Source organism: Aquarana catesbeiana, linkage group LG11 (genome assembly GCF_042186555.1).
Source record: "Aquarana catesbeiana isolate 2022-GZ linkage group LG11, ASM4218655v1, whole genome shotgun sequence".
Lineage (NCBI taxonomy): Eukaryota > Metazoa > Chordata > Amphibia > Anura > Ranidae > Aquarana > Aquarana catesbeiana.
The window spans coordinates 216,026,946-216,171,124 of NC_133334.1; the positions used below are offsets into that span (position 1 = coordinate 216,026,946).

Genomic DNA, 144,179 nt, shown 5'->3' on the forward strand with positions numbered 1-144,179 from the left:
GGGGAAACTGGTTGAGTTGGTCAAACCAGTGCAGGGCCGGTCCTGGGCGGGTGCACGGGGTGCACTGCACCCAGGCGCCGCAGAGCGGGGGGCGCCAAAGTGCCAGGGTATCGTCAGTCCCGTCCCGAGTGTGCTGTCTCGCGCCCGCAGCAGTGTGCATATTCCCTGCCCCCCCCGGCGCGCCCGCGGCACTGTGTATAAATTAGCATATTCCCTGCCCCACGGGGAGTGTTCAGATAGCATATTCCCCGAATCCCCGCCCAACGGCAGTGTGCATATAGCATATTCCCACCGGCGCTCCCCGCCCGCTGCATATCCCTCGCCCGGCGCCCGCTGTATATTCAGTACGAGGAGGAGGTAGGCTAGGTCTGCCCCACCTCCTCCCCATGTCCCCCCTGTGCCCGCCCACAACCCCTTCATGCAGCCAATCTGTGCCTGGGAAAGGAGTGTGGGCGGGAGGTTTCAAATCAGCCAGTGAGCCAGCGATCCTGCCTGATGTCGCTGCCTGAGTGCCTGTGCCTCTGAAGACAGTGCAGCCTGGGTGAGTGATCTCTCCCCTCTCTCCTTTTTCTAAATGTGCCATAGTGTTCCAAGCTTCCATGTATAGTCTTCCATGTGCCATAGCCTTCCATGTTCCATAGCCTTCCAGCCTTTCATGTTCCATAGCCTTCCATGTTCCATAGCCTTCCAGCCTTTCATGTTCCATAGCCTTCCATGTTCCATAGCCTTCCAGCCTTTCATGTTCCATAGCCTTCCATGTTCCATAGCCTTCCAGCCTTTCATGTTCCATAGCCTTCCATGTTCCATAGCCTTCCAGCCTTTCATGTTCCATAGCCTTCCAGCCTTTCATGTTCCATAGTCTTCCAGCCTTCCATGTGCCATAGCCTTCCATGTTCCATAGCCTTCCAGCCTTCCATGTTCCATAGCCTTCCAGCCTTCCATGTTCCATAGCCTTCCAGCCTTTCATGTTCCATAGTCTTCCAGCCTTCCATGTGCCATAGCCTTCCATGTCCCATAGTCTTCCAGCCTTCCATGTCCCATAGCATTCCATGTGTCAGTCTTCCAGCCTTCCATGTATCATAGTGATCCTTCCTGCCTTCCATATATCATAGTGGTTCTTCCTTCCTGCCTTCCATGTGCCACAGTGATCCCTCTTTCCTGCCTTCCATGTACCATAGTAATTCTTCCTGCCTTCCAGGTGTCATAGTGATCCTTCCTGCCTTCTGTGTGCCATAGTGGTCCTTCCTTCCTGCCTTTCATGTGCCATAGTGATCCTTCTTTCCTACCTTCCATGTACCATAGTAATCCTTCCTGCCTTCCAGATGTCATAGTGATCCTTCCTGCCTTCTGTGTGCCATAGTGGTTCTTACTTCCTGCCTTCCATGTGCCATAGTGATCCCTCTTTCCTGCTTTCCATGTACCATAGTAATCCTTCCTGCCTTCTATGTGCCATAGTGATCCTTCCATGTACCATTGTGATCCTTCCTGCCTTCTATGTACCATAGTGATCCCTCCTTCCTTTCTTCCATGTATCATAGTGATCCTTCCTGCCTTCCATGTACCATAGTGAGTCCTCTTTCCTTTCTTCCATGTACCATAGTGATCCTTCCTGCCTTCTGTGTGCCATAGTGGTCCTTCCTTCCTGCCTTCCATGTGCCATAGTGATCCCTCTTTCCTGCCTTCCATGTACCATAGTAATCCTTCCTGCCTTCTATGTGCCATAGTCATCCTTCCATGTACCATTGTGATCCTTCCTGCCTTCTATGTACTATAGTGATCCCTCCTTCCTTTCTTCCATGTATCATAGTGATCCTTCCTGCCTTCCATGTACCATAGTGAGTCCTCTTTCCTTTCTTCCATGTACCATAGTGATCCTTCCTGCCTTCTGTGTGCCATAGTGGTCCTTCCTTCCTGCCTTCCATGTGCTATAGTGATCCCTCTTTCCTGCCTTCCATGTACCATAGTAATCCTTCCTGCCTTCCAGGTGTCATGGTGATCCTTCCTGCCTTCTGTGTGCCATAGTGATCCTTCCTTCCTGCCTTCCATGTGCCATAGTGATCCCTCTTTCCTGCCTTCCATGTACCATAGTAATCCTTCCTGCCTTCCAGGTGTCATAGTGATCCTTCCTGCCTTCTGTGTGCCATAGTGGTCCTTCCTTCCTGCCTTCCATGTGCCATAGTGATCCCTCTTTCCTGCCTTCCATGTACAATAGTAATCCTTCCTGCCTTCTGGGTACCATAGTGTTTCTTCCTTCCTGCCTTCGATAAAGCATAGTGTCCCCCCTTCCTTTCTTCCATATACCATAGTGATCCCTCCTTTCTTCCATGTACCAAAGTGATCCTTCCTTCCATGTACCATAGTGACCCCTCCTTCCATGCACCATAGTGATCCCTCCTTCCTTTCTTCCATGTACCATAGGGACTCTTCCTTCCTGTCTTCCATGTACCATAATGACCCCTCCTTCCTTTCTTCCATGTACCATAGTGATCCCTCCTTCCTTTCTTCCATTTACCATAGTGACCCCCCTTTCTTTCTTCCATGTAACATAGTTATCCCTCCTTCCTGCCTTCCATGTACCATAGTGATCCCTCCTTCCTTTCTACCATGTGCCATAGTGATCCCTCCTTCCTGCCTTCCATGTACCATAGTGATTCCTCCTTCCTTTCTTCCATAGTGATCCTTCCTTCCTGCCTTCAAGGCTGCATTTGGTGGGAACAGGTAGGCTACAATTGGTGGGCACTGGTAGGCTGCAATTGATGGGCACTGGTGAGGCTGCATTTGATGGGCACTGGTAGGCTACAATTGGTGGGCACTGGTAGGCTGCAATTGGTGGGCACTAATGAGGCTACATTGAACTCTTGTATCATGTCTGCAATCTTTGACCATCTCCTGTATCATGTCTGCAATCTTTGACCATCTCCTGTATCATGTCTGCAGTCTCTGACCATCTCCTGTATCATGTCTGCAGTCTCTGACCATCTATTGTATCATGTCTGCAGTCTCTGACCATCCATTGTATCATGTCTGCAGTCTCTGGCCATCTATTGTATCATGTCTGCAGTCTCTGACCATCCATTGTATCATGTCTGCAGTCTCTGACCATCCATTGTATCATGTCTGCAGTCTCTGGCCATCTATTGTATCATGTCTGCAGTCTCTGACCATCAATTGTATCATGTCTGCAGTCTCTAACCATCCATTGTATCATGTCTGCAGTCTCTGACCATCCATTGTATCATGTCTGCAGTCTCTGGCCATCTATTGTATCATGTCTGCAGTCTCTGACCATCCATTGTATCATGTCTGCAGTCTCTGACCATCCATTGTATCATGTCTGCAGTCTCTGGCCATCCATTGTATCATGTCTGCAGTCTCTGACCAGCTATTGTATCATGTCTGCAGTCTCTGACCATCTATTGTATCATGTCTGCAGTCTCTGGCCATCTATTGTATCATGTCTGCAGTCTCTGGCCATCTATTATATCATGTCTGCAGTCTCTGGCCATCTATTATATCATATCTGCAGTCTCTGACCATCCATAGTATCATGTCTGCAGTCTCTGACCATCTATTGTATCATGTCTGCAGTCTCTGACCATCTATTGTATCCTGTCTGCAGTCTATGGCCATCTATTGTATCCTGTCTGCAGTCTCTGACCATCTATTGTAGTATGTCTGGTGGCTCTGTGTACATTAGAGAGACTCCTCCTCCAGGTCCCATTAGAGTACTTCGCTTCTCTTTCTGTATTTTGTTTATTGTTAAGAGATCATGGGAGGATCCCAGGGTAGCGAAGACTCCTTAGGGGAGCATCTCTGTGTTTGAGTCGTTGCCATAGAAACATTTGTAAAGGGGAGGAGTTAGTAAGATAACCACGCCCATGTGAGGGCGCCAGAAATATTTCTGCACCCAGGCGTCTGTGACCCTAGGATCGGCCCTGAACCAGTGTACCCCAAGGCAGACACCAACTACGTAAAGCAAAAGATTGCTAAGCTGAGGAGTACATTTAAAAGGGAGCTGAACAAGGTCCTGGAATCTGAGAGGTCAGGAGCAACAGCGGATGACCTATATATGTCCCCAGGCTGTGGTATTACAACAGCCTGCTGTTTTTGACAGACCAGACAGAACCCAGGCCATAGCTGTCTACGCTCCCTTCGACATCTGCTGAGGCCACAGCTCCTGAGGTCCGCACCGGTCCTAATGCACAGGATGAAGATGTGGAGGAGCCAAGCTTGAGCCAGGTATAGCATTGTTGAACATATTTGTATCCAAAAATACAATGATGATAACTAGACATTATTGGTAAAATATTTCTGCCCTAACAAAGTAGTTTCCATATCAATAGACAGTAGTGACCAAAAATGATTTGAACAAGAATGAAAAATCCTGGGGTCAGAATGATAGTTTTTTTTTTTTTATTTCTCTACATTCAATTTGAAAGAGTGAGGAGATCAAAATTGTGTGTGATTGATGACCAAACCAGAAAAAAGATTCTAATTATGTCCCATTTTCATACACAGGAAAGTGTCGGTCTGGAGGAGACAGCGGCCAGCAGCCAGACAGAGTCCCAGATCCCTCCCCTATGCCCTCCTGCTAAAAGAGCCAGGAAGAGCAGAAATCTGGAGGAGGCCACAGCTTCCTTTCTCTGCCAGGCCACTACTGCACTCCGTACTGACCCAGCTGAGGCTGAGGCATTTGGCTGTGTGACTGCCAATAAATTAAGGCAGATGGCCAGTGAGGAAAGGACCAGGTGTGAGGAACTCATCCTGCAGCTCCTCAACAAGGGGGTTAGGGGCCAAATTTCTGAAAGCACCCACATTTTGGATTTTGTGGCCCCACCTCCACAGCCAACCCAAACACCACAGCCACCCCACTCACCACAGCAGCATGGCGGTCAGTGACAATACCATCCACAAGACCCCCAACAAGCCCGCTGGACTGGGGATGTTTAACCCCTTCGCCACTTACTAATTTCTATTATTTTTATTTTTTTTTAATAATGATTTTATTTGTTATATTTTCTATATTTTTGTATGCATTGAATGCACTTTTTGGTTAAGTTCTTTGTATTTGGATATCATGTCTAATTTAATTTGTTTTATTTTGTTCTGCACAATAAAAGAATTGTGTAGAATAATACTTGGCTATGTGTTTTACTTCAAATGACAGTTTGGGAGTAGGCAGGTACATTTTAAAAAAATACAATGTAAAATTAACAAGGGACACCAACATAGTTGTATCTTTGATCTTAAAAACTACAGGATAATGGTGTTGTGGTAACTTGCCCCAAAACACAAACAACAAGCATTATAATAATATTATTGATATCACTAGAAAAAAATGCCTTTTAAAATACGTTTGCCATAACTCCATCAGTATCACCAGCAAAGCAGCTTCATTATTATCCCATTAAGGAAGAAGAGAATGTGCACTGCATTTCAACATTTCATAATTTGTGGCGTCACGAATGTTAATTCTCCATTACGAACACTAGTTTACAAGACCGACCGCTTCCGTCTCGGTCCTTGTTTCCTATCATGCATGTTTGTATTTTCGACTTTTGTGTGATGGATTTGTGTACTGACCATATGAAAATCAGACGTCAAACATTGTCCACCAAGAATTTACTAGCCTGTCATCTAACATTTGTTGGCCGAAAGTTGGACAACAATTCTCAAAAGGAACGTACTAACGGTAAGATTTTAGGACAACAGTCTGTCAACAGACAATCCCCTGCCAACAATCGTATCGTGTGTACAAGGCTTTAGATTGCTAGACTGGTTGGAGAGATCCCCGTGACGTCACCATGCACCAGCTGACAGTCTGATAGTCCTGAAGCTGTGTACCTCGTATGTTTCCTTGCTGTGCATGAGAGATCTTTGAGAAATAAATGTTACGATTTACTGCACCATGAAGCTCCTCTTCTTTTTCTTTTAATCAACCATTGGCAAAACTATTTGGAGGAATCCTGGAGTGAAGGGAAATTTTTTTTAAAAAAAACAATCCCACTGCCTATCACCTGAGATGGAGGAGAGCGGCTATCCCATTTTAATCTATCAGGTGGAGCATCACAGCTGATAGCTGCTGCCACTCACAAGTGAAGGAAAGGTAATATCCTATCTTGGCGTTCTTACTGTGAATCTGTAGCCGGTCTATCGCTTCAGAGTGGCTTGGAGGAATACCCGTTATAGCACATTGCTAATCTTTGGCGAGTTTGACCCTTACAATTTGGGATCCTTTGTATCCGGTAAGAGGCCATCTGGCTACTTTTAAGTTGTTTATCTGGATCTGAAACATTGAAACAATCTTGCAAAGTGAAGGGGAAGCAGCCCAAGCTATCTAAATGAATGTTTTTTGCTAATCTGTTTCATTTTGGACAATTCTTTGATACATCAATCCAAATATTTGGGTGAACTTTTTATTTTCACCAGTTTATATGATATTATTTATTTTTTTAAATGTTTCACTAAAAAATAGTAACCTTTACCAACTTTTCATCATATTCACTTATTGATGATCAGTTCACTTATTCTATACCAATAAGTTGTTCTTTTCATAATGGTCACTTATTGTGGTTGACAATATAGGGGCAATCTCATATATATATATATATATATATATATATATATATATATATATATATATATATATATATATTATATATGGAGCGTACTAACGGTAAGATTTTAGGACAACAGTCTGTCAACAGACAATCCCCTGCCAACAATCGTATCGTGTGTACGAGGCTTTAGATTGCTCGCCGCACTATCACAGACCCACTATAAGTTGCTGATCACTGCCATTACTAGTATATAAAAAAATAAAAATACAGTATTTCCTGTATAATATAGCTTGTAGATGCTATAATGTTCATGCAAACCAATTGATTTACACTGATTGGGATTTTTTTTTACCAAAGACTTATAAAAAAACTTGATTTTTTAAAATTTTTATTGGATATGTCTAATAGCAGAAAGTAAAAAAAAAAAATTCCACATTTTCGGACTTTTTTCATTTATATAATAAAAAATAAAAATCCCAGTGGTGATCAAACACAACCAAAAGAAAGCTCTATTTGTGTGAAAAATATTATACAAATTTTGTTTGAGTACAGCGCTGCAGGACTGAGCAATTATCAGTTAAAGTAGCGCAGTGCTAAATAACAAAAAATGGCCTGGTCATGAAGTAGGTAAAAGCTTCTGAAGCATATGTGGTTAATATGTCCAATTTGGTTCTAACACTTCCTTTATCCAATTTTAAATCTTCCCTACTATATCCAATTCCACTTTAGACTCCATGCACAATGGGTGTTTAGTGCTGATGCATGGCTCCCTGGCGCATACTGCACCAAACATAAGTACTGTTAGGTGACCATCCAGCCGCAGCAGCTGTCCCCCTCTCACACAGTTTGACAGGCTGCCAGCAGCAGGGCAGGACAGAGCACCTGTGCTAAATGCCAGAGCCCTGTGCACTGGGGCTTATTGTCCAGTGTGCATGGGGCCTTAAAGTTTGGAATAACTGCAGTGTACATTAATGTTAGTGCCAAGAAAGCCAGCTGTGCAGAAATTTTTCACTTTTTCTCTGTGTGACAGTCCTGTAACTGATGTACAGTAAAACCTTGGATTGCAAGCATAATTCGTTCCGGAAGAACTTGTACTGTATATCAAAGCAATTTTTTTTTTTTACTTTCTGCCATAAAACATATCCAATAAAAAAAAATTGAAAATCACATTTTTTTATAATGTTAGACCAATATGTAATCTGCTACATATTTTTGGTAAAAAAATCCCAATATGAGTATATTTATTTGTTTTGTGCAAAAGTTATAGTATCTACAAACTATGGTGTATATATATATATATATATATATATATATATATATATATATATATATACTGGAATTTTTCTTTATTTTACATTTTTTATACTAGTAATGGTGGAGAACAGCGAATTATAGCAGGACTATGATAGTGCAGTGGACAATTGCACACTGACACTTTTGACACTTTGTGGGAACCAGTAATATTAATAAAGTGATCAGTGCTAAAAATATGCACTGTACTAATGACACTGGCTGGGAAGAGGTTAAACATCTAGGGCGATAAAAGGGTTAAATGTGTTGCTAGCCAGTTTTTTTTTGTACTGTATGTGCTGCTTTTACTAGGGGAACAGATTTTTTTTTTTAGGGACACAAAATCCACTCATTTCCCCTGTCAAAGTGGAGATCTGCCTTGTTTACACAAGGCAAGACTCTCCGTTCTGAGTCCCTGCCTAACGATCGGCAGATGCCAGCGGACCTCCAGTGCCTGGCACCCGCAGATCGGCTTCTGCTGTGAATAATCACAACAGTTGCGGCCCCACCAGTGGCGCATACGTGCCTCCTGTAGGTGGAAGTACAAAACCACATGTATAGACGTGATTCTGCACAGGAGAGCTGCCCTGTAGCAGTAAATCTGCTATAGGGCGGTCATAGCAAAGCTCCTTGGATTGATAAATCCTTATTTGGGACCTGGAATTCGGAGACTTGGAGAGACTTAGGGTGGGAAACCCTGATTCCCCTTTGGTTTTGAAAGGGTTGGTCCACCTGCAGGGAAGGCCTAAAGTTGAACATCTGCTTGCTGACAGATACTAGCTCCTAAAAGGCCTGTTGTTGTAGAAGAGTGTACTACACCACACAGAACTCAAGCATAGTCCATTAAATTACTTATTCAATCCCTCCCTATTGAATCAGCTCTCCCTGCCCCCTCTGGAGAAACCCTAGATTTCTACTGAACCCTGATTAAGAAAAATTGATATAGGTAGTTGAGGTTCTGTCCATCCACCCTTAACTGATCCTAACTTTCATGATGTTTGGTTGCTCCTCTATGACTTGTTTGAGTAATTCCATCTCCTGTCACTTTTAATTGACCCCACAATCTGGTTTCAGCAGTGGCCCAAGGCCTCTTGGGGTTTTCTTAACCAATGTCAGATTCAGTTGATTAATTTTGCCATCACGTCTGCGTAAAGATGATATCAGGATCTAAACCCAGAGGTTCCTATGTGCATAGCAGTAGTTTGTTCCATTGAGCCAGCTGCAATCCTGGATTGCTCTCTGTGTCAACCTTCATAATACCTAGCTTCTTTCTGAACTCTTTGTCCCACCTCTTGGCTTCCTATTTAAAGGGGTAATGAACCCTATAGCAACCATTTACCACTGACAGGGGTTCTTACCATAATCAGCTTTCATTTATTCATGTTACATATTTACATTGTTACATAGTAGGTAAGATTGAAATAAGACAAATCCATCAAGTCCAACATATGTGTGTGTGATTTTATGTCAGTATTACATTGTATATCCCTGTATGTTGTGGTCGTTCTGGTGCTTATCTAATAGTTTTTTAAACTATCGATGCTCCCCGTTGAAACCACCTCCTGTGGAAGGGAATTCCACATCCTTGCCGCTCTTACTGTAAAGAACCCTCTACGCAGTTTAAGGTTAAACCTCTTCTCTTCTAATTTTAAAGAGTGGCCACGTGTCTTATTAAACTTCCTTCCGTAGAAATGTTTTATCCCTGTTGTGGGATCCCCAGTATGGTATTTGTAAATTGAAATCATATCCCCTCTCCAGCGTCTCTTCTCCAGAGAGAATAAGTTCAGTGCCCGTAACCTTTCCTCATAACTAATGCCCTCCAGTCCCTTTATTAGTTTTGTTGCCCTTGTCTGTACTCTCTCCATTTCCAGCACATCCTTCCTGAGGACTGGTGCCCAGAACTGGACAGCATACTCCAGGTGAGGCCAGACCAGAGTCTTGTAGAGTGGGAGAATTCTCGCTTTATTTCTTGAGTTAATCCCCTTTTTAATGCATGCCAATTGTCTGTTTGCTTTGTTAGTAGCAGCTGCGCATTGCTGAGCCTGTCATCTACTAGGACCCCCAGGTCCTTTTCCATCCTTGATTCCCCCCAGAGGTTCTCCCTCCAGTGAGTAGAGTGCATTCATATTTTTGCTACCCAAATGCATTATTTTACATTTTTCTACATTAAACCTCATTTGCCATGTAGTTGCCCACCCCATTAATTTGTTTAGATCTACTTGCAAGATTCCACATCCTGCGGAGAAGTTATTGCCCTGCTTAGCTTAGTATCAACTGCAAATACAGGGATTGAACTGTTTACCCCATCCTCCAGGTCGTTCATGAACAGATTAAAAAGGATTGGTCCCAGGACAGAACCCTGGGGGACTCCACCTTCCCGCCTGACCATTCCGAGTACCCCCCATTTATCACTACCCTCTGAACTCGCCCTTGTAGCCAGTTTTCAATTCATATACTCACCCTACGGTCCATGCCAACGGACCTTACTTTGTACAGTAAACGTTTATGGGGAACTGTGTCAAATGCTTTTGCAAAATCCAGATACACCACATCTACAGGCCTTCCTTTAGCTAGATGGCAGTTCACCTCCTCATAGAAGGTTAATAGATTGGTTTGGCAAGAACGAATCTTCATGAATCAATGCTGATTACTGCTAATGATACTGTTTTCATTACTAAAATCTTGTATATAGTCCCTTATCGTCCCCTCCAAGAGCTTGCATACTATTGATGTTAGGCTAACTGGTCTGTAATTCCCAGGGATGCATTTTGGCCTTTTTTAAATATAAGTCCTCATGCACACGGACGTTTTTACAGCCGCGTTTTTTAGCGTTTTTTACAGCTTAAAAACGCCTGTCTATGTTAGTCTATGGATTCATGCCCACCTAGACGTTTTTGAGCTGCAAATAGCCTAGGCGTTTTTAAGCTGTAAAAAAAACCCAGGACCAGTGCGTTCCGAGGAGCGGCGCTAGAGCTGTAAAAACGCGAAACGCAGAAAAACGCGCAAAAACGCGCAAAAACGCGACCGCTGCGTTTTTTCGCGTTTTTTAACTCCGGCGTTTTTTGGTTAAAAAGAGATGATTGGACACTGTAATCTCTGTAAAAACAGGAATTTCCTGTCTGGACATTAGATTACCCAAGAGTCCTTTGCACAGCCGTGTGACTGTGGTGATATTGGCACCAAGATGGCTAGTGCAGTCTCTCAAGTCGAATTAATCAATGCGGTACAGGCCCATCCAGAATTGTGGGATGTGGCACATCCACTGCATGGAGACCACGTCCGCAAGGTGAAAGCCTGGGAGGACATATGTGCTGCGATTACCCCTGGCTGGGAACAAATCAGAAATTCTGAAAGAAAGGAGATAAGTAAGTCTATTTTCCTTGAATGCATGATCTGTTTGTGTGTAATGTAAATGAAGATTGCATATTTAACCCTTTGTTTTCCATGTTATTTTAGGTAAAATTATGCAGCGGCGCTGGAAGTCCCTACGTGACCGTGTCAGGAGGGACCTCACGGACGAAGACAAGGCGGCACGTAGCGGAGCACCAGCGCCAACCAAAAAAAAGCACGTTTACCACACCAATCTCCAATTCCTCAGGCAAAATATGCAGAGCCATACCAGACCGTAAGTTTTTTGCATATATTTGCCTATGTACATTGCTTTTCAGGCAGTATGTTCCATGGCTATTGTAACCACTTTCAGAACGCCACATGTACATATTCGTCGGCAGAATGGCACGGCAGCACAAATGGGCGTACCTGTACGTCCCTTTTAAGTTGCCGCCTTGGCGGCGCGCTTTCCCATTTTGAGGTCCATGAGTCTGACAGCGGGTCCTGGGGACTCAATGTCCGCGGGCACACCGGCGATCGTCTCAGGGAGAGGAAGAGGTCAATGCCAGTGTAATTTTTACAGTATGTCATTGCAATTTTAATCGCACTGATCGCTGTAAAAATGTCAATTTTTCCAAAAATGTGTCCAAATTGTCCAATGTGTCGGCCGTATTGTCGCAGTCATGCTAAAAATCGCTGATCTCTCCCCCATTACTAATAAAAACAAATTTGCAATCATTGCAATTTTAATCGCACTGATCGCTGTAAAAATGTCAATTTTTCCAAAAATGTGTCCAAATTGTCCAATGTGTCGGCCGTATTGTCGCAGTCATGCTAAAAATCGCTGATCTCTCCCCCATTACTAATAAAAAAAAATTTGCAATCATTGCAATTTTAATCGCACTGATCGCTGTAAAAATGTCAATTTTTCCAAAAATGTGTCCAAATTGTCCAATGTGTCAGCCGTATTGTCGCAGTCATGCTAAAAATCGCTGATCTCCCCCATTACTACTAAAAAAAAATGGTCGGGGCTAAAGTAGTTACGTTTATACAATTTGTATTGTTTGCAGGACAACTTCAAATTTTAGACTTGGAGAGGTGGCTGAGGAAGATACAGAGCTTCAGAGACCAAACAGTCCAATGATCACCTCTGGATCTCCACGACCGATCAGCGAGGGAGTTGTTGAGGGCACAGATGAGGTAACTGCTTCGGTCTGCCTGTCTATCTCATTGTCTGTCTGTCCATGTACATGTCAATGTAAACATTTTTGTTCTTTTGCAGGAATCGAGGGCTGTGGAAACACCGTCTCCTGCCAGTTTACAAAGTGGAGAGCAGCGCGGTCGTGGCGGTGTTCGTGGCCGTGGGCGTGGACGTCAGGCGAGGGGCGGCTATAATCCCGAGGCTGATGACAGGGTGCTAGCACTGCTGCAGGAAGTGCGGCAGGAGAGGCGCAGTATGGATGCCTTTTTAGACCCCAATAACCCACGCGCCTGCTTCTGCCGCAGCCTTTACCACATCCTGGAGGACATTGGGGGGGACCAAGAGAAACTTTGTATGGATCGCATGTACGGTATTGCAATGCAATACAGACATGCAAAATTGAGTGGCGGGCCACCTCCATGCGATCCATATAATGTTTCTCATGATCCCCCAATGGCCCCTGGGACCTCAGCAGTGCTAGCACCCCACTCTCACTATCAGCCCCCTCCTCCACGCCAACCACCACCTATGCCGTCCCAGACCTCATACCATAGCCTGCAAGCGTATGCTGATTGTCCACCTTCTACCTCCCATTTTCAGCCCTCATACCCTCTACCCCGCTACCAGCAAGATTTTGGGAGTGATCGCCAGGCCCAAACGTTACCCCGTCCCCAATCCCCACATCCCCAATGCAATCAACCATCCACCACCACCTATCACCATTTGTAATCACAAAATAAAATCTTTTTTTTCTTGAAATACCAGTTGTGATCCCAATCCTTTATTTAATTTTTTATTTTTTTTGAAAAGTCTTTTATATGATGCACAACAGCACTCCTTTGCACTCTGCTTGCCCTGAAGGCAGAGTGCAAAGGACTCTATCGTACTCTGCCTTCGGACAAGCGTAAGCTTGCTCTTTTTTGGGCTTAGCCTAGGCTTACCCCGAAGGCAGAGTCAAATTGACTTGTAGAACAATCGTTGACAAATGGACCAAAAAACTTAAATTTTGAAATGCTTTATTTCAAAAAACACAAGACAGCAAAGGTAGATGTATTGCAAATATTTTTTAGACATAATCATTCTGCCATGATACCTCTCCATCAGGTGTTTCAAAAAATTCTGCAAATTGGTTTCGAATGCTCATGACACGTGCAGTTGAACGCAAGTCCATAAATTGAACCCTCTGAAGTTGTCTAATGGGCTCCTGTTCAACATTATTTCTGTCACTGTCCCGCAGAAAATTGTGCAGAACGCAGCATGCCAGGACGACTTGAATGGCGTTGTCAACATCCAATTGCATACATGTCAGCAAAACTCGCCATTTGGCCGTGCACACCCCGAATGCACATTCAACAACACGGCGTGCACGGCTGAGCCGATAATTGAAAATTTTTTGTTGTCGGCTGAGACCAGTGCCACTGTATGGCCTCATTAGATTTTCAGCCAGTCCAAAGGCCTCATCTGCCACCATGACTAATGGCAAGCTGGGTTCTTCAGTGCAGGGTAGAGGCCTGCTTTCAGGAATATTGAGTCGTCCCTCATGTAGACGACGTCCGAAGGCCGACTCGCGGAATATGCGGGCATCACCTTGGCTTCCATATGCTCCCACATCTACAAACAGAAATTTGAGGTGTGCATCGGACAATGCCAGGAGCACCACCAAAAAATATTTTTTGTAATTAAAATATGAAGATCCAGAGTGGGGAGGCTTCTTCATTCTGATGTGTTTCCCATCAAGGGCTCCTATACAATTTGGGAACTGAGTTTTTTCCCAAAAAGTGTCCACAACTGATTCCCAGATGTCTTCGGTTGGCTCTGGCATTACAACGTTATGCAATTCCTCCCATATTGCCACACATGTTTCCTTTATTATTTTTGAGACCGTTGAGAGGCCAAGGAGGAAGTAGTGATGCAAGGAGGCATAACTTTGTCCCGTGGCAAGGAACCTAAGATAACATAATAAATTTAGTTATTGAAAGAGTAAAGCATAAACATAAGTCCTAACCCTACCCATAAACCTAACCCTATCTCCTAACCCTAACCCCTAACCCTAACTCTTAACCCTCTAACCCTAACCCTAACTCCTAACCCTAACTCCTAACCCCTAACCCTAACTCCTAACCCTAACCCCTAACCCTAACTCCTAACCCTAACTCCTAACCCCAAACCCTAAACCCTAATCCTAACCCCTAACCCTAACCCCTAACCCTAAACCCTAACCCTAACCCCTAACCCTAACCCTAACTCCTAACCCCTAACCCTAACTCCTAACCCTAACCCCTAACCCTAAACCCTAAACCCTAACCCTAACCCCTAACCCTAACCCTAACCCCTAACCCTAACTCCTAACCCTAACTCCTAACCCTAACCCCTAACCCCTAACCCCTAACCCTAACCCCTAACCCTAACTCCTAACCCCTAACCCCTAACCCTAACCCCTAACCCCTAACTCCTAACCCCTAACCCTAACCCCTAACCCCTAACCCCCTAACCGTAACCCTAGCCCCTCCTCCCATATGTGTATTCACTTACCTGAGTGTCACTAGCATCCGTTCCTCCGGTGACACAGAGCTACGCATCACAGTGTCCATCCTTGTGAGCCTTGGCCTGAGCCTCTCCAACAGGTCATCAAAGAGCGGCACTGACATCCTTGTAAAGTTGAAGAACTTTGTTGGATATGAGCGCAGTTGGGAATAAATATTGCCAAAGTACCCCGTAGAAAACCGATTGGATACCATTGGATGCACCCAAAATCGACGTCTGCTGCTTCTCTCCTCCTCCTGTCTCATTCTCCTCTGCCTCCGCAACACAATCAGAAGGATTGCCTCATCGATCTTTTGCATGACAGGATCCATATTTCTCAGAAAAATACTGAAAAATACTAAAATATACTGAAAACTCTGAAACACTCTGAAACACTCTCTCCTCTCTCTCTCTCCTACCAAAATGGCACCGACACATGCTCATTAACATATTTTCTTTGGTTTCTGTGGCATTGTGGGAAATTTGGGAGTGTATATAGCTGAGAGATGTGTTTTTCATTGAAAAACGCTACTTAGCGCTAACGCGGAAAAACGCGCAAAAACGCTAATGCAAAACGCGGTAAAAATCGCGTTTTTAACGCCGGTTTTTCCAGGCGTCGAACCTAGCTTTACAGCTCGTTTTTTAAAACGTCCATGTGCATGAGGACTTAGTGCTATATTGACTTTTCTCCAATCAGATGGTACCATTCCAGTCAGTAGACTGTCAGTAAAAATAAGGAACAATGGTCTGGCAATTACTTGACTGAGTTCCTTAAGGACCCTCTGGTGCAAGCCATCTGGTCCCGGTGACTTATTGATATTAAGTTTTTCAAATCTATTCCTAATTCTGTTCTCTGTTAGCCATGAGGGTGCTTCCTGTGATGTGTCATGAGGATAAACACTGCAGTTTTGGTTACTGAAGCCCCCCCCGATTCCCTGAGAAGAATAAATTCAATACCTTCGCCATCTCACCATCCTTTGTAATCAGATCCCCTTTCTCATTCTTTAAGGGGCCAATATGGTCTGTCCTCCCTGTTACTGTTTATATACTTAAAGAATTTCTTGGGATCTTTTTTGCTCGCCTCCGCTATGTGTCTTTCGTGTTTTATCTTAGCTGCCCTAATTGCACCCTTACATTACTTATTGCATTCTTTGTAATGTTTGAATGCTGATGATGATCCCTCAGCCTTGTATTTTTTGAAGGCATGTAAAACCTTTATCCCAAAAGAAAAAAGCGGGGTCACTCTAATACAGGAGGTGTGTTACTGGGCAGATAACCAGGTGAAAACGGCGGGAAAATAGCCTAAAAAACAAATGCAGCCACTACTTCTAAGGACTGGTAAGCTGTAATGTATCACCTTTTTGTATCACCTTTTTTTGTTTGGGTTTAATACCACTTTAAGCTATGCATCAGGTACCAATTCTTTGCTGACTTATCAACTACTCTTTGTTGTTCTCCACTTCACAGCATTCACCTATAGCATCTGCCTTATTTTCATCACTTCTGATAATTGTATGCTGAACACAGCCTGCTTTTGACCTCAAACTTGTCAGAACACATTAATGAAAAAATGACTTGGTGAGATGGAGAGCCTACACTAGGAAATGCAGTTTCTCTTTTTATTAAATTATTAATTATTAGTGTTTTTTTTGGTCCATTCATTACACCAAGGAACATTCTAAAATGCGCATTTGAGCCATTCCTTCCTTTGTTTTTTGTTTTTTTTAAAAGGTGCGGTTTATTACCGCTTTAAGATAAAATAAATGTAAATGATTCAGGTGTATAATATATGATATAGTGTAAGCATGTTAAGAATATTACAAATGTTTTGCAGGCTATATAATAAACAAAAGATGATAGATGTATAGATGAATAGATGTTGCCTTACCCTTATAGCTTTAAAGCATTTCTCGTTCTTATCTAAATTGTTGCAGCACTTGTTACAGTTGCAGTTGTTGCAGAATTCGCCATTTGCAAAGCGATCACAACTGAAAAATACAAAGGTAACCAAGGATCTTGCTATTATTAAAATAAAAAAGAGGGGGATATTTGCGCTGACCACCAAATAGTTAATATATACAACAATATATGTGCACAAGTGATATAGCTGAATAAACGCGTGATTAAATGCTGCACCTCTATAGGTCAAATACTAAACCTCAAGTGAATACTAAGAAAGAAGAAAGATGCACAAAAAACCGTTACAAGTGATGATAAATGTTACTGTGAATAAATTCTCTAACAGATAAACATGTGAAAAAATATAGTGTATCAAAACATAAGTTCCATAAGGTATGTGAAAAATAAATAAACAAAAATTGAATTAATCAAAAACGGGAATTCAAGCAGATAAGAAAGGTTTGAATCAGCTGCAGTATCTATCAGTCAGCTGTTCCACGTGATGACATCACAGGCTCATGCTTCACCCGACATGTTTCCCCTTAACAGGCATCCACTGGGAACGAAGATCATGATCTCCGTTCCCAGTGGATGCCTGTTAAGGGGAAACATGTCGGGTGGAGTATGAGCCTGTGACGTCATCACGTGGAACAGCTGACTGATAGATACCGCAGCTGATTCAAACCTTTCTTACCTGCTTGAATTTATGGACTTTTTATCTGTATGATTTGTTTTTAATAATAAACCTCTGCTGGAACATACATACTGCACCATGAAGCCTTCTTGTGTCCCTCCTCATATGAGATTCTCCAGACCCATGCTTATGTAAGAGTGTCTTGGAAGTGAAGTCTGTGTCCTTGCTGGTTCCTGAATAAACGGGTGGACCCTTCTCTGTCTCCAATCAATGCGAGTTCACCTGCCGGCAGGCTAATGCACAAGCGCTTCTGATATCAATCATTTGAGATCCAACGGATCTGGTAAGCAGCCTGTATTTGCACTGTATGCCCCGTATCCCAGATGATTCGAATGAGGAATATGTGTACTGCTTTCTGAGAATAAGTGAAGTACTTTACATCTCCCAATTTGAAGATTCACTGTGGGATTTCCCGTTTTTGATTAATTCAATTTTTGTTTATTTATTTTTCACAACCTTATGAACCTTATGTTTTGAGACACTATATTTTTTCACATGTTTATCTGTTAGAGAATTTATTCACAGTAACATTTATCATCACTTGTAACGTTTTTTTGCGCATCTTTCTTCTTTCTTATTATTAAAATAACCAACATAGATATAGTAAGGCCTTATACAGAGTTTCTCTTACCTAACAATACTCCCTAGGACCCAAAATGCAAAACACTAAATTTACACAATGTGCTAGAAATGCATGGAAATCATGTCATAAATCAGCCCGTGACTAGTAAAATTAATTGATTATCTAAAAATATCATATTTTGTGCACACATCACACATAAAAATGAAACAAATCAATTTAAACACAGTCCATTGAATCTTTGTAATCCAAAGAGTGAAACAACCTGATCAAAGTCTTCTTGACATATATTAATTTCTTTCAACAGTGCTATTAAGCTATCACCTCCACCGGGTGAAATCTGTACTCACCAGATCTGATAACCTGTAGGCAGGGGCAGTGGCGGAATTACCGGGGTCGCAACAGTCGCAGTTGTGATGGGGCCCAGCATTCCACCACTGTGGGGGGGCCCAGCGGGGTTGATCTTCACACACGGCTCTGAGCGGAGATCGTGTGTCATAGAACAATAGCACAGAGAGACACCGGCGGCATTAACGTTCTATTTGTCGGTCCTCTCTGGCATGGATGAGAGAGGACACACAGCTGATCTCACGGCTCCCCCTTCTCCCCCCTCCCCTCTCCTGTGTGCTCCGCGGGAAATGTGAGTTCCTTAGTTTCACACTAGACTGCCCGCAGAGCACACAGGAGAGGGGAGGGGGGAGAAGGGGGAGCCGTGAGATCAGCTGTGTGTCCTCTCTCATCCCGTGCCAGAGAGGACCGACAAATAGAACATTAATGCCGCCGGTGTCTCTGTGCTATTGTTCTATGACACACGATCTCCGCTCAGAGCTGTGCTGTCCTGAGAAAGCAGACAGCACTGATGCACATTAATAGCAGGCACTGATGAGCACTAATTAAAGGCACTGATGAGCACTGATAGACGGCACTGATGAACACTGATAGATGGCACTGATGAGCACTGATAGAAGGTACTGATGGGCACTGATGAGCACTGATAGAAGGCACTGATGGGCACTGACGAGCACTGATAGAAGGCACTGATGGGCACTGATGAGCACTGATTGAAGGCACTGATGGGCACTGATGAGCACTGCTAGAAGGTACTGATGAGCACTAATAGACGGCACTGATGAGCACTGATAGAAGGCACTGATGGGCACTGATGAGCACTGATAGAAGGCACTGATGAGCACTGTTAGAAGGCACTGATGGGCACTGATGAGCACTGATAGAAGGCACTGATGAGCACTGATAGACGGCACTGATGAGCACTGATAGAAGGCACTGATGAGCACTGATAGAAGGCACTGATGGGCACTGATAGAAGGCACTGATGAGCAGAAAGCAGACAGCACTGATGAACATTAATAGCAGGCACTGATGAGCACTAATAGAAGGCACTGATGAGCACTGATGAGCACTGATGAGCACTTATAGACGGCACTGATGAACACTGATAGACGGCACTGATGAGCACTGATAGAAGGCACTGATGGGCACTGATGAGCACTGATAGAAGGCACTGATAAGCAATAATGAGCACTGATAGAAGGCACTGATGGGCACTGATGAGCACTGATAGAAGGCACTGATGAGCACTAATAGATGGCACTGATGAGCACTGATAGAAGGCACTGATGGGCACTGATGAGCACTGATAGAAGGCACTGATGGGCACTGATGAGCACTGATAGAAGGCACTGATGGGCACTGATGAGCACTGATAGAAGGCACTGATGAGCACTGATAGACGGCACTGATGAGCACTGATAGAAGGCACTGATGGGCACTGATAGAAGGCACTGATGGGCACTGATGAGCACTGATAGAAGGCACTGATGAGCACTGATAGAAGGCACTGATGAGCACTGATAGACGGCACTGATGAGCACTGATAGAAGGCACTAATAGAAGGCACTGATGAGCACTGATAGACGACACTGATGAGCACTGATAGAAAACATTGATGGGCACTGATAGAAGGCACTGATGGACACTGATAAAAGGCACTGATGGGCACTGATAGGAGGCATTTATGGGCACTGATAGGAGGCACTGATGGACACTATTAGGAGGCACTGATGAGCACTGATAGGAGGCACTGATGAGCACTGATAGGCCACATTGATGAGCACTGATAGGAGGCACTAATGTGCACTGATAGGCTGCAATGATAGGTGGCATTGATGGGCACTGATAGGTGGTACTGATGGGCACTGAGGAACACTGATAGGCAGAACTCAGGCAGTATTGATGGGCAGAATTGAAGAGTACTGATAGGTGGCACTGATGGACGCAGTTAGGTGGCATTAATGAGCACTGATAGGTGGTGCTGATAGGCAGAATTGATGGGCACTAATAGGCGGCATTAATGAGCACTGATAGGTAACACTTGTAGGTGGAAGTGATGGGCACTGATAGGTGGCATTGATGAGCACTGATAGGCAGCACTGATGGGCACTGATAGACGGCACTGATGATTGGGGCACTGATTATCAGTGTAAACAATTTACTGACATTCTTGACAGTTAACGGCAGTCCTTTCTTGACACAACGTGTGAGGAAAGGGCTGTGGATAACCAGTCTGTTTACATGTGATCAGCTACATGGTAAAGGGCCGATGTGATTGCGCTGGATGCATGTCCCAGGGGTCATGTGGTAAGCACGGTTTTGGGAGAATGTCCATGGACACCCTCCCAAAATTGGAAGCCCGGGGGTCAGATGGAAGGGGGGCCCATCATGGTTTCTTGCACCGGGGCCCTGAAGGTTCTAGTTACGCCTCTGGGCAGGGGCCTATGTTTTATTATGTCAATGTGTACTGTAGCGTTATATGTTTGCTGATGTGAGCCAGGTGCCCGTCCAGACTCCTGGGTGGATCCTGACCATATGGTTGCAATCTTTCCCCAGCCTGGACAGGCTCTGTGACGTCAGCCAACAGTGGGCTGACGGGTCACAGGAGTCCAGAAGGAACTGCAGTGCTGTTATCCACAGGAGAAGTACAACCAAACAAGCTGTGGCTGTACTTCTCCTTTAATGTTTTTTTTGTAATTGATTTTAATAATAAATAATCCCAATAAATTCTTTAAGTACATAAATAGTAAGAAAGGGAGGTCAGATTATAATGGTCCCATAAAGAATGATGAAGGGAATCTGGTTACTAAGGATGGAGAGATGGCAAAGATATTGAATTTATTCTTCTCCTCAGTCTTCACGAGGGAATCGGGGGGCTTCAGGAACCAAAACTGGAATGTTTATCCTCATGACATGTCACAGGAAGCACCCTCATGGCTAACAGAGGACAGAATTAGAAATAGACTTGATGACTTGCACCTGAGGGTCCTTAAGGAACTCAGTCAAGTAATTGCCAGACAACTGACTGGAATGGTACCAGCTGATTGGAGAAACGCCAATGTAGCACCAATGTTTAAAAAAAGGCCAAGATACATCCCTGGGAATTACAGACCAGTTAGCTTAACATCAATTGTATGCAAGCTCTTGGAGGGGACGATAAGGGACTATATACAAGATTTTAGTAATGAAAACAGTATCATTAGCAGTAATCAGCATTGATTCATGAAGAATCGTTCTTGCCAAACCAATCTATTAACCTTCTATGAGGAGGTGAACTGCCATCTAGCTAAAGGAAGGCCTGTAGATGTGGTGTATCTGGATTTTGCAAAAGCATTTGACACAGTTCCCCATAAACGTTTACTGTACAAAGTAAGGTCCGTTGGCATGGACCGTAGGGTGAGTATATGAATTGAAAACTGGCTACAAGGGCGAGTTCAGAGGGTAGTGATAAATGGGGGGTACTCGGAATGGTCAGGGGGGAAGGTGGAGTCCCCCAGGGTTCTGTCCTGGGACCAATCCTTTTTAATCTGTTCATGAATGACCTGGAGGATGGGGTAAACAGTTCAATCCCTGTATTTGCAGACGATACTAAGCTAAGCAGGGCAATAACTTCTCCGCAGGATGTGGAATCTTGCAAGTAGATCTAAACAAATTAATGGGGTGGGCAACTACATGGCAAATGAGGTTTAATGTAGAAAAATGTAAAATAATGCATTTGGGTGGCAAAAATATGAATGCACTCTACTCACTGGGGGGAGAACCTCTGGGGGAATCAAGGATGGAAAAGGACCTGGGGGTCCTAGTAGATGACAGGCTCAGCAATGCGCAGCTGCTAAAGGAATAAAGGGACTGGAGGACCTTAGTTTTGAGGAAGGGTTACGAGCACTGAACTTGTTCTCTCTGGAGAGGAGACGCTTGAGTGAAAATATGAAAATTGCAATGTTTGGAAAAATGGACTTTGAAGGCACGTATAAAAAATGATCAAAATTCATTTATTATTGTAAATATATCAGAGGGGATATGATTTCAATGTACAAATACCGTACTGGTGACCCCACAATAGGGTTAAAGCTCTTCCGCAAAAGGGATTTTTTTAAATTTATTATTTCTTTATTGATTTTACTGTATCAAAAATATAACATATATTGAGGGTGCACCCTAACTGTACCATTTATATAAAAAAAATTTTATTACATTAACGACAAAAAACCCCACACATAACCCGAAACACCCCCCCCCCATCACTCTCCCACCCCATCTACCTTTCTCACTCCAAGTCTATCCTATTCTTTTCCTCGGATCCTATTCTCCCGTTATGTGTCCATCTTATACTTCCTCTACTATGGTTTTTAACCTATGCTCCCATTATTTCTGCGAATCTTGTTGTTTGCTTATAATCAACCCAATCCCGCCATTTCTCTTCAAATTCCTCAATTCCCTCTCCATTGCTGAACCTAAGATATTCTAGATGTTGAATTTCATTTATTTTATTGCACCAGCTCTTCATGGTGGGCTTTTTGGGTTCCTGTCAGTGTCTGGGTATAAGGCTTTTAGCCGTGTTTAAAAGTTGCGGGAACAACATTTTTACGTATTCCTTAGTTGGCATACTTATCCCATGAAATAGGCACCCCCACGGGTCGTCAGGGACCTCTATATTTGTTATATCTCTGACTATTTGCCTGATCTCCACCCAATATTTTTTTATTTCAGGACAATGCCACCAAATATGGGCCGTAGTCCCTATTTTGTTACACCCGCGCCAACATAATTGTGATTTTTCACTTTGGCATTTATGTACCTTATCGGGGGGTGATGTACCATTGGGCCAAACATTTGTAGTTTAGTTCTACTATATTGCTATTAACCGAAGTAGCATGGACCCACTCAATAATTGCCTAATCTCAACCTTATTTGCTGGTGCTCCCAATTCCCTCTTCCACTTCTCAATATATGGCACTATCTCTGGCCCTGTCCCCTCATTCAGTACTCTGTAAATCCTGGAGATCACCCTCTTCCTCCCTTTATCTACACAGATTTTCTCCAGAGGAAGCAGATTTTCTACTGATCTAATAGGCTGTGGCAAAGTCAGGCTGTTGATAGGGGGGGACCACCAGCCCTGGTGTACAGAGCCCGATAACATAGGGGGGCCCACACAGAGAAGGGGGATTAGTGACAGGTGACAATTGTGTTTCTTTTCCTCTAGTAGATGAAAGCTGCTCTCCTCCCCTTTCCCTGCTGCCAGCTTTTATCTGCTAAGAAAGAGACAGTCCTCCTTCACTAATCCCCCTCCCAGTGTGGGCCCCCTCCTCTCCTCTCAGCACTGGTTTTTAAGGTTATTTCAGCTCCTGAGTTTATCTCTCTAACTTAGGCTCCATGCACACTGATTTGCTTCTACAGGAGTTTTGTGTTCTGTCTGTAGAAGCAGCTCAATGTTATTCTATGTGTCCATGCACATTAGGACGTTTACAGGCGTATTTTGAGCTCAGCGTTTAGAGGCAGGAAAAAAAAAAAAAACTTCTGGTTTGCGTCTCTGATTGGAGATTACTGGCAGAAAAAAAAAATGTAAAACTCTCCTAAACTTGTCTAAACTTTGTACAAAAAATGCTCTATATGAGTATTTTTTTTTTGCTAGGTGAATTTGAGTTTTTTTTAAGCTCAGTGTGTATAGAGCCTAACTCTGTTTCTGTCTTCCTCTGATCCCGCAGCCTGTATATTTTTTTCATCTCGCCTTGATTTTTATTTATTAACTCAGTTTTATCTTTCAGATTTGGCAGGAATTCTATGAGTTATGTTGTATTTGTGTCTGCTAATAGTTTTATTGTATTTTTAGCGAAATATAGCTTTAATACTTTCTTGGGGGGGGGGCCCTGTCAGGTAGTCTGTACGGGGCCCCGCCATTTCTATCAGCAACCCTGTGTACCGCCATACATTTAGAGTCATCAACTCCCTATTGTTTTTAAGTTCCTGATAAGTGAGTATTTTACCTTTATACATTATATCTTTTAGTTGTGCATTCTCCAGTATTATCCAATTACCAAATAGTGTCTCGTTTCCAGGTGTGAAATATTCTGTATTTTTTAGTGGTATTAAAGGTGAGTTATATTCCCACTTCTCCCTTTTGTGTATACTATCCCATATTTTTAGTGCATTCCCCGTGATAGTGTGTGTGTCTTTACTAAGATGCCTATATTGTGCCGGGATCCATATTATTTTACCCAGTGAGGCCATGCTTATTGAACATTCCATCTCAACCCATCTCTTTTCCTTATTATTTTTGACCCATTCAGTTAATCGTGACATTATAATTGCATTATAATATTTTCTAATATCCGGTGCCCACCACCCCCCTCTCTCCTTATTCTTAGTTAACTGTGTCATCTTTATTCGTGATTTTTTCCTTCTCCATATAAACCTTGAAAACACTGATTGTAATGTTTTAAAAAATAAATATTAATCCCCCCCCAGGACAATTGTCCTGGTGACATTTTATTTAACTCTGTTTTGATGTAATTTAATAGTGGGATAAAATTTACTTAACCACTTGAGCCCCGGAAGGATTTACCCCCTTCCTGACCAGAGCACTTTTTACAATTTGGCACTGCGTCGCTTTAACTGCTAATTGCGCGGTCATGCAATGCTGTACCCAAACGAAATTTGCGTCCTTTTCTTCCCACAAATAGAGCTTTCTTTTGATGGTATTTTATCACCTCTGCCGTTTTTATTTTTTGCGCTATACACGGAAAAAGACCGAAAATTTTGAAAAAAATTGATATTTTCTACTTTTTGTTCTAAAAAAAATCCAATAAACTCAATTTTAGTCATACATTTAGGCCAAAATGTATTCGGCCACAGGTCTTTGGTAAAAAAAATGTCAATAAGTGTATATTTATTGGTTTGCGCAAAAGTTATAGCGCCTACAAACTAGGGTACATTTTCTGGAATTTACACAGCCTTTAATTTATGACTGCCTATGTCGTTTCTTGAGGTGCTAAAATGGCAGGGCAGTACAAAACCCCCACAAATGACCCCATTTTGGAAAGTAGACACCCCAAGGAAATTGCTGAGAGGCATGTTGAGCCCATTGAATATTAATTTTTTTTGTCCCAAGTTATTGAATAATGACAAAAAAAAAAAAAAAATTACAAAAAGTTGTCACTAAATGATATATTGCTCACACAGGCCATGGGCATATGTGGAATTGCACCCCAAAATATATTTAGCTGCTTCTCCTGAGTACGGGGATACCACATGTGTGGGACTTTTTGGGAGCCTAGCCGCGTACGGGGCCCCGAAAACCAATCACTGCCTTCAGGATTTCTAAGGGCGTACATTTTTTATTTTACTCCTCACTACCTATCACAGTTTTGAATGCCATAAAATGCCCAGATGGCATAAACCCCCCCAAATGACCCCATTTTGGAAAGTAGACACCCCAAGCTATTTGCTTTGAGGCATGTTGAGTCCATGGAATGTTTTATATTTTGACACAAGTTGCGGGAAAGTGACAAATTTTTTTTTTTTTTTTTTGCACAAAGTTGTCACTAAATGATATATTGCTCACACAGGCCATGGGCATATGTGGAATTGCACCCCAAAATACATTTAGCTTCTTCTCCTGAGTATGGGGATACCACATGTGTGGGACTTTTTAGGAGCCTAGCCGCGTACGGGGCCCCGAAAACCAATCACCGCCTTCAGGATTTCTAAGGGCGTGAATTTTTGATTTCACTCTTCACTGCCTATCACAGTTTCGGAGGCCATGGAATGCCCAGGTGGCACAACCCCCCCCCCCCCCAAATGACCCCATTTTGGAAAGTAGACACCCCAAGCTATTTGCTAAGAGGCATGGTGAGTATTTTGCAGCTCTCATTTGTTTTTGAAAATAAAGAAAGACAAGAAAAAAATTTTTTTTTTTCTTTTTTCAATTTTCAAAACTTTGTGACAAAAAGTGAGGTCTGCAAAATACTCACTATACCTCTCAGCAAATAGCTTGGGATGTCTACTTTCCAAAATGGGGTCATTGGGGGGGGGGGGGGTTTGCCACCTGGGCATTCCATGGCCTCCGAAACTGTGATAGGCAGTGAAGAGTGAAATCAAAAAATTACGCCCTTAGAAAGCCTGAAGGCGGTGCTTGGTTTTCTGGGTTCCTGTGCGCGGCTAGGCTCCCAAAAAGTCCCACACATGTGGTATCCCCGTACTCAGGAGAAGCAACAGAATGTATTTTGGGGTGTAATTTGACATATTCCCATGGCATGTTTGAGCAATATATCATTTAGTGACAACTTTGTGCAAAAAAAAAAAAAAAAAATGTCTCTTTCCCGCAACTTGTGTCACAATATAAAATATTCCATGGACTCGACATGCCTCTCAGCAAATAGCTTGGGGTGTCTACTTTCCAAAATGGGGTCATTTGGGGGGGTTTTGAACTGTCCTGGCATTTTATGCACAACATTTAGAAGCTTATGTCACACATCACCCACTCTTCTAACCACTTGAATACAAAGCCCTTTCTGACACTTTTTGATTACATGAAAAAATTATTTTTTTTTGCAAGTAAAAAACTTTGAACCCCCACACATTATATATTTTTTTAAAGCAAATGCCCTACAGATTAAAATGGTGAGTGTTTCATTTTTTTTTTTCACACAGTATTTGCGCAGCGATTTTTCAAACGCATTTTTTGGGGAAAAAACACACTTTTTTAAATTTTAATGCACTAAAACACACTATATTGCCCAAATGTTTGATGAAATAAAAAATATGATCTTAGGCCGAGTACATGGATACCAAACATGACATGCTTTAAAATTGCGCACAAACGTGCAGTGGCGACAAACTAAATACATTTTTAAAAGCCTTTAAAAGCCTTTACAGGTTACCACTTTAGATTTACAGAGGAGGTCTACTGCTAAAATTACTGCCCTCGATCTGACCTTCGCGGTGATAACTCACATGCATGGTGCAATTGCTGTTTACATTTGACGCCAGACCGACGCTTGCGTTTGCCTTAGTGCGAGAGCAGGGGGGACAGGGGTGCTTTTTTTTTTTTTTTTTTTTTTTTTTTCTTTATTTTTTTGCTTTTTTATCTTATTTTTAAACTATTCCTTTCATATTTTTTTTTTTTAATCATTTTTATTGTTATTTCAGGGAATGTAAATATCCCCTATCATAGCAATAGGTGGTGACAGGTACTCTTTTTTGAAAAAATTGGGGTCTATTAGACCCTAGATTTCTCCTCTGCCCTCAAAGCATCTGACCACACCAAGATCGGTGTGATAAAATGCTTTCCCAATTTCCCAATGGCGCTGTTTACATCCGGCGAAATCTAAGTCATGAAATGCTCGTAGCTTCCGGTTTCTTAGGCCATAGAGATGTTTGGAGCCTCTCTGGTCTCTGATCAGCTCTATGGTCAGCTGGCTGAATCACCGGCTGCATTCTCAGGTTCCCTGTTGAGACAGGAAAGCCAGAGAAAAACACGGAAGACGGTGGGGGGGGCATTCCCTCCCACTGCTTGTAAAAGCAGTCTAGAGGCTAATTAGCCACTAGGATTGCTTTTACATGAAAGCCGACCGCTGGCTGAAAAGAATGATACCAAGATGATACCTAAACCTGCAGGCATCATGCTGGTATAACCACTCAAAGTCGTGAATGGCGTACCTGAAGACAAAAAAATGGTTAACAATAAAGCACAGTAAACGGTAAAGTATAAAAAATTGCAGACCTGAAAAACAAACATGATAAAACATAATAACAATAAAACATTGCAGAATAGAATACAGTAAAAAAGAGCAGAACAATAGAGAGAATAGAGAGAGAGAGAACAATAAAACGACAACTATTTTTTTTTTATTTTATATTTTTGTATGTTTTTTTTTTTTTTGTTTTTTTTTTTTACACTTTTTTTTGTAACTAACTTTTATAACTGTAACCGGTTCCAGGTTCGGGTCTCTCAAAATGTGATGGCATCTTGGGAGACCCTGTGAAAGTGTGCCTAGTCTGTGCAATGCTGTACCCTACGCTAATATTCAACTAGTGAATGGTAGCATTCAAAACATTCACCAGTGCAAAGACCAGCATTGTCAGGACAGGAGGGACAATAATAGCGGGTGTCACGCCTATATTCGTGCTTGCTGCAGACACAACATCTTTTTTGGGGGGGTTCGTTGGGTAGGGGTACACGGGAGGACATAAAGAAAATGCCTCTCATGCAGCCGACTGCATTTGGTTGGGGGTGTGAATGGGGGAAGTACGGGCGCTGCAGAAGTGGTCGGTTCCCAATTAGGATTGGCGAATGCAGCAGGAAGGGCATTATGGGCACGACGGGCCTGTGTTTGTCTTTTGGTGGCAGCGGGACACTACTTGTGCTTGCCACCTCACCAGCTTGAACTGCATTTATGGGACTCGCCACGTCACCAAGTGTTACTGCAGTGCTGGTTTGACTACGACCGGGGTGTACTAGGCCGCTGGTGCTTGCCAGTTCACCAAAACGCTACCAAAAAAAGTGTTAGCGATCGCAGGGATCAGGCCTGACTCTGCGAACGCTGCAGTTATGCGTTTAGTGTTCTGTAAGTGACAGTGATCGATACTGCACTTGGGTGGGCTGGGCCGGGCTGGGCGGAGGGGCAAAACGCAGGTGCTAGCAGGTATCTGGGCTGATCCCACTAACACTGCGTTTTTGGGAACCCTAAACTGCTGGGGACGCTAGTATAAATCTGATCGGATCAGGTATTGATCTGATCAGATACTATACCACTAAGGGAGGTGTACGGTGCGTGCGTGGGTGTTAGCGCGACTGGCGCTAACCTGACGCTGCCTGGGGCTGGTGCTTGCCAGTTCACCAAAACGCTACCAAAAAAACTGTTAGCGATCGCAGGGATCAGGCCTGACTCTGCGAACGCTGCAGTTATGTGTTTAGTGTTTTGTAAGTGACAGTGATCGATCGATACTGCACTTGGGTGGGCTGGGCTGGGCCGGGCGGAGGGGCAAAAGGCAGGTGCTAGCAGGTATCTGGGCTGATCCCGCTAACACTGCGTTTTTGGGAACCCTAAACTGCTGGGGATGCTAGTATAGATCTGATCGGATCAGATATTGTTGCGTTCAGATACTATACCACTAAGGAAGGTGTACGGTGCGTGTGTGGGTGTTAGCGCGACTGGCGCTAACCTGACACTGCCTGGGGCTGGTGCTTGCCAGTTCACCAAAACGCTACCAAAAAAACTGTTAGCGATCGCAGGGATCAGGCCTGACTCTGCGAACGCTGCAGTTATGCGTTTAGCGTTTTGTAAGTGACAGTGATCGATCGATACTGCACTTGGGTGGGCTGGGCTGGGCCGGGCGGAGGGGCAAAACGCAGGTGCTAGCGGGTATCTGGGCTGATCCCGCTAACACTGCGTTTTTGGGAACCCTAAACTGCTGGGGACGCTAGTATAGATCTGATCGGATCAGATATTGATGCGTTCAGATACTATACCACTAAGGGAGGCGTATGCTGCGTGCGTGGGTGTTAGCGGTACTGGCGCTAATCTGACGCTGCCTGGGGCGACGCATATCACCGCCGGGCGATCAGGGGGCTAAACCTTTATTCGGTAATAAACGGCGGGTGCCCTGACACTATGAAAAATAAACCAACTAACCAGCGTCACCCGTAACGGTTATACGGTGATCAGTGGTGAAAGGGTTAACTAGGGGGCAATCAAGGGGTTAAAACATTTATTAGATAGTATATGGGGGTCCCTGTCGCTATAAAATGCTGACGGCGAACCTAAATATTTACGTTCCTAACTAGCGTCACCAGCGACACTAATACAGCGATCAGAAAAATGATCGCTTAGCGACACTGGTGACAGGGGGTGATCAAGGGGTTAAAACTTTATTAGGGGGGGTTAGGGGGGTACCATAGACCTAAAGGGGGGTAACACTCACTGTCCTACCACAGTAACTGTCACTAACTGACACCATGCAGTAATCATAAAAAAAAAAAAAAAAAATACTGCTTGGTGTCAGTGTGACAGGGAGGGGGGAGGGGTGATTGGGGGGGGATCGGGGGGGCGATCGGGGGGGGATCGGGGGTGTTTTGTGTGCCTGGCATGTTCTACTGTGTGTGTGTGTGTGTGTGTTGGTGCACTTACATGTCTTCTCTCCTCGGCGCTAGAACGGAAACTGCCGAGCCGAGGAGAGATGACATCACATCCTCTGCCTGTGTGTACTATACACAGGCAGGGGATGTTCCTCATTGGCTGGGAGCGATCGCGAGGGGGGGGCCACGATCGGATGGTCTCCCCCTCGTCTCTCATCGCTCATAGCCAAATGCCGACCGCCGCTGGCACCGGGGGGGGTCCGATCGGACCCCCCGCCCGCGGGAAGGCAATCACGTATGGGTACGTGATTTTGCCTGCCCGTGCCATTCTGCTCACGTATATATGCGTGAGGCGGTCGGCAAGTGGTTAATATAAAGTTTCCCTGGAAGTTGTTATCCTGACGCCTAGGTATTTCAAATATTTTTTTCCCCAGACAAATGGGAAATCTTTTTGATAGGCGAGCACTTCTTTTTTTGGTATAATAAAAATTAAGGTTTCTGACTTGGCCGGGTTCATCTTGAAGTTAGAAATTTCCCCGTACTCTTTTAGGGTTCTCATAAGATTTGGGAGAGATATCATGGGACATGTTATAAAAATAAAATATCATCCGCGTAGGCCGCGGTTTTATGGATTTCCTCTCCTACTTTTATCCCCCTAATATCTGTGTTCTGCCTTATCCTCATCAGAAGGGGTTCCAGCGCCAACACAAACAATAAGGGAGATAATGGACACCCCTGTCTGGTGCCATTATACATTTTGAACGATCCTGACACTGTCCCATTTACCCTCACCCTTGCTGTAGGTCTATTATACAGTGCCTTTATCCAAACAATAATTTTCGTTCCCAGTCCTATTTCTTCCCACGTACCACAGCCCCAGTCTACCCTGTCAAAAGCTTTTTCGGCATCGATTGACAGGAGTAGTCCTGGGGCCCCACTGTCTTTGATTTTCTGTAATGCCAGGGAATTTAATAAGACACGCTGACATTCACTAAAATTAGAAGAAAAGCGGTTTAACCTTAAACTGCGTAGAGGGTTTGTTTACTGTAATGCCCGTACACACGGTCGGATTTTCCGTTGGAAAATGTCCGATCGGAGCGTGTTGTCGGAAATTCCGACCGTGTGTGGGCTCCATCGGACATTTTCTATCGGATTTTCCGACACACAAAGTTGGAGAGCAGGAGATAAAATTTTCCGACAACAAAATCCGTTGTCGGAAATTCCGATCGTGTGTACACAAATCCGACGGACAAAGTGCCACGCATGCTCAGAATAAATAAAGAGATGAAAGCTATTGGCCACTGCCCCGTTTATAGTCCCGACGTACATGTTTTACGTCACCGCGTTTAAAACGATCGGATTTTCCGACAACTTTGTGTGATCGTGTGTATGCAAGACAAGTTTGAGCCAACATCCGTCGGAAAAAATCCTAGGATTTTGTTGTCGGAATGTCCGAACAAAGTCCGACCGTGTGTACGGGGCATAAGAGTGGTTAAGATGTTGAATTCTCTTCTACAGGCTGTGGTTTCAGCGGGGAGCATCGATAATTTCAAAAAAATATTAGATAGGCACCTGAACGACCACAACATACAGGGATATACAGTGGGAACGGAAAGTATTCAGACCCCCTTTAATTTTTCACTCTTTGTTATATTGCAGCCATTTGCTAAAATCATTTAAGTTCATTTTTTTCCTCATTAACACAGCACCCCATATTGACAGAATAACACAGAATTGTTGACATTTTTGCAGATTTATTAAAAAATAAAAACTGAAATATCACATGGTCCTAAGTATTCAGACCCTTTGCTCAGTATTTAGTAGAAGCACCCTTTTGAGCTAATACAGCCGTGAGTCTTTTTGGGAAAGATGCAACAAGTTTTTCACACCTGGATTTGGGGATCCTCTGCCATTCCTCCTTGCAGATCCTCTCCAGTTCTGTCAGGTTGGATGGTAAAAGTTGGTGGACAGCCATTTTTAGGTCTCTCCAGAGATGCTCAATTGGGTTTAAGTCAGGGCTCTGGCTGGGTCATTTAAGAACAGTCACGGAGTTGTTGTGAAGCCACTCCTTTGTTATTTTAGCTGTGTGCTTAGGGTCACTGTCTTGTTGGAAGGTAAACCTTCAGCCCAGTCTGAGGTCCTGAGCACTCTGAAGAAGGTTTTCGTCCAGGATATCCCTGTACGTGGCCACATTCATCTTTCCCTCAATTGCAACCAGTCGCCCTGTCCATGCAGCTGAAAAACACCCCCCACAGAATGATGCTGCCACCACCATGCTTCACTGTTGGGACTGTATTGGACAGGTGATGAGCAGTGCCTGGTTTTCTCCACACATACCGCTTAGAATTAAGGCCAAAAAGTTCTATCTTGGTCTCATCGGACCAGAGAATATCATTTCTCACCATCTTGGAGTCCTTCAGGTGTTTTTTAGCAAACTCCATGCGGGCTTTCAAGTGTCTTGCACTGAGGAGAGGTTTCTGTCGGGCCACTCTGCCATAAAGCCCCAACTGGTGGAGGGCTGCAGTGATGGTTAACTTTCTACAACTTTCTCCCATCTCCCGACTGCATCTCTGGAGCTCAGCCACAGTGATCTTTGGGTTCTTCTTTACCTCTCTCACCAAGGCTTTTCTCCCCCGATAGCTCAGTTTGGCCGGACAGCCAGCTCTAGGAAGGGTTCTGGTCGTCCCAAACGTCTTCCATTTAAGGATTATGGAGCCCACTGTGCTCTTAGGAACCTTAAGTGCAGCAGACATTTTTTTGTAACCTTGGCCAGATCTGTGCCTTGCCACAATTCTGTCTCTGAGCTCTTCAGGCAGTTCCTTTGACCTCATGATTCTCATTTGCTCTGACATGCACTGTGAGCTGTAAGGTCTTATATAGACAGGTGTGTGGCTTTCCTAATCAAGTCCAATCAGTATAATCAAACAGAGCTGAACTCAAATGAAGGTGCAGAACCATCTCAAGGATGATCATAAGAAATGGACAGCACCTGAGTTAAATATATGAGTGTCACAGCAACGGGTCTGAATACTTAGGACCATGTGATATTTCAGTTTTTCTTTTTAAATAAATCTGTGAAAATGTCAACAATTCTGTGTTTTTCTGTCAGTATGGGGTGCTGTGTGTACATTAATGAGGAAAAAAATGAACTTAAATGATTTTAGCAAATGGCTGCAATATAACAAAGAGTGAAAAATTTAAGGGGGTCTGAATACTTTCTGTCCCCACTGTACAATGTAATTTGTAGCACTAACTGTCGGTGGAGCTGCTGGTTTAAAGCGGGCTGTTACCTTCACTCTCGATACCTCTGTTTCACCGGCACCGGGTCCAGGGTTCTGTTGAGTTTACCTCTGGACGATATAAGCACCAAACACTTGAGTAGGTTTTCCAATGCTTTAATGAACAAATAAAGGAAGTAGCAGGAAAGAGGCAGAAGGAAAGCTGCAGGGAAGCTCAAATACCTTTCCTTAGTATTCTTTAGAACCTTCTTTGGAATTGAACACTTGTAGTTGAATGCGCTCCCCTTGTGGGATTCAATCTTTGCCTGCCTGGATAGGCCTCTCTCACTTGCCTAGCAGCCAGTACGCAGCACAAACAAAAGTCTCTGCCACAGACTTGTTTGAAATAAACCCGTACGATCCTCTGCCACAGGATGTATTGGTTTGCGATGAATGTCAGACACAGTACTTGAACCTTTAAGCCAGTACTATGCAGTAAGACTACTTCAGGATACGTCCTCCAACCGAGTCACTAGGCCCCTCTCCAAACCAGCACTCAGCATGATCCTTCCATGATGGGTCCTCCCCTGGGATCTTCTCGGTTGTCCAGCTTCTTCACTCAGGATAGACAGCTGAGGACCATTCCTCTGCTGCTGTGGTAGGCCCCAGACAGGCTTCTGGGCCCACCCACACGCCGCATTGACGTGGGCCTCCGGAACAGAGGACCATGAGGTGGTACTCTTAACACACAGCTGTCGGCCAGGAGGGCCAGCAGGTGGCTGAAAACGAATCCCTAAACATGGCATCTGTTCCATAAATACCCTCTCCCAGAATGCAACCTGGAGGACCACCTCCACCGAGTTATCTCTGGGACAGAGGAGCACTCATCCGCTTCAACACGTTGCTTTTCCAACACCAGCCCATGGTGACAACGACACCCACCGGCACAGTGTGGAACTACACGCAACGTCAGCCAAGCTGGAGCAGAGGCAAATCTAACTTCCTCTAATAAGCGACCCACGAGATTTACCTATCAGCGGTAGATTAAAAATCTACCAGCGCTACATAATACTGACATAAAATCACACACATAGGCTGGACTTTATGGACTTGTGTCTTTTCTCCACCTCGCCTACTATGTAACTATGTAATTAACTTGTTGTGAGCACAAATAATGCTCTTTTTAATCTTTTCATCTACAGTAAGTGTTTTAAAGAACTACTTATATGTAATTAGTCATACCTCCCAACTTTTTGAGATAGAAATGAGGGACACCTATTTGAAAAAGTATGTAGGAATAAGACACACACCCTGTCACGCCCCCTTAAAAGAGAATTATATGAATGTGGAGGGCTGCCCCTCTGAGTGGCATGGTGGAGAGAAGCAGAATTGAAGACTACCCCTGGTTTTAGCGCTGGAATGTTATTTTGGAGAGGTAAATGGTGCAAGATGGGTGCAGAGGTGAGTGATGGAAGAGTGGAGCACAGGTGATTAGTGAATAATTTGTTTTAAGAAGGATTTTTGCTTGAGGGAGGGGAGATTTTTGCTGAGCGGGATTTTGCTTGGGGAGGAAGAAAGAGGATGAGAAGGGGTGCTTTTTTGGGTCTGGTTTGGTGGGGCAGGGTATTGCTGGGTATTTTCCTTGGGGAACATATTTTCTTGGCAGGAATTTTTCCTTAAAAGGCCAGCAGTGTGTTAGGTAATCCTGGACTCTGCATTCCTTATATTTACAACATACAGCAGAGCATACATTGTTCAGCAACCAGGAGCATGTAATATACAGCCTAGTACAAGTAGTGCAATGTTCAGAAGTGTGTAACATCTAGCCCACCTTATGAACAGCAGTGGTCATAATTATGTAGCGGACTGTGTACATTATATACACCCAATCTTCATTCTCTGCATGCAATGCTGTATGGCACATACCCCTTACTGTTGTATGTTACATACTTATAGCTGCAACACTTTTCATGCTGAACTGTACATTACATTCTCCGGACTGGTGCATCTGTACACTACATACTCCTTATCACTGCCCTTTGTACATTTTATAGTCCTGAAGCTTACACTCCTTATGATTTATTGTACAGTAATTACATATTCCTGACCAAAGTGTTCATTATCTCGACAGTTTCTGGTTGTTAAACAGTCCCTGACTATTTTAATGTTCTTGTTTTAAGGTAGGCTCAATCAATGTGTTCTCTTTCTGTCTAAATTCTGTATGCAGAAAAGCATACACGATTGAAGATCTGTGGCTCAGTAACTGAAGCTTTTTTTGTGGTTATAAGGACTATGGCATATGTGTCATGGATTCATGAAGAATCGTTCTTGCCAAACCAATCTATTAACCTTCTATGAGGAGGTGAGTTGCCATCTAGATAAAGGAAGGTCCGTAGATGTGGTGTATCTGGATTTTGCAAAAGTATTTGATACAGTTCCCCATAAACGTTTACTGTACAAAATAAGGTTCATTGGCATGGACCATATGGTGAGTACATGGATTGAAAACTGGCTACAAGGGCAAGTTCAGAGGGTGGTGATAAATGGGGAGTACTCGGAATGGTCAGAGGTGGGTAGTGGGGACCCCTAGAATTCTGTGCTGGGACCAATCCTCTTTATTTTGTTCATAAACGACCTGGAGGTTAATAGTTCAATCTCTGTATTTGCGGATGATACTAAGCTAAGCAGGGCAATAACTTCTCCGCAGGATGTGGAAACCTTACAAAAAGATCTGAACAAATTAATGGGGTGGGCAACTACATGGGGCTTCATGTAGAAAAATGTAAAATAATGCATTTGGGTGGCAAAAATATGAATGCAATGCAATCTATACACAGGGGGGAGAGCCTCTGGGGAAATCTAGGATGGAAAAGGACCTGGGTGTCCTAGTAGATGACAGGCTCAGCAATGGCATGCAATGCCAAGCTGCTGCTAACAAAGCAAACAGAATTTTGGCATGCATTAAAAAAAGGGGATCAGCTCCAGAGATAAAACAATAATTCTCCCACTCTACAAGACTCTGGTTCGGCCACACCTGGAGTATGCTGTCCAATTCTGGGCACCAGTCCTCAAGAAGGATGTACTGGAAATGGAGAGAGTACAAAGAAGGGCAACTAAGCTAATAAAGGGTCTGGAGGATATTAGTTATGAGGAAAGGTTGCGAGCACTGAACTTATTCTCTCTGGAGAAGAGACGCTGGTCAGGGGATATGATTTCAATTTATAAATACTGTACTGGTGACCACACAATAAGGTTAAAACTTTTTCGCAGAAGGGAGTTTAACAACACACGTGGCCACTCATTAAAATTAGAAGAAAAGAGGTTTAACCTTAAACTACGTAGAGGGTTCTTTACAGTAAGAGCGGCAAAGATGTGGAATTCCCTTCCACAGGCGGTGGTCTCAGCGAGGAGCATTGATAGTTTTAAAAAACTATTAGATAAGCACCTGAACGACTGCAAAACATACAGGGATATACAATGTAACACTGACATATAATCACACACATAGGTTGGACTTTTGTCTTTTTTCAACCTCACCTACTATGTAACTATGTAACTATATGTGTCACAAATGCCACAGTCCTGACTCCTGCACTCTATATGCTATATTGCAAATGCTACATGCATCACATCAGTGTTCTCCTTTAAGTGTCCAGGGGATCCTCAGGTCTCTCACGCTCCTGGCAATGCCCTGCCTCCCACACATCCAAAATATCAATTAATATCTCTTACTTGAAGCCAGTTACAAAGTATTAATGAGATGGTATAAAATACCTAATAGACTGATGAAACGCCCCCAAAATTGACAAATTGGAGACATGTGCCACTTATAGTGCCCTGCCTCATATTTGATATAGCCCATTACACAAATCAATCAACCAAAACACCCAACTGAAGCCTTACTAAAGATTACACCTCTCAATATCCCAAATAAAACCCAAAAGATGATTTTGTATATATTTTGGGCAGCCTTGGTCCCTATTAAAAAATCATGTAATACACCTTAAATAAGACTAACTGCAATATTATAAATGGGTACACTATTGTTCACATAGGTAAACTAATATTGCCACAAACTGTTACTCCTACCCAGTGCGTCCATTAAGGGTGCACGGCGCCGCCCCCTCTTTCCAGCCACCCCCTATATGATTAATGGATAGATTCATGCATTGCATGAATCTATCCATGGCCGCCGCCACCCCCTATTCAGGCGTCTGGCTTCTTTTTGGCTGAGGACGCCTGAATTCCAGCGGCAGGGGTGTATTTTTGAAGCACCTGATTAGAACCATATGCTCTAATAGGCTTCAAATAAGGTGAACTTGCAGTTCACTCAGGTGTGTCAGAAAAGCGAATGAATATAGACGCTGTGATTGGATGCCTATCAGGAGGAGAGGAGGGGAGGAGACACATGGAGGACACAGCTTGCCGCCGTCACCTGCTGCCCCTCCGAGATAGGGTAAGTGCCTGCCAGACGGTGAGCTGGTGGGGGGGGTTACAGTGGCAATTTTTGATGGGCACAGTGGCTGCAATTGATGGGCACAGTGGCTGTGTTTGATGGGCACAGTGGCTGCGTTTGATGGCACAGACACTGCGTTTGATGGCACAGCCACTGCGTTTGATGGCACAGCGGCTGCAATTGATGGGCACAGTGGCTGCATTTGATGGGCACAGTGGCTGCATTTGATGGCACAGTGGCTGCAACTGATTTTTTTTCCAGTTTTTTTGCACCCCCCCAAAAAATTTGAGCACCAGCTGCCACTGCTCCTACCCAGGAGCGGAGACAAGACCCCTCCCTTCTACTTTCCTAATTGTTCCCCTAATCTCACATTATATAGTTGTATATAAATGTTCTGTCTTACTTTAGTGGCATCAATATGACTAATTTGGATGAAGATAACACTAGCATTGAGGCAGTAATCTTATTCCCCTTTTTTTCTGTAAGGAGGGATAAGGCCGATCACCCCATTGCAGATTTGACACATTGCTTAATAGTTAGTTTTTTGTGGCCACATTTCTTTTTATAAGATTTTACTGGGTTTTCATAGGCAGAAGTAACATGTATACAAACTGAAGATACAGTATATGGAATGTAACACCCAAATAAGCATGGATAGGAAGTACTAAATCCCTGTTAGTGTAAATTAATGGGTGATACTGATTAATTAAAGCATAACTAAAGGAAAAATTTTTTGTTTCCTTTTGGTTGGAGTGGAGATGGATAAGAACACCTCAGTTTTTATTGCTGTCTGTGCCCCCGTTAGGGATATTCACCCTTTCTATTTGTCCCGTTTACCATTATCATTGAAAGTAAAGAAAATCCCACATTTTGGGTTGTCCCCAGAACAGTAATAGAGGGGAAATCTTCCAATGGGGAAACTAGTTCTGATGACCTGGGGGTCCCCAAAGAATTCCCTTAATTTTTAGGGATTTCCTCCCCCTTCCTGTTTGGCTATGGGGCAGGAAGTGAAGGGAAATCTCCGCAATGGGACACAGATGGCGAAAAAAAAATCTGACAGGGTTGTAACCCTCCCTTATTCTATCCAAAATGAAAAAAAAAAGTTTTGCCTATAGTTCTACTTTAATAAGGGAAAATGGCTAATTTGTTGGCATTTAAATTGTAGGTGTACTCAGTTCTGTGGTAGTTTCCCTATCGTTGTTCTCTTTATTAGAATGTAATAGATTGTGGTTGGGCTACTCTGGAGGTGTTCCTGTGGTTTTCAAGTACAAGAAAAGTTTCAGCTTTGGAAAAAGGTTTGGGGGTGAGGGGTTGCAAAGGGGTAAGGATTGAGAGAAAGGGGGATGGTGGTAGGGATGAGGGCATGATAGAAAAGATGTAATGAAGAGGACAAGAAAAGGGGAGAAAGAAAGAGTAACAAGGATGCGGGTATGTATCTGGGGCTTTCATGTTTGTCTATATTTCAAGACAGTCTGTATCTTCACCTTGAGACCTTTCTTTAATACGGATCACACTCTTGCAACATTTGTTTACTGTCTAAGTGGCGGCCCCTCCATTAGGGGCTGCCCCCCCAATCCATGCGCCCGGCCCCTAATCTACATGCAGGGCACTGGACGCATGGATTTCAATGGGATTTTTTCTTTTTTTGAAGCACATGATTAGAGCCTGAGACTCTAATTGGCTTCCAAAAAAGGTGGACGGGGGTGGCTGAAGCACCAGCCGCCACTGCTGTCAACAAAACTAAAATAAACATAAAAATATGACATTTTATTAAATAAATGTCTGTCCATTGCCTGAAAAAAAGGAAATAGGGTGGGCGGATACAGTACAACAATGCATTGATGAAAAGTCAGCATGCTAGGCATGTATCTTAAGATATTCATTTTAGGATTTTTTTATTTTTATTTTGATGAAGAAAGGGTATTTCAATATTTCCAGGACATGTTTTTTCCAATTGGTACTATATATACATACTGTATACTTGCTATATTTACTAGCGGAAAAGGAACTTTATACTATATACATATTTCTAGAGGAGCAATGAATGGGTTTTATCTCTTTTTGTAAGACTTGGAGCTGCCTGCAGAGAACTGCACAAGAAGGGGGTAGCCATCTCCAAGACTGCTAGAACCATGTGGACCCCAAAAACAATGTTTTTATACAGAGACAAGTGTTATTTCTCTAAGGGCTCTTTCACACGGGGCAGATCAGTGATGATCCGCCCCGTGAACACCCGCTTGCTCAGCGGGGATCGCTCCGCCGATCCCCGCTGAGCAGGAAGATGACAGGTCCATCGCTGCACGCTGTGCAGCGGCGGACCTGTCAGAGCGCCGCTCTCCCCTATGGGGGGATTGGATGATGACGGACCGTAGTGTCTGTCGTCACCCGATCCGATCCGAAAATGGATGGAAAAGTAGGTTTTTCCTCCGTTACACTTTTCGGATCGGAGCGGGTCGGATGTCAGCGGACATGTCACCGCTGACATCCGACGCTCCATAGGGATGAATGTATGTCCGTTTTTCATCCGAAAACGGAAGGATGAAAAACGGACATACGGGAGAGGCAGGAGGCGGAGCCTAGCGGAGCAGACATGCATTGTTAGAGCTCCACACCGCTGAGGAGAGAAGAGAAGGACAAAGTGGAGCCTGCAGGCTCAGAAGGTATCCATTTGAACCTTTTTGCCCCAGGGAACAAACTGTGAAAGTTTGGGCAGGAAATATGGTACTGGGAGGAAACCGTGGCAGAAATAAAAATCACCTCACAAAGAGCTCACAGGCACTCACTGCAGCTGAAGCAGCTCCAGTCACCTCACAAGATACAGCATCAGGGCGCTCTCACAGACAGAAAATGTCACAGCAAGACTCTCCATTTGAGTCAGATACAGAACAAATCCTCTCACAAACTTCTCCACAAGCCTCCTCAGTATCCCCAGTAATATTATTACAATTTGAAAAGATGCTTCATAAGGCTTTAAAACAAACCTCAGACCAAATAACAAAAAGCCTAACCAAAGAAATAAGAGAGCTGGGAAACCGCACCGCAGCCTTAGAAATAAAAATGGATGAAATTGAAATTACAACCCAAGAAAATATAACAGAATTGGAACAATTAAAAAAAGAGAATTTAATACTTCAAACTAAGCTCGAAGATTACGAAAATAGAGCCAGACGTTCAAACTTGCGCATAAGGGGAATACCTGAAACTGTGACAGACCTGCAATCTACTATTACTGCTCTATTACAAGAACTAAAGCCAGATATCCCTATTGAACGTTTAGAACTGGACAGAGTACACAGAGCCCTCACAGCCAAAAAGAAAGATGGACCCCCACGTGATATAATCACAAAATTTCATTATTACAGAACGAAAGAACAAATACTAATTGCTGCAAGAGAAAAAAAGGAACTTAATTTTCAAGGACACAATTATCAAATTTTTGCTGACCTATCCCAACTTACTATTACTAAAAGACGATCCATGAAACCCCAACTAATGGAACTGCAACGCCACAACATTATGTATCAATGGGGCTTCCCCTTTTCAGTCAGATTTAACTACCAAGGTACAATTTACAGAAGCAGATCAGCAGATGAATTACAACAAACCCTTTTAAAATTAAATCTGACAGAACCCACAAGCAGCAACACTCCCACACGCAGAAGAATGGCGTCATCTTCACCTTCAGGCAGCACCCATAAAATTTCAGAACAAAATGGGAATCATCATTCTCACAAAAGAGGCCTTTATGCCACATCATCCATGGACCAAGAAGATTCAATGGACTGACATCCTAATTCCTGATATCTCTTCATTTATTATACTAAGAGATGGTTCTCTATAAAAAACCTATATTTATAACTGAATGTAACTGCATTCTGATAGTCACACACTGTGTGGGATCATGTTACATTCCAGTTATATTTCTTATTACTTCTGATTCATATAGCCTTAGAATATATAAGTGAAATAAGGAAATTCTTGTTCAGTTATATATTATCAGGTAATAACAATAGATTTATTATTTTTTAGGACAAATATGTTCAATAATCCAGAAGTAATGGAAGCTTTTTCTTTCTTTTCTTAAAACAAATATATTATTACCTAACTAGTTCCTAGAATTATGTTTTTGTTTATTCTAATCTGAAGCAATACAACCTCAATTTTATGAGTTAACATATCTAAACAGTTACATATGAATAAAATATGTAATTGTTTACTCTAAAAGGGTTAAAATCCCAAAATAATTCAAACTATCTTCATCAATACCAAAGTTATTAACAGTACCTTTCTAACTGAATTATTTAGCCTAGGGCAAGACTAACCATATACAACCACCCTGGAATAAATAATTTCAACAAAAACTATATTCTGCACTCCAATTAATGAAACATCATTTTGATGTCTTTTGACATAGCACTTCTCTCCTGTAAGCGGAAGATCCCTGTACCCCCATTAGCCCTCCTCATTCTCCCAACCATATTATGTGGGAGTGTGACGAAGGCACTTATTCCCCTGAGAGAGATATTTATTCTCTTTCACGGGTAAATTGTGATTACTTGCAAAAAATAATTTATACAATGTATCATCTAATCTCATATGTTTTTTGTTTACTCTTTACTCCAGAATTCACTGGTTTCTTTTCTATCTATTCATCTCTTCAGTCCACACAGGTTGATCTGCGCAGTCAGCTCTGCATAACAAAAAGTAAGTCAAAACTATTTGATCTATTGCCATGGCACCACTGAATATACTTTCCCTGAATGTTCAGGGAATAAATGTCCCTCAAAAAAGGACCAAAGCCTTCCGTACTTTCCATAACAAGAAGGCTCACATAGTATGCCTCCAAGAAACACACTTCACCAAAGATTCTACTCCAAAATATATTTCTCCTTTTTATCAACAAATTTACACGGCTTCTGCCTGTACCAAGCAAAGGGGAACTCTAATTGCATTTCACCGATCCACACCATTCACCTTATCATCAGAAATTAAAGACCCAGAAGGTAGATACCTGATACTCATGGGTTATATAATGGATACAGCAATCACGGTGATTTCCTACTACGCTCCTAACAAACAACCTACACCATTCCTCTCACATATATTACAAGTGATTAATACACACAAAATAGGAACAGTGATAATGTGTGGGGATTCGAACCAGGTCCTCCTCCCATTTCTAGATAAATCACCTTTTACACCATCCAAAATAACCTCTAGATTACCTTTTTCTCAACTTCTTTCCAAATACAATCTGGTAGATTCATGGAGAGAAAGTAACCCAATGAAAAAGAAATTCACTTATTTCTCGCACCCTCATCAAACCTTCACCAGAATAGATCATATTTTTCTAACAATAGGAATGATACCAGAAATTATTGCATCAGATATAATTCCGATTCCGTGGTCTGACCATAATGCAGTATACACTACTATAGCCTCAGCCATACCAAAAGCGCATGACCCAACGTGGTACTTACCGGACATAATGCTCAAACACCCACTACATCAGATGGCCATTGAACAAGCTTTAAAGGAATACATATCAATTAATAATACAACAGACATCTCCCCAATAACACTGTGGGAAGCTCATAAGCCTGTCTTGCGTGGTACAATACAAGGACAAATGGCACTATTTAAACGGGAACGCAAAAATCTAGCAAAAAAACTAGAACTCAATTTTAATGCAGCCTACATATCATTTCAAGATAATCCATCTCAGAGTACAAAATCTCATCTGGAAAAATCTAGATTGGAATACGATCTATTTCTCACTGTCAGTTGATAAATCCCTCAAACGCTCCAAACACAATTTCTACATGAATACAAACAAACCAGGTACATATTTGGCTCGGGCATTAAATTCAACTAACAAATCTTTCAAACCAATACGTTTGAAATTATCAAAAAATGTTTACACTTGTAATCCAGTTAAAATAGTCCATAAATTTCACTCACATCTCGCAACTTTATACAAGACAAACAATGAATTTAATCCTACAGAAGCTGAATCCTTCTTCTCAAAAATAACCTTACCTGAGTTATCTCAGAATCAAAAAAGCAGTTTGGATGAGCCTATAACTATAGATGAAGTTGCTAACGCCATAAAAGACCTAAAACTTAACAAAAGACCAGGCCAAGACGGCTACTCGGCTTTATACTATAAAACATTCTCAGAAATACTCTCTCCCATTCTCACTGAAACTTTTAACAAACTTCTAGATGGACATTCTTTTCGGCAAGAAACACTAATGGCAATTGTTTGTATGATCCCAAAACCCCTTTCTGATGATACTTCCTGTGTGAATTATCGGCCTATCTCTCTGTTAAACCTCAATATTAAATTATTAGCAAAAATAATAGCAAAACGCCTCAATAGCATTATAGGAAAATTAATACATAGAGATCAAGTAGGCTTCATGCCAAATAGACAGGCAGGCGATAATATACGCAGGGCAGTGTTATTGGCACATATTGCTAAAAAACGGAAAATCCCTTTATGTTTTCTATCTCTCGATATTAAGAGGGCATTTGACACAGTATCCTGGCAATATATGCAATATTCATTACAAAAATGGGGTTTTGGACCCCACTTTTTAACATGGATCAAAGCATTATATAATAAACCCAAAGCCTATATAAAATATGCTGGATACAAATCTGAAGCCTTTAATATCGAAAGAGGTACCCGACAGGGTTGCCCATTATCTCCCTTATTATTTGCCCTTATACTCGAACCCATGGCCCAATACATCAGAACAAACCAAACTATAACTGGCATTGAAGTAGGAGGTATTACACACAAATTATGTATATTTGCAGACGATATATTACTTTTTCTATCATCACCACAGGTCTCTGGTCCTAACTTAATACCAGCTCTTGATGGATTTGCAGCCCTATCCGGCCTTATGATTAATCCTAAGAAATGCCTAGTGCTTAATATTTCACTCACAAACATGGAATTGATCCCGGCTAGGGCTGCACTCCCATTCACATGGGCAGAAAAATCAATCCCATATCTTGGAATTCATTTAACAGCATCTCATTCTGACTTATTCTCAACCAATTATCCTCCTGTATTAAGACAGATCACAAATCTAATAAAACAATGGTCGCAACTTCCTTTATCCTGGATAGGGAAGATTAATGCAATCAAAATGACTATTCTACCCAAATTGCTTTATCTATTCAGAGTCCTCCCTATTCCAATTCCTTCCTATTTTTTGAGAATAGTACAAAAAAGAGCAACTTCGTTTATATGGGGCTCTTCTAAACCACGTATACCTATACACACACTACATCATCCCAAAAATAAAGGAGGCCTGGGATACCCTAATTTTACTAACTACTACAGAGCAGCACATTTGGCCAGTCTGTCCAAATACAATGCAAAACAGGAAATCCCATTATGGGTATTTATAGAGGCTTCAGAAAATGACCCTCTATTAATATCAAATTTATTATGGCTTGATCCTAAAGACCGCTTTAAAATTCATAATCCCATAACTAAACACTTCTTATCTCTCTGGGATAAACTAAAAACCAAATATCAGTTACAATCTCCACACAATCCTCTCCTTTCTTTTATCAGAAATCCGGCCTTTTATCCGGCATGGATCTACCCAAATTCTTTTAAAGCTTGGACAACATCAGGCATTCAGACACTAAATGACTTCATAGCATCTAAATCATTCCTTTCATTCCCATCGCTTAGAGAAAAATATGATCTACCAAACTCTGAGATATTTAGATATCTCCAAATCAAAAATTTCTATACACCATTCCTAAAGGGGGATACACCATTATCCCAATTATCCATTTTTGAATCAATCTGTACAAAAGATCCATTTGCTAAAGGTACAATTTCATCACTTTATAATCAATTATATGGAGTAGCAAATCTTAATAGACCCTCTTACGTTCAGAGGTGGGAGGAGGACCTGGGACGAACTTTAGAAGACACGGACTGGTCTAACATATGGCTCACATCTAAGTCATCTTCACCCAACATCTTAGCACTGGAGACAAATTATAAAGTCCTAACTCGCTGGTACCTTGTACCCGCTAGAGTGGCAAAATATTCACCTAATACCTCAACTCTTTGTTTTCGAGGATGCCCAGAAATAGGCACATATTTACACATATGGTGGACGTGCCCAGTAATCCAAACCTTCTGGAAGGAAGTCTTCGTGATTGCATCTAAAATATTTAAAAAAATAATACAACCAGATCCATATTTAACTTTACTTAATCTAAAACCGGAATGGTTAACACTCTCTCAATTCAAACTTATGATCCAACTAATAACGGCTGCAAAACAAACAGTGGCCAAGGCATGGAAATTTCCTACATTGGTACTAGCAGAAACAATTCACAGAATGAATAATACAATGTCCCATGCTAAGATGGTAGCCATCGATCAAAATCAAAAAATTTGAAAAACTTTGGCATCCTTGGATAAAACAACAGTTCCTGTCAAACTTCAATGACTCTGTCCTGTTGCCATGGTAACAGATGAAATGACTTACAGAGACACCCATTTTAAGGCTTCAAAGAGAACTAAAAAGAATAATAAACTGACGAGCGGGACAACCTTGTGGACCATACCTCTACCTTTCAACCTTTTTTCTTCTTTCTCTTTCCTTTTCTCCACCTTACGATTAAAGCTCATTATCAGAATTTATTTGACCTATATACACTCTACTTGTAAACAATATGTATAGTAGGTATAAATCATTTAAATACCTACAAAGGTAACTAAGGAAATGATATATATCTTTAATTTAGGTTTACGTGAACCCAACGTTTAATATTTGAAATTTCATGATATTTACCTATATAAACCCTACTGTAAAACAATGAGCTTACTTTATAGATCCTTGTAAACTTACTTTATGTATCTTTATAACATTGTATACTCAATAAACTTCTTTTGACAAGGAAAAACGGACATACGGATCGTCCGTGTGAAAGAGGCCTAAAACTGAAGTGGGATTTTGTTATGGGGGTGGTTTAAATATATAGTACACTCTCTTTTCTGGATTTTTTCTCTAAAGAAAATAGGAAGAATATTAACATTTTATGAGTTCACAAATTATGTGGTAATTAGATTTTAATTCTGTTGTTATTATCTTAAAAAAGCTAGACAAAAGCTAGACAAATGAGCTTTTTAAATATTTTCATTTAAGCAGGGCTTTTTTCAGCAGGAACGAGGGGGAACGCAGTTCCGGCACCTCCAGACTAAATGTATGTAAGAGGGGTGGGTGTGCTGGAGGGTCTATTGATGCTGGCTGCTGGGGGATCTATTGTCATTGGTGGGGATCTGATTTTGTCTGAGGGTCTATTGTTGCTAGTGGGGGATCTATTGTTGCTGGGAGGGGGTCTTATGCAGCTTGGAATCTACTATTGAGGGAGAGGTATATTGTTGCTGTATGCTGATGGGTCTATTGATGCTGACTGCTGGGAGATCTGTTGTTGCTGCTCGAGGGTCTAATGTTGCTGGGGTGGATCTTTTGTTGCTGGGGGTGGTATTTTGTTGTGGGTGGTCCATTGTTGCTGTGTGTGTGTGTGTGAGGGGGGTCTGTTGTTGTGTGTGGGTATCTATTGTTGCTGGGGTGGGGTCCATTGTTGCTGGGGGTGTATATTGTTGTGTGAGGGATCTATTGTTGCTGTGGTGAGGTCTATTGTTGCTGGGGGGGGCTATTGTTGCTGGGGTGGGGTCCATTGTTGCTAGGGGAGTCTATTGTTGTGTTAGCGATCTATTGTTGCTAGGGTGGGATCCTATTGTTGCTGAGGGGACCTATTGTTGCTGGGATTGGATCCATTGTTGCTAGGGAGAGTCTATTGTTGTGTGAAGGATCTATTAATGCTGGGGTGGGTTCTATTGTAATCTACTGTTGCTGGCTCCAGGGAATCTATTTTACTGCTTTTCTTGTTATTAGGTAAGAGCAAATTCCATACAAATTATTTAGCACCACAAAATGATACTTGGGGCAGTACTGGGAGGTGGGTAGGGGGTGGGACCAAGTGACGGTGCTCAGAGGAGCGTAGGGTGCGTAGACAAGGGGGAACTCAGAAGGGGGGAGTTCCTGCACCTATTCTTTGAGAAAAAAAGCCCTGCATTTAAGTGTTACAAAATCAGCTTTTATAAATACATTTTTTATTGTACTTACAGTTTTAGACACTGTGACTTGGCACAGTTACATGCTTTCTTTGATTTAAGATCCCACAGTAAAGTTTGATTGCTGAAAGACAATGTAGTAGTTGTTGTTTTACATTTCAAAAGATTATTTAGTTGGCAAATAATGTTTAAAGTGGTTGCAAAAGCCTACACGTTTTACCCTAATGCATTCCTTGCATTAAAGCAGTTGTATTGCCCGCTTGGTGATTTTTACCTACAGGTAAGCCTATAATAAGGCTTACCTATAGGTAAAATGCATATCTTATAAACCGTGCAGGTATTCAACCTGCATGCAACCGCTGACATCAGCGGCGCATGCGCTCTGAAGGTCCAGAGGTTCGTGCCGGAATTTGCCGCAACGAAGGCCACTCACAGCACCAGAGCCCGCGAACCCGGAAGGGACGCCGAGGGAACATATTAACCCCCTCAGCGGTGACTGAGCGCACTGCGGGAGCTTCATTCAAAGGTAAATATTTCATAATGTGCTAGTATGCAATGCATACTAGCACATTATGCTATTGTCTTGCAGGTTGTTGTTTTTTTTTGGGGGGGGGGGGTTTCAGCGGTTTACTACCGCTTTAAAGTGGTTGTAAACCTCAGTCATGGAATCTGAGCAAAACACATACTGTATATCTGTAGTGTTTACTTATCTCTCTCCAAAGCTCTAAGTGTTGTTTCTCTCTGGTGAGAGAAATGACAGCACGAGTCACTTCTATGTAGGTATTCTCTGTGTATCATCTAAGTCTGTTCACTTCACTAGGTATAGGTGAGGGTTTACAACCACTTTAACCACTTGCTGCCTGCCCGCCGCCATATGATGGCGGGACGGTGCAGCTGTTGTTCTGGGCCGCCGTCATATGATGGCGCAGCCTTCCAGGCAGCACAGGGGGCGCGCGCGCCGCATCGCTCGGGTCCCGGTGCGCGTGCCTGGCGGCCGCGATGTCCGCCGGGCACCCACGATTGCCCGGTAACCGAGCAGGACCGTGGATCTGTGTGTGTAAACACACAGATCCACATCCTGTCAGATGGGAGGAGACCGATGGTGTGTTCCTTGTACATAGGAACACCGATCGGTCTCCTCCCCTTGTGAATCCCCTCCCCCCACAGTTAGAATCACTCCCTAGCAACACATTAACCCCTACAGCGCCCCCTCCTGGTTAACCTCTTCATTGCCAGTCACATTTATACAGTAATCAATGCATTTTTATAGCACGGATCGCTGTATAAATGTGAATGGTCCCAAAAATGTGTCAACATTGTCCGATGTGTCCGCCGCAATATCGCAGTCACGATAAAAATCACAGATCGCCGCCATTACTAATAAAAAAAAAAATAATAATAAAAATGCTATAAATCTATCCCCTTATTTTGTAGACGCTATAACTTTTGCGCAAACCAATAAATATACGCTTATTGCGATATTTTTTACCAAAAACATGTAGAAGAATACGTATCGGCCTAAACTGAGGAAAAAATTTGTTTAAAAAAAAAATTTGGATACTTATTATAGCAAAAAGTAAAAAATATTGTGTTTTTTTCAAACTTGTCACTTTTGTTTTGTTTATAGCACAGAAATAAAAAACGCAGGGGTGATCAAATGCCACCAAAAGAAAGCTCTATTAGTGGGGAAAAAAATGATAAAAATGTCATTTGGGTACAGTGTAGTATGACCGCGCAATTGTTATTCAAAGTGCGACAGCGCTGAAATTTGCAAATTGGCTTGGGCAGGAAGGGGGTGAAAATGCCCTGTATGGAAGTAGTTAAAGGAGAAGCAGGGCCAAAGCTCTTTTGGTCCTACTTCTCCTAGGAATCACAGGAGTGCATTCTTTCTGCAGTCCTGCGACCCGTATTCAGCTGACAGCTGACAGCTGGTCTAGGCTCTGCAGGGATCCTGACAATAAAATCAGCACCCAGATGCTTGGATCGGCATCTGGCTCAGCCTCTAAAGTGCACAGCTGAAAGCCTGAGCCAGCTGCTCCCACCCCCTCCACAGCCCAGTGCTCCAGTGAGTGCTGAAGGAGCAGAGTACGGAGCCGGTCACTGACAGTCACCGGCTCTCTGGTCACTGAAGACCGAGAGCTGAGAGAACAGCAGCCTTTGATTGCTCAGTTCTTGGTCTAGAGGCGGTGGGGGACAGATACAGCATCAGACTGATGCTGCATCCACCTAGGTGAGTATGAATTTTTTTTTTTCTAATCCCGAACTTCTCTTTTAACCACTTGACCACTGGGCACTTAAACCTCCTTCCTAACCAGACCAATTTTCAGCTTTCAGTGCTCTCACACTTTGAATGACAATTACTCAGTCATGCAACACTGTACCCATTTGAAATGTCCTTTTTTTCACACAAATAGAGCTTTCTTTTGGTATTTAATCACCGCTGGGTTTTTTATTTTTTGAGCTATAAATCAAAAAAGACTGAAAATTCAGTAAAAAAAAAAAAAAATTCTTTGTTTCTATTAAAATTTATTGCAGAGTATTGGCAGAGTATTGGCAGAGTATTGGCAAGTATTGGTGAGTATTGGCAAGTATTAGCAAGTGCTGGCAGAGTATTGGCGAGTGTTGGCAGAGTATTGGCAGAGTATTGCAGAGTATTGCAGAGTACTGCCATAGTATTGCAGAGTATTGCCATAGTATTGCAGAGTATTGCCATAGTATTGCAGAGTATTGCAGAGTATTGCCATAGTATGGGCACTGAGCAGCGCTGTGGGCTGGATCTGTAGTGCCCACAGCGCTGCAGACTATCTCTCCCTCTCTCCTCACACTGTACCGATTGGTACAGAGAGGGGAAGGAGGAACCGGCGTCATGACATGACGTCGGTTTGTTTACTAGTGATGCTCCGTCATTTGACGGAGCGATCACGTGGTAAACGGCCGCTATCAGTGGCAATTTACTGTGACCCGGCGGTCACGGATGTTCCTGGGTACGCAACCCAGGGGGCGCGCGGGAGCGCGATTCTGTGAGGACGTCCATGGACGCCCACCAAGAATAAGCTGACCGCGCTGTAGCCGTCTTTCGACTATGGCCCGGTCGGCATGTGGTTAAGGCAAAAAATGTCCCAGTAGCTCCTAAATCGGAAAATGTAGCACCCAATGTTAACTCTGTAACTTTTTCTCCTATCTCTTCCACCACCTACCACAAACGCTCTCAGGAAAGACTACCCAGAAAAAGAAAAGGGGATCGCACCATTACTACCTCCACTGCCTCTCTTCACCGTACACCTGGTCTAACTTCTACACGTCAATCTTCAACGGTTCGTACACACTCTTCCAAAGCACTATCGTCTACCCCGTTTCCGCCTATTGGTAGACCTTTATCTACACTCTCATCTTCTGACACGCCAGCACATCTCCCACTCTGCACTACCACTCCCACCCCTTCTACTTCGGTTTTGTCAGTTATCGGCCATCGAGCCAGTGAACCTACCATATCTTCACTTTTTCCCACCAGCACTCACTCCATCGATCCCAAGTTGACACCTATTTTTTTAGGAAAGACATCAGATCTGACGAATCCATCTCACCCCCTCTAATCCATCTCACCGCCCTATCTCTAAAACACTGATAACGAATTTCAATAGTGAATATTATAGTTTAATCTTTGAGGCCTACCAGTCAGGCACTATTGACTCCAGTACATGGAGTTATTTAAATGTAAAGGACCCAAAAATCCCCACATTCTATTCCTTACTAAAAGTGCACAAGTCACTGCAAAAACCACCCGGACGACCAATCGTCTCTGGCTGCCAAAGTTTAACAGAGAATGCTAGCGCTCTGGTGGACAAATATTTAATACCTCATGTAACTGCCCTTTTTTCCTACGTTCAGGATACGATTGATTTGCTTCATCACATAGATGGAAAGCAGGTCCCTTCTAATACTTGGCTGGTGGCCTTAGACATTGAGAGCTTATATAACTCAATCCCACATACTAAAGGTATCGAAGTTATCCGTACCCATCTTCAAGAGCGGGGACCTTCATTTGATAGCTATAGCCGGTTTGTCCTTCGGCTGCTTGAGTTCATCTTGACTAGAAACGTGTTTATGTTTGGTTCCTCCCACTTCCTCCAGGTGCAGGGGGGTGGCTATGGGGACCAAGTGTGCCCCCTCCTATGCCAACCTGTACCTGGGGGGGTGGGAGAGGGACCTATTTTCCCAAGAATCCCTATCAGGGCTGCTTTCACACATTGTAGCCTGGTATAGGTACATTGATGATGTTTTCATTTTGTGGTCGGGCAGTCGAGATGAACTCTCTCGGCTGATGGACTCACTGGCTATAAATGTCTACAACTTAAGTTTTACAATGGAATGCAGTCAATCCAAAATAAGCTTTTTGGATTTGCAAATACATGTGGGAAGGGATGGTGTCTTGCACTCATCTCTGTACCGCAAACCCTCTTCAGGTAACACAATCCTACATGCGGCCAGTGCACACCCCCAGCCCTTGCTAGATAGCATACCCTACAGTCAATTTTTGAGACTTAGGAGGAACTGTACTCAGGACTCGGACTTTCATTCGGCAGTTAATGACCTATATGGCAGACTTCTCCAGCGGGGATATAGTCGTTCACTGCTGAAGAGGTCCTTCAATAGAGTCATCAAACGAAATAGACACGATCTTATTCATTCAACTAAATCTGTGAAAGCAAATTCATCGGTTAGGATCATTACTCAGTTTTCCAAACAACACAGCCAAATGAGAGGTGTTTTTCAGAAATATTGGCCACTTTTGACGGCCGATAACACCATTAAAAATTCCTGAAACCATAACCTGAAATTACATACAGACGTGCCCCTTCTATGAAGGATCTTTTAGTTCGCAGCCACCACATGGTTCGATGTCCGGTGGATATTTCCAATGTGGGCACCTTCCCATGTGGTGCTTGTGACATTTGCCCTTTCATTCTTAATTCCAGGGATATTGTTCTCCCTAATGGCAGGACTCATCGTTTGAGACAGAGAGTTACTTGCAAGACAATTGGAGTAGTATATCTGGCCTCATGCTTATACGGTTGCTTTTATGTGGGGAAGACTAAGCGCCCGTTCCTTAAACGTATCAAGGACCATATTGCACCCCTATATAAACATCTAACCACCACTGCTCTGAATAGACATATTGCTAAGGAACATAATTACGACCCCGATGTCATTCGCTTTGCTGCTCTGGAGCATGTTCCTCCACATGCTCGAGGTGGCAATATTGACAATACTTTGCTTCAAATGGAGACTAGATGGATACACTTGTTGGACGTTGTGAAATTTCCTGGGTTGAATGAATATATTAGCTTTAAATCCTTTCTCTAAAATTGGATATGTGATTGTTTTCAATCAATTCCTTTATGTCCGACCAGTTTATCCGTTTTATGTCTCCTTATTGCTTGATCGTTTCTTGTCATTCAGGCTTTCAGAATCTTGCTTGCATCTTGTCCTCATTTCCTGCCTCCATCTAGTACCCACTGCTATATTGTCTCTTCAACCAGGGTCGTATTTCATATGATAAGATGATGGATTGCTTTATTTGACTTATTTTATATTCTTTTACGGTGTTACCGGTCTTTTGTATTACCATTGTTGACTGTAATGTACCTTGTTACAATATTTGTTATTTACTTACAGCATAACATGAGTCTCAATGTAACATGTCGAATCATATAATAACACTGTAATGTTGTTTATTTCAATTTATTTCTCCTATTTATTGTGGGCGTCATGTCTGAGCAGTCAACTTCTGGTGGTCATGGTAACACTTGTCCATCGTCCTTCTCTATACCTCCCTGCCCTTTGTATTCCCTGTTCCCATGTCTGGCCTGCCTAGCCGGCCCAGGTGTCACCGGAGTTGGCTGCATGGACACCCAAGGGCTGACTTATCAGTAAGCCCCCCCCCCTTTGGCCGGGGCCTTTGCAGTGTATCCGCTTGTCATTACTTCTGCCTCTTTTTCCTCCCTCACTGGATGGGCGGAGTGGTTTCGATCCTTCCCTCCCCCCCTTCCTCTGCTAGGTCCGATGCCTCTATCACACCATCTAGACCGTATCGCTGGTAACTTTACCACATGATATGGCCGCACACGGCATTCTGGGCATTGTAGGCAGCCAACTCCGGCCACTGCGCATGCGCCCCAACCGCTCTTTGTCCGAATTTTTGTCCCGATTGGCTAATTGGTCATGCCGTTCGGGTGGGGGACTTATAAGGCTGCCATATCTCTTCATTTTTTCATTCATTTGCTGCTGGATATGCGCTGTGGCCTGGCGGTGTTTGACTAAGGTAAAACTAAAAACTCCCCCCTTGTTCCCCTACATCATTTGGGAGCTTTTGTCTCCTCTACTGATGTTTAGCTATACACCGCTTGGAAGTTCATATGCTGACATCATATATATATATTGAATTCATACTTAGATAACCAAGTCTGCTGAACTGATTTGAAGGCTATCTTGGGGAGGTTCAGCTTTCCCAACGGCGGGACCCCATGCATAGTATGCATCCTGTTACCATCATTGGTGTTTGCATCTCTATGGTAAGCGTCCATACATACTTAATTAGTCCACTCTTTACAATTTGCGTTCGCTAATAACATGTTTTCCATTTAAAACACCATTAACATTCTATTAATACCATCATTATGCACTATATTATTTTTAGTTTTCTTGGTTATATATACATTCCTTGATCTCTACATTCAAGCATCGTGTTGCTATCTACCCAGTGCATTTTCGTGTGCTTCTTCTGTCTTCAACCAGGGTATGTAATTGAGGCTTCGCCCATGTGAGTAATCAAAAAATAATTAAATACTCATTACCAATATGTTTATTCCAGCTTTTTTAGGCACCCTTCTGGGTCCCCTGTAGCCAGTTACAGGGTTGAGTGTGACCACTGTTCCCAGCCGCTTGGTGGTATTCACTCCGTGTCCTGGGACTTTTGCACGGTATGTCCTCGATGTGGGAGCTGGGGGGCTGGGGGTCTAGGCTGGACAAAACTGTGATTCCTCTATGACATGACTGCTCACTTGAACTATGCTATGACATTTGGATTCTATAAATAATATATTTTCCTTCTATTTTTTCTCTTTAGTGTTTTTATCTCCTATCATTATTTTGTTTATTCCCCTGATGAAGCCAATGTATTGGCGAAACTAGTTGGGATGAATTGACTATCGATCACCTTTCAACATCTCTGGTGACGGTCAATAGCTGAAATTGTATAGTGTATTTTCCCCTTTGATTCTTTTGTATATGATGTATATGTATGAATTATATATACTTTTTAGCTTTCTACATTAATAAAAATACAATTTTATACTAACTGTGTTCTAACTTGTTCATGGCACCGCGATAATCCCATTTTCCCTGCTTTCTAATCTAGTCCCAGTAGCAGTATCGCGCTTTATGTGTCAATAGTAGCACACAGACTGGCTCAGGATTGAGCGCGCGTGCGTTCCCAAAAGAAGCGGCTTCCTGTGGTGCACAAAGAAGAGGAGGAGCCTAGAGAACCAGTGGGGGACTCCAGAAGAGGAGGTTTTGGGGCCACTCTATGCAATAACATTGCACAGAGCAGGTAAGTATACTGGGGGCTATTTACGAAAGGCAAATCCACTTTGCACTGCAAGTGCACTTGAAAGTGCACTGAAAGTGCACTTGGAAGTGCAGTCACTCTAAATCTAAGGGGTAGATCTGAAATAAGTGGAAGCTCTGTTGATTTTATCATCCAATCATGTGCAAGCTAAAATGCTGTTTTTTATTTTCCTTGCATGTCCTCCTCGGATCTACAGCGACTTTACTTTCAAGTGCACTTGCAGTGCAAAGTGGATTTTCCTTTAGTAAATAACCCCCAATGTGTTTGTTACAAAAAAAAAATTAAGCCTTTACAATCACTTTAACTTAACAATTATTAACAACAGTCTCAAGAATTTAGCATTTTACAAGACATTAGTGCAATTGAATCCTAGTCACACTATCAACCTATATAGCCTGTAAGTTTATCTTTAGCTGACTTTCCAATCTGGTTAGACAATGATAAATGTCTTTGCACTCTAGGAAACTCTTTCCTGTGTTCCCTATTTATATTAAATTACGCTTTTGCCTCAAGAAATGTAAAGTGTCATAGTGATTCAATACGGAAGATACACGTAAACGGTTGGACATTTAATTTTAGTAGAATCAATGGAAACAAATTTAGATAGAACAGAAGAGAATGAAGCAATAGATCTACCTGTTATGATGAGAACTATTTTACATCATAACAATGTTACAAGCAGCAATTCCAGTTAAGAAGCAGGAGAAAAATCAGAACATAATCCAGAACTTGAGGATTATGCTTAACCTTGTGATGTTAGTCGCACTGTGTTCCCTATGTTTTGTAGAATGGTATTTTATATATATATATACATATATATATATATATATATATATATATATATATATATATATATATATATATATATATATATATATTTTATTAAACAGAATTGTTATTAAAAGCCACAATGCCCTGTAGCAGAGACAGATCAAGTGTTTGATTATATCTTTTTCATATCACATCCTGGTTCCGTTTGGACCTGAGACAATGCATTTATTATAAAATGTGGTAATAAGCCTACTAAAGGTTCACACCGCATATAGGAAACAAGAAAATAAGATTTTTGTACTTGCAATAGAATCTTTTTTCTTGAAGTCCATTTAAGGGGCACAGCAAGTTAGAAATTCTACAGCTGGGTTATACTTCTGCCCACAGGAGGTGGGAACATTGGCAAACAGGAAAAAACTTTGAGTCAGGCCAATATAACTCCTCCTCTCCCAATGATGCTACAGTTTTTGAGCAAGCAATACACGGGACTAAGACACAGGAACAGGACCTGTGTACCTCAACAGACCGAGAAAAATAATACTTTTTACTTCCCTGTAAATGCCTCATCTTAAAGTACAGTATAGGCATTCCTGAGCACTGTAGTTTGTCTGGACCTGACAAGCTCATTCATTTACATATTTAAACATTGTTGTCCTGTTCTAGGATTTAAAGCAGTAGTAAACCACTGGCTTTTTTTTTTATCTGCAAGGCAAAGTTATAATGTGCTAGTATGCATCGCATACTAGCACAATATGATATACTTACCCTGAAACGAAACCCTCCAGCAGCGCACTGTCACCGCTGACAGGGCTTCCATCTTTACCTGGTCTTCCTTCTGGCTTGGCGGGCTCCAGTCCTTTGATTGGATGAACTGTTTATTCCCACTTTAGGAGTAACACAGTTGAATAGTTAAAATTTAATTCCAAGCTAAATCCTAACTAATCCTAAAATTGCTCCCTCCCCCTCCTAACACCAATACTGCCAGGAAGCACGAATCAGACAGAGACAGAAAATACAGTTAAAATCACACCTTTTAATAAAATGATAAAAATGGTACAAATCGTAATATAGTCAAAACACAGCCAGGGTACGGTAGCCAAAGCGCGTAGTCAGAACAAGCCAGTAATTCAGGAATCCAGAGATCAGTGTAGTCAGAGGCAGCAGACAGGATCAGGAACCAGAAGGGACGTCAACCAGACAAGTCTTCAACAGGAACACAGCAGAGAGTCTCCAGATATGTTTAACCAAGGCGATGGAACGAAGGAATGAACCAGGCAGGTTATATAGCCAGAAGGGGCTGGCTGTAGGCTGGGCTGACGAGCAGGAAATGATCACTAGGTGAGCCACTGTGAAACAATGAGTGCTGGCTAGGGATGGGCTGAACACCCCCCCCCCCCCCCCATTCGGTTTGCACCAGAACATGCGAACAGGCAAAAAATTTGTTCGAACACGCGAACACCGTTAAAGTCTATGGGACACGAACATGAAGAATCAAAAGTGCTAATTTTAAAGGCTTATATGCATGGTATTGTCTTAAAAAGTGTTTGGGGACCTGGGTCCTGCCCCAGGGGAGATGTATCACACACAGCCAGGGTACGATAGCCAAAGCGCGTAGTCAGAACAAGCAAGTAATTCAGGAAGCCAGAGATCAGCGTAGTCAGAGGCAGCAGACAGGATCAGGAACCAGAAGGGACGTCAACCAGACAAGTCTTTAACAGGAACACAGCAGAGAGTCTCCAGATATGTTTGACCAAGGCGATGGAACGAAGGAATGAACCAGGCAGGTTAAATAGCCAGAAGGGGCTGGCTGTAGGGTAGGCTGACGAGTAGGAAATGATCACTAGGTGAGCCACTGTGAAACGATGAGTGCTGGCTAGGGATGGGCTGAACACCCCCCCCCCCCCCCCATTCGGTTTGCACCAGAACATGCGAACAGGCAAAAAATGTGTTCGAACACGCGAACACCATTAAAGTCTATGGGATACGAACATGAAAAATCAAAAGTGCTCATTTTAAAGGCTTATATGCATGGTATTGTCTTAAAAAGTGTTTGGGGACCTGGGTCCTGTCCCTGGGGAGATGTATCAATGCAAAAAAAAGTTTTAAAAATGTCTGTTTTTTTTGGGAGCAGTGATTTTAATAATGCTTAAAGTGAAACAATAAAAGTATAATATTCCTTTAAATTTCGTACCTGGGGGGTGTCTATAGTATGCCTGTAAAGTGGTGTATGTTTCCCGTGTTTAGAACAGTCTGACAGCAAAATGACATTTCTAAAGGAAAAAAAGTCATTTAAAACTACTCGCGGCTATAATGAATTGTCAGTCCGGTAATATACATAACAGTTCATGGATAAAAACGTCATGGGATTCCCCCACAGGGGAACCCCGAACCAACATTTTTTTTTTTTAAATGCATGGGGGTCCCCCCAAATTCCATACCAGGCCCTTCAGGTCTGGTATGGATATTAAGGGGATACCTGCGCCAAATTTTTTTTTTAAATGGCACGGGGGTCCCCCTCAAAATCCATACCAGACCTGATTTTAAAGGGAACCCTGCGCCAACATTTTTTTAAAAAATGGCATGGTTCCCCCCAAAAATCCATACCAGACCCTTATTCGAGCACGCAACCTGGCAGGCCGCAGGAAAAGAGGGGGGACGAGAGAGCGCCCCCCCTCCTGAACCGTACTAGGCCACATGCCCTCAACATTGGGAGGGTGCTTTGGTGTAGCCCCCCAAAGCACCTTGTCCCCATGTTGATGGGGAGAAGGGCCTCATCCCCACAACACTTGCCCAGTGGTTGTGGGGGTCTGCGGGCGGGGGGCTTATTGGAATCTGGAAGCCCCCTTCAACAAGGGGACCCCCAGATCCTGCCCCCCCTGTTTGAAATGGTAACGGTACATTGTAAAAAATTGTGAAAATGGTAAAAAAAAACAACACACACCGTGGGAGAAGTCCTTTATTAAAAAATAAAAAAATAAAACTGTCCCACGTAGTCCATTCACCTCCGCCGACGGACCAAAAAATAAATAAAGATCTGCCTCCGTGGGAGGCACACGCCATATGACGCATCCTCACAGGTGACAGCTCTTTTAAAACTGTGGGCGGGGCCACCCGGTGTCATCACCGGGTGACCCCGCCCCTGACGCACGGGGACATCCCTATGGCTTCCCCCGTAGTGTCAGAGGGGCGCGGGGCCACCCGATCCGCCCCCCCTCTGACGCACGTGGACATCCCTATGGCTTTCCCATAGCATCAGTATCACGTACCTGGTAGAAGAGCCTGAATGGACGAGCAAGGCCTCCCTTACCACTCTGACTTAGGGTGCCTGATAGAGCAAACAGAAGGCACCAAAGTACAGAGTCGCACGAGTGCCAGAAAGTCATTGGTGGCAGCAGGGCGGCTGGTTCCGGCCGTGCTGGAGAGACACAGGGAAGCTTCCGCAGGAGACTAGCAGATGGCAGCAGGTGCAGATGACAACGACAAGTAGCAGGGTCAGACAGGCAGGGTCATACACGGCAGATCAAATCGGGTACTAGGTGCAGGCAGGATTGTAGTCAGGAACAAGCCGGGTCAAACCAGATCAGCAGTGCAGGTGCCAGGGAGAAAGCAGAAGATTAGTCACAGGACAACCCGGGGTCGGTACAGGCAGAGTTCAAGGGAAGGTTACAAGACAAGCCAGGAATCAGGATACAGGTTCACAGGGTGCTGGATACTCAGAAGCTGAAGACAAGGCAGCACCAGGCCAGGTACTAACTGGACTTAAATAGACTGGCGCCAACGTGGGCACGCGCTAGTGCACGCGCTGACGCACACGGGTGCGCGCAGGTGCCGACCGTGCACGGGGATGCGCGACGGCTACTGTTTGCGCTCCTGTTCGCACATGCGCACATCTATGTGCCAAAGCCCGGTTTCTGTGTACAACAGGAATATGTCTTCTTCTGTACCTTAGACATCTTCGAGGCTGTCTGCTGATGGGTGTATCCTGACAGTCAGAGGGGGCGGAGCCACCCGGTCCACCCCCCTCTGACACACGGGACATCCCTATGGATTTCCTGTAGCGTCAGAGGGGGGCTGACCGGGTGGCCTCGCCCCCCTCTGACGCTACAGGGAAGCCATAGGGGTATCCCTGTGCGTCAGAGGGGGGCGGGATCACCCGGCGATGACACCGTGTGGCCCCACCCACAGTTTTAAAAGAGTTGTCACCTGCGAGGATGCGTCATATGGCGTGTGCCTCCCATGGAGGCAGATCTTCTTTAATTTTTTTTTGGTCCGTCGGCGGAGGTGAATGGACTACGTGGGACAGTTTTATTTTTTTATTCTTTAATAAAGGACTTCTCCCACGGTGTGTGTTGTTTTTTTTTACCATTTTCACACATTTTTTGTGAAATGGTATGGGTACAATGTACCCGTTACCATTTCAAACGGGGGGGCGGGATCTGGGGCTCCCCTTGTTAAAGGGGGCTTCTAGATTCTGATAAGCCCCCTGCCCGCAGAACCCCACAACCACCGGGCAAGGGGATGAGGTCCTTCTCTCCATCAACATGGGGACCAGATGCTTTGGGGGGGCTACCCCAAAGCACCCTCCCAATTTTGAGTGCATGTGGTCTGGTACGGTTCAGGAGAGGGTGGGGCCGCTCTCTTGCCCCCCCCATCTTTTCCTGCAGCCTGCCAGGGTGCATGCTCGGATAAGGGTCTGATATGGATTTTTGGGGGGACCCCACGCCATTTTTTTTTTAAACTTTGGTGCGAGGTTCCCCTTAAAATCCACACCAGACCTGAAGGGCCTGGTATGGAATTTAGGGGGAGCCCCACGCATTTTTTTTTTTTTAATTTTGGTTCGGTGTTCCCCTGTGGGGGAATCCCATGCCGTTTTTATCAATGAACTTTTATGTGTATCGCCAGACCGACAATTCATTATAGCCGCGAATAGTTTTAAATTACTTTTTTCCTTTTAGAAATGTAATTTTGCTGTCAGACTGTTCTAAACACTGGAAACATGCGCCAATTTACAGGCATACACTTTTATTGTTTCACTTTAAGCATTATTAAAATCACTGCCCCCAAAAAAAACACAGTTTTTAAAACTTTTTTTGCATTGATACATGTCCCCTGGGGCAGGACCCAGATCCCCAAACACTTTTTATAACAATAACTTGCATATTAACCTTTAAAATTAGCACTTTTGATTTCTCCCATAGACTTTTAAAGGGTATTCCGCGGCTTTCGAATTTGCCGCGAACACCCCAAATTGTTCGCTATTCGGTGAACGGGAAACAGCCAATGTTCGAGTCGAACTCATGTTCGACCCGAATATAAAGCCCATCCCTAGTGCTGGCAATTAACTGACAGCTGAACAACCTGTATGTCCAATGATGACGTGATCACTTGTAAACAAACCGGAGCATGTCCGCTTCGGCTCCTCCCCTCTCCTCACGCCGATCGATACAGAGTGTGAGGAGAGGGGGAGAACCGGGTGCACCTACGCTGTGGGCTGGATCTGAAGTTCCCACAGTGCTGATCTGTGCTCATACATGTCTTATCCATCCATCCATGGCTCACCCATGCTCCATCCATGGCTCATCCATCCATCCATAGCTCATCCATGCCCCATCCATGTCTCATCCATCCATCCATGGCTCATCCATGCTCCATCAATGTCACATCCATGCTTCATCCATGGCTCATCCATCCATCCATGGTTCATCCATGCTCCATCCATGGTTCATCCATCCATTCATGGCTCATCCATGTCTCATATATGCTCCATCCATGGCTCATCCATCCACATTCATGGCTCATTCATCCCCATCCATAGCTCATCCATCCCCATCCATGGCTCATCCATCCCCAGCCCTCCATGGCTCATTCATGTTCACCCATCCCCATACATGGCTCACTCATGGTTCATCCGTGCCACATCAGTGATCATCCATGCCACATCCAGTGATCATCCGTGCCACATCCATACCACATCAGTGATCACCAGTGCCACATCCATGCGACATCAGTACTCATCCGTGCCACATCAGTTCTCATCAATGCCACATCAGTGCTCATCCATGCCACATCAGTACTCATCCGTGCCACATCCATGCCACATCTGTGCCACATCAGTTCTCATTTGTGACACATCCATGCCACATCAGTTCTCATCCTTGCTACAATCATGGCACATCAGTGCTCATCCATGCCACATCCATGCCACATCAGTGCTCATCCGTGCCACATCCATGCGACATCAGTACTCATCCATGCCGAATTAGTTCTCATCCATGCCACATCCATGCCACATCAGTTTTCATCCATGCCACACCAATTCTCATCCATGCCACATCAGTGCTCATCCGTGCCACATCCATGTGCTCATCCGTGCCACATCCATGCCACAACAGTGCTCATTTGTGCCACATCAGTACTCATCCATGCCACATCCATCCCACATCAGTGCTCATCCATGCCACATCCATGCCACATCAGTGCTCATCCGTGCCACATCCATGCCACATCAGTACTCATCCATGCCAAATTAGTTCTCATCCATGCCACATCCTTGCCACATCAGTTTTCATCCATGCCACACCAATTCTCATCCATGCCACATCAGTGCTCATCCGTGCCACATCCATGTGCTCATCCGTGCCACATCCATGCCACAACAGTGCTCATCTGTGCCACATCAGTACTCATCCATGCCACATCCATCCCACATCAGTGCTCATCCATGCCACATCAGTGCTCATCCTTGCCACATCCATGCCACATCAGTACTCATCCATGCCAAATTAGTTCTCATCCATGCCACATCCTTGCCACATCAGTTTTCATCCATGCCACACCAATTCTCATCCATGCCACATCAGTGCTCATCCGTGCCACATCCATGTGCTCATCCGTGCCACATCCATGCCACAACAGTGCTCATCTGTGCCACATCAGTACTCATCCATGCCACATCCATCCCACATCAGTGCTCATCCGTGCCACATCCATGCCACATCAGTTCTCATCCATGCCACATCAGTTCTCATCCGTACCACATCCGTGAAACATCAGTGCTCATCCATGACACATTAGTTCTCATCCATGCCGCATCAGTGCTCATCCGTGCCACATCCATGCCACATCAGTGCTCCACTGTGCCACATCAGTACTCATCCGTGCCACATCCATGTGCTCATCCATGCCACATCCATGCCACAACAGTGCTCATCTGTGCCACATCAGTACTCATCCATGCCACATCCATCCCACATCAGTGCTCATCCGTGCCACATCCATGCCACATCAGTTCTCATCCATGCCAAATTAGTTCTCATCCATGCCACATCCATGCCACATCAGTTTTCATCCATGCCACACCAATTCTCATCCATGCCACATCAGTGCTGATCCGTGCCACATCCATGTGCTCATCCGTGCCACATCCATGCCACAACAGTGCTCATTTGTGCCACGTCAGTACTCATCCATGCCACATCCATCCCACATCAGTGCTCATCCATGCCACATCCATGCCACATCAGTGCTCATCCGTGCCACATCCATGCCACATCAGTACTCATCCATGCCAAATTAGTTCTCATCCATGCCACATCCTTGCCACATCAGTTTTCATCCATGCCACACCAATTCTCATCCATGCCACATCAGTGCTCATCCGTGCCACATCCATGTGCTCATCCGTGCCACATCCATGCCACAACAGTGCTCATCTGTGCCACATCAGTACTCATCCATGCCACATCCATCCCACATCAGTGCTCATCCATGCCACATCAGTGCTCATCCTTGCCACATCCATGCCACATCAGTACTCATCCATGCCAAATTAGTTCTCATCCATGCCACATCCTTGCCACATCAGTTTTCATCCATGCCACACCAATTCTCATCCATGCCACATCAGTGCTCATCCGTGCCACATCCATGTGCTCATCCGTGCCACATCCATGCCACAACAGTGCTCATCTGTGCCACATCAGTACTCATCCATGCCACATCCATCCCACATCAGTGCTCATCCGTGCCACATCAGTTCTCATCCATGCCACATCAGTTCTCATCCATACCACATCCGTGAAACATCAGTGCTCATCCATGACACATTAGTTCTCATCCATGCCGCATCAGTGCTCATCCGTGCCACATCCATGCCACATCAGTGCTCCACTGTGCCACATCAGTACTCATCCGTGCCACATCCATGCCACATCAGTGCTCATCTGTGCCATATCCATGCCATATCAGTACTCATCCGTGCCACATCAGTTCTCATCCGTGCCACATCCATGCCACATCCGTGCCACATCAGTGCTCATCCATGCCACATCAGTTTTCATCTGTACCACATCCATGCCACATCAGTTCTCATCCATGCCACAACCATGCCACATCAGTGCTCATCCGTGCCACTACAGTGCCCATTAGTGCCTCACAAAAGTGTAATAGGTAGTCAAATTAATTTGAAATTAATGTCCCTAGAACACCTGAATGGTGCTCCCTGCATGTTGGGCCTCTCTATGTGGCCAGGCTGTGGAAAGGTCTCACACATGTGGTATCACCATGCTCGGGATGAGTAGCATAATGTATTTTGAGGTGTAATTTTTGGTATGTACATGCTATGTGTTAGAAATATCTTATAAATGGACAAATTTGTGTAAAAAAAAATGCGTTTTCATTTTCTTTCCACATTTTCCAAAAACTTGTTGAAAAAAAGACTCATTATGCCTCATAGAATATATGTTGGGGTGTTTACTTTACAAAATGGGGTAAATTTTTGGGTGTTTCCAAAGTGTAAGAGGTAGTCAAGAAATTATATGTATAATTTATGCTCCAAGAACGCCTGATGGTGCTCCCTGCATGTTGGGCCGCTGTATGTTGCCAGGTTGTGTAAAAGTCTCACACATGTGGTATTGCCATACTCGGGAGGAGTAGCAGAATGTATTTTGGGGTTTAATTTGTGGTATGAATATGCTGTGTGAGAGAAATAACTTGTTAATATGACAATTTTTTTTTAAAAAAAAGAAAATCTTCATTTTGCAAAGAATTGTGGGAAAAAATCACAACTTCAATAAACTTACCATGCCTCTTACTAAATACCTTAGACTGTCCACTTTCTAAAAAGGGGTCATTTGGGGGGTATTTGTACTATCCTGGCTTGTTAGGGTCTTAAGAAATCAGATAGGCGATCCGTAAATAACACTGATTTGGGTTATTTTTACCAAAGATATGTAGCAGTATAAATTTTGACCCAAATTTATGAAGAAAAATTACTAATTTGTAAAATTATATAACAGAAACAAAAAAATGCTTTTCGGTCTTTTTTTCATTAATAGCGCAAAAAATAAAAAACCCAGAGGTGATCAAATACCACCAAAAGAAAGCTCTATTTATTCTATATTTTTATTTGTGGAAAAAGGACAAAAAATTCATATGGGTACAAATTTGCATGACTAATTGTCATTCAAAATGTGAGAGCACGGAAAACAGAACATTGGTCTGGTCAGGAAGGGGGTTTAAGGGCCCAGTGGGCAAGTGGTTAAAGTACAACTAAAGGCAAATTTTTTTTTTTTGTTTTGGATAGAGCAGAGAGGGATTAGAACCCCTGACAGTTTTTATTGCTGTCTGTGTCCCCGTTAGGGAGATTATCCTCTCTATTTGTCCTGTTTACCATTATCATTGAAAGTGAAAGTTGCCCCCAGAAATGTTATAGGGGCAAAATCTTCCAAGGGGGACACTAAGGCCTCAAGGGATTCCCTTCATTTTCAGGGATTTCATCTCACTTTCTGTCTTGGCTATCGGCCAGGAATTGAGGGGAAATGCCCCCAATGGGACACAGATGGCAAAAAATAAACTGACAGGAGTTATGGACCTCCCTTACTCCATTAAAAATGAAAAACACGTTTTGCCTATAGGTCACTTGTCAGTTTTAATTTTTGTCTGTTCTCCTGTTAGGGAGATTCTCCCTCTCTATGTGTCCTGTTTACCATTATCATTGAAAGTGAAAGTAAAAGAAAATCCTAAATTTTGAGTTGACACCAGAATAGTAATACATTGGAAAGCTTCCAATAGTACCCCCAGTGACATCATGGGATTCCCTAACTTTTGAAGGATTTCCTCTCACTTCCTGGTTAGCCTATGAGACAGAAAGTGAAAGGAAATCTCCCCAATGGGACATGGATGGCAAAAAAATAAATGTCAGGGGTTATGATCCTCCCTTACTCTATCCAAAATGAAAAACATGCTTTGCCTATAGTTTTCTACTTTAAATACAACTTTAAATACACATAGACCGCCATATCTATCAGACCTTAGGCTGCAGGCCTCATTCAAGGTTAAAAATGTTTTGATGCTTCTGTTTTTACACAAGCATTAGGGGGTATATCAGCACATAGCACGTCTGTAAAAACACTAAGGGGACTACGTATTTATAACATAAAGCAGAAAAGACAATGTTTGCTCCACACTGTGTCTGCGTTTTATTATTAGTTCATAAAATGTGGGTGTGGAGCCTCTGGTGTCCTGGAGAGTTTTCTGCAAAGACTTTGACAAATACACGTGACTGACTCTCCTCCTTCTTACATGTTTTCTTTTTTACCCCATTCATTAAAAAGCATGGGGCTTTGATTGCATTGCTTATAAACATGTTTTTTTTCTCTTCTTAATAGTAGCATTATGGTAGCAGTAATGTCATACCACTGCTTTATAAATTGACCCATAATAGATAAAAAATAAAGCTTAATACATTATACCTCTGACTAGATTTATTCTTCTCTCGTTTGTCTTACCCTGTACTAACAAGTTGCTTGTCCTCTTGTATATCTGATTGTGGTTGAAATATCGCATTATTATTACAAGTATATATTGGTCCATAATCCATCTGGTGAATGCAAAGAAATTTCAGAACATTTATTTTTGGTTTAAGTAAAGTGGCTTGGTTGGCATTAAACTTTCTAGAAATTACAGGATATTTTTTGGCAAAAATTATTTTTACTGTATGTGTTTTATACTTCTTACAACTAAAAAAGTAATAGTCACTTGGTTCTTCTGATAGTAACCACTAACACTAAACATTAAGTTTAAAGTAGAACTCTAGTTTTGTTTAGAAATATACAATCCCCTCTATGTGAACTATATACTGTATGTAATGAAAGGATTTTCACAAACCTTGTTGCAGATTCCTACCTTCCTCTGTTCTGAAGAAATAGCTACGCGTTTCACAGTGTCCTTTCCAGGCTAATTCTGAACTGGGTTAGCCTTCATTATAACCAACTGAAAAAAACTTGATGTTCTAATAAGGAAAGCTGCATCGTCTATACCCCTTTAGGTGTATAAAAGCCTTAGAGCATCTCACCAAAAAAATGTAACTTCTATTGCAGAGATGCCTAAAATGTGACTTGCACATAGTGCAAAGACTTCTGGGAAAATCAGTAAGCCAATCATACAGGCAGAATGTTACATTTCTGGGAGCATTTTATACACAAAAGGTGTACAAAACATCTCCAGGTTGCCATATTGGTAGAAAGTGACATTTATTTTTTTTTTAGAAAATTACAAGTTTAAATGGAAAGGTAATCGTTAATAACATTCAATTACAAAAAGGATTGTGTAGCAATTACCAAAATTTGAGTTTCTTAAAACATGCACTCTGGCCAGGGATTCCCCCTCCTCTTTCAAAAATAACTCCCACAATACTTCAATTAATCTCTGCAGCAGTTTAAAAACATGAAAATGCCTCTTCTTCCTGTCCCAACATAATTCATTTATTATATACTCCCGCGCAATAATCACCCATGTAATATAATGAATAGACGTCATCGAGCTAACAAGGAAGTGCACAGGTGCCCGGAAGAATGACGTTGTGTGACAACCATTTATTAAGGTTTTATTATCCATGCTATTTAAAATGTGCTGAGGAATGGGGCACATTAAAATGTGAATGGTTTTCTGTATTTGAAATAAAGTAAATGGTATAACAGTAGCACTATGATAGTCATCTGTTTATTTTGAGTGGACATAAATGAAAAAAGAGCGAAAGAGGAATTGGGAGGCATTCCAAATAGAAGACCTGTGGAGGGAAGCAGTAACTCTTGGTAATGGTAACAGAGCCCCTTGGTGGGGAAAGCTGTTTTTGACCTCTATATCATATGGGTCAATATCTAAGGTGAGAGCATAGAGTGCACAGTGCGGTTCACATAAGGGACACACAGAAGAGCTGTTTGGAATTACAAACAACACAGCATTGCAGCAGTGGGACTTGTTTTGGATTATCCGTGATCATTATTCATAGTTGTGAATTATATAACACATTTGTATTTAAATTACCTGCATGCTGGAAATATTTTCGCTTTAGTTTGAAATTTTGTATGATTTAGTTTTAATAAGTATTTTGGTTTAAAGTAGTGCTACACTATACTTGGTACTATACTGTGTTCATAGTCCCTGTCCCAAGTCCTTTATCTTCTGAGTGGTAGAGTAGGAGGTTTCTTCCTTGCATTCCTTGCAAGGGGGGTCTTCGTAGGCTCCAGAAGACTCCAGAAGACTTCAGCAGTGTGATGAGGTCATGACAAGGGATAGCAGCAGGATTGGTCGGTAGCAGGCACATACTGCAGCACTGGAACTCAAGTCTTAACTCCCGGTGAAGTGGCATTGAGGGACACATGAGGGACACATGACTATGGATTCAGATGAGTGAAAGCAGCGTCTTTTTCTCACAAATTTTTGTTGTCATGGTCATAAGGGTGGGTCTGAATATAGGCTTTGACATATAACCTGAATCTTACCCCCAAGCATTAAGAAAAGGTTAGACTATCAAATAATTAAATAATAATACTAGCAAAGTGACGCTGTCTTCTGTGATAGTGCTGGTGATTGTCTTCTAAGGCCTGAAGTCACATGCCTTCCCATACCCAGAAACGTCACTGCATGAGAACAATGAAGCATGGGCTCTGACAGAATAGGGTGCTGACGAAGGAGTATGGTGAGTTTAGCTTTCTGGGGGGGAGGAGGCTCCCAGGAGACACTGTGAATTTTTACTTAGCTAAGTGAATACCCAATCACGTGTAAGGAAATTTAAAAAAAAAAAATGTTTGTTTGCCATGCATGTCCCATCGGGGAGATTTCCTTTCACTTTCTGTCCCATAGCCAAAACAGGAAGTGAGAGGAAATCCCAGGGTGACACCAGGGTCGCCATAACTAGTGTACTATTGGAAGCTTTCCAACGTATTACTATTCTGGTGTCAACTCATTTGGGATTTTCTTTTACTTTCACTTTCAATGATAACAGTAAACGGGACAAATAGAGAGGGTGAATCTCCCTAATGGGGGCACAGACAACATTCAAAACTGACAAGTGTTCTAATCTCTCTCCACCCTATCCACACATAAAAAAAAGTTTAGCCCCTAGTTATACTTTTATGTTGGTCTGTTTAACACAATGGTCTAATAAAAAGAGCTGGAAGCCCAATCTCATGGCTGGAAATGTAACTACGAAGTATTTAAATGCAATATTAAATTTTTTCTAAGAAAAATATTACACAAAATAAAACATTTTTTTTATTGTTTTATTTGTAGGCACAGCAAGAAATGAGTGGAAACCCGCTCTTAGACAGCTGTCAACAGAACAAGAGTCTCTATTGGAAGTTTTTCACTCTATTACTGATCTGATGACATATATTATATAATCATACTTTTGGATTTTACTTCATTGTTAAAGAAGAAGTACAGCCAAAGCTTTTTTGGTCCTGCTTCTCCTATGGATCACAGAAGTGCAGTTTGTTCTGACATCACTGAGCTGATCTAGGATCTGGATTGATCCCAACTTTACAGGCGGGATCCACTCAGATGTCTGGACCAGCAGCAGGCTCAGTCTCTCTGTGAGCCACTGGGAGCCTGAGTCAGTCGCTCCCACCCTCTCCACAACCCAGCGCTCAAATGAGTGCGGAGGGGGGAAGGGGGGGCAGAGCAGAAAGCCCATGACTGACAGTCACCAGCTCTCTGCTCACTAAACACTAAGAGCTGAGTGATCAGTGGTCTCTGTCTTAGAAGCAGCAGGGGACGTTTATAATATATACATGGTTTTTGTATTGCCCTTAGTGGCTTTGGACTGCACTATTTGTTTGGCACTGGATTTGCTTGATGAATTGTATGGCACACTTTTTGAATATTTGAGATAAGATGGTATACAATATTTTGCTGTTTGCATAACACTGCACTTTGTTCTTTATTTTTATAGTTTTGGGTGTGAAACACTTTTTAAGTGCTAGCCGACTGGTCGCATATAACATACAGTGGGTATAAAAAAAGAATCACCCCCTCCCCTTTTTAAATAATCACATTTTGTTGCTTTGCAGCCTGCAATGAAGACAGACACACATTTTGTTTTATCCAGCTGTATTGGATGTATAACATGCAAGTGAAAGATATAACACCAACATGTCAGAAAAAGGAAAAAAAATTAAAAACAGAACCACTGAGTTGGAAAAATGATCACCCCCTTGTGTCAGTGTTTGGTTGAACCACTTTTTGCTTTAATTACAGCCTTCAGTCTGTTGGGATATGTCTCTACTACCTTTGCACATCTAGACTTTGTGATATTTCCCCATTCTTCTTTGCAGAACTGCTCAAGTTCAGTTAAATTTGATGGTGTTCGTTTGTGGACTGCAATCTTCAAGTCGTTCCAGATTTGCAATGGGGCTCTCTTTTGGCCATGCAAGGACATTCACCTTTTTCTGCTTCAACCACTGTGTGGTAATTTTTGCTGTGTGCTTTGGATCATTGTCATGTTGGAAGGTAAAGCTTCTTCTATACAACCGCTTGAAGCACTAGACCTAGGTGCAAGGTGGGCATATATAATCCCAGCAGTCCCATCAGGTGCAGCCTAACGACATGTATGGTCCATTTGCCGGAAGACACCCGCTGGGGGCCACCAGAACTACACCCTTTGGCTTTCAACACAACAGTGCCACCAGCAGGTGACCCAAGCAAGGACACAAGTCCTGACAGTAATGCGTAGGGGAGGGGCAATAGGACAGTACGGCAGCTGTCCCCGGAGGGAGAACCCGTAAACCTTGAGGCGATTGCTGGATCACGGAGACAGTAGGCTGCATAATTTGCAAAGCAGAGATAGTGTGGTGCACTCCATGTGATTAGGCGACTGTTATACTTCTAATAAAATTCACCTGGTTTTAAGACCCCTTTCACACTGGGGCCTTTTATTAGGTACTTTTGGGCTAAAAAATGCGCCTGTAAAGTGCCTGAAAAGCACCTCCCCTGCAGTCCCAGTGTGAGAGCCCGAGTGCTTTCACACTGGGGCGCTGTGCTGGCAGGACGTTAAAAAATGTCCTGCAAGCAGCATCTTTGGGGTGATGAAGGAGCGGTGTATACACCGCTCCTCCACCACTCCTGCCCATTGAAATGAATTGGCACTGCTGCCGAAGCGCTTGCAAAGCGCCTCGGCAGCAGCGATACACGGGCACATTTAACCCTTTATTCAGCCGCTAGCGTGGGTTAAAAGCGCCTAGCTAGCAGCCGAATAGCGCCGCTAAAATGACGGTAAAAACTAGCAGCGTTTTACCATCAAAGCCCTCCCCAGTGTGAAAGCAGTCTAAGAGAAAATACCTTTGGAGATTTTGCTTTTTTCATATATACATGAATGTGGAGGAGATCATGAGGGAGTGATACAGAGGAGGAGACACAAGGAGATCAGGACAGACACACTGCAAAGTTCAGATGGGACTAAAAAGCGTACTTTAACCAAACTTAATTGTGAGGTCACAGAAACTGAGGTGGGAATACACTCAAAAGCGGAGCACGAGTGGGGTGTACAATTGGAGTAGCTTAAAAAACAAGAAGTTAATGGTGGAGATTAACAGCAAGGCAATTAAAAAGCTTGGACTTTTTTTTCACAGAAGAACATTAATGGACTGCACTCATCTATATCTATAGATCTATAGATCTATAGATCTATAGATATATCTATATATCTATACATATATATATTTCACATGTTTTTTATCCTCACCCCTTTTTTTATAATATGTCACACAGTGTCATAGTCACAGAGCACAGATACTGTGTATTGGTGTATTTTATAGGCATAATTTTGCACAAACTGATATATTTTAATTTTATTCTTATCACTGTGGATTTACTTTGATAATTTTAACTCCATTTTAAATGTTTTCTTGTAAAACAGATATTTTATCTAACGAATATAGGTAGTATACTGCTCAGTATGACAGCACTCTTGCTACTCAACTGCCTCTGCATATAATGCGGGTGCCGGCCCTGCATGCATCAGTAAACATGTGGTAAAGAAAGTCCTGATGGCCGCACTCCAAATAAATCACCTTTATTGATCCATGTATAAAATGACAATCCATACAGCAATGAGGGTAAAAAAGTACAGCACAGCTAACGAGTTTCACACCTTTCCTGGTGCTTAATCATAGCTACATATCTTTACCACAGATATTTTATCTAAATAGAGATTTAAGACATCAGTTTTGTATTAGTGTATTTTATATGCATCATTTTGCACAAAGGGATTTGTTGACATTATTCTGCACATATTTATTCTTGTAGGATATTTTATTTTAATCTTATCACTCTGGATTTACTTTGATAAATTTAGTGTGGCACATTGATTGGTTTATATGATTTGAACACGTTTGATATTATTGCAGATAAGTTGAAGGTTGCTCGCAAGAATTTTGTTACATTTAAAATGAAGTGCATTGATGACACAGCTTGCTGAAATCTGAAAGCATTTTCAATTTTCTGAAGAGAGAACATTGCAGATGCTGTTTCCATTAAAGTTGGAGGGGGGAGGGCGGTGCAGGAGTCAATGCTCCAACTTTTCACTTGAGCTTTTGCTATGGATTTTTCTAAAAACAGTACACGTATTAAAGTAGAACTAAATTCAAACCTTTTTTTTTATTTTGGAGGTTTATACCCCTGTCTGTGCCCTATTGGGGAGATTTCCTTTGAAATCCCTTCAAAGTGCCAAAGTGAGGGAATGCTTGGGTGTCACGGGGTCAGCAAAACTAGTGTCCCCATTGGAAGAGTTCCCTTCTATTCCTGTTCTGCTGTCAACCCAAAATTTATTTTCACTCCTGATGATAACAGTAAATAGGTGAATCTCTGTAACATAGTTACATAGTAGGTGAGGTTGAAAAAAGACACAAGTCCATCAAGTCCAACCTATGTGTGTGATTATATGTCAGTATTACTTTGTATATCCCTGTATGTTGTGGTCATTCAGGTGCTTATCTAATAGTTTTTTGAAACTATTAATGCTCCCCGCTGAAACCACCGCCTGTGGAAGGGAATTCCACATCCTTGCCGCTCTTACAGTAAAGAACTCTCTACGCAATTTAAAGTTAAACCTCTTTTATTCTCATTTTAATGAGTGACCACGTGTCTTATTACATTCCCTTCCGCAGAAACATTTTATCCCTATTGTGGGATCCCCAGTATGGTATTAGTAAATTGAAATCATATCCCCTCTCAAGCGTCTCTTCTCCAGAGAGAATAAGTTCAGTGCTTGCAACCTTTCTTCATAACTAGGGATGAGCCGAACACCCCCCTGTTCGGTTCGCACCAGAACATGCGAACAGGAAAAAAGTTTGCTCGAACACGCGAACACCGTTAAAGTCTATGGGACACGAACATGAATAATCAAAAGTGCTAATTTTAAAGGCTTATATGCAAGTTATTGTCATAAAAAGTGTTTGGGGACCCGGGTCCTGCCCCAGGGGACATGGATCAATGCAAAAAAAAAGTTTTAAAAACGGCCGTTTTTTCAGGAGCAGTGATTTTAATAATGCTTAAAGTCAAACAATAAAAGTGTAATATCCCTTTAAATTTCGTACCTGGGGGGTGTCTATAGTATGCCTGTAAAGGGGCGCATGTTTCCCGTGTTTAGAATAGTCTGACAGCAAAATGACATTTCGAAGGAAAAATTCCATTTAAAACTACCCGCGGCTATTGCATTGCCGACAATACACATAGAAGTTCATTGATAAAAACGGCATGGGAATTCAACACAGGGAAACCCCGAACCAAAATTTAAAAAAAAAATGACGTGGGAGTCCACCTAAATTCCATACCAGGCCCTTCAGGTCTGGTATGGATATTAAGGGGAACCCCGGCCAAAATTTTTTTAAAAAATGACGTGGGGTTCCCCCTAAATTCCATACCAGACCCTTCAGGTCTGGTATGGATTTTAAGGGGAACCCCGCGCCAAAAAAAAAAAAAAACGGCATGGGGTCCCCCCAAAAATCCATACCAGACCCTTATCTGAGCACGCAACCTGGCAGGCCGCAGGAAAAGAGGGGGGGACGAGAGTGCGGCCCCCCCCTCCTGAACCGTACCAGGCCACATGCCCTCAACATTGGGAGGGTGCTTTGGGTTAGCCCCCCAAAACACCTTGTCCCCATGTTGATGAGGACAAGGGCCTCATTCCCACAACCCTGGCCGGTGGTTGTGGGGGTCTGTGGGCGGGGGGCTTATCAGAATCTGGAAGCCCCCTTTAACAAGGGGACACCCAGATCCCGGCCCCCCCGTGTGAAATGGTAAGGGGGTACTTACCCCTACCATTTCACTAAAAAACTGTCAAAACTGTTAAAAATTACAAGAGACAGTTTTTGACAATTCCTTTATTTAAATGCTTCTTCTTTCTTCTATCTTCCTTCATCTTCTTCTTCTTCTGGTTCTTCTGGCTCTTCTGGTTCTTCCTCCGGCGTTCTCGTCCAGCATCTCCTCCGTGGCGTCTTCTATCTTCTCCTCGGGCCGCTCCGCACCCATGGCATGGGGGGAGGCTCCCGCTCTTCTCTTCATCTTCTTCTTCATCCTCTTCTCTTCTTTCTTCTTCTCTTCTTCATTTTCTTCTCCGGGCCGCTCCGCATCCATGCTGGCATGGAGGGAGGCTCCCGCTGTGTGCCGGAGTCTCCTCGTCTGACGGTTCTTAAATAACGGGGAGTGGGGCCACCCGGTGACCCCGCCCCCCTCTGACGCACGGTGACTTGACGGGACTTCCCTGTGACGTCACGGGGAATGCCACAGGGAATTCCCGTCATGTCCCGAAGGGTCATGAAGGGTGTGGTATGGAATTTAGGGGGAACCCCACGTCATTTTTTTTTTATTTTGGCCGGGGTTCCCCTTAATATCCATACCAGACCTGAAGGGCCTGGTATGGAATTTAGGGGGACTCCCATGTCATTTTTTTTTTTTTAATTTTGGTTCGGGGTTTCCCTGAGTTGAATTCCCATGCCGTTTTTATCAATGAACTTCTATGTGTATTGTCGGCAATGCAATAGCCGCGGGTAGTTTTAAATGGAATTTTTCCTTCGAAATGTCATTTTGCTGTCAGACTGTTCTAAACACGGGAAACATGCGCCCCTCTACAGGCATACTATAGACACCCCCCAGGTACGAAATTTAAAGGGATATTACACTTTTATTGTTTGACTTTAAGCATTAATAAAATCACTGCTCCTGTAAAAACAGCCGTTTTTAAAACTTTTTTTTGCATTGATCCATGTCCCCTGGGGCAGGACCCGGGTCCCCAAACACTTTTTATGACAATAACTTGCATAGAAGCCTTTAAAATTAGCACTTTTGATTTCTCCCATAGACTTTTAAAGGGTGTTCTGCGGCATTCGAATTTGCCGCGAACACCCCAAATTGTTCGCTGTCCGGCGAACTTGCGAACAGCCAATGTTCGAGTCGAACATGAGTTCGACTCAAACTCGAAGCTCATCCCTATTCATAACTAATATCCTCCAGTCCCTATATTAGCTTTGTCGCCTTTCTCTGTACTCGTTCCATTTTCCAGTACATCCTTCCTGATTCCTTTGTTTTTATATGCATTTTTACATTGGCGTTAAGCCATCCAGGACTTTTGTTCGCTCTTTTAAATTTATTTCCCAATGGGATGCACTGGCTAATGCCCTTATTTAACCACTTCACTACCCGGCCATAGTAAAATGATGTCCACAGATGGGATCTCCCATCCTGGGTGGACGTCATATGACGGCCTGGGCTTCCCGGCCATCTAGGGGGTGCGCGCGCGGGGCATTTTTAAATGCCATAAATCTATCCCGTATTTTGTAGACGCTATAACTTTTGCGCAAACCAATCAATATACGCTTATTGCGATTTTTTTTTACCAAAAATATGTAGAAGAATATGTATCGGCCGAAACTGAGGAAAAAATTTGTTTTAAAAAAAAAAAAATTGGGATATTTATTATAGCAAAAAGTAAAAAATATTGTGTTTTTTTCAAAATTGTTGGTCTTCTTTTGTTTATAGCGCAAAAAATAAAAACCGCAGAGGTGATCAAATACCATCAAAAGAAAGCTCTATGTGTGGGAAAAAAAGGACGTCAATTTTGTTTGGGTACAACGTTGCACAACCGCACAATTGTCGTTTAAAGTGCGACAGCGCTGAAAACTAAAAATTGGTCTGGGAAGGAATGGGGTGAAAATGCCCTGTATTGAACTGGTTAATATGCTCTTAAAGCAAACCCATCTCTCCTCCGTGTTCTTTGTTTCTAAGATTTTATCCCATTTTATATCTTCTAACAAGTTTCGTAGTTTGGTGAAGTTTGATCTTTTGAAATTCAGTGTCTTTGTACCCCCCTTATGTTTCCTATTTGTGTGATTTATACTGAAGCTAATTGACCTGTGATCGCTGTTTCTTAAATTGCCCCTTATTTCCACATTCGTGATCAGGTCTGTATTGTTGTTGATCAGTAGGTCTAGTAAAGCTTTGTTTCTAGTTGGTGCGTCTACAATCTGACCCATGAAAATGTCCTGCAAGACATGAAGGAACTGGCGAGCCTTAGAAGAATGTATGTTTTTTTCTGCCCAGTCTATGTCTGGATGATTAAAATCCCCCATTATGATGACACTTCCCATCCTTGCTGCTAATCCAAATTGTAATAGGAGGTCTGTCTCCCCCTCCTCCCTCGGGTTAGGGGGCCTATAGCTCTACCCATAAGGATTCCACCTTCAAAGGGATGAAACTAAGGGGGAAATAATACTGGGAGTATGCTATAGGCCCCCTAACCCGAGGAAGGAGGAGGAGACGGACCTCCTATTACAATTTGGATTAGCAGCAAGGATATCATCTCTCACATTCACTTGTACATTATTCTTGATATACAGGCATACCCCTCCCCCTTTTTTACCCTCTCTATCCCTGCGATAAAGGGAATACCCTTGAATGGTTGCCAGCCACTCATGAGAGCTGTTGAACCAAGTCTCTGAAATTCCCACAAAATCTAAACCCTCCTCGTACAACAGTATCTCTAGTTCTCCCATCTTGTCTGCCAGGCTCCTGGCATTGGTGAACATGCCACGCAGTTTAGACCGGTCGCATACTGTCCTCTTATTGGGTGTTCCGAGATTGCAAATAGGACTTGTTACTATACTTACCTCGGGTTTATGTGCTTTAGTCAACCTACCACTAATGCCCCCAATAGTATCCTCTGGAATATGCTCTGCGCTGAGTATCTCTACCTCTGGACCCCCCCCGTCGCCTAGTTTAAAAGCCCCTCTGACTTTTCAGCCATCTTCACTCCCAGCAGATCTGCACCCTCCTCATTTAGCTGCAGTCCGTCCCTTCTATAGAACTGGTGACTGACTAAGAAGTCGGCCGAGTTCTCCAGGAACCCAAACCAGTTCCACAGCCACTTGTTTACTTCCCTAATCTCCCTCTGCCTTTCTGATTTGGCTCAAGGTACTGGTACTATTTCTGAGAATATTACGTTGGAGGGTCCTTTTCCTCAATTTAGCTCCTAAGTCCCTAAAATCGTTCTTTAGGACACTCTATCTGCCTCTGACTTTGTCATTGGTGCCAACATGCACCATGACAGCCGGGTCTTCCCCAGCCCCTCCCAGTAATCTGTCCACCAGATCCGTGATGTGCCGAAACCGAGCGCCCCGTAGACAGCACAGATTGCCCTCTCTGTCCTTGTAAGAATTGAGTCCCCTAACACCAGAATCTGTCTTTCCTTTCCCTTCGCCCCCCCCCCCACTCTCACTGGAGGAGTTCTTCCCCTGGCAGCTAGGGGAGTCCCTCAGCTCCAGCAGTGCTGGTCCCTGACTGGTTTCACCAATGTCACTCAATGGAGCGTACTTATTGGGATGGTCCAGCCCAGGATGCCTTCCTGGCACTTTCCCCTCTAACTTTCCTAATTGTCACCCATCTACTCCTTTCTAGAGCCTGCACCTCTTTGTCTCCACCCGCCTCTGTGCTGACCCCTGCCGGCACCTGCCGGTTACGTTCCCGGCTCTCCTTTAGTATAGAGGGTCTTCTCAGTGCTGACAGTTGCTTCCCTAGATTCAGAACCTGGGCTTCCAGGGAAACAATGTGCTTACGGTACATTTTGCACAGCAGTATTCACCCTCGATCAGATGATCAAGGAATGCATACATGCCACAAGATGTGCATCTCCACACCCGCCGGGCATTGTACCTACTAGGGACAAGCCGAACACCCCCCCGGTTCGGTTCGCACCAGAACCTGCGAACGGACCGAAAATTCGCACGAGCGTTAGAACCCTATTGAAGTCTATGGGACTCGAATAATCAAAATCAAAAGTGCTAATTTTAAAGGCTAATTTGCATGGTATTGACCTAAAAAGGGTTTGGGGACCCGGGTCCTGCCCCAGGGGACATGTATCAATGCAAAAAAAACTTTTAAAAACGGCCGTTTTTTCGGGAGCAGTGATTTTAATGATGCTTAAAGTAAAAAAAAGGTGAAATATTCCTTTAAATATCGTACCTGGGGGGTGTCTATAGTATGCCTGTAAAGTGGCGCGTGTTTCCCGTGCTTAGAACAGTTCCTGCACAAAATGACATTTTTAAAGGAATAAAAGTCATTTAAAACTGCTTGCGGCTTTAATGTAATGTTGGGTCCCGACAATATGGATGAAAATCAGTGAGACAAACGGCATGGGTACCCCCCACCCCCAGTCCATTACCAGGCCCTTTGGGTCCTGTATGGATATTAAGGGGAACCCCGCACCCAAATTAAAAAAAGGAAAGGCGTGGGGCCCCCAGCAGTATACAGGTGGTACAAACAAGACAGGGACTGTAGGTTTGTTGTTAAGCAGAATCTGTTTGTAATTTTGAACTGGTACATTTTTAAAGTGTAGCTCCAGCCAAAAAATCTATTTTTAAGCTTTTTGGAAAAGATAGGGAAGGGTTATCACCCCTGTGATATTTGTTTGCTGTCTGTGCTCCTCTTCAGAAGATTTCACCTCACTTTCTGTCACAATGACAAATATTTTTAGAAAATTTGGTGTTTTTAGTGAAACAAAGATTGGTGATAAAGCATAAGTGGAAAGGAGAAACGTTTTTTCCATATTAACCCTTACAGGAGAGAATTTCCCTTCCTAGGGGTAGATTTCATCTCACTTCCTGTTGTCTCCTTCCATTTGCAAGTAGGAGTCATTTGTAAGTTGGATGTTTGAAAGTAGGGGCCTGCCCTATATACTCTGCAGAAATTGTGGCCTTAGGTGTTGGTGTTGCCACAACACTGTAAGCCCTCACAGGGCCCTGCTGTGAAATATTAGATCAAGAATTGTAATTACATGTCCCTGTTAAACAGGGGCAGAAAAATTGGGTCTTTGGCGATGGTGGTGGTGCTGGTGCCACAACATTGTAAGTCCTCACAGTTGCTCTTGGTGGGCGCTGGAACGGGCCCTGCTGTGAAATATTAGATCAAGAATTGTAATTACATGTCCCTGTTGAACAGGGACAGAAAAATTGGGCCTTAGGCACTGGTGCTGCTGCCCCAACACTGCAACCCCTCACAGATAATCTAGTTGAAGCGCAGGAACGAGCCCTGCTGCAAAGAATTGCATCAAAAATTGTAATTACACACCCCTGTTAAACAGGAGCTGAAAAATTAGGCCTTAGGCACTGGTGCCACAACTCTGCAACCCCTCACAGATTCTCTATTTGGAGCACAGAAACGAGCCCTGCTGCAAAGAATTGCATCAAAAATTGTAATTACACGCCCCTGTTAAACAGGGGCTGAAAAATTGGACCTTAGGCACTGGAGCCACAACACTGCAACCCCTCACAGATAATCTAGTTGGAGCGCAGGAACGAGTCCTGCTGCAAAGAATTGCATCAAAAATTGTAATTACACGCCCCTGTTAAACAGGGGCTGAAAAAGTGGGCCTTAGGCACTGGTGCCCCAACACTGCAACCCCTCACAGATACTCTAGTTGGAGCGCAGGAACGAGCCCTGCTGCAAAGAATTGCATCAAAAATTGTAATTACACACCCCTGTTAAACAGGGGCTGAAAAATTGGGCCTTAGCCACTGGTGGTGGTGCCCAGAAACAAAAATATTCTTACAAGCTATCAGCATGATCATTGAGGAGGAACAGGATAGTCACTCAGCATCAGCATAGGCAGTCTTGAAGGGATCTGACATTTCAAAAAAATGTATTCGGTTACATCAGCATCAGGTGCTTGGTACCTGGTGGTGATCCAAGACTGATTCATTTCAGCAATGCACTGCGATGCTGCATTTGGCGCGAACGGCCCATATCGTTCGTAATTCGGCGAACGACCGAACACACGATGTTCGACTTGAACACGAAGCTCATCCCTAGTACCTACTAATTTAATGAGGAGTGGGGATTATACCCTGTCCAAATGAACTAACAACTAACTTCCAGACACTAATACTTAACAATGCATAGGTACTCACAGCCCACGTGTACATACAATCCAAGTGCACTCACAGCCCACGTGCACTCGCAGCCCACATGCACTCGCAGCCCACGTGCACTCGCAGCCCACGTGTACTCGCAGTACACATGCACTCACAGCTAACGTGTACTCGCAGCCCACTTGCACTCGCAGTCCATGTGCACTTGCAGCTCATGTGTACTCTCAGTCTACATGCTCCATGCACCTGCTTCGATACACAGGTACTCACAATACTCAGATACACACAATACTCAGGTACTCCCAATATTTAGGTACACACAATACTCAGATACTCACATATACTATCAGGTTTTGTAGTTTGTGTCTCTGTGTCACTCTGCACAGTCTCCCCTTGTAATCTGACACTAGCAGTCAGTCAGTCACCTTCAGTGCCGCCGCTTCACTGATCAGCCTCACACTCTCCCTCCAGTCTGCACTTCACTTACCCACCGCCTCTCCCTGTCAACCTTCCACCTCCCAGTCCCGCTGGATGTTCTTCCGTCTCCTCTGTCCGCGTCTGTGGGGTGATTACTGTCCTCAGTACACCCGCTCCCATGCCATGATGTCCCGCTCTGCCACCGTTATAGGTCCCCGGGTCACCCGCTGCAGCTCTCGGTCGTGAGGGGGTCCAGTCCAGTTGTGGGGGGGTCCGGTCCAGATGGGGGGACAGATCCGGTTGGGGGGTCCATCCGCCATGCTGCCTCTCTCGGGGGTGGTCTGGGTCCGGTCGGGTCTTCTGCTCATTTCTCACACACTCCCTCTCACTCCAAGCTGTCCCAGCACTGACTCCCGCGCCCAAAAAAATCTGCAACAGCACCACCTAGTGTCACCTGCAACAGCAACAGCTACAGTAACATGACACAGACAGCAATAAAAACTGACAGATGTTCTAATCCCTCTTCACTCTATCCAAAACAAAAAAAAAGTTTAGCCTTTTGTAGGAAGGTGCCTACAAGAGGGTTAACATGTCTTTCTGTGTGAATTCTTGTTTTTCCTGTCTGTGCTCATGCCCTCATGTTAAATGAGCCAGCCAGGTGCAAAATGTTACAATGTCTTGATGTTACACTGTGTTCTCAGGTTGATCTGTGAGCTGAAGGTAACCAGGCTGTAAGGGTTAACATTTTCCCAACATTTTTAGGAAGGTTGCCACCCCCTACAGGTTAACCCACATGAAAGAGGCTGACTCCAAGCCCCTGGAGCTAAAGCCCCCTATAAGACTGCCAAAATGTAGCTTGTTACTCTGTTGGAGTGATCACCTCCTTTGGGGGGTGATGGGAGCCCAATTGCGGTTCCAGGTAAGGCGCTTGAGTCTGGAGACCCTCATGGACTTGTAGCAGCTAATTATGGACTTAGATATGTAGAGAAAGCACTTACAGGATTAAGGAGTAAACAGGCTCATTGCTGTAAAAAATCCTCCTGAGATGTTTCACTGTGTCGACCAGAGGTCTGGAGGAGCAAGATAGCCGTCGCCTTCCAGAAACTGGTTGACCCCTTAAAATCTTCCACATTTTGTCATGTTACAACCAAAAACTTAAAAAGTGTGGTGTGCATTTGTGTGCATTTGTGTTCATCGCCCCCGAGTCAATACTTTGTAAAACCACCTTGTGCTGCAATTACAGCTGCAAGTCTTTTTGGGTATGTCTCTACAAGCTTTGCACACCTAGAGAGTGAAATTTTTGCCCATTCTTCTTTGCAAAATAGCTCAAGCTGTATCAGATTGGATGGAGAGCATCCGTGAATAGCAATTTTTAAGTCTTGCCACAAATTTCCAATTGAATTTAGGTCGGACTTTGACTGGGCCATACTAACACATGAATATGCTTTGATCTAAACCATTCCATTGTAGCTCTGGCTGTATGTTTAGGGTTGTTGTCCTGCTGGAAGGTGAACCTCTGCCCCAGTTTTAAGTCTTTTGCAGACTCTAACAGGCTTTCTTTTAAGATTGCCCCGTATTGGCTCTATCCATCTTCCCATCAACTCTGACCAGTTTCCCTGTCCCTGCTGAAGAAAAGCATCCCCACAACATGATGCTGCCACCACCATGTTTCACGGTGGGTATGGTGTGTTCAGGGTGATGTGCAGTTTTCGTTTTCCACCACACAGCGTTTTGCATTTAGGCCAAAAAGTTCTATTTTGGTCTCATCTGACCAGAGCACCGTCTTCCACAAGTTTGCTGTGTCCCCCACATGGCTTCTCGCAAACTGTAAATGGGACTTCTTTTGGCTTTCTTTCAACAATTTTCTTCTTGCCACTCTTCCATAAAGGCCATATTTGTGAAGTGGACTAATAGTTGTCCTGTGGACTGATTCTCCCACCTGAGCTGTGGATCTCTGCAGCTTCTCCAGAGTTACCATGGGCCTCTTGGCTGCTTCTCTGATTAATGCTCTCCTTGCCTGGCCTGTCAGTTTAGGTAGACGGCCATGTCTTGGTAGGTTTGCAGTTGTGCTATGCTCTTTCCATATTCGGATGATGGATTGAACAGTGCTCTGTGAGATGTTCAAAGTTTGGGATATTTTTTTTATAACCTAACCCTGCTTTAAACTTCTCCACAACTTCAACCCCAACCTGTCTCGTGTGTTCCTTGGCCTTTATGATGGTGTTTGTTCACTAAGGTTCTCTAACAAACCTATGAGGGCTTCACAGATCAGCTGTATTTATATTGAGATTAAATTACACACAGGTGGACTCTATTTACTAATTAGGTGAATTCTGAAGGCAATTGGTTCCACTAGATTTTAGTTAGGGGTATCAGTGTAAAAGGGGCTGAATACAAATGCACGCCACATGTTTTTATTTATTTGTAAACAATTTTAAAAACCATTTATCATTTACCTTACACTTCCCAATTATGTGCCAATTTGTGTTAGTCTATCACATAAAAACCCAATAAAATACATTTACATTTTTAGATGTAACTTGACAAAATGTAAGAATATTTTTATTACCTCTTGTGGATCATTGCCCAAATAAACTCTTGCCTAAAAGGGATTGCTTTATGGACTTGCCTTCTGGCACAACTTTATGGGGCATTAGAAGAGCTTTGTATAGGAACTGTGTTGAGGATGCCTTTTGAGAACTGTACGGTTATCAGCAACTACCTCTGTAAAGGATTTTTGTTTGTTTACTTGCTTTGCATGGTGTGAAGTCTCTTAACACAACAAGGGGACGGAATATACAGAACATGGGTCTAAAACACAGAGAGAAAGTTAATGTGTTGTTGGTGAGGACTGCAGTGTCTGTGTCATATTTAAAGCAGCTAATCAGCCAAGAGATTGATGAAATTGCAAAGGTGAGAGTTGCTCTGGTAGTGGAGGGGGTTAAGTGCTTGGCACCTCCACTAATGGCCAATTCCCTACTTTGGGACCGGGTCCAGGGCACAGAGTGCCTAGGCACCCAGCCTGGAGTCACAGGATACAGAGGGGACCCAGGAAAATGAGAGCAAGCACGGAGATTGGAAGGAGAGAACGTGTCCTGGATCCCGTAGCAACTATAGGATTAATCACTGGGAAAATGGTTAACTGCTGGATTGGTGAAGACCTGTACAGCTCAGCGGTACCAGTCCCTAAATGCTGTACACCTGGGAGTGTTGTCTTCTATGGAGAAAAGTGTCAAGTGTAACAGCCACTGAACAAGAGAGTTAAAGTGGAGCTTTAGTCTGGAAAAAAACATTAAAAGTCAGCAGCTACAAATACTGTAGCTGCTGACTTTTATTAAAAGGACACTTATCTGTGCAGGTATCCAGCGATGTCGGCACCCCAAGCTGATTCATCATTTGGCTTCGGGTGCAGGCGTCGGCATTGAAAGTAAGAGAAACCGGCAGTGAAGCCTTCAGGCTTCACAGCCGGTTCCTTACTGCTCATGCGCAAGTCACGCTACGCTTTCTGAATGGTCCCGCCATCTTCTGGGACCTGTGTGCCTCCCAGAAAGCAGCGCAGGGAAGGAGGAGGGGCCAGAAATTATGCAGATCACCGATCTTACTGGAAGTGGGAGCGGGTACCTGTCATAACCATGTACCAGCTCCCCCCCCCCCCCCCCAAAAAAAAGTGCCAAATGTGGCAGTGGAGGGAGGGAGGGTGAGAACAAGCGGAGCTTCCCTTTTTTGGTGGAGCCCCACTTTAACTGCACAGGTGCTACCTGCTTCTAAGTTGCAGTATCCGCCTAATGTTGATTTCACTGAAAGGCTCTGGGTCTGTGCTTCAGACATTAGTGGGTGCAGTTCTGCAGTGTCCCCGTTAGGGCCTCTAAGGCCTGTTATGATGGTCGGGTAAACACATGAAAAAAGCTAGAAGCTGCTGGCTGGAGGTGTAACTAGGAAATATTTCTATGCAGTATTACATTTCTTTCTATGAAAGTATAAAATATATACAAAATAAACCAATCTCTTATTGTTGCATTTGTCTTCTGTATCATTGAGGAGATTCAATTAATCTGTCCTGTAAACACAGCAAGAAGTGAGAGGAACCTGCTCTTAGACAGCTTTCAACAGAAACAACAGTCTCCACTGGAAATTTTCCAATCTATTCCTGTTCTGATGACAATTCATAATTGTGTATTTTACTTTATTGGTAATCCCAGTGACAGTGGTCACCAGGACAAAGAGAGAGAGAGTGAATCTCCTTAATGGGGACACAGACAGCAATAATTACCTGACAGGGTTTGTAAATCCTTAACACTCTATGCAAAACAAAGTGATTGACTCTTGCTGCAAGCATTAGAACGCCTGCTAAATCTTTACATGAATGTGTAACATGTTGTCTTGCTGTTGTTGTTTTAAATGGCAAATTATTATTATTTTAATATATTATTATTATTAGACAGACTAAAGTATTTTATTTATACATTTCACAAAGTAGTGTTATTCCTTAATCCCCTTAAGCTCATTACCATAGTACAACATGCAAAGACCTTCATAACAACCCCCATTTTCCAAGGTAACACAGACTTAAGATGTTTTATGCAGGTACAGAAAAAAAGTATTTTTGACTTACTTGTAAAATCTGTTTCTTGGAGTGGAGTAAAGAACACAGGCATAATCGTAAACAACTACTGTAGATTATATTATGCTACTTTCAGGTGTCCATGTAACAGCATGTAACCCAGGAGTCTACAACTATGCCTGGCCCTGTGCCCTGTACTATATGATGAAGACATAACTTTTTATTTTACCAAGAAGTTTCTTTGTAACTTCCTGTGTGTTGAACTGATAAATCAAACTATCCTAATCATATCAGTTATCCCACCTACCTTCACCTTCCCAGCTGAACTTCAAAAGAACATCTCCCTAAGTAATGGAGTGGATAATGAGTTGTAGTCTAAATCAGGAGAGCAGTCTGGGTGACAACTATAGCTTCCTCCACAGATTCTGTGGAGTGACTAAACATAGCTACCTTAGAACAGCAAGTGTGTTATTTACAGTATCACTAGGTGAAACTAAATGGAAAAAAAATCTGAGAAAGGAAATAATACAACCACCACATTGAAGGACTGGTAAAGCTGATGACGTACGACCGGACTAAAACAAGGAAGTTCATAGCCAGTAGCCAATAGCTGCCCTAGCCTCGGTTTTTGTCCGTCGGACTAGCATACAGACGAGTGGACTTTTCGACCGGACTCGAGTCCGCTGGATAGATTTGAAACATGTTTCAAATCTAAGTCCGTCAAACTTTTGATAAAACAAAGTCCGCTGGAGCCCACACACGATCGAATCATCCGACGAAATCCGGTACGCCGGACCAAGTATGCCGTAAAGTCCGATCGTGTGTACGCGGCATTAGGTGGAGGGCGAACGTGAATGGGGACAGCTGTAGTGGGTGCACAGGATGTTGACATGGGAAGTGTTCAGGAGAAAGGGGAAGGGGAGTTTTTGGATTGGTCAGGGGAGAAGTGTAAAGTTAATTTTGACCCTGCAGAGGGTCCGGGCCGCGACTGAGCTGGAGTTGTTTACAGATGCGGCAGGGTCGGTAGGCTATGCTGCATATTTAAATGGGAAATGGTGCGCGGACCGGTGGCCAGTAGAGTTGGCGGGGTCGGCGCTAGTGCGTAACCTCATGCTGTTGGAGTTGTTTCCAATAGTGCTTGAGGTGGAACTGTGGGACATGGAATTCACCAACCGGGGGGGGGTTCGTTTTCATTACAATAACTTAGGTGTGGTACAGGCCATCAATTCCCTGTCGGCTTCTTCTTTGCCAGTGGTGCGCTTGCTGCGACATCTGGTGTTAATATGTTTACGATTGAATATTTGTGTGTCTGCTGTACACATCCCTGGGGTGGAGAATGAGGTGGCTGATGCGCTTTCTCGTTTACAGTGGGAGAGGTTCCATCAATTGGCGCTGGGAGCGGCTGGGAGTCCCGTGCCCCAGGCACATGTGGGAACTCGTCTTGATACCGTGATGACTTTGGTGCGGCGCTTGGTAGCAGACGCTACGTGGCGAGGGTATGAGCGGGTATGGCAGGAATGGCTGGAGTTGGTGAGTAATGTCGGCGGTTGTTCCAACAAAGAGGAAAGGCTTCAGGTACTTTTATATTTGCTGGGTAAGAATTGCGAAGAAGGGATGTCGGTTGCCGTGGTTAATAGGAAGATGTTGGGCCATGCGTTCATGTTCCAGCTGAATGGGGTGGATGATGTCACAAAGGCGTTTATAGTGCGGAAAGCTTTGAGGGGTTGCAGACGGGGTCGAAGTAAGCCAGATTCCAGGAGGCCAGTTTCGTTGGGGATGTTAACTAACTTGGTGAGTAATCTGCCCCAGGTTTGTTTTTCTTCATTTGAAGCACAGCTGTTCAGGACAGCTTTCGTGTTGGCCTTTTTTGGGGCCTTGAGGGTGGGTGAATTGGTGAGCCCCTCGAAGTCGGTGGTTGGGGGTCTGGCACTGTCGAATGTATCAGTGGCGGACGATTCAGTTATGTTGGTCATCACTAGATAAAAAACTGATCAGTTGGGTAAAGGGGCTAAGGTGGTGTTGGGTGCAGTGACTGGGCTGGAGTTATGCCCGGTAAGGGTTATCCGGGAGTGGCTAGGAATACGGCCTTCCAGTGGGGTTTCTCTTCTGGTACATGACAATGGTTCGCAGCTGTCGCAATATCAATTTGTGTCCGTGTTCAGGAAGAGTTTAGTGGTGACTACTCATCTCATTCATTTAGGATTGGGGCGGATACGGAGGCGGCAAGGTGGGGTGTCAGTGACCAGATCTTGCAACGGATTGGTCGCTAAGAATCTCAACGATTCCGACTCTATGTTCGCCCTCATTTACTTTGAAGGGTTGTGGGGAAGGGTCTGGGGGTGGAGCCTGGGTAGACGGGTCCTGTCTGGTGTTGTTTGTAATGTCTTTATGTGGTGTGGTATGTTAATAATGGGGTGGTATGAATGAAGATTGGTGTGTATGTCTATGTTTCCCTTTGTGTCTTTCTGTCTTTCAGGCCCAGTGTGCCTGATATGGATCATGGGGCACTCATACGTCTATTGGGGAGCAAGAAGGGCCTTGGTCAAACGGAAAGGAAGGCAGTTGGGTTTCCCAAGGGAGGAAGCTTTGGTGCGGTGGATTGGGATTCCGGGCATGCTGTGGGCCCGCCTCCTTCCTGAAGTGCAGCGGAACGCGAGGCTGGATAGGCCCCTGGATGTGCTGTTGTTGCATGTAGGGGGTAATGATTTGAGTATAAGGGCCTCGAGGGATCTTATTCGGGATGTCAAATGGGATTTCTTACGTTTAAGGTTTAAGGTTAGCATTTCTGGAGACAGTGGTGGTGTGGTCAGATATGATTGGCAGAGCAACTTGGAGGGGTGCCCGGTCTGTTGAGCGAATCAACAAGACCAGGATAAAGGTTAACAAGGCTGTGGCCAAATTTGTGGTTTGCAATGGTGGATTGGTGGTCTGCCATTTTGAGTTGTAACGGTCTGTACTTAAGGGCCGATGTGGTACATTTGTCAGCCGTTGGGATTGACATGTGGTTCCTGGAGCTCCAGGATGGGATGCAGTGGGCCTGTCAGCTGTGGCGGGCCTCCCGGTGGGAGTCTGTGGCATGGGTCTCTGGTTCCTTTAGGTTGGAATGGTGGAAGGTAAACAGGATATGGTGAGGGGAGGGTTGGACCTATCTCGGTATGGTACCCTCCCTAGCTGGAAATAATGGGCTACCGGTCATCAGGCTGCAGTGGTATGAAGGTGGCAATGGTTTGTCCCTGTGCTAGTGGAATAACGGCTAGGGGCCAAGCATACTGTGGTGGTGGTGCAACTGATGCGGTAGATATACCTTCCTTCACGAACCTCAGACAGAGCAGGAGTTTTAAAAAGTTGGGGTTTATTATAAGTGTTATATATATATAGTTCTGTTTTATATACAGTCAGGTCCATAAATATTGGGACATCGACTCAATTCTAATCTTTTTGGCTCTATACACCACCACAATGGATTTGAAATGAATACGAACAAGATGTGCTTTAACTGCAGACTTTCAGCTTTAATTTGAGGATATTTACATCCAAATCAGGTGAACGGTGTAGGAATTACAATAGTTTGTATATGTGCCTCCAACTTTTAGGGGACCAAAAGTAATGGGACAGATTAACAATCATCCATCAAACTTTCACTTTATAATACTTGGTTGCAAATCCTTTGCAGTCAATTACAGCCTGAAGTCTGGAACGCACAGACATCACCAGACACTGGGTTTCATCTCTGGTGATGCTCTGCCAGGCCTCTACTGCAACTGTCTTCAGTTCCTGCTTGTTCTTGGGGCATTTTCCCTTCGTTTTGTCTTCAGCAAGTGAAATGCATGCTCAATCGGATTCAGGTTATGTGATTGACTTGGCCATTGCATAACATTCCACTTCTTTCCCTTAAAAAACTCTTTGGTTGCTTTTGCAGTATGCTTCGGGTCATTGTCCATCTGCACTGTGAAGCGCCTTCCAATGAGTTCTAAAGCATTTTGCTGAATATGAGCAGATAATATTGCCTGAAACGCTTCAGAATTCATCCTGCTGCTTTTGTCAGCAGTCACATCATCAATAAATACAAGAGAACCAGTTCCATTGGCAGCCACACATGCCTATGCCATGACACTACCATCACCATGCTTCACTGATGAGGTGGTATGCTTTCGATCATGAGCAGTTCCTTTCCTTCTCCATACTCTTCACCTCCCATCACTCTGGTACAAGTTGATCTTGGTCTCATCTGTCCATAGGATGTTGTTCCAGAACTGTGAAGGCTTTTTTAGATGTTGTTTGGCAAACTCTAATCTAGCCTTCCTGTTTTTGAGGCTCACCAATGGTTTACATCTTGGGACGAACCCTCTGTATTCACTCTGGTGAAGTCTTCTCTTGATTGTTGACTTTGACACACATACACCTACCTCCTGGAGAGTGTTCTTGATCTGGCCAACTGTTGTGAAGGGTGTTTTCTTCACCAGGGAAAGAATTCTTCGGCCATCCACCACAATTGTTTTCCATGGCCTTCCGGGTCCTTTGGCATTGCTGAGCTCACCGGTGCATTCTTTCTTTTTAGGGATGTTCCAAACAGTTGCTTTGGCCACACCTAATGTTTTTGCTATCTCTCTGATGGGTTTGTTTTGTTTTTTCAGCCTAATGATGGCTTGCTTCACTGATAGTGACAGCTCTTTGGATCTCTTATTGAGAGTTGACAGCAACAGATTCCAAATGCAAATAGCAAACTTGAAATGAACTCTGGACCTTTTATTTGCTCCTTGTAAATGGGATAATGAGGGAATAACACACACCTGACCATGGAACAGCTGAGCAGCCAATTGTCCCATTACTTTTGGTCCCTTAAAAAGTGGGAGGCACATATACAAACTGTTATAATTCCTACACCGTTCACCTGATTTGGATGTAAATACCCTCAAATTAAAGCTGAAAGTCTGCAGTTACAGCACATCTTATTTGTTTCATTGCAAATCCTTTGTGGTGGTCTATAGAGCCAAAAAGATTAGAATTGTGTCGATGTCCCAATATTTATGGACCTGACTGTATATATTTATATATATGGTTATATATATTTAAATTGAGTTTATTTTTATAAAAATTGTTATTTGTTAATAAAGGGGCCGGATGGCCATTTAATCCAGAAGGTGTGTGGTGATCATTTTAATAAGTAAGGTAAGGCAAGTAGTGGAATGGGTTTTAGTTAAGGGGAGTACACGAAAATCAGCTATACACCAGTCATGTCTCATACATCCTGGTTGGAGTCTCTAATGCCCCGTACACACGGTCGGACTTTGTTCGGACATTCCGAAAACAAAATCCTAGGATTTTTTCCGAAGGATGTTGGCTCAAACTTGTCTTGCATACACACGGTCACACAAAGTTGTCGGAAAATCCGATCATTCTGAACGCGGTGATGTAAAACATGTAGGTCGGGACTATAAACGGGGCAGTGGCCAATAGCTTTCATCTCTTTATTTATTCTGAGCATGCGTGGCACTTTGTCCGTCGGATTTGTGTACGGAATTTCCGACAACGGATTTTGTTGTCGGAAAATTTTATAGCCTGCTCTCAAACTTTGTGTGTCGGAAAATCCGATGGAAAATGTGTGATGGAGCCTACACATGGTCGGAATTTCCTATCACACATTTTCCGTCAGAAAATCCGACCGTGTGTACGGGGTATAACTGTTTACAAAAAGCAAATATGGTTTAAAAAGCAAAGTGAAAATATGTTTATTATTGCAACTGAACATATCAAATATACTAAAATGGGTTGTACTGTAATTGCAGATTCATTTTAATCCACTCACGTAAACATATCGGTTATAAACATTTCTTTTTTCACCTCTCTAAAATAAAAGTAACATTTTCAATGCAAGTCATACTATAGATAAATAATAAATTCAGACTAGGCTCACTGTTTGTGGTGTGATGCTTGCCGTAACATTGGCTGATAAAATGCTTCTCAAAGCAGGTGATGGCTTTGGTGCAACTAAAGACAGAAGATTATATGTCATGATATAGAATCAATAAATAATAAAAAATAAAAGTACAAAAATGCCCCAACAAAACAAACCAGCTATGCACATCATCCATTTATAATACAGTTTTAAGCAATTTTCTTTAGTTCCTATAGTACCACTCCCCAAAGGATGTTTTAAAATCCCGACCCTTTTAGATTATGCATAGTGCCTTTCTAAATGTATTTAGTCAACACTGTCTCTAAAAAGAAAGCGTTACTGTCTTTCCTTGAGTTGCCTCCTCTGGGACTCTGCTCTGTGTTGTTACATTTGTTTTTTTGTAATTTCCGTAAGTAACTGACAAATCTGCCTCTACATGTGTTATAATTCTGAAAAAAAAATGAAATAAAGAATAAAAAGTGTTAAATAACTGCTTCCCCTCTCACACCTTTTCACCCCTATGAACCAGAGCAATTGTTACAATTCTGCTATGGACCTGCTGTAGAAGCCCATGAGGGGGGCATAACACGTATGGGTGGGAGGAGCCATTACCCGTGACGTCACTATTCACCTTAGTATCAGTATAAGGTGAGCTGAACACATGCTTGTTTTACACATATTTATGTGAGTGTTTTTAATCCTGTGATCGAATTTTAATAAATTTGTAGCAGAGAGCACTATGGTTTCTCCATTTCTATTCTTTGGTTTGATATACGTTTGATTGAGACTCAAGAAGTGGAGTAGCGGGACTCAGGGATGCCAACTGAGGAGTGTTCCAGTACCATCCTGGGTGTAGTTCATTGAGGTCTTTGTGACTCAATGGTGGGGTCAGACGTTGGAGGTGAGCAGGCATTTTTTCAGGAGGTGGTGGGCACCAAATACATTGGATTTTTTTTAGGACTGTCACTTTGAGAATCTTGCTACAGTGGAATCCTGATATTGGGACTGTTACACTGTTGATACTACATAAGTTATTTGAGTTATGGGACTTTGTTTATGTCTTGTTTTATTTGTGATTGTGCTGCACTATTTTTGTATTAATATGTAGCAAAGACCCTTGAAGGAGCTGCTGAAATAAATTGGGTTGTTGCCGTCACCCCTTACCTGTAGTTTCACCACATCATGAACTTAGAGTCTATATTGGGCCTTGCGCCCACCAATGTATGCACCAGTCACTTTATTCTGTTTTCAATGCTTTATTGCAAAACTTGAAAGGAAGTAGCAGTGAAGAGGTAGAAAGGGAGTTACAGGAGAATTCAAATACCTTTTTCAGATCACTAAAGAATTTAAGATCTTGCAGACTAACGCACCTTCAGTCTAAAGATCTTTGCCCACCCGGATAGGTCTCTCTCACTGATCTAGCAGCCGAAATGGCGCACAGACAAAAAGTCTCTGCCACAGACTTTAGAAAACAAAATAGCTGTATGATCCTCTGCCACAGGACGTAGTAATGGTTATACAATCCTCTGCCACAGAATTGTAGTTTTAGATGAAACAGCAACACAGTACCAGAACCTTTAAGCTGAACGGGCAGTACTGTGCGGTAGGTTAGTTAGGATGCATCCTCCAATTGAGTCACCAGGCCCTTCTTGAGATACCAGCATGCAGCTCGGTCCTCTCCAAGATGTGTCCTCCCCTGGATCTTCTCAATTGCTTGGCTTCTTCCCGCAGGACAGACAGCATAGGACCAGCTCTAAACCAACGGGCCCCAGATGACCTCTGGGCCTACTTATAGTAACGTAGCCTCGGGCCAGCATGGTCCCGAGACAGAAAGGAAGCTGTCACATACCTTAGGCCAGGAGGGCCAGGCGGTAAAAGAGAACCAAAAATGGCATCTGCCCCTTAAGTACTCTTTCCCAGAACGCACAGCGATGGACCACCTCTGCCGAGTTACCTCTGAGAAAGAAGACCACTCAATACACTTCAGCCTGTTACTTTTCAACACTGGCCTGTGGTGACAACGACACCTACAGACAACAATGTGAAACTACACGCAACTCAGCCAATGCTGGAACAGAAGCTAATTTAGCCACAGATTAAATCTGAACTATATACAGAACAGATAACCCCCTAAATTTACATGCAAGCGCCTGATCAATGGGAGCAGGGCGCTACATATATTTCTGCTATGGACCTGTTTATTCAGCAATTTCTTCCTCAGGAGGAAGCTGAGGAAGTCCCGTAGGATGTAACACATAGTGGTGGAGCCTAATGACATCAACATGCTGATTGAAATCCACTTGTGATCTCTGCAAAGGGGTGCTATTACCTTGGAACACACACTAGCTGAGTATATTGTTGATTCTTCTGATTGCTGGATCCCTAAATGACTTTAACACACTGCATGGTGATCATTCTGTAAGTGTCCTATTTTGTGCTATAGCGGATGTAATAAATACTAGCAGTGAGCACCATTGTTGTGGTCTTTGTTCTCTTTTGAATGTTAAGATACAGTACATATTGAACGTGTATGAATAGCAAAAAGGACCATCACAGCTTAGAATTCCAGGGGTAATACAGCAGATAATGATAATAATTTAGGAGCCAGTATGGTAAAATCAATTATCACCCATAGAATGTGACCCTTCAGCAACAAAGAGAACTGATAGGGGGATGTATCTTTTGCTCCTTGTTTTATGAACAGCTTATTTCCTGAAGTGACTTGAGGCTAACCTTTTACTGCAACTGTGTTATGCTACATCTGGCTGTGGAAACCCGTATCTTCATCAAGGGCTGTTGGACCTCATATAATACAAGGAGTCCATGCGTAAGGTGGGCAGTTTGAGCAGCACAAGGTGGAGGGAGAGCTCTTGTCTAAGCACAGAAAGAGTCTTTTCAAGAAGATCACTTGCCTGTGCACAGCAAGAGTGTTCTAAGACGATCACTTGTGAACTTTCATAACACATAAACATTTTGATACTGCCCTTAGTGTAAGGTCACCAGATTTTTAAAATGAAATCCGGGGACATTTTTTTTTTATTGGCAAATGGTAAACTATTTTATAATCATATTTTCCTCCAATGATATATGCAGTGTATATGGTATGTGAGTATGGAATGATTATATGATATTATACAGTATCTCACAAAACTGAGTACACCCCTCACATTTTTGTAAATATTTTCTTCTATCTTTTCATGTGACAACACTGAAGAAATGACACTTTGCTACAATGTAAAGTAGTGAGTTTACAGCTTGTATAACAGTGTAAATTTGTTTCCCCTCAAAATAACTCAACACACAGCCATTAATTTCTAAACCACTGGCAACAAAAGTGAGTACACCCCTAAGTGAAAATGTCCAAATTGGGCCCAAAGTGTCAATATTTTGTGTGGCCACCATTATTTTCCAGCACTGCCTTAACTCTCTTGGGCATGGAGTTCACCAGAGCTTCAAAGGTTGCTACTGGAGTCCTCTTTCACTCCTCCATGACGATATCATGGAGCTGGTGGATGTTAAAGACCTTGCACTCCTCCACCTTTGAGGATGCCCCACAGATGCTCAATAGGGTTTAGGTCTGGAGACATGCCATCACCTTTACCCTCAGCTTCTTTAGCAAGGCAGTGGTCATCTTGGAGGTGTGTTTGGGGTCATTATCATGTTGGAATACTGCCCTGCGGCCCAGTCTCCGAAGGAAGGGGATCATGCTCTGCTTCAGTATGTCACAGTACATGTTGTTCATGGTTTCCTCAATGAACTGTAGCTCCCCAGTGCCGGCAGCACTCATGCAGTCTCAGACCATGACACTCCCACCACCATGCTTGACTGTAGGCAAGACACACTTGTCTTTGTACTCCTCACCAGATTGCCGCCACACACGCTTGACACCATCTGAACTGAATACGTTTATCTTGGTCTCATCAGACCACAGGACATGGTTCCAGTAATACATGTCCTTAGTCTACTTGTCTTCAGAAAACTGTGGGCTTTCTTGTGCATCATCTTTAGAAGAGGCTTCCTTCTAGGACCACAGACATGCAGGCCAATTTGATGCAGTGTGCGGCGTATAGTCTGAGCACTGACAGGCTGACCCCCCACCCCTTCAACCTCTGCAGCAATGCTGGCAGCATTCAAACGTCTATTTCCCAAAGACAACCTCTGGATATAACGCTGAGCACAGGCACTCAACTTCTTTGGTTGACCATGGCAAGGCCTGTTCTGAGTGGAACCTGTCCTGTTAAACCGCGGTATGGTCTTGGCCACCACGCTGCAGCTCAGTTTCAGGGTCTTGGCAATCTTTTTATTGTATTGGCAATCTTTATGTAGAGCAACAATTCTTTTTTTCATATCCTCAGAGAGTGAGAGCAATAACACCAAATTTAACGCATCTGCTTCCCATTCACACCTGAGACCTTGTAACACTAAAGCATCACATAACACCGGGGAAGCTAAATAGGTAATTGGTCCCAATTTGGACATTTTCACTTAGTACTCACTTTTTTTGCCAGTGGTTTAGACATTAATGGCTGTGTGTTGAGTTATTTTGAGGGGACACAAATTTACACTGTTATACAAGCTGTACACTCACTACTTTACATTGTAGCAAAGTGTCATTTCTTCAGTGTTGTCACATGAAAAGATAGAATAAAATATTTACAATAATCTGAGGGGTGTACTCACTTTTGTGAGATACTGTATATGTCATTTCTCACATTTCATCCATGAGATAAATAAAAGATGCTTCTTAGAATTTTTTGGGATAGGACTACTAAATGTTAAGAAGATACGAAAAAAACTTGGAGGGAGGGATGGGGTGGCAAAATTCAATTCTAATCTGGGCAGGGGCGGCTCCAGACAATTTTTATAGGGGGTGCTATGGTGGTGCTTGAGGTAAAATCGAGGGTGCTAATGCGGCGTGCTAACGCACACCTGTGGGTGTGGCCAAAAAGTGGATGTGCCCAGCAAGTGGGCGTGGTCAGCAAGTGGAGGTTTCTTCCTATGGCGTACAATGGTGATCAGTATGTCCTGGCCTCTGTATGCCAATACACAATTCTACACGTCCTTTATACAATTCTACAAATTGACTTATAAGTGCAATGGTAAAACCTACAAATGAATATTCAGTGCACATCAACCAATGTATTGCAAAATAATAGTGATGGTGTCACCCCCTCTGCGAAAATACTTTGAGAAATTGCAGAGCTTCAATGTGCAAATAATGGTGAAACCCCCTACATACAATAATAATAGCAGAGATGCAAATCAACCAGTGTATTAGAACATAGTAGTAATGGTTTCACCCTCTCTGCAGAAGATAGGACATATTGCAGAGCTGCAATGTGCAAATAGTGGTGAAACCCCCTATATATATAATCATAATAAAATGTACAATTGATGTGCATATTTTACATTTTATTATGATCATATATAGGGGGTTTCACCACTATTTGCACATTGCAGCTCTGCAATATTTTCTACCTTTTGCAGAGGGGGCGTCATCATCACTACTATATTCATATTGCCATACATTGGTTGAATTGCACTGGATATTCATTTATAGGTTTTACCATTGTACTTATAAGTCCATTTGTAGAATTTTATAGATTAAGTGTAGGGCAGTGCTGCATTTTTTTGCTTTTCATGTATTCGTGTTAGATGAGGGAACCAGCTAACACGATTCTCTTATTGCTTTTGAGATTTTTTTAGTTGTATGGTAGTTGTTGATTTGTTATGCTCACTGTATACTGGTAACCACTGGCTCAGCATATTGGTGGTCAGTGTGCCCCCTGTATGCTGGTGGTCAGCGTGGCTCCTGTATGCTGGTGCTACATGCAGGAGGATGCTACGTGCAGGGTTCAGGAGGATGCGACGTACAGAGTGCAGGGCTGGGGAGGATGCTATGTACAAAGTGCAGAGCTCAGGAGCATGCTACATACAAAGTGCAAGGCTCAGGAGGATGCTACGTACAGAATTCAGGGCTCTCGAGGATCCTATGTACAGAATGCAGGGCTTGGGAGGATGCTACTTACAGAGTGCAGGGCTCGGGAGGATGCTACGTACAGAGTGCAGGGCTCGGGAGGATGCTACGTACAGAGTGCAGGGCTCGGGAGGATGCTACATACAGAGTGCAGGTCTCAGGAGGATGCTACCTACAGAGTGCAGGGCTCAGGAGGATGCTACGTACATAGTGCAGGGCTCAGGAGGATACTGCGTACAGAGTACAGGGCTCAGGAGGATGCTACGTACAGAGTGCAGGGCTCGGGAGGATGCTACGTACAGAGTGCAGGGCTCGGGAGGATGCTACATACAGAGTGCAGGTCTCAGGAGGATGCTACCTACAGAGTGCAGGTCTCAGGAGGATGCTACCTACAGAGTGCAGGGCTCAGGAGGATGCTACGTACAGAGTGCAGGGCTCAGGAGGATTCTACGTACAGAGTGCAGGGCTCAGGAGGATGCTACGTACAGAGTTCAGGGCTCAGGAGGATGCTACGTACAGAGTGCAAGGTTCAGGAATGCACCCTCACCCTGAAACTATCCCCCTGTGTGCTGAGAGAGAAGAAGCTGCTGCTGGTTGCACTGGGGGATTAGGTCTGCTGGGGGGGGTTAGATCCTGGACAGGGAGAAGGCTGATTGTTTTTGTAGATCTACCCCCACCGATTAATGATTATTAAGTATCCATTGAAAAAATGTTTGAAAAAAATAGAAATATAGTGAAATGATTAAGGCTGGGTTCACAGTGGTGTGATGTAGGAAACCCTGCGGATCCTGTGCGGGTTCCCGCATCACACATGAATCACAGACGCTTAACACTGACATCTGCTAACTGTTGCAGGTGTCAATAGAAAGCTAACAACACCCCCAGATTGGTTCACCGATTGCAGTGCAAACTGTGAAATGGTGCAGGAATCGGATCGCATGGGTGTCACAACCCATGCGATCCGATTCCAGTGTGGACCAAAAAAAGAGTCCTGCACCATTCTGGTGTAAAAGTGATGGAATTGCAGCCATACAGTTGCACAGACATCGCATGTGATGTGCATAGAGATGCAGTGCGATCACATGTGATGTCAGTGATTGCACAAGTGTGAACCCAGTCTTAGGGCTCTTTCACACGGGACGGATCCATGATGATCCGCCCCGTGAACATCCTCTTGCTCAGCGGGGATCACTCCGCCGATCCCTGCTGAGCAGGAAGATGACAGGTCCGTTGCTGCACACTCTCCCCTATGGGGGATCGGATGATGACGGACCGTAGAGTCCGTCGTCACCCGATCCGATCCGAAAACGGATGGAAAAGTAGGTTTTTCCTCCGTTACACTTTTTCGGATCGGAGCGGGTCGGATGTCAGCGGACATGTCACCGCTGACATCCGACGCTCCATAGAGATCTATGGAGGGTCTGTTCAGGTCCGCCTAAAAAACTGACAGGTGGACCTGAACGGATTGTTCATGTGAAAGGGGCCTTAATGTTATTATAGGTGAGGGAATAGGACTGACCTGGAGTTATGGATGCAGTTGGACTAGCGCTCAATTAAGAATATATACAAATTAGTTGCTTATACAGTTTTTTCTTGATTTTACATTCTGATGTATTAGAGTCACTGGCTTTCATAACTGCATAACTTCATTAAAAGCAAGATCTGCAATTGCTGATAACAGCAGCTTTTTGTTGACCCTCTACAGTGTGTTACTGAACCAACAGCCACCCAATCACAAGATCTGCGGGGTGTGATATACAGTATCTCACAAAACTGACTACAGCCCTCACATTTTTGTAAATATTTTATTATATCTTTTCATGTAAAGAAGTTACACTTTGCTATAATGTAAAGTAGTGAGTGTACAGCTTGTATAACAGTGCAAATTTTCCGTCCCCTCAAAATAACACAACACACAGCCATTAATGTCTAAACCGCTGGCAACAAAAGAAGGTACACCCCTAAGTGAAAATGTCCAAATTGGGACAAAAGTGTCAATATTTTGTGTGGCCACCATTATTTTCCAGCCAGGGCCGGATTAACATAGGGGCTTTTGGCGCTGCAGCTCCAGGCCCCCATCATAATATAGGCCCAAACACTCAAAATACATACAGTAACCACGGCCCTGCCGCCGGCCGCCGGCCGCGGCCGGCCGCTATGTGTATTCACATTGCCATGCAGCTGCATTGTTTATAGGCCCACATGTCAGTCAGACCAATATACGGCGATGCGGTGAAGCAGAGTACAGACGTTGCAGACAGTGTGGGCGGTACCTGTGCGCCGCCGAGGCTGAGCGTGCTCACACTGTCGCATACTGTAGGCGGAGCTGACGTCTCGGCCGGCGTGACGTCATCCGGAGGCCTTCCCCAGCGTCCCGGGAGGCTTGATTGGGAAAGTACTGTGTCTGGACCGTCTGCTATGTGCGAGCGCCGAGCGGTACTGCGAGCCAGGAGAGAGGAGGATCTCTGCATTCATCATTCTGCAGCACAACAACTAAGTTCAAGTAAGGCCATGGCGCTGGGCAAGTTCTATCTGTGAAATGAAATTGTGCAGCAGTGTGTACTGAAGTGAAGTGGTTAATTTACTTTTTTTTTTGGGGGGGGGGGTGGGGGGTGTAACTCATCACATCAGTGACTGTGCAGGCAGCCCATCAGTGCCCATTTAGTGCATCAGTGCCAGTGCCCTCTATCAATGCAGCTCATCAGTGCCATCCAATCAATGTCAGTGCCCTCTATCAGTGCAGCTCATCAGTGCCATCCAATCAATGCCAGTGCCCTCTATCAGTGCAGCTCATCAGTGCCATCCAATCAATGCCAGTGCCCTCTATCAGTGCAGCTCATCAGTGCCATCCAATCAATGTCAGTGCCCTCTATCAGTGCAGCTCATCAGTGCCATCTAATCAATGCCAGTGCCCTCTATCAGTGCAGCTCATCAGTGCCATCCAATCAATGCCAGTGCCCTCTATCAGTGCAGCTCATCAGTGCCATCCAATCAATGTCAGTGCCCTCTATCAGTGCAGCTCATCAGTGCCATCCAATCAATGCCAGTGCCACCTATCAGTGCAGCTCATCAGGGCCACCTATCATTGACCATCAGTGTTGCCTGTCAGTGCCGCCTATCAGAGCCCATCAATGCTGCCCATCAGTGCTGCAGTTCAGTGCTCATCAGTTCTGCAGTTCAGTGCTCATCAGTGCTGCCCATCAGTGCCCATTAGTGCAGTTCATCAGTGCCACCTATCATTGACCATCAGTGCTGCCTATCAGTGCAGATCATCAGTGCCACCTTTCAGTGTCAGTGCCACCCATCAGTGCTGCCTATAAGTGCCCATCAGTGCCGCATAATAGTGCTGCCTCATCAGTGCCACCTTATCAGTGCCCATAAGTGCAGCCTGTCAGTGCCACCTATCATTGCCCATCAGTGCTGCCTATCAGTGCAGATCATCATGGCCCATCAGTTCTGCATATCATCAGTGCCACATATTAGTGCAGCCTCATCAGCACCACCTTATCAATGCCCATCAGTGCTGCGTCATTGGTGCCCATCAGTGCCTGTCAGTGCTGCCTCATCAGCGCACATCAGTAAAGAAGAAAAACATATTTTTTTTAAATGTCTGTCTTTTTTTCATGTTTAGCAAAAAATAAAAACCCCAATGGTGTTTAAATACCACCAAAAAAGGTCTATTTGTTTAAAAAAAAAATTACAAAAATCAAAACACATTCATTTCAGTGGGTGCAGTCTTAATCAATGTGACTCAAGGCGCGGGGACAGTAATTCCAGTAATTTTATGGGATTTTGATTTAAGTGCCGTAGACTGCAATGTCAAATAGCTCAGGTATTAACAGGGCCTTAAAGCGGTTGTAAACCTCAGATATGAAATATGAACAAAGCATATCCCTCTATAGTGTGTACATATGTCAATTAAGAGCACTAAGTGTCATTTCTGCCTGCTGCTTTATTCTTCTGCTGTCAACATGAATCACTTCTGAATCACTGCTGTCACCATTTTTTTCTTGGTGTCAGGAAAACTTGTGAAAAGTGATTTATGTTGACAGCAGAGGAATAAATCAGTGGGCAGAAATGACACTTAGTGTTCCTAATTGACATTAAAAATGACAAAAATGTCATATGTGTTCAGTGTTGCATGACGTGCAATTGTCATTCAAAGTGTGACAGCGCTGAAAGCTGAAAATTGGCCTGGGCAGGAAGGGGGTGAAAGTGCCCGTAGGAAAGTGGTTAAAGGATAAGTTCACATTGGGGAATATGTAACATGTTCCCACTTCCCACTGCAGCATCTCCCCTATCCACTGGATCTAGTGACAGCAAGAGGAGAATCTTTTCCCTCAATTCGCTGTCACTATTTAAAAAAATACATTGTGTTAATAAATAGTGGAAATAATTGGATATGAGGGAATGTTAATCTATGATGCTGGGGGTTATTATTGCTGCTACTGACACCAATGATGTGGGTTGTTATTGTGTAAAATGTCACTGATGTCATGCTGGAGGTTATTATTGATGCTACTGATACGAATGCTTTTGGTTGTTGTTCTGTAAATTGGCACTGATGTTTTCGGTTATTATTATGGAAATTGCCATTTAGGATGGGGGTTATTATTTTCTAAACTGGCAATGATGCTGGGTGGATATAATTGCAGAAACTGGTATTAATGCGGTGGGTTATTATTTTGTAGACTGGCACTGATGCCGACGGTCCATCATTAATTATAGGTGATGTGTCAAAAAATGTGTTTATGGCAACCATATGAACTGTGCAGTGCTTATACAAAGGGTAAAATAAGTATTTTTCAGTAACAACCCATGCAATCCATAAATACAAAGAAACCAAAACAAACCAGAAATGAAGTTCTGTGTAATAAAATGGAAGGACATGGGGGAAAAAGTATTGAATCCGCTAACTGAAATGTATTTAATACTTGGTACAAAATCCTTTGTTGGTAATGAAAGCTTCAAGACGCCTCCTGTATGGAGAAACTAGTCGCATGCGTTGCTCAGATCTTTAAATCTTGTCTTCAAAACTTGAAGGTTCTGTGGCCTCTTTTATGATCTCTCATCTTTAGTTCTTTCCAACTATTTTCTATTGGATTCAAGTCAGATGATTGGCTGGGCCATTCTAACAGCTTTATTTTCTTTCTTTGAAACCAATTGAGAGTTTCCTTGGCTTTGTGTGTTGGGATCATTGTGTTGCTGAAATGTCCGCCCTCGTTTCATCTTCATTATCCTGATGGCAGCAGATTTTTATCAAGAATAGCTTGGTACATTTTTCCATTCATCCTTCCTTCAATGATATGAAGTTTGCCAATACCGTATGCTGAAAAAAAGCCCCACCCACATCATGATATTCCCACCTCCAAACCTCACTGTTGGTATGGGGGGTGTTTTTAGGGTGAAGTGACTGCCAAACATGGTGTGTATTATGGCATCCAAAGAGTTCCATTTTGGTCTCCTCTGGCTTTTACCCATCATGAGATGTTTCTTTTGTGACACCTTGCTAACGAGACACCTTTTTATAGGCCATTAGTAGAGATTGAACCAGCTGATATTAATTTGTACTGACAAGGGGCAGGATTGCTTTCCAATTACTGATAGATTTCAGCTGGTGTCTTGGCTTTCCATGCCTTTTTGATCCTCCCCTTCTTTGTGTGTTTAATACTTTTTCCCTGTGTCATTCCATTTTATTACACAGAACTTCATTTCTGAACGTATTTTGTTTTGGTGTCTTTGTATGTATGGATGGCATGGATTGTTGCCGACATGTGGGGAACATTTCATGTCAATATCACCTTTAGAAATATATTTACCTAGAAAAATGATGGCGTATTCAATACTTATTTTACTCGCTGTATATGTAAGTAGAGCTGGTTTTACAAATGCCAAATAAATCAATGTGGCCTTTTGCACGGTTGCATGGGCCTGAGGTGTTAAGGAGCTCCTGGAGAAAGTACTGTAATTTTTATTTTATTTTTACACATAAGGATGAAAAAACAACGTAGTGGTTGGGAGAAAGTGAAAGCTAAGAAAGAGGAAGAAAAACAAATCCAAAAACTCTTGTCTAACACCAAAAAAATCACAGAATTTTGTAGAAAAGGCACACCTGGAACAAGTGGTACAACTGATATACTTGCTTCAGCTTCAAGTTCAACCAGTGCAGCTGATGTCAGTACAAGTTTGGTTGTTTCACATCCATCAGATGAAAGTGAAACTAGTGCAGGAGCAAGTGGATCCACTGAGTTGGACTCAGAACAGCAAGAAGAAATTTATTCAGATGATATTGGAGACTGGATTATCTGTGATGCTTTGAGGGAATATTTTTGCCAAAAAGGAGTTGATTGTCAACATATGGACAGTGATTTTAGAGCTTCAGAAAAGACATGTCCAGGTGAAACTTTTACAAGACACTGTACAAAGTCTTTGTTTTTCCGAGAACAGTTGAATGGAGAAAAAATCAAGTGTGAATGGCTGTGTTATTCTCCGAAAACTGGAAAAGTTTTTTGTGCTTTTTGCAAACTATTTTCAAAAGAGGAAACCCATTTGGCTTCAAAAGGGTATTCAGATTGGCGACATGCCACAAGAGATTTAAGCAGGCATGAAAATAGTGCTGGCCATGGAAAAGCAATTGAAGACCTCATCAGGAGAAAAACTTCTGGCCAACGAATAGACAAAGGTCTTGTTAAACAGTATGAGAGTCAGAAAAAATATTGGCATGAAATACTTCGCCGTATCCTGAGTGTTATAAAACTACTGTCATCAAGAGGTCTTCCTTTTCGAGGAAGTGATGAAATTATTGGATCCGTACATAATGGAAATTATTTGGGCTGTCTTGAGCTGTTAGCTGAATATGATCCATTTCTTGCTGACCATATTCAAAAGCATGGCAATAAGGGAAGAGGTCACATATCGTACTTATCATCAACGATATGTGATGAGTTTATTGAACTGATTGGTCAGCAAGTGTTACAGCAGATTGTAAAAGAGATACATAAAGCCAAATATTATTCCATTTCTGTTGACTCAACCCCTGACATAGCACATTTTGACCAACTGACAATCATATTTCGCTATGTACTACCTAGTGGTCCTGTGGAGCGTTTTACGAAATTCATTCCAATATATGGACACACTGGTATGGAGCTAACAAACACTCTTCTTCGATTTATGGATGAAAATGGAATTTCCATCAAAGATTGCAGGGGTCAGTCTTATGATAATGCATCGAATATGAGTGGCAAATATAATGGCATGCAGGCCTTAATTCGGGAAAAAAACCCACTTGCTGAATACATTCCTTGTTGTGCGCATTCACTTAATCTTGTGGGACAAAATGCCGTAAACAGCTGTCCAGTTGCAGTTTCGTTCTTTAATTTTGTACAGCAGTTGTATTGTTTTTTTTCTGCTTCAAGTCATCGGTGGAATCTTTTAATAAATAGTTTCAAACCATGTGGTATACCAACATTAAAAAGGTTAGCTGATACACGTTGGTCTGCTCACCATGATGCTGTGAACGCCTTACAAAAAGGCTTTAGTACCATCAGAGATGTCCTTTCAAATATTTTGAATGATGAATCCACAAAGGGAGAGATCTGTTTACAAGCAAAGGGCCTAAGCAATGTCATGGATCAGCTGGAAACTGGAATAATGGTTGAAGTATGGTCTGTCATTTTACCTAGGTTTCACAGAACCAGTCAGTGTCTCCAAGATCCAAAATTAGATTTGCATACAGCAACAAACATGCTGACCTCTCTGAAGGATTTTGTGCAGTCTCTCCGGTCTAGATTCTCTGAATTTGAAGAGCGGGGTAAAAATATTTCCGGCTGCGAGGAGTACCAGCTACAACGTGGAAGGAAAGTGAAAAGAAATAGGAGGTGGGACTATGGTGATGCAGAAGATGCTGATGCTGATATGACACCCTCTGAAAGGTTTAAAGTACATACCTTTTATCCTATAATTGACCTACTGACAGAATCACTGAGGCACAGGCAAGCAGCATACAGCATAATTCAAGAAAGATTTGGATTTCTATCAGAAATATGCACTCTAGCAGCTGATAGTCTACGTTCCAGAGCCAGTACACTAGTGACAATATATCCTGAAGATCTTGAACCCCTGTTTACAGAAGAAATTGTACAGTTTTCCTCTATTTTCAAAATGTACCAATCTTCCCCTGCAAATAAAGACAATCATGGGAGTCAAGAAACTCAAATGTACAAGTTTATGATCGCACAATCCCTAGTTGGTGCATTCCCAAATACATATGTGTCCCTCCTCATGTATTTGTGTTTAATGGTCAGCAACTGCAGTGGTGAGCGTTCATTTTCAGCATTAAAACGTGTAAAAAATGAACTAAGATCTTCAATGGGTCAGGAGCGTTTAAATGCGCTTTCTCTTTTGTGCATTGAAAATGGGTTGCTGAACGAGCTTAATCTTGATTCTACAATTGAGGAATTTGCAAGTAAAAAAGCAAGAAAAGTTAATGTGTAGTTTTATTTTTAATCTGCAAACTTCATTCATGTAGGTTAAATGCAGTTTACAGTTCAGTGAATAACTTGTTTGTGTGTTTATAACTAGTGGTTGCAATTTATTTCAAGAGTTACTCTCTGCACCATAATCATAACAGCAAGCTGTATTGATTATGATGCTTTAATAGTAATAATACTTTAAGGAACATATTTGTATGAGCCAAACATCATACACGTATATTTAAATTGTTTATATGGTTTACGTTTATTTAAAAAATGGTTGTTGTGACTGTTCTATTTATAATGGTTTTATTTAATTAACAAGTTTTCTATTGTTTACAAAAAATAAATATTTTCAATATATTTCTGTTTTGGCACTTTAATGGTAATTAAAATATTGAATTTGTTTTAACAAAAAATAGTTTGCACCTCAATTTTATTTATTTCCATAAAAAGGCCCACCGAAATCCTCAGCCCCAGGCCCATGATGCTCTTAATCTGGCCCTGTTTCCAGCACTGCCTTAACCCTCTTGGGCATGGAGTTCACCAGAGCTTTACAGGTTGCCATTGGAGTCCTCTTCCACTCTTCCATGACAACATCATGGATCTGGTGGATGTTAGAGACCTTGCGCTCCTCCACCTTTCGTTTGAGGATGCCCCACAAATATTTAATAGGGTTTAGGTCTGGAGACATGCTTGGCCAGTCCATCACCTTTACCCTCAACTTCTTTAGCAAGGCAGTGGTCGCCTTGGAGGTGTGTTTGGGGTCGTGATCATGTTGGAATACTGCCCTGTAGCCCAGTCTCCGAAGACAGGGGATCATGCTCTGCTTCAGTATGTCACAGTACATGTTGGCATTCATGGTTCCCTCAATGAACTGTAGCTCCCCAGTGCACACATGCTTGACTGTAGGCAAGACACACTTGTCGTTGTACACCTCACCTGGTTGCCGCCACACACAATTGACACCATCTGAACCAAATAAATTTATCTTGGTCTCATCAGACCACAGGACATGGTTTCAGTAATCCATGTCCTTAGTCTGCTCGTCTTCAGCAAACTGTTTGCGGGCTTTCTTGTGCATCATCTTTAGAAGAGGCTTCCTTCTGGGACAACATCCATGTAGACCAATTTGATGCAGGGTGCTGCGTATGGTCTGAGTACTGACAGGCTGACCCCCCACCCCTTCAACCTCTGCAGCAATGCTGGCAGCACTCATACGTCTATTTCCCAAAGACAACCTCTGGATATGACGCTGTACATGTGCACTCAACCTCTTTGGTCGACCATGGCGAGGCCTGTTCTGAGTGGAACTTGTCCTGTTAAACTGCTGCATAGTCTTGGCCACCATGCTGCAGCTCAGTTTCAGGGTCTTGGCAATCTTTTTATAACCTAGGACATCTTTATGTAGAGCAACAATAGGATTTTTATAACAGCTTACCTGTAAAATACTTTTCTTTGAATTACATCACGGGACACAGAGCCATAGTAGTTACTATGTGGGTTATAGGCCACCTTCAGGTGATGGACACTGGCACACCCTAACACAGGAAGTCCACTCCCTATATAATCCCTCCCACTACTGGGAGTAACTCAGTTTTTGTAGCAAAGCAATACACGTGTATACCAGAAAGAGGGGAGGGAACTCTGTGTTCCGTGATGTACTTCAAAGAAAAGGATTTTACAGATAAGCTGTTATAAAAATCCTATTTTCTTAATCGTACATCACGGGACACGGAGCCATAATAATTACTATGTGGGATGTCCCAGAGCAATGCCAACTGAAGGGAGGGAGACACAACAAAAGTAGGGCACCATGAGATCAGAGGACTTATACTGCTGCCTGCAGCACACTGCGCCCTAAGGTGATATCTTCATGACTTTTTACATCCACCTGATAGAATCTGGTAAATGTATGGACTGAAGACCAAGTTGCGGCCTTGCAGATTTGAGCTTTGGAGGCTTGGTGATGCACTGCCCATGAAGCACTAACAGCCCTTGTGGAGTGCGCTTGATTTGAAAAGGTGGAATCTTCCTCTTTAAACCATAAGCTTGAACAATTACTTGTCGAATTCATTTAGAAATAGTAGATTTCGATGCTGCCTGTCCTCTTTTAGGACCTTCAGGCAATACAAACAAAACATCAGTTTTTCGAATCTGAGCAGTCGCCTTCAAGTAGACTTTGACTGCTCTCACCACATCAAGAGAATGTAGTGACTCTTCTTCCGTAGAACCGGGTTCTGGAAAAAATGAAGGTAGATCAATATCCTGGTTTAAATGAAAACTTGATACTACCTTCGGTAGAAAGTTAGGATGAGGACGCAATACTACCTTATCCTTGTGAATAATTAAATATGGCTGTTTACAAGAAAGAGCAGCCAACTCTGATACCCTTCTTGCAGAAGATATGGCTACCAGAAAAACTAGTTTCCTTGTCAAAAGGACCAAGGGAATATGTTGTATCAACTCAAAAGACTGTTTCTGTAATGCTGACAGAACTAAATCCCAAGTCCCAAAGGTTCAGGGGTGACCTAATCGGGGGATTAAGCCACGTTACCCCCTGAATAAAGCTATGAACCAAAAAATGTGAAGCAAGTCGTCACTGAAATAATACCGATAAGGCCAAAACCTGGCCTTTGATAGTACTTAAGGCCAGCTTAATTTCTAACCCCATTTGGAGAAAGTCAAGGATTCTACCCATGACATACTTCCTGGGGTGCCAACCCCTGGATTCACACCAGGAGACATATGCCTTCCAGACTCTATAATATATGATTCTGGAGGCCGGCTTCCTTGCATTAACCAAGGTAGATACCACTGAACCTGACAGCCCACACTTCTTCAGAATGTGGGTCTCAATAGCCAAACCGTTAAATTTAGCGTTTGTAAGGTAGGGTGGAATACCTGACCTTGCAAGAGAAGGTCTGGATGTGGTGGTAGGGTCCATGGGTCCCCTACCGCCATCTTTATGATCTCTGCATACCAAGATCTCCTGAGCCATGCCGGGGCCACAAGAATCACTGACTTCCCTTCCTGCTTGATCCTGCAAAGAAGTCGTGGAAGCAGCAGAACAGGAGGGAATGCATAAATCAGTGAAAACTAATTCCATGGGAATACCAAGGCATCCGTTCCGCTTGTTGAACCTGGACGCAAACAGATCTACGTCCGGAATGCCCCATCTTTGACATATTGTCAGGAAGATATCGGGGTGAAGAGACCATTCTCCCGGGAACAACTGCTGGCGACTCAAGTAGTCCGCCTGCCAATTCTCTATTCCTGGAATGAAGACTGCCAATAGGCAAGGTACATTGTTTTCTGCCCAAGTTAGGATATGATTCACCTTTCTCTGGGCCGCACGACTTCTCGTGCCCCCTTGGTGATTGATATAGGCCACTGCTGTGGCATTGTCGGATTGGATCCTGACAGGACAATTCCATAACCTGAACGTTCAGGCCCCCAAGGCCAAGCACGCTGCTCGAATCTCTAGAATATTGATGGGCAAGGTCATTTCTGATCTGGACCATTTCCCTTGGACAGTCACCTCTTCCAGGACTGCTCCCCAACCCGAAAGGCTGGCATCTGATTTTACCAGCTTTCAGGTAACTGGTAGGAAGGATTTTCCCTTCTGCAGATTCTTGGTTATCAACCACCAACTGAGATTCTGGCACACCTTTGGAGACAAACACATTGGGAAATCTAGAGCTTGGACCTTCTTGTTCCAAGCCAATAGGATACTGTTTTGCCGCAGTCTCTAATGAAACTGAGCATAAGGAACGGCCTCGAATGAAGGCACCATCTTTCCCGAAAACCTCATGCAAAGATGAAGGATCCTTCTTTGCCTTGACTACCTGAATCAGCTCCCTTATGGCACTGATCTTTGCCTGGGGTAAGAATACCCTCTTCTGGGCTGTATCTATGATCAGACCCAAGTATTCCAATCTCCTTGATGGTTTTAAGGAAGATTTCTCTAGGTTGAGAATCCAACCTAGATACTCCTGATAGTTGTATGTGGTGACCATACTTTGGTCTAAGCGGGCTACTGACTGGTCTATCAAGAGCAGATAGTCTAGGTAAGCTAAAATCGTTATACCTTGAGCCCTTAATCTTGCTTGAGGAGGGGCCAGAACCTTTTAAATACTCGAGGTGCGGTAGCTAGACTGAAAGACAGAGCTACAAGCTAAAAAAAGAAGATTTTCCATCTCGAAACGTAGATAAATCTGGTGAGCTGGAAAAATAGGCACATGGAGCTATGCATCCTTGATCTCGATTGACGCCAGAAGTTCTCCACCTTGTAGGATGGAGACTACTGATCGGATTGACTGCATTCGAAAAGAGCGGATATTCAAAAAACAGTTTAGATCTTTGAGATCTAGAATGGATCTGACATCTCCATTTGGTTTTGGTACCGTGAAAAGGTTTGAACAAAACCCCAATCCCTGCTCTTCCATGGGGACCACCGATATCACCTTTTGAGACAAAAGATGGTCCAATGCTTGAAAGAGAGACTTCTTTTTCTCTGGATCCCTGGGAATATTTGATCTGAGAAAATGAGAAGTTAGAGACTCTCGGAACTCTAGTTTGTACCCTAGAGTTATTGAGGAAGCCACCCATTTGTCTTGACACTCTTCCTGCCACATCCTTGAGAACTGCAGAAATCTTCCCCCCACTCGAGCGAGCGGGGGCGCCCCTTCATAAGGAGGCTTTAGTATTTTGTTTTGTAGGTTTCCTTCCCCAGGACTTCTTTCGTCCCTGGGGTTGACCCTGAGGTTTACCTCTTGAATTTGACGGTGGAGGCCGTCGTGACTGCCTGTTGGTTGATGCTCCTGGCACTGGAGAAGAGGCTTGTTTAAATGAAATATGCTTACTCCTTTTCCTAACTGGCAAAAGGGTACTTTTCCCATTAGAAATTTTTTGGTTGTATTTATGAAGATCATCCCCAAACAGCCGTTCACCGCGAAAAGGAAAACTAGCCAGAAGCTTTTTGCATGTGCTTCGGCTGATCAATTTTTCAACCACCTCATGACCCTGATGGCTCACTCTGACCAGCCACTTCAGATCTCTCAGGGGAGGATGCTATTGTAGTGATGAGTTTAGGCTTTTTTGAGCTTGAAGGAGTCCCTCTTGAGCCATTTTTTGGGGTGTTTCTACCTCCCCTTCTGACCAATGCACAAATGCAAAGGTACTACCAGAAGAAATGGCATCCACTGCTTGAGCAAATAGTCCAGCAACTGCCACTGCTATTAACGCTCAGCCTGATGCTTTTAGTAAATGTGCCAAGGGAATGCCTGTGTCACCAAACCTCTTACATGCCCCTTTTTGCTCTTGTGTCCCTCCAACAGCTGCAGCCAGCAAAAATGGAGCTTTTAAAATATACTCCCGCGCTGGACGTTGCCTCACGCCAACACCGAGCTAAGCCCCACCCCCTATATCACATCATGCCGCCCTCTCTTTTCAAAAGAGCGTCTTTCTGCAGTGGGAATCTGCAGCTTCTGCTGACACAGCGTGATCTTTGAGGAAAGCATGACAAGGTGCGTGCTCTATTCAGCCCCCAGTGGTGACTTTTAGGCATGACAACATTTACTTTTTAAAGGAGACAATTCATAAGAAACTTAAAAATTCCTTAGAAATCTCCACTTACCTTTCCCGCCACAGGGATTTCTGTGGTAAAACCAACAGACCCAATCTTCACCCCTCACAGTGGGCTCCATTTAAAAACCTTCAGGGCCCCTTTTTATCGGGGGATCCACACTCCTGGACCCGTAAAAACCCCCACCAGGAATCTTTATGGCTGAAAAAAACAAAGCACTGGATCCCAGGGTCCAGCTCTCTAAAAAAAAAGAAGCGTTACGGGCTAAACCTCGTTTCTTCTGCCACGAGGCCCGGATACCATTCAATTCAGCCTAAAAATACACTTTGAATGGATCCGGCTGCATAGTTGGGCCCAGCAAGGATTGCTCCAGTGGAGCTTAGCGCAGTACATCTTTACTCATGACCAACATCTAAGACACTGGCGAAAAAACTGAGGTACTCCCAGTAGTGGGAGGGTTTATATAGGGAGTGGACTTCCTGTCTTAGGGTGTGCCAGTGTCCATCACCTGAAAGTGGCCTATAACCCACATAGTAATTACTATGGCTCTGTGTCCCATGATGTACGATTAAGAAAATTCTTTTTTTTCGATCCTCAGAGAGTTCTTTGCCATGAGGTGTCATGCTGAACTTTCAGTGACCAGTATGAGAGAGTAAGAGCGATAACACCAAATTTAAGAGAACGTTATTTTGAGGGGACAGCAAATGTACGCTGTTATACAAGCTGAACACTTACTACTTTACATTGTAGCAAAGTGTAATTTCTTTAGTGCTGTCACATGAAAAGATATAATAAAATAAAAAATATTTACAAAAATTTGAGTTGTGTACTCACTTTTGTGAGAAACTGTAGGGGTGCTGCTGCGTTATATCATATCTCAGCAGACACCCTGTTAATACCAGTCATTCTAGCTACATCTATATTTCCAGGTGATAGGGTTTTACAGTCTGACAACCAACATGTTATTGAATGGAATGAAATTACAATTTGATGGACACCAAATATGATATGAATCCTATGTATGTTTTCCTGAGGAGGTAATATATCTCATCATTATTCTGACCCTCGTAATATGTTTGGTACCTGATTGTTATGTTCTTATACATCACTAAAATAATGTTTTATGAAGGTACTGTATATCCATTACAAACTGAATTATGAAATATGAACCTGAGGTGGGATTTGATATTTAAAAAACCCAAGCCAGAATGTGTATTTTCTTCCAAACTGTTTAACAGGTTATTTACAACAGGGCTGCATTAAGAGGCTTTGCAGACTCTTCTAAGTACCTATTTATGATGATGCTAGAGATTTATGAAAGCCTGCTTTGCTCTCAGCAATCTCTGCTTTGCGTTACTGCTTCCAGGTTTTTTTTATCCAAGCTCAATAGAACAAGCTGAAGTTAGAAGCGGATTGACTACCATGCACAACTTTAGTGTAAACCAACCCCACTGTGTCTTAAACTGAGCTGTGTCCTAGTGGGGGGTTAAGTGGAATTTGTCACCACAGTTATAATATTTAAAGCGGGGTTCCACCCAAAAATGGAACTTCCACTTTAAGTGCTGGTGATCCCCTGACATGCCACATTTGGCATGTCATTTTTTTGGGTGGGAGCGGGTACCCTGTTTTTACAGGCACCCAGTTCCCACTTCCTCCCCTGGCGCCGCGGATCACCTCTCCCCCCTCCCTCCCTGTAATCTTCTGGGACATGTCACAGGTCCCAGAAGATTGTCTGGCCATTCAGGGCTAGCAGCATGGCTTGCGCAGCCGCAGTGTGTGCCCGGCTATGAAGCCACAGTTAGAACGCCGGCGGAGATGTGGGATAGAGGAGCGGAGCTTCGTGCGCCTGCATCGCTGGACCGTGGAACAGGTGAGTGTCTGATTATTAAAAGTCAGCAGCTACACTTTTTGTAGCTGCTGACTTTTAAATGGGTGGAACTCCACTTTAAAGCTGGCCTTTGGAGAAATAAGAGGGAAAATGTAGTACTTACAAATTTTGTCCACTCAGTTTGGGCTTTATCAAACCTCATTATTGTCACATTATTTTCCACTAATCATCTCTTAATGTTTTACTAGGATTCCACTGTGACATTTATCAAAGATATGAACAATGCTGGTGTTGTTTTTGGAGTAATTGCAATTTGCAAAAAAATTAGGACTGATTCACTAAGGTTTTACAGACTTGAATAATGGTCTCCACATTCATGTACACATGTACCCTTTAAGAAATGATAATGTTAAAAAAACATACTTGGCAAAAATCCAGTATTTTCATTTTTTGGTGAACTTAGAGATGTGCAATGAAATGGGTCATTTAAAGAAGATGAAATCTGGTACACTCTTTCTTCTGCACCTTGAGATTCATTTACATCTAGCAATTCATTATCTTTATTCTGATAGAGTACCTTAAATTAAAAAACAGAAATGTACTAATGTTATTGTATGTTATGCTATTATTAACGCTACAGTTTAGCTAAAAAAAAATTCTCTATAGCTTTAGTAAGCTAACTTACCTGTAATGAGATATATCTTATGTTATTCAGGCAGCTTGATTCTTTATAAATCTTCTGTGCAGGGTGCCCAGTTCTCTTCTTGCCTCTGAACTTTCAGCACCATGGGGGTTAAAAACCTCAGGTCTTTTGTGAAGCTGTTGTGAAAAAGTTCCTGAAGAGCACCTGCCCTCTCCTCCTCCACTGAGAAAAGTTCTTTCATTGCTTTCACTGCCTGTAACACAATCTGTGAATGGCAGAGAGTCTGATAAATCGTAGGATTCTCCCCCTCATTCGCAGATCATGTTACAGGCAGTAAAAGCAATGAAAGAACTTTTCTCAGTGGAGGAGAGGGAGAAGAGAGCAGGTGCTCATCAAGAATTTTTTCATAGCTGCTTCACAGAAAACCTGAAGCTAATAACCTCCGCATCGAAGAAAGTTCAGCAGCAGGAAGAGGACTGAGCATCCCCACACAGAAGATTTATACAGGACATAGTCACCTACACTGAAGCTAAGGATTTGGATTTTTATTGTACTCCTTTGTAAGTCTTTAGCTGCATATATTAAAAGGAGTTGTAAAGGCAGAAGGTTTTTTCATCTTATTGCATTCTATGCATTGAGATAAAAATTCTTCTGTGTGTAGCAACCCCCCCAGCACCCCCCCCCCCCCCAATTACCTACCTGAGCCCCTTCTTTCTCCAGCAATGTCCACAATCCCCTCAGCCATCCAGGACACACCTCCTGATTGGCTGAGTCAGAGCAATGGCGCCACTGGCTCCCGCAGCTGGTCAGGTCTGAGTGGATACACTGAGCTCTAAATCGGCTTGAGTGCCCCCTGTAGCAAGCTGCTGGCTGAGAGGCACTCAAAGGAGGGAGGGGCTAGGAGCAGCGAAGAGGGACCCGAGAAGAGGAGGATCCAGGTTGCCCTGTGCAAAACCAATTGCACAGAGGAGGTAAGTATAACATGATTGTTATTTTAAAAAAAATTTGCCTTTACAATCACTTTTAGATTTATAAAATGCTGACATGCAAAAATGACCCCATCTAATGGTTACTGTGGGTCTAGCCTGTCCCTTTCCACCTTCTCTGTATAGGTTTTGGCCCATGAGTATGATGGGTAACTCTCTAACCGATGGTGAGGCACGGGGGGGCCAGATGTACAAAAGCCCTTTGCGCAATGGGCCAGTACTAATAAGATACTGTCTACTGGGCTTGGAGATACATCATTAGTCAAACATATACCAGAATGGGACCTGCAGCCAGTGACGCATGCTGGGCTTACATAACACCTGGAAAGTGTGCCAGCACCAACCTCCTTTGCAGCTCTAAGATGTCATGTGGTGGAGCCAGGAGCCCAAAAAAGAGATGAGTGGAGTGATTTCAGTGGAAACTCCCTCTTTGTGTTGATTAGGAAAAATTTGCTTGCATTTTCTTTCTCTTCATTCAAGGGTGTGTGTGTTTTTTTTGGTGTTGTTTATTTGACTAAGGGGTCTTTGTATAAAAAGTTCACTGTACAAATGTAACAAACATTAGCATAGCCCCAACGAAACATGCGGTATTTCATGTAATATAATTATCTGCTATGATGGTAAGTGAGATCCAATGGCCATAAAGCATTTTTTTTAAATAACTGCCAATTATTGCCACTAGATGCCACTTACGATCATATAATATAATTTTATTGCACATGTTTGTCACATTTGTATAGCAAGGTATTTGTACAGTACATAGACCCCATAGTGCTATTAGTAACAGTAGTTTTTCTTTAAGGCCCCTTTCACACTGGGGCGGTTGGTGCATCGGGGGTAAAGCGCCGTTATTTTTAGCGGCGCTTTACCGTCAATGTTACGGCGCTATTAAGCCATTTTTACCCCCCTAGTGGCCGAGAAAGAGTTAAAACCAGCCGCGAAAGGGTTAAAACCACCCACAAAGCACTGCTGCAGCAGCGCTTTGCCGGTGGTATAACCACGCTGCCCATTGATTTCAGTGGGCAGGAGCGGTGCAGGAGTTGTATACACACCGCTCCTTCACCGCTCCAAAGATGCTGCTAGCAGGACTTTTTTTAGGCTAATTTTGCACTAAGGCACTTTAAAGGTGCTACAGTGCTAAAAATAATGCCTGTATAGCGCCTGTAAAGCGCCTCTCCTGTGTCTCCAGTGTGAAAGCCCTGGTACAAAAAGTCCTACAAGCTGCATCTTTGGAGCGCTGTAGGAACGGTGTATTCACCGCTCCTAAAGCGCCCCTTCCCATTGAAAACAATTGGGCAGCGCTGATAAACTGCCGGCATAGCACCACTGCAGTGGCGCTATGCAAGCGGTTTTAACCCTTTTTCGGCCGCTAGCCGGGGTTAAAACAGCCCTGCTAGCAGTCGAATAGTGCCGCTTAAACAACGGTAAAGCGGCGCTAAATATAGCGCCGCCTGACCGCCGACACCCACAACTCCCCAATCTGAAAGTAGCCTTAGCGTCCTGCCAGCGCACCGTTCCAGTGTAAAAGCCCTCAAATGCTGTAGTGCCTGCAAAGCGCCCCAGTGTGAAAGGGGTCTAACTTTCTGTGAAAAAAACTTAAAATAATAAAGCCTTTGAGGGGCCACATTTTGTCACAAGAACAGGTTCAGGATACTTGAAAGGTGCTTTCAAAACCCTCAGGAGCAATTTAAAGCTAATTGCACTATAAGGAAACCCCCATAAACCACCCTAATTTCATCTTCCAATTTGACTCTAATGTATTTTTAAAAATGTTGACATTTTTTCTGAAATCTCCCAATTTTGCTGAGATTTCAGGAAAATTAAAACTCTCTAGCCACAAAGGAAGCTGGTGCTGAAATATGTAAAAAGGTGTGTCTCAAACTATATTCATTGGGCACACCCATCTTTCACTATGCCTACCAATCAATGCGGCACCATGGTACACTTTACATGGTATATGCCCACAGAAATCTGTTCCTGAATTGAGCTGAATTTGAGAATCATTTTGGGCTTCACACTTCCCACAGTGCACACAGAAGGTGAGAGGCAGGAGGAGAAAGAGCAGATCAGCGAGGGAGGAGGAGGGGTGAACTGTCAGTCAGGCTCTGAGCTGTATGAGAGAGACGCTCTCAGCTCAGAATCCTGCTGAGGAGGCACTGTTATGCCCCGTACACACGGTCGGATTTTCCGATGGAAAATGTCCGATCGGAGCGTGTTGTCGGAAATTCCGACCGTGTGTGGGCCCCATCGGACATTTTCCATCGGAAAATTGCCACGCATGCTCAGAAGGAATTTCGACACGGAACAGCTCGGTCAGGTAAAATTAGCGTTTGCAATGGATACAGCACTTTCGTCACGCTGCAATGTTAAAAATGGTTTAATACAGCGCACTCTCTTCTTCTTTATAATGTGACAAGAGTTAAGTCGTTTTGCTGCTCATATTCACACATACTTCCCACAAACTTATTTTTTTGTTTTTTTCTTGGGATTCCCTGAATATATTGTTATTTGTCACATCTGACATAATTTTTTTTTTTTTTTTTTTGGTTTATTTTTTTTTTTTTATTTAAAGCCATTTTTCGTTTAGATTTTATGTTTGTATTTTTTCCAAGGCTGATCTTTGTTTAATGTTATTTTTAGGTTTACTCCAGACTATTTTTGTGTGTGTTTTGTGTGTCAAGTTACCACAACACCATTGATATATTTTATTATTTAATCTCAAGGAGATTGTTTGTTGTTGGTGTCCCTTGTTAATTTCACATTGTATTTTTGCAATGTACCTGAATCCTCACAAACCAACTGTCCTTTTTGAAGTAAAACACACATAGGCAAGTATAATTCAAACCAAAAATCCTTTATTAAGGGCTCAGAACCAAACAAAGAGGGAGGCAACGCTGGATCAACAGGAGAAATTAGCGAAGCCTGGGACCCCCAGGGCAGACATCAATTCTTGAACATCAAAATTGGTGGCCTGAGGAGTCCATATGTAAGGGAGGCCAATCTGGTCCAGAGGTCCCAGAGATCTGGAAAGCAGCAGATGACATCTGTGTCCCCAGGCTGTGGTACCACAAGAGGCTGCATCTTTTGGCCGACCAGACTGGATCCAGGGTCCTCACTTTCTGGTCTTCCTTCCACGCTTCATTCCGGGCTGTGGCTGTGCTGTTGGAGATGTGGCAGGAGGAGGAGTAGGACCTGGAGGAGGAGGAGGACTGGGAGGACCTGGAGGAGAAGGAGGGGGAGGAGGAGGACCTGCAGGAGGAGGAGGAGGACCATGTGTGAGTTCGCAAAGGTGTGTCTCAGATGTAATTTGGGCCCTCATACCTTTATTAAGAGCCTCCAATATGAGCGACTCACACATGAGTTGTTGTCCCTCCTCCATCCTCTGCATTTTAGAGGCAATGATGGCAGCGAAGTCATCCTCCACGGTCTGTGGTGCTCCCAGGGCCCCTGTAGCCCTCCAAAAGAGGCCTATGGCAGCCTCCTCTAGGGCACTCCTCCTCCTGCCACTTTCTCTTTCCAGGTGTTGGGGAGGGACCGGCATATCAGGCAGCCGGCTTGGCCCGGCCACCTCCTGGCTGAGACTTCCCTGTGTATGAAAAAGGGACATGGTTTTAGTTTTTGCTTCATCAATCACAATCAGAAATTAGTACTCCAAACTAACATCTAGTTAACATCATTGATTGGACAAGCAGAAATATTTAGAGGAATGCTATACCTGGCTCAAGCTGGGCTCCTCCACATGTTGCTGCCTGGAAGGCCCAGGTTGGGCGTCAGAAGCCTCAGCTGGAGGGGAAGGAAGCGTGGAAGGAAGACTGGAGAGTGATGACCTGGGTTCAGTCTGACCTGCCAGATAATGCAGCCTGTCATAGTACCACATCCTGGGGACATGTCATCTGCTGCTCCGGATCTCTGCGAATCCTGGACTTTCTGGCGCTCCCTTACATATGTGCTCCTCAGGCCACCAATTAAGATCTTCAAATATGTGATGTCTGCCGTGGGGATCACCTGCTTCACAATTTCCAACAATTGATCCAGCGCTGCCTTCCTCTTTGTTTGGTTCCTGTAATGTGGGTGGTTGATCTCCCACAGACAGGGCAGCTCCCTGAACATGTCAATGAATATTGACATGAAGTCATTATCTTGTAATAAGATATCCATGTTCACTGCAAGACACAACACAAGACAAAGCCTAATGTCAGACCAAACTCTCCTAATCTTGTTACAATATAGGCCTCAATCTAGAAGCAGTATAGGCACAAGTATGTCTCTTACCTTCGTTCTTACGATCGGCGCGTCCAATGCTCCTTCCTCCGCTCACAGATCGTACGTAATACGCACGTGTGTTACGCTTTATACACACTGCGCATGCGTGTAACTCCGCCCGCCCCTGACGTTCTTTCTAGTCTATTCCCCGCCCCTTTTTGTTCAGCGCAGTGGGTGAAGAGCACATGGCGGAGTCACAGCAGGTGCGTGCTAATTACAGGAATGAGGAGGAGGAAAGCCCGGATCCGGACACGTCCCGATCCAGAAGGAGAAGATTTAAGGCCACAAATATGTCCTTTGGGGAGATGTTGGAGATGGTGGACATCCTGAAGAAGGCCGACTGTGACGGGAAGTATGGGCCTTACCCCAACCCCAATATCAGAAAGGCCAAGATCATTGCGAAAGTGGTCAAAAGTCTGCACCGGAATTTCGGGGTACGACGATCAAAAGATCAGCTCAGGAAGCAGTGGTCGGACCTGAAATTAAGAGAGCCCGAGCAGTACCGAAAGATCCGGAGAGTGCTGCAAAAAAGTAAGTAGTTGTGCTGTGTTCCTATTCTTTTTGTCTTTATTACGTTCGTGCTGCTCCATATGCTTTTCTTAATTGTTGTACAGTTTAAAATGTCAATTTTAATGTTCATGGGCCCATTATTCGTTCGTATCAAACATTTTTTTTTCGGCCTCTAAAACACCATTGTTTAGGCCATATGCATTTTCCTACATTTTTTAGGGCCTACTTGGATGCAAAATATTTGGTTGTGTAGATGGCTTTGTTACTAGAATGAAATGCAAACTAGATTCTGTGTAAGGAGAGGACACTCAGCAGCTGTTTTCACATCTGGACACTGGAGCACTAGTGTGGGACACAAGAACACCATTTTTATTAGGGGGGGCACAGAGGTGCTCCAGTGTATACTATAGGGGGGGCTCCATCTGTGAAGCTTGTACAAAACAGGTAAAGTATTGAAGCTTGACAAAGGACAATAAAAATGCTACATCTTGGAACTCTGCCCAAATAGACAATTGTACCCCACTTCTAAGCAATGTTTCATCTTTAGATTTCGGCCATCAAATATCTGTGTGCTAATTATACCATTTTTGTTTTACATAGGGGAGAAAAGACTCGGAGGACACCCCTCATCCGAGGAGACCAGAGACCCCCCACCTCTGGAAGAAGGTGAAATACCCCCAACCCAAGCAGAGCAGGAGGAGGAAGAAGATGTGGTGGAAATTGGCACCACAACAGGTGAGTGTCTGCGACCACAGACTCAGGTAAGAGATGGATGCTGGCAGATTTTTGATACCTGTTTTTGTTTGGTTTCTCTCTTTTTAGGTGATCGTGAGGTTATGGATCGAGATCCTTTCACATCAGAAAGTGCCCAGATCCTGATCGGGGAGATAATGGGGTGTAATTTAGAATTGGAAAACATACAGAAAAAAATCAATGATGTGATTCAAAAAAATAATAACATCATTGATGTTTTGGGGCGAATTTAAAACCCCACAAAATCTCTTTTTTTTGTGTGGTACAATCTTTTAAATTTTTTAGCGATGTTTTCAAATGCCAAATTTGGAGGATGCACACAGTGTGCCAACATGTGCTATCTGCCATCACGGGAGATCAATGGACGCGTTTTGCGGGTGCAACCCCTTCCTCAATAATAAAGTAGCGGTGAAGAAGTGGTTGCTCCCACAAAGCACGGCCCTTGATACTCCGTGATGGCAGCTAGCACATGTTGACATTCGTAAATTGGTGTGCATCTTCCAAATTTGGCTTTTCAAGGGGTGACTTCACCCCATCTGAACACAATATCAAACACAGTTCCTAAATACTAATGTCTGATATTGCCTTCAAGTTTTACCATATGTGAACTTTGTAAGTTCAAGATTGTTGTGTTTCTTGTTGGTTTTACACAGGCCTGTTTTATCGTAAATGGACATTTCTATTTTTGATAATGCCACCCCAAAAATTGTTATACAACAAACATGTTGGTTTGTTTTAAAAACTGTTTCTAAATGCACATGTGATTGTGCAGGTATTAAAAAGTTTGTTAATCAAGAATGTGTGGATTATTGTCTCAACGCTACAACACTTTTGTTGTGATGTAATTGCTGTTTTCTGAGAAAATGGTGGTTATTTCCTAAGGGCAAATCCTCTTTGCACTACAAGAGCATTTTCAGTGCAGTTTCAAGAGCACTTGTAGTAAAAAAAGTGTATACGCCTTTAGTAAATAACAGCCAACAGTGCTTTGTATAAGGTTACACAATCACGCCATTTTCAGGACTCCACACATTGCTGTCAGCTAAAACAAACACAAGCAGTAAATGTCACCAAAGATTCGTTTTTGTTTTTTATTTGATAAATGCTTCACAAATTGTCTGGCATATTGATGGCCCCCCTACCCGCAAAGAACTCAAGGTATGTTAACCGGACATCACGGGCACTCAGGGAGGGCAAGCCAGGACGGCCACTTTCAAGCGCCGTCAGGGTTGTATCATGTAGATTTCCGGCCTCAGGCCCAACTGAGCCAGCATAGTTGGCAGAATGTTGGCGTAAAAAGTTATGGAGAACACAGCACGCCAGGATTATATGATTAAGTTTATACTCCGCCATATGGATGGGTGTTAGAAATAGGCGGAACCGGCTGGCCATGATTCCAAATGTGTTCTCCACCACTCTTCTGGCTCTGGCCAGCCGGTAATTAAAAACCCTCTGTTCCAGGGTGAGGGTCCTCATCGGGAATGGCCGCATAAGATGGTTCCCCAGCGCAAATGCTTCATCCGCAACGAAGACGAATGGGAGTCCTTCCACATTGTCCTCTGGAGGTGGCAAGTCCAAGCTGCCATTCTGGAGACGCCTGTAGAACTCCATCTGGGCGATGACTCCACCATCGGACATCCGGCCATTCTTCCCCACGTTCACATACAAGAAGTCGTAATTAGCTGACACCACCGCCAACATCACAATACCATTGAACCCCTTATAGTTGAAATAGTACGACCCCGAGTTGGGTGGTGGGACGATGTGGACGTGTTTCCCATCAATTGCCCCTCCGCAGTTAGGAAAGTCCCACCGCTGGACAAAGTGGGAGGCCACAGTCTGCCATTCCTGTGGCGTGGAAGGAAACTGTTGAGGAAAACAAAAATAATTTACTATTTTTGCACATAAACATGGCAAGCAGATTAGGCACAAACATTCTTGGCCAACCTCCAGATAGCATTTATTAAGGGGAAATTAACACCAAAGTATAAAGTACACCTATCATATTCAACCTCTCCCCCCTCTCTCATGGGCCATTTCTAACATTATGGGGGGGGAATCTTGGACAGGTAACCCTCTTCACTTCATTGAGAGATGAATGCCTAAATACAGGGTATTACTTGTAACAGCCCCTCCTTAGTTACACTATTGGCAGCCCACTGGACAGGTAAGAAGTGTCATAATACAAAGATATAAATACACACTGTACACATTTGAGGACATTTGGACATTATGATATTACCTATCAAGATAATAATAGGATATAAAAACTTTAAACAGTACCATTGGAAAGTATACAGGCAGGCCCTTGCACTACATGCTTTGGGGAATTCATCCATAAATCTGACCAGTAAAGAGATGGGTATAGTGTGTATGGGTTTGGCAAAGTCAGCAGATAGATGATTGAGGATAGATAGAGAATTGGGATCAGCTGACTTAGCAGTTGGGGGAGGGAGGGTTTAGAAAAATGATTTGGGGACACTACAAAAAAAGCCTCTGGCACTCTGCCTGAATTTAAAGCACAAATCAAATTTCTAAACATTTTAGGGGGTGTGTGGGGTAAAGCACTACTATGGAGCTGATAAAATACATTGTTAAGTGACTACATGAGGTGAATATAGGGGCAGGAGAGCATGTTGGGGAGGTTATTGAAGGCAGATATGTATGAAGGACTTAAAAAATAAATACCTTAAAAACCAACATGCATGAGAACAAAGGGGACATTCACAGCATATTCCAATCATGGTAATTAGGGAATGAGGAAAGAAATATAATATAATATCAATCATTAAATACAAAAAAATGTGAGATTAAAGGATAAAAATCTTACCTTCATATACTCCTTCTGCAGGACCTGTATGATGGCAGAACAGGTCTCTGGGATGATGATCCCCAGAGCCTGGGGGGAGATGCCTGTCGAGAACTTCAAGTCCCGCAGACTTTTCCCTGTCGCCAAATACCGCAGGGTAGCGACGAGCCTCTGCTCCGGAGTGATGGCTTGCCTCATGCAGGTATCCTGCCTGCTAATATAAGGGGTCAGCGAAGCCAACAGACGGTGAAACACGGGGTCCGTCATCCTGAGAAAGTTCCTGAAATCATCAGGATTATTCTCACGGATCTCACGGAGCAAAGGCATATGAGAGAACTGGTCACGCTGAAGCAACCAATTCTTGGTCCATGAACTCCTTCCCACCCTGTTCATGGACTGGACTTGTATCAAGGTCAGGACCCCAACACCAAGCCCCCACACAGCACGAACTCTACGAGGAGTACGTATACGCAACATGGCTAGAAAACGGTCGGCTGCTCAGAACAAAGTAACAGAACGCACTGAAGAACAGCAAGGCCTGTGAAGAGCGACCTGAAAAACAGTAACGAACGAACAAGAACACAATGACTACTTAAAGTCACGCGGAACTTGCTTGCACGCACTGAAGAGCAGATACAAACCCACAAGCACAAACTGAACGGCAGAAAACGATCTGAAAGCCACGAGTCTGAAAAAGCGCAAATCGTCTCTCACCAAACTTTTACTAACACGAGATTAGCAAAAGGAGCCCAAAGGGTGCCGCGCTTGGTTCTGAACTGGCCTTTTCTAGTCTCGTCGGACGTGGTTGACGTCACCGCGTTCTTGGCGATCGGAAATTCCGACAACTTTGTGCGACCGTGTGTACGCAAAACAAGTTTGAGCCAACATCCGTCGGAAAAAATCCTAGGATTTTGTTGTCGGAATGTCCGAACAAAGTCCGACCGTGTGTACGAGGCATTAGGCTGCACTGTTGGACTACACTGATGAGCACTGATAGGCAGCACTGATGAGCATTGATAGGTGGCACTAATGGGCACTGATAGGCAACATTGATGAGCAATGATAGGTGGCACTGATGGGCATTGATGAGTACTGATAGGCAGCACGGATAGGCTGCACTGATGGGCACTGGTAGGTGGCATTGGTGAACACTGATAGGTGTCATTGATGAGCACAGATAGGTAGCACTGATAGGTGGCATTGATGGGCACTGATAGGTAGCACTGATAGGTGGCATTGATGAGCACTGATAGATGGCACTGATAGGCGGCAGTGATAGGCAGCATTGATGAGCACAGATAGGTAGCACGGATAGGTGGCATTGATGGGCACTGATAGACGGCATTGATGGACACTGATAGATGGCACTGATAGGTGGCACTGATAGGCGGCACTGATAGGCACTGATGGGGCTGTACTGATCATCAGGGCACTGATAATCAGTGCTCTGATTATCAGTGTAAACAATGTACTGACAGTCTTGCCGGTTAATGGCTCTCTTTTTCTCACACAGACACAGCGTGAGAGGAAAGGACTGTCGATAACCGGCAAGTCTGTTTAACCACTTGCCGACCGCCGCACGACGATGTACGTTGGCAGAATGTCACGGGCAGGCATAAGGACTTACCTGTACGTCCTTGCCTGCCCGCGGGCGGGGGGTCCGTTTGGACCCCCCCGGTGCCTGCAGCGGTCTGATTCTCGTCAGGGGCAGTCAAAGGTGAGTGGGAGGCCACTCATTCGTGGCTCCCCCCTCGCGATCGCTCCTGGCGAATATAATGCTTCATCGGCTTCTGTGTAGTAAACAGAAGCGGAGGAAGTGATGTCATCTCTCCTCGGCTCGGTATTTTCCGTTCTGGCGCCGTGGAGGGAAGACATCGATGTGAGTGCACAAACACTACACACACAGTAGAACACGCCAGGCATACTGTACACCCCCCATCACCCCCCCAATCACCCCCTAATCACTCCCCCATCACACTGACACCAAGCAGTTTTTTATTTTTCTGATTACTGCATTGGTGTCAGTTTGTGACAGTTAGTGTGGTAGGGCAGTTAGTGTTAGGCCCCCTTTAGGTCTAGGGTACCCCCCTAATCCCCCCTAATAAAGTTTTAACCCCTTGATCACCCCCCCCCGTCGCCAGTGTCACTAAGCGATCGTTTTTCTGATCGGCCTTTAGTGTCACTGGTGACGCTAGTTAGGGAGGTAAATATATAGGTTTGCCGTCAGCGTTTTATAGCATCAGGGACCCCCATATACTACCTAATAAAGGTTTAACCCTGATTGCCCCCTAGATAACCCTTTTACCAGTGATCACCGTATAACTGTTACGGGTGACGCTGGTTAGTTTTATAGTGTCAGGGCACCCGCCGTTTATTACCGAATAAAGGTTCAGCCCCCTGATCGGCCAGCGGTGATATAACTTAGGTTTTAGGGTCAGATAGGGTCTGCGTCGCCCCAGGCAGCGTCAGGTTAGCTCCAGTACCGCTAACACCCACGCACGCAGCATACACCTCCCTTAGTGGTATAGTATCTGAATGGATCAATATCTGATCCAATCGGATCTATACTAGCGTCCCCAGCAGTTTAGGGTTCCCAAAAACGCAGTGTTAGCGGGATCAGCCCAGATACCTGCTAGCACCTGCATTTTGCCCCTCCGCCCGGCCTACCCCAGCCCACCCAAGTGCAGTATCGATTGATCACTGTCACTTACAAAACACTAAACGCATAACTGCAGCGTTCGCAGAGTCAGGCCTGATCCCTGCGATCGCTAACAGTTTTTTTGGTAGCGCTTTGGTGAACTGGCAAGCACCAGCCCCAGGCAGCGTCAGGTTAGTGCCAATAGCACTAACACCCACGCACGCACCGTACACCTCCCTTAGTGGTATTGTATCTGAACGGATAAATATCTGATCCGATCAGATCTATACTAGCGCCCCCAGCAGTTTAGGGTTCCCAAAAACGCAGTGTTAGCGGGATCAGCCCAGATACCTGCTAGCACCTGCGTTTTGCCCCTCCGCCCAGCCCACCCAAGTGCAGTATCGATCGATCACTGTCACTTACAAAACACTAAACGCATAACTGCAGCGTTCGCAGAGTCAGGCCTGATCCCTGCTATCGCTAACAGTTTTTTTGGTAGCGTTTTGGTGAACTGGCAAGTACCAGCGGCCTAGTACACCCCCGTCGTAGTCAAACCAGCACTGCAGTAACACTTGGTGACGTGGCGAGTCCCATAAGTGCAGTTCAAGCTGGTGAGGTGGCAAGCACAAGTAGTGTCCCGCTGCCACCAAGAAGAAGACAAACACAGGCCCGTCGTGCCCATAATGCCCTTCCTGCTGCATTCGCCAATCCTAATTGGGAACCCACCACTTCTGCAGCACCCGTACTTCCCCCATTCACATCCCCAACCAAATGCAGTCGGCTGCATGAGAGGCATTTTCTTTATGTCCTCCCGAGTACCCCTACCCAATGAACCCCCTCAAAAAAGATGTTGTGTCTGCAGCAAGCGCGGATATAGGCGTGACACCCGCTATTATTGTCCTGTCCTGACAATCCTGGTCTTTGCATTGGTGAATGTTTTGAACGCTACCATACACTAGTACAACATTGCACAGACTAGGCGCACTTTCACAGGGTCTCCCAAGATGCCATCGCATTTTGAGAGACCCAAACCTGGAACTGGTTACAGTTACAAAAGTTAGTTACAAAAAAAATGTGTAAAAAAAAAAACCACAAAAAAATATATAAAATTTAAAAAAAATAGTTGTCATTTTATTGTTCTCTCTCTCTCTATTCTCTCTCTATTGTTCTGCTCTTTTATACTGTATTCTATTCTGCAATGTTTTATTGTTATTATGTTTTATCATGTTTGCTTTTCAGGTGTGCAATTTTTTATACTTTACCGTTTACTGTGTTTTATTGTTAACCGCTTTTTTGTCTTCAGGTACGCCATTCAGCTGCAGCGCGGATTTATTTATCTTGACAGCAACAGCGTTTGCTCCCACAATATATAAAGCTGTGACTCCAGCAGAGGCAATATTTGCCGAAGCATGGGGGCAGCAGGGGCGGAGGAGTGATTTGCTCCTACCTTTTGCGGGAGGATGCCCCCATGCTTCGGCATATATAAATGGTGCATGTATGCCCATCATTAGAAGTGGGTAGATGAAGGGAGGTATTCTAATGGTGGGCATACCCACCGATTAATCTCTTTTTTTCATGCAGCCAACAGGCTGCATGAAAAAAAAAAGATTACAATATATGCCCAACAAGGACCAGCAACGTAATGGTATGTTGCTGGACTTTGAGTGGTTATACCAGAATGATGACTGCAGGTTTAGGTATCATCTTGGTATCATTCTTTTCAGCCAGCGGTCGGCTTTCATGTAAAAGCAATCCTAGCGGCTAATTAGCCTCTAGACTGCTTTTAAAAGGAGTGGGAGGGAATGCCCCCCCCCCACCGTCTTCCATGTTTTTCTCTGGCTCTCCTGTCCCAGCGGGGAACCTCAGAATGCAGCCGGTGATTCAGCCAGCTGACCATAGAGCTGATCAGACACCAGAGTGGCTCCAAACATCTCTATAGCCTAAGAAACCGGAAGCTACAAGCATTTCATGACTTAGATTTCGCCGGATGTAAACAGCGCCATTGGGAAATTGGGAAAGCATTTTATCACACCGATCTTAGTGTGGTCAGATGCTTTGAGGGCAGAGGAGAGATCTAGGGTCTAATAGACCCCATTTTTTTCAAAAAAGAGTACCTGTCACTACCTATTGCTATCATAGAAGATATTTACATTCCCTGAGATAACAATAAAAATGATTAAAAAAAAATGAAAGGAACAGTTTAAAAATAAGATAAAAAAGCAAAAAAATAATAAAGAAAAGAAAAAAAAAAAAAGCACCCCTGTCCCCCCCTGCTCTCGCGCAAAGGCGAACGCAAGCGTCGGTCTGGCGTCAAATGTAAACAGCAATTGTACCATGCATGTGAGGTACCACCGCGAAGGTCAGATCGAGGGCAGTAATTTTAGCAGTGCACCTCCTCTGTAACTCTAAAGTAGTAACCTGTAAAGGGTTTTAAAGGCTTTTAAAAATGTATTTAGTTTGTCGCCACTGCAGGTTTGTGCGCAATTTTAAAGCATGTCATGTTTGGTATCCATGTACTCGGCCTAAGATCATCTTTTTTATGTCATTAAACATTTGGGCAATATAGTGTGTTTTAGTGCATTAAAATTGAAAAAAGTGTGTTTTTTCCCCAAAAAATGCGTTTGAAAAATTGCTGCGCAAATACTGTGTGGAAAAAAAAAGAAACACCCACCGTTTTAATCTGTAGGGCATTTGCTTTAAAAAAATATATAATGTTTGGGGGTTCAATGTAATTTTCTTGCAAAAAAAATAATTTTTTCATGTAAACAAAAAGTGTCAGAAAGGGCTTTGTCTTCAAGTGGTTAGAAGAGTGGGTGATGTGCTTTTAAATGTTGTGCATAAAATGCCAGGACAGTTCAAACCCCCCCCAAATTACCCCATTTTGGAAAGTAGACACCCCAAGCTATTTGCGGAGAGGCATGTCGAGTCCATGGAATATTTTATATTGTGACACAAGTTGCGGGAAAAAGACAAATTTTTTTTTTTTTTTTTTTGCACAAAGCTGTCACTAAATGATATATTGCTCAAACATGCCATGGGAATATGTGAAATTACATCCCAAAATGCATTCTGTTGCTTCTCATGAGTATGGGGATACCACATGTGTGAGACTTTTTGGGAGCCTAGCCGTGTACGGGACCCCGAAAACCAAGCACCGCCTTCAGGCTTTCTAAGGGCGTAAATTTTTGATTTCACTCTTCACTGCCTATCACAGTTTTGGAGGCCATGGAATGCCCAGGTGGCGCAAACCCCCCCAAATGACCCTATTTTGGAAAGTAGACACCCCAAGCTATTTGCTGAGAGGTATAGTGAGTATTTTGCAGACCTCACTTTTTGTCACAAAGTTTTGAAAATTGAAAAAAGAAAAACAAAATTTTTTTTTCTTGTCTTTCTTCATTTTCAAAAACAAATGAGAGCTGCAAAATACTCACCATGCCTCTCAGCAAATAGCTTGGGGTGTCTACTTTCCAAAATGGGGTCATTTGGGGGGGTTCGTGCCATTTGGGCATTCCATGGCCTCCGAAACTGTGATAGGCAGTGAATAGTGAAATAAAAAATTTACGCCCTTAGAAATCCTGAAGGCGGTGATTGGTTTTCGGAGCCCCGTATGCGGCTAGGCTCCCAAAAAATCCCACACATGTGGTATCCTCGTACTCAGGAGAAGCAGCTAAATGTATTTTGGGGTGCAATTCCACATATGCCCATGGCCTGTGTGAGCAATATATCATTTAGTGACAACTTTGTGCAAAAAAAAAAAAAAATTTGTCACTTTCCCGCAACTTGTGTCAAAATATAAAATATTCCATGGACTCAACATGCCTCTCAGCAAATAGCTTGGGGTGTCTACTTTCCAAAATGGGGTAATTTGGGGGGGTTTTGTGCCATCTGGGCATTTTATGGCCTTCAAAACTGTGATAGGTAGTGAGGAGTGAAATCAAAAATCTACGCCCCTTAGAAATCCTGAAAGCGGTGATTGGTTTTCGGGGCCCCGTACGCGGCTAGGCTCCCAAAAAGTCCCACACATGTGGTATCCCCGTACTCAGGAAAAGCAGCTGAATGTATTTTGGGGTGCAATTCCACATATGCCCATGGCCTGTGTGAGTAATATATCATTTAGTGACAACTTTTAGTAATTTTTTTTTTTTTTTGTCATTATTCAATCACTTGGGACAAAAAAAATTAATATTCAATGGGCTCAACATGCCTCTCAGCAATTTCCTTGGGGTGTCTACTTTCCAAAATGGGGTCATTTGGGGGAGTTTGTACTGCCCTGCCATTTTAGCACCTCAAGAAATGACATAGGCAGTCATACATTAAATGCTGTGTAAATTCCAGAAAATGTACCCTAGTTTGTAGGCGCTATAACTTTTGCGCAAACCAATAAATATACCCTTATTGACATTTTTTTTTACCAAAGACATGTGGCCGAATACATTTTGGTCTAAATGTATGACTAAAATTTAGTTTATTGGATTTTTTTTATAACAAAAAGTAGAAAATATCTTTTTTTTTCAAAATTTTCGGTCTTTTTCCATTTATAGCGCAAAAAATAAAAATGGCAGAGATGATCAAATACCATCAAAAGAAAGCTCTATTTGTGGGAAGAAAAGGACGCAAATTTCGTTTGGGTACAGCATTGCATGACCGCGCAATTAGCAGTTAAAGCAACGTAGTGCCAAATTGTAAAAAGTGCTCTGCTCAGAAAGGGGGTAAATCTTTCCGGGGCTGAAGTGGTTAAATGTGATCTGCTGATCACATTATAAAGGGCCACTGTAATTGGCCCTTTACAGTGATCTGTGATCAGCTGTGTCTGAAGGGGGCACGCAGGAGGCAGGGTTCTGGGAGGATGTCCATGGACGCCCTCCCAAAATGGGAAGACTAGGGCTCGGGTGGAAGGGGGGGTTAGGGGGGGGCCTTCATGGTTTCTTGCACTGGGGCCCTGAAGGTTCTAGTTATGCCTCTGATAGTGAGTATAGCTTTTTGGGGAGACACTGGGGTTGATTTATTAAGGAAGAGGAGCATATTCACTTTGCCAAGTGCATTTTCATTTTGCTAAATTTATTTTCACTTAGCTAAGTGGATACCCAATCACGTATAAGGCAAAGAAAATACAGGATTTTTTGTTCAAACATAATTGGATGCTTGAAATCATCATAGCTTTATTTAATTTACTGAACTAAAGCTGGCCATACATTATACCATTTTCTTATTTGATTTCCTTTAGATTTACTTTCAACTATGTACTGCAAGGGTCTGCCTGATTGCATACAATTTGAAAGTGTTGAGGTTTGACCTCATATTATATGGTTTTGGTAAATCTAAAGGAGAATTGTATATTATATGGCCAGCATTAGAGAATGATAATGTTTGGGGTCAATTTTACTTTATATTCTGAAACTGATGTCTTAAATCTCCATTTAGATAAAATATCTGTTTCACAAGAAACCATTTAAAATGGAGTGCATTGATGACACAGCTTGATGAAATCTGAAAGTATTTTCAATTTTCTGAAGAAAGAACATTGCAGAAGCTGTTTTCATCGAGGTTGGAGGGGGGAGAGCGGTACAGGGTAAGTCAGTGCTCCAACTTTTCAATTGAGCTTTTGCTACTGATTTTTCTAAAAACAGTACATCTATTAAAGTAGAACTAAAGTAGAACTAAAGGCAAACCATGTTTATTTTGGACAGAGTAGGGGAGGTTTATAACCCCTGTAATGTTTTTGTTTTTTTTGCCATCTGTGTCCTATTGTGGAGATTTCCTTTTACATCTTATCCAATAGCCAAAACGGGTAGTGAGAGGAAATGCCTCCAAAGTGTCAAAGTGAGTGAATCCTGGAGTGTCACCAGGGTCAGCAGGACTAGTGTCCCCATTGGAAGATTTTCCCTCTAGTCCTGTTCAGGTGTCAACCCAAAATTTGGGATTTCCTTTTACTTTCACATTTGATGATAACAGTATATAGGAAAATCTCCATAATGTGGCACAGACAGCCATTACAGGCATTTTAAATCTCTCCAACAAAGTCCAAAGAAAATAGAAAAAGCTAGCAAGTGCGCTGATCAGTAAAAATTTCCGCTGGCCGGTACTGGTAGTTCATTGAGAATGATGTATCATAAGCTGACAGGGTGCTGCAGATCTCTAAAATTCCACTGGGTGGCAGGAACATATGTAGACAAAAAAAAAAAACGCACATCTGCCCTATTGTAACAGAGCTTTAATATATAATTCAATAAAAAGACTCCAACTATTGTACTCACATTTTACAGAAGATAAAATCAGCACATCAGAAAATCTCTCTGGCTGCTCTTCTGGGTTGCCGCTGTCGCCGCTGTGAGATCCAAAGAGGGGGAGGAAGACCGCAACCTCACTGCCTGGCTGCCCGAGTTCTGACAGCGGACACTTGACTGACTTGATAAAGGAGGCCATGCCTCTAAAACACGTCATCATGGCAACGGTCTGTCATCAGCTCTCTCCCCCTGCCCTCTCCTCATGTCGGTTTCCATTGACGGTGCGTGGTGCCGGCTGGACCGAGCGCTGTGCTGAGTCACAGCTGAGTGTGCTTCATGGGTGATTGCTTTATGGATTTGCCTTCTGCCTAAGGTATGCACACTTTATTGGGCACTAGATGAGCTTTGTATAGGCCATGGGCTTTGTTATCACCAACTACCTCAGTAAAGGATTTTTGTTTGTTTACTTGCTTTGCCTGGTCTGAAGTCTCTTAAACGGGTGCATGCACAACGTATCAAAGAACAGAACTTGTGCGCTGATCTATGTTTAATGATCGGCCCTTAGTTCCCATTGGCTCCATGTTTACGCATACTGCTCTCATGAGTTATCCCTATTCCAGGTAGATCTCTGTGTTTATTGAATTTGCCAACTGGGGAAATATACCTTTATTTCATTGTAAACGGTTTCATACTTTTCAATAAAAATGTATTACAAAAAAAAAAAGAACAGAACTTGCAACACAACAGGGGGAGCAAGTTAGAGGAAGATATCGAACATGGGTCTAAAACACAGAGTACTATCCAGAGGAAGTTAATGTGTTGTTGCTAAAGACTAGGGATGAGCTTCGTGTTCGAGTCGAACCCATGTTCGACTCGAACATCGGCTGTTCGATCGTTCGCCGAATACAGCGCCGTCAGTAGAGAGAGCTGTAATTGGCCAAAGCCAGGGTGGCTTTGGCCAATTATGGCTCAGGGGATTTAGTACACACCCCACACTATATAAGGCCGCCTGCACGGCGGCCCTGTGTAGTGTGTGTTCCGGTGTGCTGAGAGATAGAGAGAGAGAGAGACAGTGTCATTTGATTTGAGTTAGATAGATTAGGCAGAACAGTCAGTCAGTTAGCTGCACTTACAGTGTATTGTGTATATATATGCATCCCAGGTGTTGCATATATATATATACACTGTATTCAGTTTAGCTAGATCCGTTCCTGTTATCTTCTATCTAGACTATTTACATTTAATGCAGTGCGTCCTGCTCACAGTGTTCAGCTAGATCCGTTCCTGCTATTTACATTTAGTGCAGTGCCTCCTGCTCACAGTGTTCAGCTAGATCCGTTCCTGTTATCTTCTAGACTATTTACATTTAGTGCAGTGCGTCCTGCTCACAGTGTTCAGCTAGATCCGTTCCTGCAATTTACATTTAGTGCAGTGCGTCCTGCTCACAGTGTTCAGCTAGATCCGTTCCTGCTATTTACATTTAGTGCAGTGCGTCCTGCTCACAGTGTTCAGCTAGATCCGTTCCTGCTATTTACATTTAGTGCAGTGCGTCCTGCTCACAGTGTTCAGCTAGATCCGTTCCTGCTATTTACATTTAGTGCAGTGCGTCCTGCTCACAGTGTTCAGCTAGATCCGTTCCTGTTATCTTCTAGACTATTTACATTTAGTGCAGTGCGTCCTGCTCACAGTGTTCAGCTAGATCCGTTCCTGCAATTTACATTTAGTGCAGTGCGTCCTGCTCACAGTGTTCAGCTAGATCCGTTCCTGCTATTTACATTTAGTGCAGTGCGTCCTGCTCAAAGTGTTCAGCTAGATCCGTTCCTGCTATTTACATTTAGTGCAGTGCGTCCTGCTCACAGTGTTCAGCTAGATCCGTTCCTGCTATTTACATTTAGTGCAGTGCGTCCTGCTCACAGTGTTCAGCTAGATCCGTTCCTGCTATTTACATTTAGTGCAGTGCGTCCTGCTCACAGTGTTCAGCTAGATCCGTTCCTGTTAAATTCCTACTGACCGGCAGGCTTGTCTGGTTACAGTATATAAAGCTACCTGAAGAAAATTACAGGTGTTCTATTTGATCCTATTAGTACCACGGTCAGGCAGCTAGACTATTTACATTTAGTACAGTGCGTCCTGCTCACAGTGTTCAGCTAGATCCGTTCCTGTTATCTTCCTACTGACAGGCAGGCTTGTCTGGTTACAGTATATAAAGCTACCTGAAGAAAATTACAGGTGTTCTATTTGATCCTATTAGTACCACGGTCAGGCAGCTAGACTATTTACATTTAGTACAGTGCGTCCTGCTCACAGTGTACAGCTAGATCCGTTCCTGTTATCTTCCTACTGACAGGCAGGCTTGTCTGGTTACAGTATATAAAGCTACCTGAAGAAAATTACAGGTGTTCTATTTGATCCTATTAGTACTACGGTCAGGCAGCTAGACTATTTACATTTAGTACAGTGCGTCCTGCTCACAGTGTTCAGCTAGATCCGTTCCTGTTATCTTCCTACTGACAGGCAGGCTTGTCTGGTTACAGTATATAAAGCTACTTGAAGAAAATTACAGGTGTTCTATCCCAGCTTAGTGCAGCTACAGGCCATTAGTATGTCTGGAAGGCCAAGAAGGAGAGGCAGACAGTCACAAGCCAATAAGAGAGGGCAAGCAGGCTCTGTGTCTAGTGCTGGTCGTGGAGACGGTGCATCCTCATCAGCACGTGGCCATGGGACACGCTTGGCCTTTTTTTCGGCAGCTGGCCATGTTGAGCCGCAACATGCGGAAGACTTGGTCGAGTGGATGACCAAGCCGTCCTCATCCTCCTCATCCTCTCTCACCCATGCCCAGGGTGCTTTGTCTGGCAAAGCAGCGGCCTCTTCCCTCAGCTCAATGTCATCAGTGACTCCTTCCCTAGCTCCACCATGTCCTCATGAGGATTCCCTCGAACTGTTTGACCACAGTGTTGGGTACATGCTCCAGGAGGATGCCCAGCGTTTGGAAGGCTCTGATGACGATACTGAGCTCGATGAAGGCAGTAACATGAGCGCGGACAGAGGGGGTGCCCAAGAAGGACAGCAATCTGGCAGTCATGCTCCCCCTGCTGCAGCATACTGCCAGGTTTGCTCCAGTGATGAGGAGGGAGGGGATGATGAGGTCACTGACTCAACGTGGGTGCCTGATAGGAGAGAGGAGGAGGAGGAGGAGGAGGAGGAGGAGGAGGAGGCGGCAGCACATCACCAACGAGGCAGGATGCCCTCCAGGGGCCAGCCTAAGGGCAGCACATTGACTGCATCACACCCCAAAGCTCCACATGTGCAGGGCGCTGCAGTCTCTGCGCGTTATTCAAAAAGTTCTTTGGTGTGGGCCTTTTTTGAGACGAGTGCATCAGATCGCACCGCTGCTATTTGCAACATATGTCTCAAGCGTATCTCGCGTGGCCAAAATATCTCCCGCTTGGGTACCACATGCTTGACCAGACATATGTTGACCTGCCATGCAGTTCGTTGGCAAGCGTATCTAAAAGACCCACACCAAAGAACAAAGAGGATCTCTCCTTGCTCCTCATCAGCTGAGATTTCCAACCCCACTAGACCTTCAGTCCTCTCTGAGACCTGCAGTGAGAGGAATGAAGGTGTAGAATTAGGTGTGTCACAGCCAAGTACTTGTGGGCAATCTGCTTTTGGTACACCGACGTCAGATTGTACCAGGCAAATTTCCCTGCCCCAGCTGCTGCACCGCCGAAAGAAGTTTGCTCCCAGCCATCCACATGCCCAGCGGTTGAATGCTAGCTTGGCAAAATTGCTAGCACTTCAACTGCTGCCTTTTCAGTTGGTAGACTCTGCCCCCTTCCGTGAGTTTGTGGAATGTGCGGTTCCTCAGTGGCAGGTACCCAAACGCCACTTTTTCTCACGGAAGGTGATTCCGGCTCTCTACCGGCATGTGGAAGGCAATGTCCATGCCTCGCTGGACAGGGCGGTCAGCGGTAAGGTGCATATTACCGCTGACTCATGGTCCAGCAGGCATGGACAGGGACGTTACCTAAGTTTCACGGCGCATTGGGTGACTCTGCTGGCAGCTGGGAAGGATGCAGGACAAGGTGCAGTAGTGTTGGAGGTTGTTCCGCCACCACGCCTCCAAAATGCTGATTGTGACACACCTCTCTCCTCCACCCCCTCCTCTTCTTCTTCCTCCATGGCCTCTTCCTCGGAACCAGCGGTGCTCCGTAGGCGTTCAAGGGGCTACGCAAGTACGCAGGCCAAAAGATGCCATGCGGTGCTTGAGCTGGTGTGCTTGGGGGACAGGAGCCACACTGGGGCAGAGGTTCTGTCAGCTCTGCAGGGGCAGGTTCAGAGGTGGTTGACGCCACGCCAACTTAAGGCAGGAATGGTGGTTTGCGACAATGGCACCAACCTCCTCTCTGCCCTCCGACAGGGACAAATGACCCATGTGCCCTGTTTGGCTCACGTCCTTAACTTGGTGGTGCAGCGGTTCTTGGGCAGGTACCCGGGCTTACAGGATGTCCTGAGGCAGGCCAGGAAAGTCTGTGTGCATTTCCGCCGGTCATATAATGCCAGTGCTCGGCTGACGGACCTCCAAAAGGAGTTTAACCTGCCCAAGAACCGCCTAATCTGTGACATGCCCACCAGGTGGAACTCAACGTTGGCCATGCTGCAGCGGCTGCACACGCAGCAGAGGGCCATCAATGAGTACCTGTGCGACTATGGCACCAGGACAGGGTCAGGGGAGCTTGGTTTTTTTTCCCCACGCCAGTGGGCCATGATCAGGGATGCATGCACTGTCCTGTCACCATTCGAGGAGGCCACGAGGATGGTGAGCAGTGACAGTGCATGCATCAGTGACACTGTCCCCCTTGTCCACCTGTTGGAGCACACGCTGCGTGGAATAATGGACAGGGCACTTGAGGCAGAACAGAGGCAGGAAGAGGAGGACTTCCTTAGCTCTCAAGGCCCCCTTTATCCAGACAGTGTTCCTGCGTGCCCGCCGATCACACAGGAAGAGGACGAGGAGGAAGAGGAGGAGGAGGAAGATTGTGTCAGTATGGAGGTGGAGCCTGGCACTCAGCATCAGCAGCAGTCTTTAAGGGATCAGTCCCAAGAAACACATGGACTTGTACGTGGCTGGGAGGAGGTGGCTGCGGACCATGTCGTTCTTAGTGACCCAGAGGACTCCGGACCGAATGCCTCAGCAAACCTACGCTGCATGGCCTCCCTGATCCTGCAAAGCCTGCGTAAGGATCCTCGTATTCGTGGTATCAAGGAGAAGGACCAATACTGGCTGGCAACCCTCCTTGATCCACGTTACAAGGGTAAGGTTGCGGACCTTATCTTGCCATCGCAGAGGGAGCAGAGGATGAAACATCTTCGGGAGGCCTTGCAGAAAGGTCTGTGCAACGCGTTCCCAGAGACTGGGAGGTTACAAACTCCTGTTTCTGGACAACGTGTTGCTGAGGCTTCGGTCAGTCAAAGAAGGAGCGGTGGAGAAGGTGGCCGTCTGACCGATGCGTTCAGACAATTTTTTGGTCCGCAGCCCCAAGGTATGATCGGTTCCAGCAACCATCGCCAGCGTCTGTTTTACATGGTGCAGGAATACCTAGGGGCAAGATCAGACTTGGACACCTTTCCCACCGAAAATCCTCTGGGTTACTGGGTCTTGAGGATGGATCACTGGCCAGAGCTTGCACAGTATGCAATTGAGCTACTGGCCTGTCCTGCATCCAGCGTTCTTTCGGAAAGCACATTCAGTGCTGCTGGAGGCGTGGTAACCGATCACAGGGTGCGTCTGTCCACCGACTCGGTCGATCGGCTGACCTTCATAAAAATGAATGAGTCTTGGATCACCACCAGCTACCAAGCACCTGATGCTGATGTAACCGAATAATTTTTTTTGAAATCTCAGATCCCTTCAAAGACTGCCTATGCTGATGCTGAGTGACTATCCCTGAGTAATTATCCTCTTCCTCCTCAATCATCACGCTGATAGCTTGTAAGAACATTTTTGGTTCTGGGCGCCACCACCAGTGCCTAAGGCACAATTTTTCAGCCCCTGTTTAACAGGGGCGTGTAATTACAATTTTTGATGTAATACTTTGCAGCAGGGCTCGTTCCTGCATTCCAACTAGAGTGTCTGTGAGGGGTTGCAGTGTTGTGGCACCAGCACCAGTGCCTAGGGCCCAATTTTTCTGCCCCTGTCTAACAGGGGCGTGTAATTACAATTTTTGATGCAATACTTTGCAGCAGGGCTCGTTCCTGCGTTCCAACTAGAGTGTCTGTGAGGGGTTGCAGTGTTGTGGCACCAGCACCAGTGCCTAAGGCCCAATTTTTCTGCCCCTGTCTAACAGGGGCGTGTAATTACAATTTTTGAAGCAATAATTTGCAGCAGGGCTCGTTCCTGCGTTCCAACTAGAGTGTCTGTGAGGGGTTGCAGTGTTGTGGCACCAGCACCAGTGCCTAAGGCCTAATTTTTCAGCTCCTGTTCAACAGGGGCATGTAATTACAATTCTTGATCTAATATTTCACAGCAGGGCCCTGTGAGGGCTTACAGTGTTGTGGCCACAGCAACACCTAAGGCCCAAATTTCTGCTGAGTATATAGGGCAGGACCCTACTTTCAAACATCTAACTTACAAACGACTCCTACTTGCAAACGGAAGGAGACAACAGGAAGTGAGATGAAATCTACCCCTAGGAAGGGAAATTCTCTCCTGTAAGAGTTAATATGGGAAAACAATTTCTCCTTTCCACTGATGCTTTCCAATCCTTGTTCCACAAAAAAACCCAAATTTTCAAAAAACATTTTTCATTGGGACAAAAAAGTGAGGTGAAATCTTCTGAAGAGGAGGAAAGACAGCAAAACAAATGTCACAGGGGTGATAACCCTTCCCTATGTTTTCCAAAAAGCTTAGAAAAGATTTTTTGGCTGGAGCTAAACACGTTAAAAATGTTCAAAATTACAAACAGATTCTACTTAACAACAAACCTACAGTCCCTGTCTTGTTTGCACCGCCTGTATACTGCTGTTCAGAGTATATAGGGCCTGGTGGCCCCACACCTTTCCTTATTTTAATTTGGGTGCGGGGTTCCCCTTAATATCCATACAAGACCCAAAGGGCCTGGTAATGGACTGGGGGGTACCCATGCCGTTTGTCTCACTGATTTTCATCCATATTGCCATGACCCGACATGACATTAAACCCGCAAGCAGTTTTAAATGAGATTTTTTCCTTTAAAAATGACATTTGGTGCAGGGACTGTTCTAAACATGGGAAACACGCGTCACTTTACAGGCATACTATAGACACCCCCCAGGTACGATATTTAAAGGAATATTTCACTTTTTTTTTTTTACTTTAAGCATCATTAAAATCACTGCTCCCGAAAAAACGGCCGTTTTTAAAAGTTTTTTTTGCATTGATACATGTCCCCTGGGGTAGGACCCGGGTCCCCAAACCCTTTTTAGGACAATACCATGCAAATTAGCCTTTAAAATGAGCACTTTTGATTTCGAACGTTCGAGTCCCATAGACGTCAATGGGGTTCTAACGTTCGTGCGAACTTTCGGTCCGTTCGCGGGTTCTGGTGCGAACCGAACCGGGGGGTGTTCGGCTCATCCCTACTAAAGACTACAATGTCTGTGTCACATGCCAAGCAGCCAATCAGCCAGAAGAGGGGTGACATGGCAAAGGTGAGGCTAACTCTGGTAGTGGAGGGGATAAGTGCTTGAAACCTTCACTAGCAGCAGATTCCCCTCTTTGTGACAAGACCCGCGGCATAAAGTGCCTAGGGACCCAGCCTGCAGTTGCGGGAGAGAGAGATACAGAAGAGGGCCCCAGGAGAATGAGAGCAAGCACAGAGATTGGAAGGAGAGAATGTTTCCTGTATCCCAACGCAACCATAGGATTAGTCACTGGGACATAGGTGACATGAACTGCTGGATTGGGGGAGACTGGTACAGGCTCAGCGGTACCAGACCCTAAACGTTGCATACCTGGGAGTGTTATCTTCTAAGGAGAGAAGTGTCAAGTATAACAGCCACGGAACAAGAGAGTTAACTATACAAGTGCTACCCACTTTTAAGTTGGAGTACCGCCTTAATGTTGATTTCACATAAAAGCGGCTCTGGGACCGGCCGATTTCCTCCTTCATCTAGCTCCAATGTCTCTGAAGAGATATAAACGCTCCCTCTTAATTCATTCACTCAATGCAGCCAAAGCATGAATCTCCCTGTATTGGAAGAAACCTATGGCTCCACTAATTAGCTTATGGCTGACCAAGATTAATGAAATTTATATGAGGGAGGAATTTATGGGCGTGATCCAAAATAAAGAAAAACTATTTTGCAAACATTGGTCCTACTGGACTGTTTTTACATTCTCCACAGACTACCAGTCATTAGAGTCTTTCCCGAGTTAGATGCAGATCCTGCACCCCAGTTGCTGCAGGAACTTTCCTCTAGTTGAGAGTTGGGCGCTCTCCCCTTCTTGTATTTCTTCCCTCTCAGATTTTTCCCCTTGTTTCCATATACAGCTAAATACATTAATCATACCCATAAGATCATGATATTTACTCACTTGAGGTTTTTTGTTGTTGGATTGGGAGACTGAAAGTCCTGTACATTTAATATGTACAGTTCTCATGCTCTGACCAATTTTCTGCTTGAGCTCCTCAATTTGTTTTATTGAACTGTAAAATTTATATTTTTTGTAATCCACCTGTATGGACTGGCTCCCATGCTAGAGGTGTCCAATCGTTGGTGTCCGATTGAAAATTTAAAATAAAAAAAAGTGACTTTGGGGCTGTGCTTCAGGCATTAGTGGGTGCAGTTCTGCAGTGTCCCAGCTAGGGCATCTAAGCCCCTCCCACACTTTAGTTATACTTTTATGATGGTCTGGTAAGCACAGGAAAAGAGCTGAAAGCTCTATCTGCTGGCTGGCTGGAAATGAAATTAGGAAATATTTATATGAAATATTACATTTTTTTCTAAGAAAATATAAAATATATACAAAATATTATATAAAATAAACCGATCTTTTATTATTTTATTTGTCTTCTGTGTCATTGAGTATCAATTCATCTCCTGTCCTATAGACACAGGAGAGGAAGTCTGCACTTAGACAGCTGTCATCAAAACAACAGTCTCCATTGGAAGTTTTCCACTGTCCTGTTCTGATGAAAGTCATAGTTTTTGATTTTACTATATTGATAATCCTTGTGACAGTGGTCACCAGCACAAAGAGAGAGAGTGAATCTCCCTAATGGGGACACAGACAGCAATAAAAACCTGACAGAGTTTTTAACACCTTAAATTGGAGTTCCACCCAAGAGTGGAACATCCACTTGAGGCACTCCTCGCCCCCTTACATGCCAAATTTGGCATGTAATTTTTTTTTGGGGGGGGGGCGGATACCTAGTTTTGATAGGTACCCAGCTCCCACTTCCTGCTCTCATCGCCTTGCCGCCTAGGCGACTCCTCCTTTCATCTTCCTCCCTGCATTCTTCGGGGAAACCTCACAGGTCCCAGAAGATTGCCTGGCCACTAAGAGAGCGTGTCTCACGCATGCGCAGTGATTACCCACGGCGCCAGCATTGCAAGCTGGGAAGTGGCAAGCTGTCACAGCCGGGTGCCCACACGTGCAATGCTGGCGCCGCGGAGAGGCGGGGGAGAGGAGCGAGGCTTCGGGCGGCCGCATCGCTGGACCATGGGACAGGTGAGTGTCTGTTTATTAAAAGTCAGCAGCTACACTTTTTGTAGCTGCTGACTTTAAATAAACTTACAAATGAGTGGAACTCCACTTTAGCAAAGCTATGCAAAACAAAAGTGATTGACTCTTGCTGCATGTATTAGAATGCCTACTAACTCTATACATGAATGTGTAATATGCTGTCAGGCTGTTGTCATAGCAAAAAGTAAGGGTAAACTAATGCCCAAAACCACATAGATAATACTATAGGTAAAAAAGAGAAGCTGCCAACATATAAAAGTGTTCCCACACAGCAAAAATAAAATAAAAATATAAATTATGTGGCATTAACAGACCTAATCAATAAAAATAAGTGAATCTACAATAATTAATACTAAAAGTGCAAATCCAATCACCTAGCGGTGATAACATAAAATCAAAGGCAATAATGAAGCCTAAGTGTGCAAAATAAAGCAAAGAAATCAACACGATAATAATGTGCAAACAATAAGTGACCAGATAAATGGCCAATAAGTGTCCTGAAAAAAAAAATCCACTAATAGATTGCTGTAAGTGAATAACTAAATCCCAAACAGTGATAAGATGCAATAACCAACTAAATAAGTATGTACAGTATCTTCAAAACAGTTCATATGTGAAGAAAGTGCAAAGTGCAAAACAATCGATGTGCAGAAACAACGATTGATGTCCACTTCATCCAATCACCCTTTGATAAAGTCACGTGAGCAGTGACGCAACGCGTCAGGGAGGAGCCAGGTGTCGTCACTTCCAGTCAAGGCCAAGGCGGGAAGTACTCGTTTTAATGCTGTTTTTCGTTTTTTCTATATGTAAGTTACTGCGTGTGCTGTATATTAATAAATTATTTAAAATTACTACACATTGGAGCCACCCTTCTTCTATTTTACTATATGCCCTCACTGCTGAGCCTGGAGATTGAAGGTGTCTGCTCAATATTAGAAGGTAGATCGTTTCGTGGAAAGTCATCGTCTCTGGTTGATCTGAGTCCAACTTGGCCCATAGGGGCTGCTGCTAGAGGTGAGAGGCTGGGGGAACAGGTGGCGCACTGCGGATGGGGATTGGATGAAGTGGGCATTAATCGCTCTTTCTGCACATTGATTGTTTTTTCAACTCTGCACTTTCTTCACATATGAACTGATTTGAAGATGCTGTACACATTTATTTTGTTTGTTATTGCATCACTGTGGATGGTGATTGGATGAAGTGGACATTAATCGTTCTTTCTGCACATTCATTTTTTTTGCACTTTGCACTTCCTTTACATATGAACTATTTTGAAGATACTGTACATACTTATTTAGTTGGTTATTGCATCTTATCACTGTTTGGGATTTAGTTATTCACTTACAGCAATCGATTAGTGGATTTTTTTTTTTTTCAGGACACTTATTGGCCATTTATCTGGTCACTTATTGTTTGCACATTATTATTGTGTTGATTTCTTTGCTTTATTTTGCACATTTAGGCTTCATTATTGCCTCTGATTTTATGT

The 144,179-nt window shown here is 43.7% G+C and overlaps 1 protein-coding gene across 1 annotated transcript; it reads left to right on the top strand.

The window, feature by feature from the left end:
• The first annotated feature begins 11,011 nt into the window (after window positions 1-11,011).
• On the top strand, window positions 11,012-89,014 carry LOC141111735 (uncharacterized). Its single transcript, XM_073603875.1, has 4 exons — window positions 11,012-11,475; window positions 12,251-12,380; window positions 12,463-12,746; window positions 88,852-89,014. Exons 1-4 carry the CDS (start codon window positions 11,315-11,317, stop codon window positions 89,012-89,014), a joined length of 738 nt encoding a protein of 245 aa, XP_073459976.1. The 5' UTR covers window positions 11,012-11,314.
• The last annotated feature ends 55,165 nt before the right edge of the window (window positions 89,015-144,179 follow it).

Bases quoted from the DNA above. Each gene is read 5' to 3' on its own strand.
- LOC141111735 (XM_073603875.1), top strand. From the start codon at position 11,315: ATGCAGCGGCGCTGGAAGTCCCTACGTGACCGTGTCAGGAGGGACCTC. The intron at 12,381-12,462 runs GTAACTGCTTCG...GTTCTTTTGCAG, and splicing joins TTGTTGAGGGCACAGATGAG to GAATCGAGGGCTGTGGAAAC. The intron at 12,747-88,851 runs GTACGGTATTGC...TCTGTCTTTCAG, and splicing joins AAACTTTGTATGGATCGCAT to GCCCAGTGTGCCTGATATGG.